Source organism: Cupressus sempervirens, chromosome 9 (assembly GCF_028749045.1).
Source record: "Cupressus sempervirens isolate cs-2001-9-10 chromosome 9, ASM2874904v1, whole genome shotgun sequence".
Classification (NCBI taxonomy): domain Eukaryota; kingdom Viridiplantae; phylum Streptophyta; class Pinopsida; order Cupressales; family Cupressaceae; genus Cupressus; species Cupressus sempervirens.
Genome location: NC_143126.1, coordinates 640,638,977 through 640,783,155, shown reverse-complemented (window position 1 = coordinate 640,783,155; position 144,179 = coordinate 640,638,977). Strand labels below are relative to the sequence as shown.

The 144,179-nt window shown below is 34.0% G+C and overlaps 1 pseudogene; it reads left to right on the top strand.

The window, feature by feature from the left end:
- Window positions 1-36,514: 36,514 nt before the first annotated feature.
- Window positions 36,515-104,893, top strand: LOC149540363 (floricaula/leafy-like protein; annotated as a pseudogene).
- The last annotated feature ends 39,286 nt before the right edge of the window (window positions 104,894-144,179 follow it).

Sequence of the window (144,179 nt, the reverse complement as noted above, 5' to 3'; positions counted from 1 at the left end):
GATGCAACCTCAGATCAATGGTCATCATTGTCTTTCCATAAAGAGTTGCTCAAACGATACGTATAGCGAGATAGCAATCAAGGGCCCACCACTATCTTCTAAGCAATACAAGCAATATATCATCTCCAAGATTGAGAATGAATCAATGGTTATCACTACTTTGCTAAGGCAAGGTGCTCATTATTTATGTATGGCAAAGTAGCGAGCTATTGACACATGTTCTTAGTCACCAATGGGTCCAGGCAGAAATACCATCAAGGAAAGCACTCTATATGTGGTCATTTTTTATTGGATTGACTGGCCAACTTGTCAAGTGGAATGCCAAGTTGTCATCCTCTATACCCCATGATCATATGATTTTGAAGATCGATAGTGCAAGTTTTAAATACTGAAGGGGGTGGCACTCTGCATATTAATGAGATATGAAAAGTTTCACATGTGAAAGAAAAAATAGGGTGTAACTTATAAGATTTTCTCAGTTGCACCTTATGCAAATACATATTTTTGAAGTCTTTTCTGAATAGTATCTTTTATTAAGAAGATTGTGTAGAGTTTTGCACAAGTGCCAAATAGCATAAAAGAACTATAGATAAGAGATTTCCAAGTGCATATTTTACTATAGTCTCTGAAGTGTTGCAGTCTTGCATGGTGTAGCAGAAATGGCTCCAAAGAATTCACTAACTCTTAGATTGAGGATAGCAGAGGGATTACTTGACAAGAGTAATTGGATCCCTAGTGTTTATTCCTCTCAAATTGGTTTAAGTTTGTTTGAAAGGTGGTTTACAGAGAGGAAGTTGTTTATCTCATATGTCAATATGTGGAATTTTGATCAAGGAAGACTAGTAATCCCAAACATTTCTATGGGTTTTGATCAAGCTACTAAGGTAATGAGGGGAGAAAAGAATGAACTTAATAAAATAAAAACCCTGTTAGTAGGAACACCTTTCTCTAAGGAAATTTTCAAGATGGCACAATTCAATGCCATGGTAGCAGAAGTATGTAGGACCTTGTGTAGAGTTTTTAGAGAAGGTGAAGAAGATTTTATACCCATGGGTTTCATGCGAATAGTCCCTCTAAATTTTTGTTAATACATGTCTTTTTATGTCAGTAGGTGAAAAATTTTGGTTGCAAGCTTGTTTTGGATGTAGACGTTGTTGGCTAAGTAGAAATTGCTCATTTTGTTATATTTGATAGCCATATTGTTTCCATGCTTGAGTGTTGTTTCTTAAGGGTTAATCCCATTATCTTAAGGAGTTGCATTAATTAGCAAAGAGTGGGAAGTAAGGGTGTTTCTCCTAGTATTGTGATGATGATAAAACCCACAAGTTCAAGTTAGTTTGCAATCATCAAATTATATTTAAATGTCATGGGCAAGCTTAGCAGTTACATATATGACAGAATCGCAGTTGGAGCTAAATTAGCAAAAGGATGTGATAGACAGAAGCCTGCAAGAGAATATATGATTCACATAACTTCCTATTAATATTTTTCTTTTTGGATAGATGTATGCATCTTCCTCTTGTAAAGGACACCTATCATTTTCTCTTAGCCTAAAGTTTGTTGCATCTCACACTATATAAGTGAGATTCTAGGGCTAGAGAAAGGGTCCAAATTCTATTTTTCTAACTGATGCTTAGTCTATTTTTGGTCCATTGTTTTGAGAGAATTTCTGGTGTATTTTCTCTGTCAGATCTTGAGAATACATGAATATAGAGTGATATGTGTTTCTTCTGAAGGTCATTCTGAGTCTATTGTAAATTGTATACAAGTTTCAAGGAAAATGAGTACAAATTATGAACTGTCCCCATATCAGTTCTTTCTAAAATTTGTCTCCATTTAATTACTTGGTTATCTTGATGTTGTATAAGTAAAGGCTTGTGCAATTGAATGCAATCCAGTCAAGTTGTATATTTGTTTATCACTGCTATTAATTCAATGGATTAAGTAAGAGCTTTGATGAATGTGATAAGATTGTTATAGTAGTGGAAAGGATTTTGAATGATGAATTCTGATAAGAATTGCTGATAAAAATATTTGTAAGGCAACAAATTAGATCTAGAAATTTGTAGTAGACTCTGAACCCAATGGATTAGGCACTAATCAAATTTGATCTAGTTGAAAGAGAAATGTGTCACAAATGGTTGTCAAAAATGTTGAATTAAATCAATCTTCGTTTTACTTCCTGAAGGTTTTCAAAGGTTGCCAGTACTTGTTTTCATGGAATGTTTTAGCTTCAGTTAGCCACTATTGTTGAGAACACCTGTAGATCTATAGAAGAATTTTGGCCATATTTTCTATATGGGATGTGTTTATCAAATTATCAAGAATTGTACATGTATTTGAGGATTTGAGATGAGAATCATAATGAAACTAAAATAATCCTCATACAGTGTTTCCCAATTTTGAAACATCCCTAGGTATACCCACCCTGGTTTTGCAAAGCCTAAAGAGTAGAAAACCACCTTTGGTTTTGTTGAAGTTGGGCCCAAATGGTTTTGCACATACAATTGCTAATAAGAATTGGCTAGTCTTTGGATTGTGTGAGTATTGTCATCTTGGTATTAAGCATTTTGTTGCTTAGTAGTTTTCAAACACCAAAAAAATGGCAACTCTGTTGGGGAGTCAATGAAGGAATTCAATGATAAGGGTCTAGAAATCTCTGGTATATATTGTGCACATTCAAGTTTTTTATGCAAGGTTTTAAGTTCCCCAGTTAAGTTTTATCCATTTGCTGCAGTAACTTTGAGGTTGAATGTAAATTATATTGCTAAAAGATGTTCATCTTTAGTTGATTCAGCTAGTTGTTATTTCCAAAGTACTATTGTAATTTCAGAGTTAGAATTGTTTAACAATGGTTTCTCTCTTGTAAGTGTTTAAAATTTTTGCAAAATTCTACAAAGTAAAATTCTAGTTCAGATCTGTCATGTATGATTTATGTTTTAAATCTTTCTCATGATAGTGAGTGGCGACTCTCTCTAAAAGTATCTCTGAACCAGTGTAGATCGGTTACCTATAAATGTTTTCTAGAGTTTTCAATCAAAATAGGCAGATCTAAAAGTTATGTGAATTTCCAAGCAAAAAGATAGATCTATATAATTTTCTGACCAATAAAGTTTAAAGTGTTGTCTGATTTGTTGCCATAACAAATTTGAATGATAAATGCAAATCACTGCTATGATTTCATTTAGTTCTCCTTAAGGAGATGGTGACTCTACAAAGTTTAATCAGTGGTGTAAAATAATTTCAGTCTTGCACCTATGCCAACTAGTAGATCAATGTTTTCAGCAGAAACACATGAGGTATTTTACAATTTCATGTGATTTTGTTTTCATGAAAGTAAGCTTTACATATATGTTCTCCGTCAAGTGAGTTTTAGCACTGAGAAGAGTAGAATAGTTTGCAAATTTTCATACACTTCATTGATTAAGTTTCAACTTGTTATTTTAAAGTTGTGAAGTGTATTTGAAGTATTCATTTGGTAGAGGGTTGTGTAGATCTCCTGCAAATTGTAAATCAAACTTATTACTGAATGAGTTTTGTATCTTTCAAGAATGTCAAGATTCATTTCACCTAAGATGCAGCTAGTTAATGAAATTCCTAGATCCATCTCTACCAAGCGGTAAATGCCATTATGTTTTAATGGTATTCATGGTTTGTCGAATATCATTCCTAGTGATGTTAGAAAAAGTTTGCCTAAGTTTAATGGGAACCATCTTGTTCTAGCCAATCATCATATTGAGTTGTTTGCTGATTTGATAGGTGACTATGAGATTGCTCATGAAGATGTTCACATGAAGTTTTTTTTTCAAACCTTAGAAGGTGATGCTAGAGACTAGTTTTCTTTTCTACCAGCATGTTCTATTTCATCTTGGGGTGAATTGCATTCTGCCTTCATGGAGCAATTTGGAGAAAGGATAAGCATATCTGATTCATATGATAAGTTCTTAAAGATTCATATTTAGAGTGATGAACTTGTCTCTCAATTTAACATCAGATTTGCAAGAGTTTTGAATGAAATCCTTGAGAATTATAGACTTGATGATCAAATGTGTTTAGCAATGTATTTTGATGCATTTGACAAGAAAATGAACTATCTACTAAGGGATAAAGAACCATAGAGATTATATCAGACTTTTGTGACTGCTAGGGATATTGAAAATAATTTGAAGTACTTATTGACTAAAGGTCATTTTTCTATGTACGATTGCCAATATAATGTATTTGAAAGAAAGGATGAATGTTAGTGAATTCTTTAGTTTCAAATAAGCATATCAATGCCCCTGTGGTAGGTTTTAATCAAGTGGAAATTTTAGATCAGAATATGTGTATAAGTAAAGTTAGCTTGGTTACAAATGACAAAACACATGTTCATGATGCTACAACATTAGGATGTATCTTAGACTTTGATAGGGTTCAGCAATGTGTTGATCTTGTAGATCAAGAATTAGTTACATTAGCAAGTTCTTATGATGTTGATTGTATACATGATTCTGTTGCTAATGAAGTTGCTGCACCTAGATCTGAGTTTTATGCAAGTAAGGAAGCTAAGAGTTGTCTCCATGATCATGAGTTTGATATTGCTGATCCAAAATACAATGGAAAGGTGATACAAAATGAAGAATATGAATCACACTTATCACAGTCACAGTCAGAAGAATAGAGTTCACATGTTTCTAATGTCTCAGCAGTAGATGGTAATATAGATTCACTTGATCAGTTAAATAGGCAAGAAATGATTTATCTTCTTCAAAGAGTGCATCATGTTGAGAACGTTATTAAATCTAAATTTGAAAGACAAACATATCAATGTGAGTATGATGAAGCTAAAAGTCATGTCTAAACTAATGATAATAAAGTTGTTGATCTAGTGTATTGTGAAGAGGCATCATGTGAAGACAATAACAAGAGATGTTACTCAAGTCAAAAAGAGGAAAGTGCTAATGTGTTTTCATCTTCATGTGAATCAAATGCAAATTGGGAAGAAGAAAGAAACGATAGAAGTGAGTACTCTTTTATCAGTAAAGGTATGAACTCCTCTTTTGAATCTAAAAAAGAAAGTGCATCTTAATTTTTGTGTTATACAAATTAGTTATCAAATGAAAAATATGAAAGTGATTTATCCACAAAGTATGAAGATAAAGAGATGGTGAAGTCAGTTGATGCTAATGAGTTTGAATATGAAGATTTTAGGGAAGAATTGTTAGTGTTTTTATATTAGACAGTAAAGATCCAACATATAGTGAGATGTTTAGGAATGAATCAGGGTCTATTCATAATAATTATCCTAAACAAGCGGATAAAGAGGATGAAATTATGGACACTATATTTTTGGTAGAAGAAATAGAAAGGGAATCTTCATATAGTTCTGACTTTTCTTCATACACTGAAATTTTCCATCAGAATAAAATGGGTAGTGAATTTAAAGTATATGATAATGTTTTATATAATGATGCTTGTGAGGATGAGAAAATCATGTTTTTCCTAATGTTTAAAAGGGATTAATGCATGGATTTATTAACCCATTGTTTGAAGAAGACATGGAAAGTCCAGATTCAATTGAGAATGAGTTTAATGATCATACATTATCTTACTATTGTGAGAGATTAGATTGTTCTTCTTCTAGATATGATAGTGAAAGTATTGATGAGATTTCATCTTATCAAATTGATAACAAGGTGTTTGATGAAGGTGTTTTTGAAAATCAGCATGCACCTTGTAGTGAATTTTATGATAAATATTCTAATGAGATGACTAACCCACTTGCTGATCTCAGAGAATCATTTGAAGATCTCAGATTATTTTTGGTTTCTGACATTGATGACATTTGTCAGTACCAGTAAGATTGTTCTTCAGAGTACCATCCGGATATGCACAAGGATACACAATTTGAAGGTATGAGTGATCCTCTTCCTCAAGTTGAATATGAAACTTTCATATTCGATATTGATAACATGCATAAGTCATTCAATGAAGAGGATTTTTAGTATGATATGTTTGAGAATGCTTATGAGAACTTTTATAATGAGCAAGTGGTTGAAAGTGAATTTAGTTTTTATATGCATTATGAAGGTAAAGTTATAGTTTTAGTTTTATCAAGAGAGTTGATTCATGATGCTAAGCTAATTGGTGAAATCAATAAAAGAAATATTTTTAGTTTACCTCATGCATGTTTAGATGAGAATCAGATTTATGATAGAGGTAAAAGTTTTTGTTGAATTTCGATGGCCCAGGGCCATTGTTTATACATAATATTAGTGGTAGCTTCTTGCTTTTGGAAAAGCTATCCGAAAGGAAAATTTTGGGAGTTTGTATGTGGTTTGCATCTCCCAAAAATTCTAAGCCCTCACTTGAATCTAGAGAATTCAATGTCCCCAAACAGAGTCACTGTTGGTCTAAATTTTTGCATGATTGAAGTCCTTTGTCCAGGAATAGAAATTTCAAATTGTGTCCATAAGTGATGAATAGGGTTTCTAGATAAGTCATCTATTTGCTACCCTTTGAATTTTTTTGTGAAAACCCTAAGTTTCACTCCATTCTTAAGTGATCAGGCACAAAATATTTGAATTTTCAAATAGGGAAAATATTCTATTTTCTTTTATCCTTCGTGCCCCCAAGTTACTTTTCCTCTCAAATTCCCTAGTTGTTCGATCTAAATAGATCATCCATTGTCATTTCCATTCTCTCTTCTTCTAGTTTACTCAGATACAGGATCCTCTTTTCCAGACTGTCTTTATAAGCATCATCTTCGATTACTGTTTTGAGTTTACTTGTAGCTAATTCCAAAGGTAAAGGCAGATTGGCCTCAGTCCCATAAATCAACTCAAAAGGGGATATGCCAATTGCCCTCTTAGGTGTCACCCTATCTGCCCAAAGTGCCTCATGAATCTTCTTGTGCCAAACTTTTTGATTATCTGAGACTAGCTTCTTGACACTGTTGATTAAGTTCTTATTGCTAGACTCTGCTTGACCATTTCCTTGAGGGAAATAATCAGATGAATGGCTAACTGTAATCCCATACTCAAAACAAAAGTTAGTGATTTCCACTAATGAAAAATAGGATGCATTATCCATCACTAACTTAATGGGAATTCCAAACCTAACTAGAATGTTCTCCTTTATGAATTTGCACACCACTTCTATGGTAGTCTTCTTTATTGCTTTAGCTTCTACCCATTTGGTGTAGTCTGTAGCAGTGATTATATATTGATGACTGGCGCTAGATATAGGGGTGATCAGACCAATGAAATCAAGACCCCATTGTTGAAAAGGGCCTTTAATAATAATGGGTCTCAGTGGCAAGGCGGCTAACTAAGGACGTCCAGAGAACAATTTACACTTTTCAGATCTTGCTACCTAGGCATATGCATCTTCGAACATCCAAAGCCAATAATAGCATTGTCTCAATATCTTGAAGGCTGTGACTGAAGAAGAGAAGTGTCCTCCACAAGCTTCATCATGAAACATCTTCAAAACATTCTCTTGCTGTGACTTGTCTACATATCTCAGGAATGTACCATCAATAGCCCTTTTGAAAAGCTTACCATCCCAAATCACATATTTGGCAGCTCTCAATCTAAGGTCTCTTCTTTGCTTTGCATTTAGGCCTTCTGGACATTCACCATATGTTAGAAAGTAAGAAATATTCTCAAACCAAGAGTCGTACAGACCTACTACGAGCACCAACTGCTTCCCATTCGGTTCTTCAGGTTCTCCAGTGGTCTTGTTCTCTGCAATTACTCTACATGGAGCATTCCTTCTTATCAGCTTAGTAGGTTTAATCTCAATATCATATTCTTGTATCTTTGCCACCCATGCTCCTCTTGCATTACAATCTATATCTTGTTGCGTCAACACGCTCTTCACAACTACATTTGGGACATGGACTATTGAATGTGAATGCAAAATATAGAAACAAAATTTTTTAAGAGCTTTTACCACTGCAAAAGCATGCTTTTCAATCTGTGAATACTTTAGTTCATGACTCTTTAAGGGTATGCTCATGAAAGCAATGGGAGCTTGGATTCCTTCATCGTTCTCCTGCACGAGGATAGCTGACAATGTATGTTCTGACACATAACAATAAATAATGAAGTCCTATTTATAATTAGGATGGCATAACACTGGAGCATTAGCAATTGCAATTTTAATATCTTGAAAAGATCATTTTCTTGCCTCATTCCATTTGAAATTTGAATTCCCTTTCATCATATCCACTATATGTTTAGTGGTCTCTGCAAAATCAAGAACAAACCTCCTGAGGAAATTCACTTGTCCGAAGAAAGACTTAACCCCTATTTTATTTACGGGAAAACTTAATCTCTGGATGGCCTCTATTATGCTAGGATCAATTCTAATGCCTTCCTGGGACACATAATGTTTGAGGAGTTTTCCTTCAGTCACACAAAAAACTAACTTCTTTGGGTTGAGGGAAATACCATGTTCTCTACATCTCTATAACACTTTTCTTAAATCCTCCATATGGTCTTTCCTTTTCTTTGAGAACACAGTAAGGTCATCTAGGTATATGACTATAATCCTATCTTTCATATCAGTAAAGGTCTTACTCATACACGTTTGGAATGTGGCTTTAGCGTTAATCAATTTGAAAGGCATCCTGTGATAAGCGAATGTACCCCAAGGGGTAGCGAACGTTGTCTTGTGTTGATCTTTCCCTTCCACTTCAACTTGGTTATAACCTGAAAAGCCATCGAGCATGGACATCATCTCTAATCCAATAATGGTTTGTAACAAATGGTCCATATTCGGAAGGGAAAAATTATCTTTGAGAGATGCTTGATTCAAGTTTCAAAAATCAACACAAATCCTTATCTCTCCATTCTTCTTCCTAATGGGCACAATATTGGCAATCCAGGTGGAATGATGAATGGGATAAATGATCCTTGCTTTTAACATTTTGTCCACTTCTCGGAAGATGGCATCTGCAACTTTAAGATTATAGTTTCTCTATTTTTGCTGAAAGAGTACTACACCTGGTTTGAGGGGAATTTGATGTTTCACCTCTCCTCCCTTGTAGCTCTTCAAGTCTTCATAACTCCAAGTGAAGACATCTTTATATTCTTTGAATAACTCCTTTGCAACCTCAATTTCTTCAGGAGTACAACATTTGCCAATATTAATTATTTTAGGATTATCAACATCTCCAATGTTAACTCCTTCATATTCGCTTGAGGTAGAGCCTTTCTCTATTCTTTTCTATTTAATATAAGCATCATGTCTGTTGAATAGCTTTTCCAAGGCTACAAAATATGGGGGAATAATGTTTCCTTTCAACTAAATTTCACCATTTTTTCTCTATTCACCATTTCCACTGGACTCGAATTCAGAACTGGACTAGTCATTCTCCAGGAATAGTTGCAAACTCTTATCATCATTGAATACTTGCCTAGATTCTGAACTATCTAGGACAGCAGATCGATATATAACTTTAATCTGGTATTTCTTATCTTTAAAATCTGGATGAGGCAATAACAAGGATGTGGAAACTGCTAGTGAGTCAGCCTTTGTGTTCATCTCTCTTGGCACAACTTTAATAGAGAAAGCGTCTAGAACTTCTATCTCGTCCCACACCCTATTTATGTAATTCTTCAACTTATGATTCTTCACTGAATATTGTCCCTTGACCTGCCTTACTATCAACTCAGCATCACCTTAAGCCTTTAGGATTTTTATTCCCCTTTATTTTGCAGTAGCTATCCCTAATATCAAAGCTTCGTATTCCACTGTATTATTGGTGTTCCCAAATTCTAGTTTGAAGGCTAAGGGCTCAGTTTCTCCTTCTGGGGATATCAATACTACACCAGCTCCAGAACCTAAGTAAGCACAAATCTCATCAAATTCAAGTGTCCAAATGCCAAAAACATCTTTGTTTTCATCGAGGACCTTCTCATCTAGACTTTCATTCATTTTTTTACATGAATCTTCCTCGGTAAACAATATATAATTTCCAAAATCCATTTCCTAATATAGAAGTTGGGCCTTGGGGTCATCCAACTTTAAGACTATAAATTTTTCTTTTTCCTCAGGTTCCAACTTGACCTTCTTATTACCAATGGGTATCACAGCTTGAGACCAGTCTAGCTTGATTTCTCCTCCTAAGTCTTGATAGAAACTTCTACTCAAAAGGAGCCCATAACTTTCTGGAATATCAACTACCAGGATAGTTAATAGTAATTTCTTTTCTGGGTGTGTAGCTAGAGCTACTTGTGCATCTTTGATTTGTCCAAGCAAAGGGACTTGCTTAGAATCCATTGAGTAACATCTTCCGTGCACCTTAGTAAGGTTAAGACCTAAGGCTTTGGCTATAGAATAAGGCATGACATTATTTGAGGCACCTAAATCTATTATGCAATTACTAAGCTTACACCCATTAATATACAAGGAAACATAAAAAGGCTTAGGCTTTTGCCCAGGTGAAGTTGCCAAAATTATTGGGTCTTTCTGATCAAATATACCAGATGTTAAGGTTTCCTCCCCTTCAACCACTACATTAGAATTTGCATCCATTGAATTTCCTTTGCAACGGTCTATTAACTTCTTAAGCTCAATAGGATGTGTCCTTAAATAATCAATGGCAAAAATTTGAATCTTTGATTCTTCACAGAAATGGATAAAATCAAAAGATGATTCAAACTTACCCACATGTGAAGTAGGTACCTCATCACTAGCAGGTGCATTACTTGTTGACGATCCAGAGCCACTTCTTTGAGCATGACTTGAAGATGGACTCTTCTGTTCCTGTCCTCAAGTGAGCACTATGTAGGAAGTCCCATCAATGGTTGCATAACATTCTCCCTTGGTTTCAAAATCTAATTCATATTCCAAGAATAAATTTCTAGAGTCACCATTGTGATAGGAATCAGTTTCTGAAACTTTAGTTGCGTTACTTAGCTCACTGGTAGACAGTAATTGCATCATGCGGGCTATTTTCAGGCAACTTTCATTGTCATGATCTGTGGTTAGATGAAAGACGCACATATTTCCCTTCTTTGGTGCCACTTCGATTTGCAACCTAGGTTGTGGTCCCGTAAGTTGTGGAAACTTACTCTCATTATTTCTCCCGAGTGCATTCTGGTAACCCCACTGGTAAGGATTGTTCAATGTTGGCAATTGTTTCTTTATAGCCACCAACTCATTTGATAATTTTTGTATCATCTCTTCAGATGATGTAGAGTTTCTTGAACTTCCCTTAGCATGAAGTTCACATTTCCACTTTCCCACAGAAATTAATTCATCTTCACATTCAATAGCTTTCTTTTGTGCATTAGCTAAATCAGTGGGTCTTTCTCTTCTTAGATCATAATTAATATCAAGAGGCATTGCACTTATGAAGACAGTTTTTAAATTACCTGTAGTTGGTCTAGTAGCAGTTGGGATCCTGCTAACGATTTTATTAAAGCTTGCAACAAAGTCTCTCATACTCATAGTCGGTTGTTTCTTGATAGATGTAAGCTGTGTCAATAGGGCATGTTCATCTTCCATAGTCTTAAACCTATCTTCAAATTCAGTTCTCAATGTGTCCCAATTAGTAATCAAACCATCAACTAGGTGATAAAACCAATCCATAGCACTATCAGTGAGAGTTTCTACGAATAATCTTATAGCTACATCTTTATGCCCAATACCAAGGATGTGGGTAGCTACAAAGAAAGCTTTAATATGTTCATCAATAGTAACCTTCCCATCTCCTAAAAACTTAGGGAAGTTTTTCCTTGACCCAGATAGGAGTGGATGATAAGAATTCAAGGCTAAGGGTCTGATTGTTGCGGCCCATGGAGTAGCCATAACTACTCTAGAATTATATGGAGGAAAACTTACAGTTGTTGGAGGTGTTACCCCGTGTAATGCTAACACCTGACAGGCAGAGTGCAAGGTACTAGCGTCTTTATCTTTGATAGGTGAAGATGGCTTGCTTCGACCTTGATTTTCACTTTTCCACTTTGGAACTTCTAAGATAGGAAATCCAAGCTCTTCAAGCTTGTCAAATATAGGATCTTTCCTACCTTGTCCCTTGGTACTTCTGAGGAACCTAAAATTTTCTAGGGTCTTTCTGAGCTTCCTACCTCAATTATCTTTTCGCTCTTCTGTTATTTCTTCTCAGGATAGCTCTTTCTAAGGCTTTAGCTCTATTTTCTTCTTCTTCCAAAACTTGGTTGGCATTCTTATAATGCTCTATGTTCCTTCTATGTCTCCAAACAAAGGTATTAAGTGAAGAAATTATATCCTCTTGGTCGTCTTGAAAACCAAGGTTAGGTTGGAGAACTGGGATAATGTTTTCATGAGGGAGTACCATTTTTCCTCATGACATAAGCCTTTGATCAAGTGACTATTCGTCTCCCCACCAGAGTCGCCAAAAATCTGTTGGTAAATAGATTTGTTCTCTTCAATCTTTCATGGAAATGTGACTCTTAATGCCTAGTCAGTGAACAATATCTTTTTACAACAGATGAAAAAGCCATTTTATGGTTACTGGCTTTTCTCTGAATTGGTAGGTACAGCTCCCTATATGAATGGTATGCAAGGAATTATGTTTTATTCCCAAGATTAATGTGGGGTATGCTCTTAACCTGAGAGTAGGAGAGGAAACCAAGTTTCACCCAGACAAGTGAAACTTAGGCAGGGATTTAAATGCAAGGGTGTTATGTTGATGATCTTCATAGTCTTATGAATTTCATAACACGATGATATGAAATGCAGAGTATGAAGGTATGATTATGCAAATGGAGAAACTAATAGATACTATTGTAATTGAAATCTCACAATATTATGGTTTTTGATATGCAACAGAGTAACACGATGCTTAAGAAATGAACTCAGAACAGATTAGAAAGATATGACGAAATGCACATAGAAACGAAAGTTAATAGAAATATTTCCCACAACCAGTTCCAATTCTCTGATTGATTTACCAACCCTATAAAACTGAAATAACGAAATGAAACTATGTTCATTAAACCATTCCAATCTAATATCAAAGGAAATACAACATACACAGATGGGGAAAGCGGGCAATAAAGAAATGGCACAAAACTTTGTTGTCTCTACAACCCGATTCACACCAAAAATTTGCCGACCTCTTATTAATCATTCAATTTCTTACATATAGGATGAGAGAGATGACCATTACAAAAGAATTTTAATCAATTCATCTCCTCTAGATGACATATGGAAACGATGCCAATGTTATCATTTTGACATAGTTACAAAGTTAAATAATGGAAAATGGAAAGAGGGGAATCTTGAATCATTTGGACTTCTTTCCCTTTTCAATTTTTTCCCTATATGCTTTAGCAGCCGCCATGATTGGAATTAATTCATCATGGCTAGGTACGTGTACATTAGTGAATCTTAGGATCCATCTTGCATGTTCTTGAGCTAACTCCTTTACCTCATTTTGTAGATTTGTCGCTTCTTCAGTAGTCACATACACACACCCGCCAAGTGTTTCTAATTCTGAGACTCTGTTTTGGCTGCTCAAAGTCATCCCGGACAGGTTACTCAAATACATAGAAAAGTTGTTTTTCATTACTTCTATGTTAATGAGGGATTTCCCTTGCCCACTGGTTTGTGATTTAGTGTGCATTTTTCCCATGAGCTGAAATGATCTTTCCTGGGCTTTGCTAGCTTTATCCAATGTTCCTCTGAGACCTTTTTCAGCTTCTCGAATCATCTCTAGCTTGAATTGCATGCTTTGGAGCCATTCATTCAAGGGTTCGTTTCCTTTCTTCAGAATCTTTACTTCAACTGCGTCCTTGGCTTTCATTTGAATGACCATTTTTAAAAGGGAGACACACTCAACACCTTTCACCTCTTCTCCAGCTAAGATATTACTATTGGTCATAATGTTATCTTTCTTTGTTTCTAACCGGATGATCGCATTGCCAATTTGGTCAATTAGAGCCATTCCATCTACATTGAGCTTCTCGATCCATTCTTTCCAATTTGGCCTAAATGCCTATCTTTCTGCAACTGAGATATGAAAGCTTGCACCTCCTCTGCTGAAGGATTCTTAGTGGAAGGCACACTAGTAATAGTTGCCAATGGGACAACTAGCTGTCTGATAAATTTCCTTAATTCCTCAATCTCTACTTTCATCTTGATCTTCGACAACTTGAGGTTCTCTAGTTTTTCTTCTATTACATCATTGGTTGATCTCCATAGGCCCACCTTGGTATCATGCTTGGCTTCTCTTAGATCAATAGAATGTAGGGTGAAGTCTCCTAGTGTCATATCTTCAATTCTCCCCGCCTTGTTTGGTTTCGCCACTTCTATAGTCAAATGCCCTATTTCTGTATCTTGTCCTAGTATCGACAGGGTCCTCTGTTTCTTAGCTTTCATTATTGCAGATCCTGTGCGAACTGCCTAAGATACAATATCTTTTGTAGGAGTACTTTCCTCTTTCCTTTCTCTTTTCTTCTCCAGAGTATCTTCAAGCCAAGATTCTATGCTAATTATATTGGAGGCGGTTCCAAGAGACTCTATGCTGAACATCTTCCTCTTTACTTGAGTTGTTACCACTGCAGCTATTGAAAAAGGATTCTTCAGATTTGAGAGAGAAGCCAAGATGAACCAGGAGCCTTTTCTTCTTCTTGAGTCTTCTTTGTAGCTTCTTTGGACTCAGTGGATTCACTACTACTACTCTGATCATCTCCAACTTCCACAATTTGAACAGGGGAATCAGCAGGCTTTAAAAGAGGAGTAGCTACAGATGGAATAGGGCTTTGATGAGAAGGTAAAATAGGAGCTACATGAGGTGATGGAATTAGGGTGGATTGTGGAGATGGAGGTAGAGTGGTAGAGGAGGGTGAAATTGGAGCAGTAGCTCCATCCTTCGGCTCTTCGGCTCCTTTTTCCTCTACTTCAGTTTGAGCTCCGATGACTGGTAGTGATCCACCTTCGCAAGTTGGAGTTATTTGAATATTCTTCTCCGAGGGTTGATCGCCTCCTCCTATAGATTGAGTTGGTCCTTGAATCGTTGTAGTTGTGGCACTTGGAGTAGCACTCTGTGACGAAGTAGGGGTAGCTGCAGCTGGAGAAGCTTGAGTAGCTTTACTTCTGCTCTGACCCTTCTTAGCTGTCCATTCGACCCATTTTCCAGTTCTTTTGATGATTCTTGCCATTATAACATCAAAATCTTCTTCAATGTTGATATATGGCTTAGAATTGATCGGTGTATCTCTCAACTTAGTCAAATATGTATTGCTATACATATTTTGACCGTCATCTTCTATTCCTTCCATGTCCAAATTGGTGACATACATCTTCACTTGGTCCACCGTAAATCTGGAAAATGCATGATCATGACTTTCCAACTCGTTCTTGCAGTCCACCCAGTAATCCTCCATGGTGATTACATGTTTGATCACACTCCTAGTTTGAAGCACATCTCAGGCATACCCCTTTGGATCGAACATAGACCTTACAATGTCATACTCCTCCAATTTATACTTACTCTCAAATACTTTGAGAATATTCTTTGCATCTATTCTGGCCTCACAGTTGTAATCTCTAACCTTAATGGGGAATTCATATCACTTCTTCCACAGACTGGTGCTCAACACGTTCACTTGAACATCTTGTCTCATGATCTCCACGAGCACGATCATATCATTTGGGTATCTAGGAAGCTTCATAGGGAAGCCATCAAAAATTTCAAGATGAAGATAAGAAAAGGATGAGAATTGTATGAAATAGCAACCAAATTGGCTGATGGCCACCATCGCTTCTGGGCTAAATCTCCGTTCTGGGCATCCTTGAAGTTCCCTGCAAATTCTCATAGTGAAAGCATCATTAACTCTGACAAAGTCTGCATAATTATTCTGTAACTGTAAGCATGGGTAAAACTCATAACTTTTAACATCATCAAGAAACTCTTCAACTCTAGGGAGTCCCGGCCATAATTGGAGGGAAGCCAACATGTATATTAGGAAAGAAGACAAGTAAAAAGAATTGTAAAACTTAGCTGCAGCAAGATGCTCACTAACCTCATGTGCCTAGTCTATACACTGCGTATCCAAGCAGATAACTTGCACTAAAAAGAAAAATTGTTCTACAAAATTAAAGGCTTCTACCTCACCTTGGAGTCGATGCAACAGAACTAGGATGTCCACAATCTCTGGCTTGAGGTCAGTACTGAAAAGGGTTTTAGGAACCTTACTCTTTGCTCCCCTTGGTTTTTGGAACCAAGAACTCATGATCTCCCTCCTCAAGACCATCTTCTTCAGAGAGAATTCTTACATGGCCCCTCCCATTGTTAAGTCGGAAAATTCTTCTCTCTTAGGAATTCGCAAATAATTCACGGCTACTTGCCTATCAATTGAAATCAAAATTGATTGATCGGGCAAGAGAATCTGCTTTGTGTCTGGGTTGTAATGGTTGATGCACTCCAAAATCAACTCTGGGGCTTGTACTGCTACAGGGAATCTGGCTACATCCACTAATCCACTTCCTTTAAGTTTCTCTGTCATAGGATGAACGGGCTCTATTCTCAATCTCCTTTGAAAGTCCTGCATGTCGTAGAAACAGAGTGAAGTATCCGCAATGGTCGACCACGCAGACTTAATTATGCCCAATCCATCAAAACTCACAAATCTTACTGCCATTTTTCTTGATGCATGGTAACAAATATCAAAAATTGAAAATGATATAAGAAGCACACCCAATAGTTTGAAAATTATTGCAAACACTATTCAATCAAAATAGTATCACAGTAAAGTGGGAGTTTGAAAGTCTGTTACATTGCTCTTTATAGAAAACCCTAGATTTTCCTGTTAAATTTCATAAATCATGCCACATGAGCGAATTTAAGGTTGAATCCATTGGATCAATGAAGGTAAAAATTCTAATGAATTTATCTTTGTCTTTTCACTATTCCTGTTGGCTTCAATGGTAACTTTCATTAATTACAGTCTTACCTCCCATTTTAACCCTTCTGTAGAAAAATGGAAACAGAGTACTCCCTAGGGAAAAATCTGCACGATCTAATTCTACTTGAGATAACTCGGTGAATTCAACTGATCTACTCTAAATTCATTCCCAAAAACAATCCATGATCAATCCACATACTCACCATCCTTACAGTTACGATTTCTCACCCAATGCGAAAAATCGCCTATGAGGGTAGAAAACCCGCAATGGAGAAGTTGATTTCTGATTTTTTGCCGATGGCTTTCCTTTGCTCACCTTACCTTAGTTTCTTTATTTATATCCTTTTAGAAAATCCCAAAGTGACTTCATCGTGGAAAAGGTGGGACCCATCATGTCGATCTCCCTTCTTGTGGAAGCCTTTGCAGAAAATAACCTTCGGGGTACGAAATCTACCAAGGAGAAGGCGATACTTGATTTTTTGCCAATCCAACTTTCTTTGTCTAGATTGGAATAGATTTCAAGTAGATCATATGATATAGCATAGTCTGAGAGTCTTCATCAGGTAAGGATCTAAACTACCCACATGACTCATGATAATCAAAGAAAACCCACCCGGCTATGCATCGCGAGGGAGAAGGCCAAAGGTAAAAACTCGATGAAGAAACTCATTACCTAAGAGAGTAAAGACTTATTGACTCGACTAAATAAAACAAGCCACAAGGTACTCCACTTTGTAAAATTGGTACAAGGTGAAAAAGTGGAGCAACACTAGCACAAGTTTTAAATACTAAAAGGGGTGGCACTCTGCATATTAATGAGATATGAAAAGTTTCACATGTAAAAGAAAAAATAGGGTGTAACTTATAAGATTTTCTCAGTTGCACCTTGTGCGAATAAATATTTTTGAAGTCTTTTTTGAATAGAATCTTTTACTAAGAGGATTGTGTAGATTTTGGCATGAGTGCCAAATAGCATAAAAGAACTATAGATAAGAGATTTCCAAGTTCGTATTTTACTATAGTCTCTGAAGTGTTGCAGTCTTGCATGGTGTAGAAGAAATGGCTCCAAAGAATTCACTAACTCTTAGATTGCAGATAATAGAGGGATTACTTGACAAGAGTAATTGGATCCCTAGTGTTTATTTCTCTCGAATTGGTTTAAGTTTGTTTGAAAGGTGGTTTACAGAGAGGAAGTTGTTTGTCTCATTTGTCAGTATGTGGAATTTTGATTGAGGAAGACTAGTAATCCTAAGAATTTCTATGGTTTATGATCAAGCTACTAGGGTAATGAGGGGAGCAAAGAATGAACTTAATAAAATAAAAATGTTGTCAGCAGTAACACCTTTCTCTAAGGAAATTTTCAAGATGGCACACTTCAATGCCATGGTAGTAGAAGTATGTAGGACATTGTGCAAAGTTTTTAGAGAAGGTGAAGAAGATTTTATACCCATGGGCTTCATGCAAATATTCCCTCTGAATTTTTGTTAGTACATGTCTTTTTGTGTTAGTAGGTGTCAAATTTTGGTTGAAAGTTGATTTTGGATGCAGACATGGTTGGCTAAGTAGAAATTGCTCATTTTGTTATATTTGACAGCCACATTGTTTCCATGCTCGAGTGTTGTTTCTTAAGGGTTAATCCCATTATCTTAAGGAGTTGTATTAATCAACAAAGAGTGGGAAGTAAGGGTGTTTCTCCTAGTACCATGATGATGATAAAACCCATGCGTTCAAGTCAGTTTGCAATCATTAGATTAGATTTTGTCATGGGCAAGCTTAGCAGTTACATATACAATAGAATCATAGTTGGAGCTAAATTAGCAAAAGGATGTGATAGACAGAAGCCCACAAGAGAATATATGGTTTGCATAACTTCCTATTAATCTTTTTCTTTTTGGATAGATGTATGCATCTTCCTCTTGTAAACGACACCTGTCATTTTCTCTTAGCCTGAAGCTTGTTGCATCTCACACTATATAAGTGATATTCTAGGGCTACAGAAAGGGTCCGAATTCTATTTTTCTAAGTGGTACTTAGTTTTTTTTTGGTCCATTATTTTTGAGAAAATTTGTGGTGTATTTTCTCTGTTAGATCTTGAGAATACATGGATATAGAATGATCTGTGTTTCTTCTGAAGGTCACTCTGAGTCTATTGTAAATTGTATACAATTTCCAAGGAAAATGAATACAAATTATGAACTGTCCCCATATCAGTTCTTTCTAAACTTTGTCTCCTTTTGATTACTTGGTTATCTTGATGTTGTATAAGTAAAATCTTGTGCAATTGAATGCAATCTAGTTTGGTTGTATATTTGTTTATCATTGCTATTAATTCAATGGATTAAGTAAGAGCTTTGATGAATGTGATAAGATTATTGTAGTAGTGGAAAGGATTTTGAATGATGATTTTTGATAAGAATTACTGATAAAATTTGTTGTAAGGAAAAAAATTAGATCTAGAAATTTGTAGTAGACTTTGAAGCCCAATGGATTAGGCACTGATCAAATTTGATCCAACTGAAAGAGAAATGTGTCACAAATGGTTGTCAAAAATTCAGAATTAAATCAATCTTAGTTTTATTTCCTAAAGATTTTCAAAGTTGGCCAGTACTTGTTTGCATGGAATGTTTTCGCTTTAGTTAGCCAGTATTGTTGAGAACACCTGCAGATCTATAGAAGAATTTTGGCCATATTTTCTATATGGGATGTGTTTATCAAATTATAAAGAATTTTACATGTATTTGAGGATTTGAGATGAGAATCAAAATGAAACTAAAATAATCCTCATATAGTGTTTCCCAATTTTGAATCATCCTCAGGTATACGCACCTTGGTTTTGCAAAGCCTAAATAGTAGAAAACCAGCTGTGGTTTTGTTGAGGTTGGGCCCAAATGGTTTTGCACATACAATTGCTAATAAGAATTTTCTAGTCTTTAGATTCTGTGAGTATTGTCATCTTGGTATTAAGCATTTTGTTGCTTAGTAGTTTTAAAAAACCAACATAGTCTTTACATAAATAATACTATGTTGAGATTAATAACAAACACATCCATGAATGCAACATATCAATACTCTCCAATGCTTAGGATACTCCCCCAATTTAGTATCACCAACATTCATGCTAACAATCTCCCCCTTTAACATTGATGGTAGCATAGATGAAGAATATCTAGGTTTCAAGAATATAAAACAATAATCTGTTATTGATGTTTTTCTTCTCAAGTCCTCTTCATCAATTTCAATTCCTATGGAACACTACTCTATTCATCATCTTCTAGATTGACATCATGATTTTTTCCCTAACAACCTTTTCTTCTTTAGGATAGGAAACAATTTTACACTTCACACTAAACATTTTAGAATACATCCTGAAATCAAGCAAAAAATTTGGTACAAGAGTTTGAAAGGTCTAAGGCCTTCTTCAAGACCCTCTACTTTCACCCACTAGAAATTTGTGGATGATACTATCTTGGGGGGTGAAGCCTCTATCTAGGAGGCTAGGACTTTCAAAAGCATTTTGAACTCCTACACCAAGGGCTCAGGATAGGCTATCAATTTGGATAAGAGTTCAGTTTTCTTCCTCAACACCCCTTTGGAGAGGCAAAGGAAAATTGCTTGCATCCATGGATGTGGCATCAGGTCCCTGCTAACGACTTATCTTGGGCTACCTCTTGGAACGAAACCTGTAGATTCCTTTTGGATTAGCATTATAGACAACTTCAACAGGAAACTTGTAGGTTGGAAAGGGGTCACCCTTAGTCAAGCTAGAAAATGCTCTCTAGTTAACTCTATTCTCCAGAACCTCCCTACCTATGCCCTCAGTCTTTTTAGGATTTCAATTAAGTTTGCAGATAGAATGGAGAGGATTTAGAGTGATTTTCTCTAGATAGGGATTGACGACCACAAAAGATACCACCTGGTTGCCTGGGACCTAGTCTGCCAGCCCAAAAGCCAGGGAGGTCTTGGTATTAGAAAAATTTCTCACCTCAATCAATCCCTTTTAGCTAGACATCCTTGGCACATCTTCCAAAGAACAGGTGTTTGGAGGGATATTCTGTGTAAGAAATATCTAGGTAGAATGTCTCTTAACTCCATATTTCAAGGGGTTGAGTTGCTAACGGGATCCCACATTTGGAATGGGATCTTGAAGGCCCTCCCCCTTGCTAAATCTAGGGCTAAATGGAAAGTTGGAATGGAAGATAAAATCATTTTTTGGTAGGATAGCTGGCTATGTCAGGAACCCCTCATTAATCACCCCATATTTGGTAGGTGGGCTAATCAGTGTATTGGTAGATATGGTTTGATGGTACGGAACTATGAAAATGGTAATGAATGGCTCAATCTGGCTAAACTTTTGTAGGACCTCAAGCATTTAATGTCCTCTTTGAATGCCATCTACATCAACTAGAATGGTGACTCTTTAGTTTGGGGAGATTCTTTAGGGGGCCTTTACTCTGTGGCCTCTAGCTATCTATCCCTTGTGAGTAAAGAGGAGAAAACTAAATGGGCCAAAGCCTAGATCCCTAGGCTTACACCTAAGATAAATATTTTCTTCTAGCTCCTCTTACAAGATAAAATCCTCACCCAGAATAATTTAGCCAAGAGAGGCCAAATCTTACCCAATAGATGTTGCCTTTGTAAGAAAGATCTAGAAATGGTTAATCATATGCTCATCCACTACCCCTTCTCCTCTAGGGTGTGTAGCCATCTGACTACTAACCTGGACCTCAACTGGTGCCCTCCAACTTGCATCCAAGATTTCTTTAATCAGTGGAGAAGCCACCACCAAGGATTGAAATCTCAGTTATTGAGCTCCTGGATCCTCCCACACTTTTGTTGGGGAATTTGGAAGGAGCACAACAATAGGATATTCAGAGATAGAGAAGCTCTTGAGGTTATAATAGCTGAGAAAATTGAAAGCCTTATGACAAAGAACTATGCCATAACTAGAGAAGGAGACATAAAGGTTGGAGGGAATAGTAAAGCCAAGAAAGAAGATAGGATCAAAAGAAGACATGAGGCTATTTGGTCTTTTCCCCCTAAGAATTGACATAAAGAAAATTTTGATGGGGTGGCCAAGGGGAATCCAAGTTCAGTTGGATGTGAAGGTATCATAAGAAATAGTTTAGGAGGTGGCATTGTTGCTATCTCTTACACTATTGGCCACCAAACCAATCATCTAGCTAAAGCCAATGCTGCTAGGTTCACTGTTAAGTTGGCCTTGTGCTCAGCGATTGAGCAACTGTGGCTTGAAGGTGACTCCTTAAATATAATAAATTGCATTTTAGGAGTCACTAAACCCTCCTAGACCATTGAAAACATCATTGAGGACCTAAAATCAGACTTATGGAAATTTAAAAACTTCCATGTCAGCCATGTTTATCATGAAGCAAACACAGTCACTGACTGGTTCACCAATGAAGCAATTGCTAGCAACTCGATGATGACGTGGGGAAGAAAAAATGATTTTTTGATGGTGGCGATTGAGCTAATCTGAAAGGAGAAAATCCACATCACCAACATAATGTCTTTTTAATGATGATAGGATTGCAAAATCATACTTCAAAAAAGGAATTATTTGGAGTTATGCGGAACCCCCTCCACTCCATAATCATGTGTATTGAAGAAATGAGCTGAAGGAAGCCATAAATAAATCCATAAACACACAAAATATTATTTTTTCTCTCAGCACCTTTTGCTACTTTTAACTCAATAATACTCTAGTGGTTTAGGGTTAGTTGAAATGAAAATTGCAATGGTGGGAGAAAGGATTAGAAGAGAGCCATGGGGCAAAGAAGAGAGATGGAAAGATAAGAGGAAGGTTTGGAGAAAGCTCTAGAAGGGCAGTATAACTAGATTCATGGAGAAGCTTCATGGATTTGATGCGAGGGTTACTAAAGCTATGGTTGATTCCTAGAAAAATGGCAATCAAAATTGATGGTGTTTCCCACCAAATCATTGAGGGTTTTATTATAGAGGTGACTGGCTTTTCTCAAGATGGCTTGAAATTCTATAGGGAGAAGAAGATGTCCAAAAATGTTGTTAATGACTTTGTCAAGGATGATAAGGAGAAAAGAAAACTGGTCAAGATTCACACCTACTACAACATTGATTCCATCAAAAAGTTTTGGAGGTATGTTCTCAGGATTATCATTGAATATGTCACTCTTGACCCTAGGTTTGATAAAATCAAGACACAAAGTGAAAATTTCTTTTCCTTTTTACATTCTCACCTCCATGGCCAAGAATATAGAGGGGTTCAAGAAATGCCCTGTCAAAAATCCTTCCCTCCATGAGGGTCTGTTGCTTCTAATTTATGAGTTCTTGAAAACCCATACTAGAGGTAAAAACATTGGGGATTTGGGTAATGCCTCAGAGGACATTGCCAGTTTTGATATTGGGGATGAGCTTGTAATGAAATTAGAGAAAATTGACACCCCAAAAGCAAAGCTATCCCTGTTACATGTGATCCTCGCATCCCTAGTAGGAAGAGCCCTAGATGTCTTCCCCCTATCCCCCCCTCTCCTCATTCTAAGGAGGTGAAAGAGGCCAGTGTTGATGATGTGGAGTATGATACAGAGTCTAAGGAGGAGGATTTAGAGACGATGAAGGAAAGTGATATGGAAGAAGATAAGGGGAGAGAAAATGACAAGGAGGTGGTGAACCCTATGGACCCCAAGGTTAACCCCAAGAAAAGGAAAGTGAACCAGGCCCTGCCCCAGGAACATCCCAGCAACCATGTTGATGTGCCCTCCAACCCCACCCCGCCCAATTCACATTAGGAGGTTCACATTTTTCCCTTGGAGGAGATGATTGAAATCATGGTTGAAAAAGGGGGGGAGGTAATTAGAAAGAACAAGAGGAGGGCTTGGAGGAACTTCTATGGGGACAAGGTCAGTTTCGGTATTGTTAGAGAACTTGCTGAAATTCAGGTGTTGGAGGACCTTGATAGAAGTACCCACTATGATGAGCTCATTGACTCGGCTCTTTTTGTTATCTTTGACAATGTGCAAGAAACTAGCTTCAACTTCTCGAATAATGAAAAGAATAGTCTGATTGACAACTTTCATTCCATCAAGTGGCTTTTTCATGAAATTGAGGCTTTGAAGGACAGGAGCAACTAGCCTAACAACCAGGGTACTGATAAGGACTAGGAAGCCAGAGGAAGCAATGACCGGGTGGGTAGCTAGGAGAAAGACAAATGTCAGGTCTCCAGAGACCATCAAGATGATAGACTCACCCAACTTGAGCAGAAGGTCCAAAGGCTGGATTCTATCCACTAGATAATCACCAAATAGATAGTGGACACCCTTCACACCTTGAATGAGAATATTTTCAATCTGGGGGACTATCTGACTACAATTGGCCTTCAAAGGGATGCAGAGTAGAACATGAAACAAGGATTCAACTGGGATGAATCTCAGAAAGAGGCCAGTGACTAGGTGAATTAGGGGAACTAGATGAACACTCCTACCAAGATTCAGGAGGGCATGGCCAGTCAGAAGGATAATGATGCTACAAAAACCTTGTAGGCCATGGACATGGATGGCCGCTAGCCTATTTTCTTGGCTTTTCTTTTTTTTCTCTGGCCTTTGTTCTTTGGCTTTGGGCCTTCTTTTGTCTTCGACCTTTTGTGGCAGTTTTCTATTTGTTTAGTCTATTTCATCTCGGTCTTTTTGCTCTAAAAATTTGGGTTTTAGGATCCCTGTAAAACTTGTTTTACCTAATCAAAAACATTTTAGAATACATCTGGTGTATATTCTTGAACCCTTACATGAATCTTTCTAAATCTCCCTAAATAGATATCTCTCCCTCATTCATAATTAGGAGTTCTTCTCCCTCATTTCTTAGGAGATTTTTTTCATGCATATTCTCTCTACCATTGACATCAATGTCAAATTCCTCAATATGATAAAATACCAATTGTTACTACACTTGCTCCAACTCTTCAACCAACTCAAGTGTCCAAAGACACTACTCAAAACTGTATACCAAATACCAAATACCAAGGGTCCTCAATGACTCTATTCTAATAGATACTCCCTTATATAGGAAGTATCAATATGTAGTCTAGTCTAACAATAGTGATTTATATGACTAAACTAGTGCACTCTCTACATCATCCACTCAAAAGTAGGTAGAGGCATAATTGTAAGCATACCTTTGAAGTACTCAAATATATCTTTACGAAAAGGCTTCGTAAATATATTGTGACATACCTCAGTTGTATGTTGTGACATACAATACTATTTATTGCTCAGCCAAGAAACCAATCTTGCACCAAAAAAGAATGCTCCACCACTAGTGTTCTTTTTATCATCCATATTGCCCCTTTCCAATCCACATTAATATATGCACAAAAAGTGAAATCACTTGATCTATCATACCAAATTCCATAATCAAATGTTCCTTTCAAATATCTAAATATCCTCTTTACTACTACATAATGATACTCTTTAAGATCAACTTGAATTCTAGCTACAATCCCAACTGCAATTTCTATATATGTTCTAGTGTGAGTTAGATATTGCAATCCTCCAATCATGGATCTATACTTCTTCTACTCAATTGTAGGTGTCTCATCCTTGCTATATAACTTGTGACCAATTATCATAGGTGTACCAATAGGCTTACAATTCTCTAATCCAAATCTCTTCAACAAGTATTTCAAGTACTTAGCTAGTGAAATGAAAATACCATCACTATTCTTCACAATCTGTAATCCTAGGAAAAACTTCATTTCTCCTATCATGCTCATTTGAAAATCATTCTTCATCTCTTTAGAAAACTTATCACTCTCTTCATCATTTCCTCCAAATATTATGTCATCAATAAATATAACATTGATAAACAAACCATCATCAGCTTCTCTCAAATAGAAATGATCATCTGTTGTACCTTTAATGAATCCAAGCTTCGTTAAATACATATCTAACCTTGTATACTAGGTTCTAGGTGCTTTCTTTATACCATATAAATATTTCTTCAACCTGTATACCATCTATTTGTCTTCTATAAGAGGGAATCCATCAAGCTTCTAAATGTAGACTTCTTCTTCATGTTCCCCATTTAGAAAAGCTAACTTGACATAAATCTAATATGCTTTGAACTTTTTACTTGATACATAAGCTAAAAACATTCTTACTACTTCTATTCTCACTATAGGTGCATATGTATCCTCATAATATATGCCTTCGTGCTATGAGTAACCCTTGCAAACAAGTTTGGCCTTGTTTCTCACAACTTCTCCTTGCTCATTCATCTTGTTCTTGAATACCCATTTGATTCCTATCACATTCTTGTCTTTAGGTCTAGGAGCTACCTCCCATGTCTCATTCTCTCAATCTAATACAATTCTTCCTTCATTACTTGAATCTGATGATCATCCTTAAATTCTTAATCTATGCTTTTAGGCTCAACTTGAGAAATTAGACATAATTCCTCATTCACTCTATTCCTTGTCATTCCATCTTTGTCATTCTTCCAATCATCTTCCATGGAGGGTGATTCTTTGTTAGATTCCTATTAGGGGTAGGAGTTGATATCTTAATTCTTATCTCATCTCTAGGGTCATACCTATGTTCTCCTCTTTTCTCAATAGATAGCACACCATTTTGCAGATCATTATTAGTCTCAGAGAAAACTTCTGCATTTTGTCTAACAATTCCATAATTATCTTCCACTTCATTTGAACTATAATCTACCAACTTTTCTTTAGTTCCAAACTTTTCATCAATTCTTATGTTTTTGTATTCAACTATTGTCTTAGTTTTATTTTTGAAAAAATTCTCTTATCCAAACCTCTTCAACAAGTCTTTCAAGTACTTAGCTCGTGAAATGAAAATATCATTACTATTCTGCACAATTTGCAATCCTAGCAAAAACTTCATTTCTCCTATCATGATCATTTCAAACCCATTTTTCATCACTTTAGAAAATTTAGCACTTTCTTCATCATTACCTCCAAATATTATGTCATAAACAAATATTACAATGATAAATAAACTATCATCAACTTCTCTTAAATACAAATTACCATTTATTGTACTTTTAATGGATCCAACCTTTGTCAAATACTTATCCAACCTTGAATACTAGGTTCTAGGTTCTTGTTTTAGACCATATAAATCCTTCTTTAGTTTGCATACCATCTCTTTGCCATATGTCAGAGGGAATCCATCAAGCTACTCAATGTAGACTTCTTCTTCAAGTTCTCCATTCAAAAAAGTTGACTTGACATCCATCTAATATACCTTGAACTTCTTACTCACTGCATAAGCCGAAAACATTCTCACTACTTCCATTCAAGATATAGGGGAATATGTCTCCTCATAATCTATTCCTTCTTGCTATGAGCAACCTTTTCAAAAAAGTTTGGTCTTATTTTGTAGAACTTCTCCTTGTTTGTTAATCTTATTCTTGAAGACCCATTAAGTTCCTATCACTTTCTTATCTTCAAGTCTAGGAGCTAACTCCCATTTCTCATTCTTCTCAATCTAATCCAATTCTTCCTTCATTTCTTGAATCCAATGAGCATCCTTTCTTGGTTCATCCATGCTCTTAGGCTTAACTTGAGAAATCAAACATAATTCCTCATTCACTCTATTCCTTTTCATCACACCTTTATCTTTACTTACAATTATCTTCTTTGGAGGATGATTCTTTATTAGATTCCTATTAGAGGTAGGAGTTGAAATCTCAACTCTTATCTCATCTCTAGGTTCATACCTCTATTCTCCTCCATGGTAAATACATAGAATGTCATTCTCCAAATAATTATTGGATTAGATATATGAAATAAACATCTAATTATGGAACTTGGTATGAAAAATAAGTAATTCAAGTTTGTGTGCATATATTGATGCACATTGGGTAGGTAGTATGGATGAAAAAAAGAGAAAATATGGTGGAGCATTCATTCTTAGAGGAAGATTGGTTTCTTGGCTGAGCAAGAAATAAGATTATAATTTGCAAAGTAGAGCTGAAGTGAAAAATGTTGTAGCATCAAATAATTGTAATCAAGTTATGTGGATGAAGCAAATGTTGAAGGATGTTGGTATTGAGTTTACAGAACCAGTTATCATTTACTATGATAACACAAGTATAGTGAGTATGTCTAAGAATCATGTATTGCATTCTAAGATGAATCATATATCTATTAACTATCATGTCTTAAGAGAGAAGGTAGAAGAAAAGAAGATTAGATTGGAGTATGCATGAGTACCAAAGATCATATTGTAGATATATTTATGAAGCCTTTTCCTAAAGATACATTTGACTACTAAAGAGGTATGCTTAGGGTTATGCCCCTGCCTACTTCTAATCAAGTTATGTGGATGAAGAAAATGTTGAAGGATGTTGGTATTGAGTTTACAAAACTAGTTATCATTTACTATGATAACACAAGTATAGTCAGTATGTCTAAGAATCATGTATTGCATTCTAAGATGAATCATATATCTGTTAACTATCATGTCTTAAGAGAGAAGGTAGAAGAAAAGGAGATCAGATTGGAGTATGTGAGTACTAAAGATCATATTGCAAAAATATTTATGAAGCCTTTTCCTAAAGATACATTTGACTACTAGAGAGGTGTGCTTGCGGTTATGCCCCTGCCTACTTCTGAGTAGATGATGTAGAGAGTGCATTAGTCTAGTGGTACATAGCACTACTATTAGAATGGATTGAATGTTAAATGCTTCATGCATGGGGGATTCATATGTACTAAATGTTGCAATAGTCTCCTAACAAGTTCCATCCTCTAATAAGGAATATTTATATTACTACAACATCTTGTGGGTACCATTCCCACTGGGGTTTTCCCTTTGATCAAGGTTTTCCCTTATTGACATGGTGCTAATTATGTATGAGTATCTTGTTGTAGTTTTTGTTTATATTGCTCATATGGTTAAGTTTGTTTAAGGTTGATAATTGTGACGATAGTTGGATAATTGATTCACCCTCACCCCTCTTAGTTATATTAGTGGACTATATATTCTAACAATCAAATGTATCATATTTTACAAATCTAAAACTGAATAATCTTGAAGATCTTCTTAGATCTACACATACCTCATCAATAGACTATGTTTTCCCTTTGGTTGGTGTTGGAAATACAATAGGGAAAGTAAACTTGGAGAGGTAGGGGGGTGAATTATTCCTTCAAAACTTTATCCATTAAATCATTTTTTGTGGTTCCACAATACATGCCCTATTTCAATTAGAAATGGAGACCCCCTACTTAATTTTTTGGCTTTTTTGAGGTCCTAGTCTTGGGTTTGAGTCATTTTGAGGTCTCACCTAAAGTCCTAGTTTAAATCTAGGTCCTATCTAGGAAGTCCAATTATCAAAAGATAGTTTTGACAGAGAATAAACCAAGATTACAAAAATTGTGTAGTAGGTACACCTACAGGATGCACCTAGTGAGCCAAATCTTTATGATGGATTTTGAATCCATATTTGGTGTAGCTATGTAGCTATGCCAAAAGTCTTACAAACTATTTATATTGAGGAGGAGGGGTCCCTCATTCTGACTTCACTTTTCCTTGTATGATTGACTCTGCTTCCTCCACATCATCTTCTAATTGTAGCTCTCCAGTGATATAGGTGTGACATTTTGTGAAGTCTTGCTCCTACATGAAGGGAAATACATAAAGAATTAACCCAAATTAGGTGAGCATCAGTGCACCTATCTAGGTTCGCTCCCAAAAATTGAACATAAATGACCCATGTTTGGTTATGCATTAGTGCAGATCCCTAGGTGTGCTGATGTGCACCCATATCCACAAAATGAACTCTAAAAAATCTCAAATCTAACTTTAAAACCCTTTTTTTGGTGTGTAGTAGCACACCTTTTGAGGTGCACTACTATGCACTTGAAAGGCATGAGTAAATTATATAAAGGATTTTGTGCATCAAGCACACCTATTAGGTGTACTTGGTGTGCCAAATCTGCATTCTTAAGGTTTTAAAATAGTCTTTTTATGTTTTCAAGTTATCAAAGTTTTAGTCTTTTTTGTCTTAGTCAATTTCTTAGGTCTAAATTAATCATTTTTTCAATCTTGGACTAATGGACATCTTTTTGTGGAGATATAATGGCATCCTCTTCATCTTCCTTGGGGGAGAAAATGGCACCAAAACCCATGGTGTTTAAGTTCCAAGGCATTCAAAGGAAATCAAGGTTTCTGGATGATAACTCATAGATTAGGGATATAGATTTTGGACATACAAACTTGGGGGAGTTCTTGAATATTTTTAACAAACCCACTGAGAGGTCACAAATGGTCTCCACACTGAACAAATCAGGACTTGTTAATGTAGCCTCACACTCAATGTCAATAAAATCTTCAAAACTCATTATGACACTTTAAAAACACTTTCTCCCTAAGGAGAGGGTTGTGAAGAGAATAACAGGAGAAATTATTCCTTATCTTTAACCAAAGAATATTTAAAAAATATTTCATCTCCCAAGGGTAGATCAGTTCATCAGGCTCACCTATGAGCAGGTAGAAGGTGGTATCAAGAACACATTGAGGAAGCCTCTAAGATCATTCAGTCCTTGTACCTCATAGAGAAGAATCCTTTGGGAAACAAGATTCAAAAAGTGGATAAGACTAGGGGATACATGACTGAAGACATTTGATACTCGATCATACTCTTTAGTAGAGTTATCAGTCTACTAGCTACTAGACATCTAAAAATCTTTATGGTGCACTTTATTGAAGCAATAAAGAAAACCAAATTGCCACTAGATTGGGCTTCCATTCTTAGTGATAACTTGTGTGAATAATTGGTGGAAACTAAGAACAATAGGAAATTTTATATGACTTCATATTTGGTGTACTTGTTGGATGCAAGAGTGACAGATTATCGAGGACTATACAAGAGGGGTAGCATGCAAGATCCTAATGCATGGCCATAAATTGTGTACCCTCAACTAGTAAAGAAGTGGCTCTTAGAGTAGAGGAAATAATATAGAATGAATGATGCTTTCATATTTTCCATAATTTGATTCATAGAGGTGGATTATGCAAAGTGACTATCAAATAATGTAGTGGCATAAATACTATTGGTAGGGGTGTATTATATCTAGTTCCAAATATTCACATATTTTAGGGTGGCAGGTACAACTATTAACCCTAAGAAAATCCCAAGGTATCCTAGTAACAAACTTGTTCTCCTAGAGATCTCTCAAGAAATCTTGTCTACCTATGATAGAGTTTGAAAGCAACATAAGATATGGTGGACATGACCTATGATTATAGGACCTTTTCAGGTGGATCAGAGAAAATACATTCCATCTTTTGAATGTGAATGGGATCAATATCCCTTGGAAGAGTACAATTCTCCATGGCCATGTTTAATATTGGGGGAGTACAATATTTAGCGAGAAAAGCATTTCAATATGAAGAAGCAATTGAGGATCATTCGATGAATGCAACAAATGAATATGATATCCAAATAAGGGTTTATTTTAGGATAACTTTGTATCTAGTAGAAAAGGCCTTGAAAATAAAGATTCCATTGAAGATATTACAAAAAGATTTAGATGAGTTACTTGATCCTCTTTTCAATAGGGATAAGATTGGTGAAAGGCCCATTATGAATACTGAGGTTGATAGAGAAGAGAATTTTGATATCAACCATAGGGTGAGGGATGTCATTAAAATGACATAGGATTGGATCAAAAAACCATTCAAACTTGATCCAATTTCTGAGATAGTGATCTTTCATGCACAAGCTTGTCTAGCCAAAGGTAGAGGGAAGATGATGGGGACACAACCCAAGCACAGAATGGACACAAAAGGAAAGGGAAAATTTTATTAACTTTAAAAATATTCTAGTACACTTAGTGCAAAGAAAAAAACTCCAAAACATGCCCTATGGGCTTACAATAGCATAAATCTGGAGATAAATTCTTCTCCTAGTACCTTCTCTCAAACTCCACTCCAAACTGCCTTTTACAATGCCAAAAATGTTCTTAAATAGACCCTGGAGGGTTAAGGATTAGGAATACATTCTAGAAAGTGCTAGTTGGCATCCACCGACCAAATAGAAGGCTCTAGAAGTTGCATTAGAAGTCAGCACAAAATTAGAAGAATCTAGAAATGGTAACCGAACTTCTAGAAGGCATAACTTTTGAACCGTAGCTTTGATTGATTAACCGTTTACATTTCCAAAAAGCTCTCAAAGTGCTATATAGCCCTATGGAAAATACTCATCCCCCATTTTTTGACCTTGTTTGAGGTCATTTAATGCCCCTAACCTAACTTTGAAGCATTCTTAGGAGGTCTCCAAAAATTGAAAAACTATGATAACTTTCAAACCATGGGGCCTTTTGACCTGATTCTTTTTTTGGAATGCTCTAAATTACAATTACATTCATCTGGCCAATTTACACCTTCTAGTTCACCAAAATGATGGCTCAATTACATACTCCTATTTTTTTGGCATTTACACATATCCCAAGGTGTTCAAATACTCTAACCTAGAACACTGATAGTGGAACTGTGAGAGTTGGAACCTTTATTTGACCCAAATGGGTATCCAGAAATGAAAACAAATGAAACAAAAACTAAGTCTAAGTACATTTTTTTGGGTAACATAGGATTGCCCTTATACCTCTGGATGCTCCTGCATCAGTAGATGACCATCCCTACCTTTACAGCCCAGCCATTGGTAAGGCCAGAAATGGTGCACCAACTCGATAGGTTAGGTGGTTATTATAGAGCTCAGAAGGGAAAGACAAAGGTAAAAGAAAGAGGAATTAACCTCAAACAATTGAGCCTAAAGAAGGAGAAATTTTGACACCTCCATAGCAAGGAGAAGAAAATGTATAAGGGTTATAAGATACTAGAACTCCACAAGTCTAGGTTGATCCTCAAGTGCCACCAGTTGCATTGAGCTATACTAAGACATAGGTTGAGATACAAGAGGTCTCCCCACCTTGTCAAGAAGAACATGCATCTCCTTTAGCACCAAAAAGAAGAAAGATTAAGACTAGTGAAAAGGAGAAAAAAGGTGATCAAGAAGGTGATCCATTTCCCATCCATCCCTAAGCTTATTCAAAAACAAGGAGAATAATAGGATGAGGAGGATAAAGTAGATAATTTTCTATTAAGTTAGAGAACCAAGCTAGCTAGAGCCATAGATTAGGAATAGAGAAGAAGTTCTATGGCTACACCTCCATCAATCCTAGATGAACCTCTACAAACTACTACATCAGTGGATGAGATGCAATAATGGATTGATGAGAAATATGTAGAGGGCATTGATATGTTTAAGATGTCAAATTTTGACTTTATGCCCATAAGTACTGAGTTGTTTGGGGATAAGATCTGAGATGCACCAACCAATCAACCTCAATAGGAGGATTGGAATTAGATGTCCCTTGAGTCATAAGGACTCAAAATGGTCCCCACGTCCCAATTATAGGTTACTTTTTGTGTTGACAAGGGATCAGTTACTCCTCCTCTAGGAATAGAAATTGAACAGGCCTATATAGAACCTGAAGGAGAGCCACAACAAGTATCCACCAATGAAGTGTTAGAAGAGGGAAAAGTAGGTGAATAGCCTCAGCAAACTTCCCAAGACATAGAGGTGAGAACTATAGGCTCCTTTCATATAGGAACTACAGAAGAGAAGCCTTCATAAAGGGAAAAGATCCCAGAGAGGAGCAATAAGGGTAAGAGCATAGCAGAGAAAACTCCTTCATCTTTAAAAGGAAATTCATCAGCCCAACATATTCCAAGGTGGCTCCAAAAAGAAGTAATCAGGAAAAAGAAGTAGTAGTTCACTATAGAAGAGGAGGATAGAATGGAACTAATTGAAGTACTAAGGAAACTTGATTCACCTCCTAAGGAAGTGCAACCATTAGCCTTCATTATGAATAATTCAAATCAAGAACTTTTTTCTCATGTGGCTATCCCTCCTCTAGAATTAACATTGAAGAACTGATCCCAAGGGATTATCAGATCTAAAAGGTTATGCTGGGGAAGCCAACCTTGGAAACTGCTAAGCTAATGGTTACTACAAGGATGAATGAAGTATTTTAGAGCCTAGAATAGGATGGGGTAGAGTTAATAACACTTCGGTGCCTAAATGAAATAATAAAAGTAAATTTGAGTGAAGTTGTTGGCCCTTTGGACCTCGTTAACCCTAAAGAGATCACTCTAAATGTAGCAATTGAAAGGAGAGATAGGCGAGTAGTGCAATTGGATCCATTTTTGAATTCCTGTTAGCAATGGTGAGAAAGTTTTGAGGAGAAAGGTGTACTTATCATCCAAGGGAATATTAAGCTACTACATGTTATGCAGGAGAATGTGGATAACATGGTAGCAATTTTGAATCAAGATTTTGGTCTTATGGATGAGGTGCATACTTGGGAAAAGGATCTATAGGTGTTATAGGTGATAAAAGGCTAAAGGTATAGGATACGTATGGATGTATATATAGTGGAGGAGTTAGATTTAATAGATGATTGGATTGAGAAGATAGAAGATATCCATAACGTAATGGAATAATTACATACAAAGATCCACCGACTCAGGGACCAAGTTCCAGAGAAAATTTTGGAAGTTGAGAAACACTATAGTGATACATGTATGGATATTTTTGAAGATTATGCATGTGAGAAATTGATATTTGTAGAGGTGATAGTTTAGAGATTTTGAAGAATTTTTGATGAAGTTTCTTATGATGAAGATATTTGGCAAGAATTTTTGGATGGAAGAAGCTTTGTTATAGCTAGATACAAAACTCGAGAATTTTGCTGAAACCCATATAGAGGTAGATAATTATAGGCAAAGAGTCAAAGATAAATATAATGCCTTAGATTTACCAGATGTGGCATAAATCATTGAGATTGTTGGTGTTTGAAAATGTTACCCGTTTCCAATTACCTTGATGAGAACAAAATGCATCTAGGGGCAGCTAACTCCCATTATCAACACATCCATTTAGACACCAGGCCAACTGTAAGGCTATACTCCTTCTGCACTTCAGGCTTTGTAAAACCTAGGCGGGTGAACCTATAGATTCCTTATATGGTACCAGTTGTCAAAGCATACACTGAATCTATTATGAAGTAGATAAAACCCTTATTTCTCCTAATAACTTATGAAATAGCATATATCTACAGTAGCTAGATGCAAAAAAATGAAATTCATAAGCTGAGTGAGGGCATTCTATGATAGCTCTTCAACATGAAAGGGGAAAAGCATTTGATTTTTGATGTTGATTTCAACAACCCTTAGATATGCAGCAGTGAGAAAATAATGACCCTATAGCTGATCAGTGCCTAGTCCATTGGGAAAATTCATGGATCACAAACATACATATGAATGTGTGTATCTTCAGATATAGATCTATCTATTTAACTTGTAAATAGACATCTATGTTCAGTTTAAAATATCGCTCTTACCTGATATCCTCCTCAATAAATCTGCAACCCTGTTGATTTCTATGAAGCATTTACACAATTCCTTGAACTATCAGTAACAATGAAACAACATACAGTCTTAGGGGACTACAACTACGACCTAAACACTTTGTTCAGAGATTGTAAAACATTGAAATTCAATGAGAATGGAGACAAGATTAAACTAAAACTTAATCATCTGCTGCTCTTTGCATTATTTCCTTGAAACTATACAATCATATGAATGAAATGAAAGACATGAAACAACCTAATAGATCTGAACTATCTATATTTATCTTCCTACTGTTGTTCACATGAGAAGAAATTGCTGAAGGAAAATGGTGTCACAATCATGGGAATACAACCAGAACTAGATCCAAGACCTTGGTATCATAGTAATGTGCAGATTTTCTCCAAAGAATTGGAACTTCCCAAAAAATGGAACCCTCCAAATGACAAAAAGAAAGCAAGATATAGGAGGGAGATGAATTCCCAAATCTGTTATACAACTGATAGTTGTCCACTTGAAATTCACTCCCGAGAAGATCAAAAACATATTTCTTTCCTCTCTCCTTGACTGGAAAATCAAATCCTTTCACCTTGGCCCTTAGAGGCATACAAATCTCAAAATGTAATGATAAAAAAAAAAACTGACTCTGATGCTAAAAAGAATTCACTGAGTAAAAGTAACAAATCAGTTACAAAGGGCCTTTCAGAATGCAATATGGTCCTTTCTAGCTTATTTTTACCACACTCAGGGTTCAAAAGTCCTTTACAACTGCCTCCGAACCAAAATTAAAAAGCAATGATGAGTTTTTCTTATTCTGCTATCAATACCTCAGATTTCATAAAAATGACTTGTAGCATGTACCAGTGGAAATCTATGCAAAAATGAACTTCATATTCAAAAAATTTAGAGTTTTTCGGTTCCAATAGTATATTGGAGTGCTAGTTTTAGATATCAAAAACTCCAAGAATATCATTTCGAAAATGACTCCTCTGGTGTAACTATCAGGTCTACACATCTTTAAAATTTAAATTTTGAGAAATTTAAATTACTCTAAAGTTAAAACTTTAGGTTAAATGCCTTTTTGGTTTTTTAAAACATCTGACGTGCCTCCTTTCTTTGAAAAATGACAAAAAATTACATTTTAAACTCTTTATTTTTTCCTTTGCCTTTAGATCTGTGGTCAACTTAGGGTTGACTGACTGCCACATGGCATCATCTCATTGGCCCTCTATTTTGCCTCGTCAGCATGCCACCTCATCATGGTTGGTGCCACATCAGCACGGTACATGGATGCCATGTCACACTCGCTACTTCGCTATATTAATCAGTGAGCAAGTTCGCCTTAGCGAGGTAATGAGGATCATCAGTTGTGCCACATGGCACAATCTGGTGTGCTCCTAACATTCGCTTGCCACATCATTACCTAGTCACTCTATTTCTGCCACTTGTCACCATCCAATTAGCCATTGTCTCTAGGCGAGACCCACTTTGCATTCTAACTCTTGCCAGATTTTGGAGATTTTTCGGCAACCTCGCTAGAAGGATTTTTTGAAATTTTTCAGCTAGCAAAGTGGTGAGGCACCAAATTCTTTCATTTTCTAGTTGCCTTTCCTGCTGACATCATCCTGCTTGGACTGCATTTTCATTTGAAATTATACTTCGACTACGTCCATCTGTCATGGTCAGAACCCACGTAGGCTTTTCCTTCAAAAAGCTCATGCTTCAATTCATTATACATCTTGTAATGGTTTGTATTTAAACATCATAACTTCCATTTTTTTGAACAATGTGGGACTATAGGGAATTTATTATTCCCTCTATCTATTAGTTGTGGCTCCTTCAACTGCGGCTTTGCATAAAACATTTTAAGTGCTTCTTTGTTGATGCCTGCTCTGTTTGTGATTTGCTGCTACTTTGAGCCAGCGTGGGCAACATCTTCAAGTTTGAACCTGCTTTTGATTTAATCAGCTTCATTGCTCTCTCTTCGTGCTGTAGGTTCTTCACAATGTGGAGGGAGTCCTTTCCATAGGTCGCATCTATATCACACTCTGTAGGAGAATGTGCTTTGTTCCACCTTCCAACTTGCATGAACTACCTCCTTTCTATTCAAACTTGGCATTTTTCATATGACTAGTGCAGACCTCTGCTCATACTCACATAATACGATTGATCTAAGCTAATACACGCTCGAGCTCATCAAGAATTTCTCAATCATTGCTCATGTTGATCACGGATATTTATATTAAACTCTCTTCTTTTATATTGAACATGAAAATGCCATAGCTTCCTTGATGAAAATTGATCAATAAAAATAGCCCTTGTTCTGCTGAAAATGTCTTTTGCTAAAATTGCTCCTTGCTAAGTGGGTGCTCTGTTTTTATTGCGTAAACTTTCTTGTTGAAGATCTCTTCTGAAAACTCTGCCCTTAATTTGCTGCGTGGGCTTCTTCATGATTTAGCTGTGGGCTTCTCATGTTGATGTGGCTTCCTTTTGGCGTGTTTCCTTCATGTTTGAGGTGTGGCTTAGACTGTTGAGTGGCTGCGTTTTGGTTGCACAGGCTGCTTCCTTACTTGCGCTAACTTCCACTGATGATGCCTCTCCTGCTGAATATGCGGTGAGTGGCTCTTTTTAAAAATTTGATTGGTGTGAGACCATTTCATAATGGCACAGATGGCTCCTTATTTGCATAGGCAGAGCTCCTTGTCTTCTTCAGCTGCTCACTTTGACAGCTATGTTTTGAAATGAGCGGCTTCTCTGTCTTTTTTGATGTGGATATTCAACTAATTTCTTCTCCTGCTATGGCATGATCCTCCTCTACTGCGCATATTGCCAGCCATTTAAAAATGCCATTTGCCTAAATAGTGCACCAATATCTTTACCCATGCTATAGAGCACTACCCAATTACCTGAATATGTGGACAGTTCCCTTTCCAATGTAACTACATGGTGAAAAATGAAGAGCCATTTATCCATGCAAGTCTTGAAAACTTAGAATAGTAGATCATATTATTGTCACTTACACATCATGACTTGTGCTTATTGTTAGATTTTTCTTTTCTAAATAAGGATGGGAAAGAAATACTTAAATTGTTATATATCTTTATCTTTTTGTACACTACCCCATCTTCTAGCTTCTAAAACCTTTGGCACAAGATAAACATTGTAAGCTTTTCATCAGAAGACGTGATCCCTCATTGAGCTACAAACCTTAAGCAAAACTCTTCCATCTCAGTAATCACAACTTCATTATGTGGTGCTTCATTCAAATTGTATATCCAAAAGCTCTTGTCAAAGACAACTAAGAAGAGTATTGTGGTGATACTCAATAATCGATCACACTACCTGAAAGAGGGCTTTTAATGTCATCACCAAAATTGCCTCCTGAACAGGATTCCAACATCAATATTATTAAGCTCTTATATGAAATAACCACAATTTGTGTAGTCCCCCTAAAAAAAATTTCACTTCTTAGGAGTTCAATCAATCTGATAAAATTAGCCAGATCCCAAAGTTGGTCTGGCTAAAAAAATTTTGTTTCCAAATGACTAAACCTTGAAACTGATCTATTAACCTTTTAATATTTACTGGAATTGATTTCAAGCATTAATTGGATCATTAAAAACTCTTTTACCCACCTTTTTCAAACTATGAATTTGATGCTAGGGGGTCTTTTGACTGCCTTTAAAAACTGACCCGAACACCTGATCAGGATCTGAAAACTGACATATTGAATCTTTTCTCCACACATTTTTAGCCTGTCAAATCCTATCTCATGAAGAATTTGGAGCCAAACGATATTGACCCTCAAAGTCACCTTCTCAGATTTATCTGCAAACAAACATGTCAGAAAACAACAAACTGGGCTCGAAATTTCTAAGGAAACTTGGCAAAAAAGAATATAACCATTTCCACATAACCCATAATAGATCTGAAATAAACATGGAATTAAAATCCACATGCAAGAGAATAGAAAACATACCCACAAAATGTGACACAAGATATACCCTGGGAAACCCTCATTGAGGGAAAAAACCCAGCCTCCAAAAGCATCCATCATCATGTATTATTCAGCAAAAATACCATTGCCATACAACCATGGAAGCCTTCATGGCCATAGCCACAACCGAGAAAACTATGTGAACAAGCATGAATCCACACATCCCATGCCATGCTTTCAACCTTCACAAATGCTCCCTTGGCTAACCTGTCAAGCCTTGTCCTGCTCGACTCTTGCCTTTTGTCTTCTCCTTTCCACTCTTTTTTTCTCTATTCAACAACTACCCTTGTGGCTACTTATATAGTAGCAAGTCTCACAAAACCACCAAGTGGTATTACATAAACCATGTGCTAAAACCATGTGCTACCTAACCCACTGACCCCACATTTAATATTGGGCATTTAATTCTTTTCCCCAATATTAAATAATTACATGAAATATTATCACAATGTTATAATACAACTCATTAAGAATATTCCATGGGAATCTTTACATGTTGCACGTCCATCTAGGCACAACATTACATAATAAAATAAAATAATAAAATAACAATATTATGTAATTTGTGCAACACCCATTATCTCAACAATCTCCCACTTGTTGTATACATTGCATAGGGTCAATCCATAGCCACATAAATGAACAAGGGAACAATCCCTCCCAGCACATCCACCATCATGGATCAAAATACACCAAGAGCTCTATCCTGGTACCCGCAACAAAATCAAAGTATCCAGCATCTCAAACATGAATGATCTCACCTCCTATTATGCCACTGCCACTGGACATACATAGAAGCCATCCAAAGAGAAAACCACCCAACCTGTCGCATTAGAAGATCATAAAATCATGTACCAACTGAAATTCCAAGCACAAAAAAAACTTGATCCAAAGGTAATCACATGTATCCGTAGTTGTCAAAAAATATCCATAGCTGAAATAACACCCACAGCAAAGTGCCAAACCCATCCAACTATCCATACCTCAAAGGTATAACAAGTGAATCTTATATCACCGACATATCCAATCTATAACCTGCAATCACAAGCCTCAAGAGCAATACCTACCACATATACATCAAGGAGCTCCCACTACAAAAGATAATGTCAAATCTATAACCAATCCACTCAACACATCTCAAAGAAGTGAATCCATGTAGTATCAAGGACATCCACAATACATAAACTAATATCCTGCAAGAAAAAATTCTCATAACAAGTCTCCAATAGTCTCCCAAATTCTCCACAACCAACAAAGGAAAGAGATAAAGAAATAACCATGTCATCTCTCACATGAAAAACATGAGCACAAATCAGTGATCACAATCTCCAACCAATCTCAAATCTAGTGTAAGCAAAACTGAACATCCAAGAAGATAACCAAGACTAGAGAAACCATGCAAATCATAACCTGTATCATGTCCTTCTACACACACCTCTAGATGTAAACTGTGCAAGTATGATCTCCTCCATAAAACCCCAACAAGAAGCCTCAACAACACCCAAACCATACCATATAACTAATCATGGATTTAAGCCTCTCACAAGAAGATCAAACTCAATAAACCCATTCCTAAACCAAGGAATAACCATTCCTAATCCAAGGAAAATGCCCAATATAAAACCATCTCTCAAACTCAACCAACATAACAACATATGCACATAGAGATAACCTATGATAAAACCATCTCTCAAATGAACCCTCCAGAACTAACTCATGTACCATAGCTCAAGATCCATATCCATGAAAGAAAAGCATAAATATAATGCAACTAAGAGAAAAAACAATGGGCTATACCTCTCAAGTAGCAAACCGCCGAGTAGACCAAGAGTGGGGAATGAGAATGCTCATCAAGATACCCAAGTCTCCAACCAAGACTCATCTAAGAAAAATTTCCTCTCAAGTCCATATCAGGTGACTGCCCCTCAAACTTCCTATTGAAACCATCAATTGTCCCAACAAATACTTCTCTAATCTAAGAGAAATCAGCATCACCACCGTCTCTAAGTATCCATGAGCACCTGTAACCAATCAATCCATGCCAACTCCAAATGCAACATAGCAATATCATGAAGTATCCAGCTTATGATCAGTGTACTCAATACCAAAAAACTAAACCAAGATCAATGTCAAAGTTTCAACCATGGCCTTAGGAACATAAACATGACAACATGATCTTACCATCTCAACCAAAGAGATAACATGCTCCACATGAACATACTATAACATGTCACAACTCTAAACGTGTATCAAGAGTATACCATGAAATAAAGAAACCATCCTCACACCAAGGATAACATGCCAAATAAAAGCATAAACCACACCTTTTCCAAGAACCCTGTGAGTCCTCAAGATGCAACCATCTTCACACACCATGAAGAAAACCATCTCCACATACCAGGAAGAACCATATCCATACACCATGAAGATAACCAAGAACTCCATGAGTCCTCAAGATCTAACCATCTTCACGCACCATGAAGATAACAAGTACACCATGCAAATGTCAAAGACGCTTCTGCAGCAACAGGATCTAAGAAAAACCTCTAACATCTGCAAAAACTCAATAAATATATCAATGCCAAAAACTCCCACTCAACTATTGTACCAAGTCACCTAGGGCATCATAAAATCCATCCTCTCCAAACCAAGAAGATATAAAGCAAACTAGGAACTAATCCTGCACTGTCACCCCATCACTGTCACAAGCTCCCACTAAACTATGTATCCAAGCTATCCATGACATCATGATGAAAACCCATCCTCTAACCATGAGAATCAACCAAGGCATCAAACTATCAAAGAACTCAAAGTGCACATCATGAGCTTCTCAAAAGAAACCAAATAACCATGATCCTCAACCAAGAAGATATACCACCATAACTGAATCAGAAATCCAAGCTAATGAACATCAAGGATGTACCTATATAACCAATCATGTCATGCCAAAATCCATGACACCATGATCACATCCATAAACTAAGCATCTGGCTCTCAAAGTGTCCAAACTATCAGCATATGATAGTCAACCACAATCCTCCACCATGACTGTACCTAGTAACAACATCTCATCCCTTCTACATGAAGGTAAAATCATGTGACTTAGGGCATAGACAACCCAAATTCAAGCCACTAATCCAAATATGCATCAATAATGAAAGATCAATGGGCAAAGACAACCCATAACCAAGCTATAAATGCAACCTGTAAGTATAGACTGCTTACAACACTGCACAACTTGTAGACCCAACAAGTCATCATGCATATCCAAACCAAACACTGATAACTATATCATCATGAGACCAATCTGAAATATGAACTGAGTATACAATAACATCAAATCTTAAATCTCCAATGCCATAAACTCACAATGTTACCATAGTCAAAATATACCTATAAACTATTCAGATCAATATATTAACAAATAAATCATGCCAAACCTGCACCAAATCTGAACCAATGTGTAGAGCTCTCCAAGAGCTTTTCGTTGACTACTCGAAGTCCAAAATCTGACTCCGTATGCCCAAGTTATGCCCCAATCCGTGCTCAAAATAAACAACATCTAACTTTAGGGCTCTTAAAACCTGACAAAATTTCAAAATCACAGAACCAAACCTACACCATCTTGTAGTGCTCTAAATTAGCTTTCCAACACCTATAAGAACTCTGAAATCCGATATTCTGAGAGAAAGTTATGGCCATTTTACTAAGACAGTCTTTTTACCATTTTTAGTACGATTTTTCATTTTTATTTTTTTTCAGTGACGAAAATTCCGATGGGATTAAATTTGACAGTGATCATGAGCTGAAACCAAAAAAATCTTTCATTTCCTCTGAACATGGCCAAACTAGGGCATATTATATATCAAAATTTATGGAAACATCGACTCGGATCCAATGGTGAGGTCTATTTTTACCTAGGAGGTCATTTCTACATGCTACCCCCCAAAACCCTCATTTAAATGAAACATCCGAAAAACTCTTTTGTCCAACAATTTCACATGCCCAAATCTTTTAACATCCCATCATAACAGCAAATCCAAAACCCTTAGATCTGCAATAAATCATTCATATATCTTGCCCCTTTTTTTTTTTATCCTCTCATGCATTCCCATGGATTCAATCTAGGGTTACAATAATAAAACCATAGCTCTGATACCACTTGTAAGGAAACTTGGCAACAAAGAATATAACCGTTTCCACATAACCCATAATAGATCTAAAATAAACATGGAATTAAAATCCACATGCAAGAGAATAGAAAACATACCCACAAAATGTGACACAATATATACCCTGGGAAACCCTCATTGAGGGAAAAAATCCAGCCTCCAAAAGCATCCATCATCATGTATTATTCAGCAAAAATACCATTGCCATACAACCATGGAAGCCTTCATGGTCATAGCCACAACCGAGCAAACTATGTGAACAAGCATGAATCCACACATCCCATGCCATGCTTTCAACCTTCACAAATGCTCCCTTGGCTAACCTGTCAAGCCTTGTCCTGCTCGACTCTTGCCTTTTGTCTTCTCCTTTTCACTCTTTTTTTCTCTATTCAACAACTACCCTTCTGGCTGCTTATATAGTAGCAAGTCCCACAAAACCACCAAGTGGTATTACATAACCCACTGACCCCACATTTAATATTGGGCATTTAATTCTTTTCCCCAATATTAAATAATTACATGAAATATTATCACAATGTTACAATACAACTCATCAAGAATATTCCATGGGAATCTTTACATGTTGCATGTCCATCTAGGCACAACATTACATAATAAAATAAAATAATAAAATAACAATATTATGCAATGTGTGCAACACCCATTATCTCAACAGAATTGACCTTGAAAACTAGGCAAATTAGCACATGGGAAAATGAAAACTAGGAAACTCATTCTTTGTCATGAGGACATTATAGATCTATGATTTAGGCTCATGAAAAATAACAGGGTGCAAATGGCGATAAGTTAAAGTGGGCTACTCAGAATTTTGCAAACTGGACATGCTGACAGAAAGCATTTTTTGCGAATGAAATTGATCTAGAAAAGTGTGCAAATGGATTCATCATAACTTGCAAACTAGCACACTTAAAGTACTTTCAGTATAGAAAATAGGGAGCCCAACCATTCGATCACACCTATCACAGATCGGGAGATATGACGTCCCAAACATGGGTTACAATCAATCTGCAATTACTGACACTAGTTAAAACTTATAAATTGCGTTTGGAATCACGCTTGAAAACTGATCAAACAGATTCATCATAAGCTGAAACTTGGAACATAACAAGTCTCTGATGTCTAAAATACAATGCAAAAGGAATTTTCTCATTTGGGTCAACTGGTCAAAAGTTATTGCACGTCAAATAGGGCTTCCCATAATTAGGTGCAAAGTGCAAAAGCATGAAAATAGTAACTGACCAACTTTGAGGGATTCAAAACCTATTCATACGGACTTGAAATGACTCAAAATATGAAATATAGTTTCAAAGGTATGGATATTAGATACTCTCAAAGTGGAAAGTCACAAAACCTTTCTGGGTGCGAGATATTCAGATGCAAACACAGCCTCCTGTCGTTGTTTGACACTTTGGGCAGAATTGTAAATTTGATAAATGCCTGAAATAGGACTTTGCCAAATGACTCAGAAACTCAATTTAACTTCACAAAGCACTTAGGCATGCTGAATGAAAGGTACTAGAAGCATTAAGCACCTTGGGGGTCTCAAATGGATAGCCGGGTACAACCAAGCACATATGCAATTTAAAAGCATTTAAGGGCTTAATTTTTTCAATGGTGCTCAAAATTGGGAAGGCAATTTTGAGCGCCAACAGAGATAATAGAGAAATTCAAGGGAAAACACCTAGACATAGCTTTGGTATGAAGGGAAATAAAACCCAGTAGCCAGAATTTCATTTTTGACACTCAGTGAAATTTTGGATGAGTTAGAGGTGTGTAGGTGCACCTGATGTGCTTCTTTTGAGGTGCACCTTTCCAAAGGTGTGCTAATAGTTAACTACTAGTTCTAAAAATAGAGCTTTGCATGCACTAGAAATGTATTCTAATAGGGTTTAATTCTAACAGATGCCTAGTGAAGGTTGAACTTCTATTTTTGACACTTTTAGACACTCCTACATCAACTCATGGCTCTCTTCTTCTTATTCTCCAATAATTTCTTTGTTTTATGACATGTAAAGGGCTTATGCATCCAATTAATGATATAACAATGGATTGAGTCCAACTAAGCACTAGTAAGATAGTTTGTTTGTATATAATGAGTTTGTTTTATTAAATTAGAAGCATATGGTTGCATGAAGATATCTCTCACTCTCAACACAAATTGAGGAGACGATTTCTTATAAATACGGGATTGTAATATGCAATCAGGGTCACAATTATTTTACAATAATATATTCTTTTGGTACTCACATTTGGGGTGTAGTGATTCTTTCCTAAGTGTGTCATATTTTTGTGAATTTATGTTCATGGAATTGTGATTGAGCCAAAAGTTTATTGTGTTATTTCTGGTTGTGTGATCTTTTAATTCTAGTTTTTGCTATGGTATTACAAATTCTACTAATATATCTAGTTTGATAAGAGATCACCCATTTTGTTCCTACATAGCTTTTCATCTCAAATGAGTGCACTTTCTCTAGCCTTGTGATTTGATGAAAAGTTAAACATCATACAGTTGCTAAATTTCCATCAATGGAATTAAGGATGTTTTGCTCCTATTTTTATTTATTACCCACCGATTTCTTTGAAAGCTTAACTCATAGACGCGTTATTTTTTGTAGCTTATGACCATTAGGATTTTATTTTTTTATGTTATTTTCTTAAACTTCTTGTTATCTTATATTCATTATTTTCTTTACTAACCCCTTCTTAAAATATAAATTCATATTAGTTGTATTGTTAGATTGCATTCATTGAAAAAATAGAAAAATATAAAAACATAGTTATTTTTGCATATTTTATTTTGAAATAGCGAATAGATTCAACATTTTATTTGAAGTTATTAGAACCAACAAATTCTTCCTCATGAAAAAACACATTTGTCTTCAATTGAGAAAATTTCAATAGGTCACAAGATCACCCTAAACCTTGGAGTTGATCCCCAAGATTGACTTTTCAAGAGAGGAGTTCGAAAGGATTCCTACCATTAAGCATTGTGCAATAAACAACTCAACATCATTTACCACAAATGAGTCTCAAAATTTTAATGTAAATTGAAATATCAAACTAAGCATGTTCATCCATATCATGAAAACAATAAACATTTAACACATATGACACAAGATATTTGGTTACCCAAAAACTCTCCAATGAGAAGGTAAAATTGGGTTGGGGATGACATCCACAAATCTTCACTAGTGTAGTTCTAGAGTGTATCCAATGAAGATTACCATGTTTGGTCATAAACTATGATCTACCTTGTGAAAGGTCTACCTTGTTAAAGGCTTACAAAGATTGTTAGATCTTACCCTATTAAATGATTTTAAAACCCTACTAGAAGTGCGCCTAGTTAAAAGACTTCAACTTACAATGAAGTAAGCACTCGGTTAAGAGATTTTTACGAAAGTATGCTAGAACTTAAAACCTTTTAAGACTAATCTATTTAAAGATTTTATTGATTTACCTAATAGAATGTCTCAGCTTTGATCCTATAGTTAGCACCTCTCTTCTAGATATTAGATCACCTCTTTCATAATGTATACTTTATCCTCTCTAATTAGATGTATCACTTCTATCCTCTCTTCTTTCCTCTATTCTCTTGAACTGATTTTGCAATTCATATCTCAATACACAACTCCTTAGTCACCACGAATGCTCTGTCTCCACATGAAAACTTCTCTCTTTGCTTCTTAAACTCTTTATGGTTTTCCTTCTTTAATAAGACCTAGGTGATTTAGGGTTAGGTAATTTGATTCACCAATTTTTTTTCTTAGAACATCTCTCAATCTAATTGGTTGCATCAAATACATAGGGATTCTCAATACAGATTCATTCTTATAATCTAGAATTGAAAAAAAATCATTAAGTCAGCCGAAAAATGGTTTACATAGGAGTTTTTGCCATTACAAACAACTATGTCCAAAATTGTTTACTCGACACTTGAAGCCTCTAATGCTTGACATCAACTATATCTTCAATGTTGTAACATGGCCTCTAAATGACTTGGCATTTTAATTACTTATCATATACTAACTTTCTCGTCAATGGAGTGACTTAGCTCTAACAATCTACTCGGCACATACTAGTGCTCGACACATACTATATATTTTTCTCAACTTGCATTATCTAACAACTTATGCTTAGTATATACTACTTGCTCAAAATTCACTCTATAAATATGACTAAGTGTATAGCTACTCACATATCAAGACCAATCTAAGAATAATAGGTGGTCTTCTAACCAATCTCCTTCACTTTGGTTTAGATGCACTAGTTCTTGGCTTACTTGGTGGACGAGAGAGGGGTATCACCACTAGCTTCTTTTTAATTCCCTTTGCCTTCTTACTTTATGAAGTGACAAAAACTAGGGATTTACCATTTTTTCCTTCTTCTTCCTCTTCCTCATCACTACTGTCTTTTTCTTCATCCTCTCCAAGACCTTGTGTAATTTGCAATTGTTCCTTTCCCTTTCCTAGGATGCCTAGTTTTATTTCCAGATCATCAATCATTCTTTGTCTTTTCTTCTCCTTAGAAGATATTTTAATATTCATATTTATTTTAGCCTTATCTTTCTCATTATTTCCGAAGGATTCAGCCTTAGTGTCTATTTTTTCTTTTAATAGTAGAAGAATGTTTGCACTCACTATGTCATTATCAATTTAATAGTCAAAACCTTGTAACCAAGCCTTCCTCATCTTTACTGCTTATTTAAATGTATTATTTGTATCCATAATAAAATTTATGTCATTGTAATACCTTGTGACCAATTCTATAGGCATTCTAATCATCTTCATTCTTTTCTTGAATTCCTCAAAATAAGTATCCATGACATTCTCAAAATTTGCTCCTAATTGAGTAATGTATTATCTTATTTGTCTTTTCACTAGTTCTTTTTTCCCAAACAATATGACTAGGACCACAAAAATATTTATGTATATAAAAGAAAATACATATAATGAGGGATCCAAACTTACACTTTGTGTTCTTTATTTTTTTGATAGATAAACGATTCTCTACTAATTGTAGTCTTTGAAGATTGACAAGATCATATTCATGATCCTTTATCACTATCTTCCATACTTTATCTTCTTCCATAAATGAAACACTATTCAATCTACTTGACTGGTAAATTTTTTTATCTATAACCATTGCAATAAATTCAATTAGTGGATCATAAATGTTTGTAATGGACAAATCTCATCCATTTCACTCGACACTCGTGTTTCCTTGAATTTCCTATTGACTTAGGTATCACATAGTTATCTTCTTATCTAAGGTTGGATAGCCTATAACTTTGTGAATTATTTTGTTCGTGATCTCCACATGTCAATTCTATAAAATAATTTTGATCCATTCAATATTGAAATTCCTTGAAAATTATATGGCATGAGTTTACACTTTCCTTTCAACAACTTTAAATTCATCCTTCAAGATTCCTTGATTACATAAATTCTCATATGCTTCTCTTATCTCATAATTTCCTACTTATCTGATCTTACACATATAACAAATCCTTACATCATGGATCATAATAACTCTGGGCAGTATTGAGGATAACACACCCATTAAGTCTTCTTTCAATGCAATTTCTAGAATGGCATGAAACTTTGGCAGAGGAGAAGAATCACTCTTCACCAATTGGATTTTACTAACTTCTTTCCTTATTACCTCGATAGATGAAACTACCATTTTCTTTATTAGGGTTTGATTTCTTTCTTTTCTTCTCTAAACTACTTAGCATAATTCAGATCTTCTCTTGTTCAAGCTTCTCATCCAAATCAATCTTGAAATATTTTTCTAGTTACTTGAATCAATAAATCATTTTATGCTCTTGAAATTTGTATGCAATGTGTGAGATAATGTCTTCATAATTTGATTATATATACCTTCTTTTGGTTGATTTAGGGTCTCCATTAATATTGCATACTTAGATAGGTGGAAGCCAGCTTTCTTGATTGACTTTTATGCCTTTGAGCTAGGTCTTTACTATTTAGCTTGGTCTAGATTCCATTTCACTCAGTCTCTATACCAGTTTACTTCTGAAGTGCTCATTACATGTTGTAATGCTCTATAAACATAGAAAATTTTACTAATGTTCAACATCCTTTCATAAAAAAATTCTTACGCATCTTTATATATGAAAATATTAAATTTAGCACATTTCATGTAAGGAACTGATGTATGATATATCAATTAAATATATAGTTCCAAACACATCTTTCTTTCTTAGTTTGAGATAAAATGATCACCTTCTCCATTGGATTGGGTGAACTCAACTCCATTTGCTTCACTATTTCCATGTTCTGCTTTCTTTTTCCATTTTTGATTCATCTCCTTTACTTGTTTAATGCCTACTTTACCTTCACCTTTGTCTTTTTTTCTTCTTTTTTTTTTGTACTTGTGTCTTACAATTCTTGTTTATATGTCCAAACATGTGACATTTGAAACATGCATTATTTGATACATAATTATGCCTCTTATTTTTCCAATAAGGTCTTGTTTAAGATCTACATTTATATGATTTGTGCCCATACTTTTGACTATTGTAGAAATATCCTTCAAATCTAGATGTAGTAGATGCACTCCTCATTCTTGACCTACAATCATGTATTTGATGACCTTGTTTCTTATAGTAAAAATAGTAACCAATAAATTTAGGTTTAGGATTTTGCATACCATGTTTGCATCAACAAATATTTGTATTATGACTAAGTTTTCTACAATGATAGGATGTTTTTCTGTCCTTTGAGTTTGCATTCATTAGTTCTCCATTCCTAGATGGTTTTTCTTGCTTAGTGTATGAATGTCCTAATCCATCACTACTACTAGATTATTTCATAAGTTCTTCAAAGTATTTCATTTCTTCTTTTGGTTTGTTGTATCTCTCCATAGATTCTTCCTTAGTTTTCAATTAATTCTTTAGTATGTCCTTCTTTAAATTGAGATTTTCTATTTCTACATCCTTATAATTCAATTCTTGATTCACAAGCATCAATTGATTCATCATGTTTGGTTGAGTGTTTGTGAACTTTTGCACATCTAATACCCTTTCCTCAAGTCAGGTAGCCATTACTTTTTTGTCTTCCTTGGCCATGTCCCAATCTTTTTCATATTTCTTCTTTCTCTTGGTCACTTCACATAATCTTACTAATTGGATGTCATGTTTTGTTTTTAGTCCTCAAGTATTTCCTAATTTAGGAGTTTGTTCTTTTCAAGTAGATCAGTAGATGCTTTGTCATTTGGATTGATTGATTCAACTGGTCCTTCAATCTCAACTTCCTCATAGGAAAATTATTTATCTTGGATAGCCAATTCATTTCTTCTTTCTAGGTATTTCTTTAGATCTTGTATTGTTTTCTCATGTTTCTATAGTATGAGTTTGATGTCAATCACATGATTGTCAATAACCTTGTCTAGTTTAAAAGCCTCCATCTCCAAGATCTAATCTCTAAGCAATTAAGATTTTCCCAAAGAACTAGATTCTTTGATATCAATTCTTGACTGATGGACATATAAATAGGATAACAAGATATTGAGTGGTGGTGTGGGGGATTAAATCAAAACCTTAAGAACTTGTACTTTTAAATAATTCATTCACGCATTCACTAGTAGTCAAGTGTGCATGTAGATCTTGTAAGAGGAAAAAAATTGTAACATGTAAATCTAATCTATCACATGCATTAAAATAAAAATATAACACAATATATATTACCCAAACACCCTCCAAGATGAAGGTAAAATAGGGATGGGGATGACACCCACAAATATTCACTAGTACAATAATAAAATTAACCTATTAAGGTTACAATGTTTGATCATAATAAATGATCTACCTTATAGAGGTTTTCCCTTTTAAAAGCATTTAGAATACTAGGTCTCACCTTGTTAGAGGATTTAACACTTAAAATAAAGTAAGGGTTTTGTTAGGATATTTACAAAGATATGTGAAAAGCACTCTGTTAATAGATTTACCCTAATTTAAGTTTGTTAGAATTGATTCAGTACCAGACTTTCGATATGCTTTGTAAGCTAATTTTGAGTCTTCTCTTTGTAAACTGATCCTCTCTTTTGATCTAATAAAAAAATTCTCCTTCTTCACTACTCTAAATAAATTTCTTTCTCTATTAAGGGATAACATAACACTTACAGTGACTTGTGATCTAATATTGATCATTCACTTCACCATTTTCTTATCACTCCTTGTCTATCACATTCTTTGCATCACTTTTCATTTGCATACCCTCTCTCTTCATTTGATCTATGCTCCTTCTTGCAATCTAGATTAAAATCTTCTCTATTTAAAGAGTTACATAAAGAGTTTTCTAGATTCTTTCATATTTTTCCTCTTCATCTGAATCATTGATCATAAAACATAGGGCTCTGTGATCCACATCATAAACACATAAAAATCTTTGTAACAGCCTCTACAAATATTAAATGTTCCTTCCATGTTGTCTTGAGAATGATTTACCTTAAAGTCTGTATAATTTCTAACTTTTATGTATATTTTGCATTTCTTGTCTCTTACTATTTTATAATACTCGACATTGTTGATGTTTGGTCTGTATTGTGCTTGACACATACTATGTAACTCAACATGTGTATGCTTTGAACTACTTGGTAGGTGTTGATCTCTTCTTGTATATAAAATACTCAGTGACTATACACTTACTCATCTCCTATAGATCTTGTTACACACATACTTATGTACACTAATAAAGAAAAATAGTTAGAAATACCAACACCTTTGAGATATCTTAATATCCTTTTCATAGTAGTCATATGTATTTCCCTTGGATTAGAAATAAAACTTGCAACAATTCCAATAGCTAGGGTAAGATCTAGTCTACTATGTACAATATACTATATCTTTCTATTCATATATCTATATTGTGCTTGATCAATCTCTTGATTAGTTTCTTCCTTTGAAAATCTCACTTCAGTTACCATAGATTTATTGATTGGTTTAGATTCACACATCCCAAATGTTTTAAATATTTCCTTTACATACTTAGATTGAGTAACATAAATACCTTTTGGCATTTGATAGACTTGTAATACAATGAAATTTATTATATCTCCAAACATTGGCATTTCAATTTGAGTACTCATTTGATCAAAAAATAACTTACTCACTCAACATATCATTTCTTCCATATATTATATCACAAAAAAATATTTGAACAATCAAAACCATTTCTTATGCTTCATTCTTCATCTATGGATTATTGTTTTCAATTGTTTTAGCAAATCCTATCTTAATTAGATAAGAGTATAACCTTTCATACCATGCTCTTAGGGCTTGATTTAATTTATACAGTCCTTTGTTCAACTTGTAGATGATGTCCTTGTTTCTATAAAATCCTTTAGGTTGTTTAATGTAGACTTTCTCTTCAAGTATTCCATTTAGAAATGTCGATTTAACATCTATTTGATATACCTTAAATTTTATGTTGGTAGCATAAGCTAATAGTGTTCTTACACATTACAATCTTGTAATGGGTGAAAAAGTCCCACCATAGTTAATTCCTTCTTGTGTACAATCTTTGCAAACCAATCTAAACTTATTTCTTACCACTTATCCATTCTCATTGAATTTTTTTTCTGAAAATCCACTTTGTTCCAATCACATTATTAGCAACATGTCTTAGTACAAGTGTCCAAATATTGTTCTTCTTAGTTCGATCAATCTCCTCATTCATAGCATTAATCTAATGTTCATCATCTAATGCATCTTTAACTAATCTAAGCTCAAAATCAGCTATTAAACATGTACCTTTTATTATTTTTCATCTTCTTTGTACTCCAACACTTGTATCTCCAATTGCATAACTCCCTTGCATAAACAACACAATAAATTATCCAAAAGCATCATATTAACATGATGGTTTGTAATGTGAGGTATGTTAATGGTTTCTTTTCACATATTTGGCCAATACAAGTCCATTTCTCTAATTCTTAGTGTTATCTTCACTCTTTAGGTGTTCAATTTCTTGTCTTCATTATAATGTCTAGGGCTCATGTATAACTTTTGAGACTTGGTAATCATTGTATAATGCTTAGAAATAACTATCTTATGCTAGTTAGGCATATTCTATAACTTTCATAGAGTATTTGGTGCATCTTCATAAACATAGACAAATTTTTTGTATTCTTTAGGTTATTTCTTTCTTTCTAGATCATTTCTCTCTACAAACTCATCAATTATTATATTTTCACTTTCAAACATATTTTTAGTAGCCTTGTTCAAACATTTTTAAGCCTTTCTCTTAGATTAATATCCAAGGAATATACCTTCATCTCCTTTAACATCATGTTTACCATTCCTAGCTATTTAGTATTATTAGTGGAAAATAAGTTTCTGGTGGAATCGAGTTCATAGTGTTAATCGAGTCCACTATGTGAACTGAGCTATATTATCCCTCAAGTTTCCTAGTGCTATCCAAGATCTAGTGCTAACCAAGAAACAATTTTACCCAAGCTAGCTATATTGCCCAAGTGTCAACAGATCATCAAAAGTGCTATATTGCCCAAGCATCAATATTTGAGCTGACTTAGAGCTATATTTGGTTTTTATAAAGATATCTATTGTGGAAGAAAAATTGATGTGAAGTTATTATTTGAAGGATATACAAGGAAGACAAATTCATTTGTCTAATATGTAGTATTTAAGATATATGAATATATTTGAAGGCTCAAGAAGTGAATATGGAGAAATTTATGTAATCATGCTACATGGTAGTATAAAGAGTAGAGTAGAGGTTCATCCATCATAATTAGGTGATCATATTATTCAAAGGATCTTATTCAAAAAATCAAGTTGCAAAGTAGAGATCATCTTGTTGATTCATCCTAACAAGTGCATTATTCAAATCCTCTAACTAGGTTGACCAAATCATCCTTCACTAAATCTCTTAATAGAGTAGATACTTCATTGTATTTTAAAATACTTTTACAAGGTGGACTTAGCAATCCTTCATACTCCTAATAGAGTAGATCATCAAAAGTGATCAATTGCAAACCCTAAAAAGCCAACTTTATTATTGTAGTAGTGAAGTATTGTGGGTGTCATCCACACCCCAATTTTACCTTCTACTTGGAGGGATTCTAGGTTACCATATCTTGTGTCAAATTGTTCTAGTGATTATTTCTTTATTTCTTTATGTTAATGCATGGAATTTGATTAGATAATCTAAGGAAGTAATCTTAAAGAGAAAATTTTTATTGGTTCTTGATTCACCCCTACCCCCTCTTAGTCGCTTTCTTTTCACTAAATTTCCAGCAATTGGTATCAAAAAAAGGTTCTTCTATTAGGGTCTTAACATCTAGAGAGTAAAGATCTAAGCAAATGTAAGTGTACAAGTTAGAGAGAGCTATTTAAAATTAGAAACTAGATCAACACATGGCTATGGAGAAAGTCAGGAAACTCAATGAATAACTCACTTGCTCTCTGAAAAGAAGAAAAAAATTGACTATACAAATGAATGATAATCCCTACATAGAAAAACTAATAGGAGATCTATACAAAGAGAGAAGTTTAGATTAAGTAGATCCAACCATAGAAGATTTACTAGTCAAAAATGCCACTCTACAATAAGAAGTAAGAAAATTGAAATGAGAATGATAAAGTTACTTAGTCAGGCTTTGAGAAGTCATGGAGAAAAAGAACAAAGAAAAAAGTTTTTAAAAAATGATAGATGAAGATAGAAGACTACTTCCTACAAGACTAGAGGAAAATACAAATAAATTTCAACAATTATCTCAACATCAAGAAAACATGGAAGATCAACTAAATGATACAAATCAAGGAATCACCAATTTGAGAGCAGAAAATGAAAGACTCTACAATGAACTAAGAGCTAAAAAGGAATTAAATGAAAGAAGATTTAGATCACAAAAAAGTTTGAGTCAATTATATGAAAAAAATATTAATAGACCTAAAGGAACTATTGGCTTTAAGTATATCAATCAAGGAGAGTCATCACAACAACAAGCATAAAAGAACAAAAGTCCTACATGCAACAATTTGAAAAAATAGGTCATACATCAAATTTTTGTTGGAGCAATGCTATGCAACCCAAGTTCAAAGGTCAATGCTAAAACTGAAAAAAATATGGGCACAATGAAAATGAATGCAGAACCAAATCAAAGTTTGAAGGGAATTGTTTCACATATCATAAATAGGGTCACAAATTTTTAGAGTGTAGATCAAATCCAAACATCTAGCACAATGGAACTAGACAAAGCTCATTTATTGGTTGGGAATACAATACATGGGGAAGGTGCCATTATTATAGAAAATATGGGAAAATTAGTGTAGACACTTGCATCAGAAAATTAAATACCAATATAAGATATTATGTATGCAAGAAGATAGGTCACTTTGAACGAAACTATATGAATCAAGATACAAAAAATAATGGTGAAGCAAACAAAGCTAAGTCAAATATTGAAGAAATGAGAACTTGAAGGAATTATAAATGGGTAAGAAAATTAGAGGAAAGCCCAAGGCAAGAAGCTATCATCATCCAACTAGGAATTCATGGAGATGAGTGGAACTGAGAAATCAAAAAAATTATATATCAGTCCTAGATGGGAAAAAGGGAGCAATTCAAATGAGCATTGTAAGATGTACAAGGTCAAGTATCAAACATATGTTTTAATTGAGTTACAACTTGGTCGTAACCAAGCTTCTTATTGTCACAGAGCAAGTTAATTTAAAGCCTAGTTATAGCCAAGCTATATAAGGATCAGTTCATGTTGAGATTGAATGAATTGATTGAGCTATTCTACTTACCACTCCATGATGCATTTTAAAAGCCCTAAATTTGAATTTTTTGATAAAAGGTATAATTGATGGTTTTATTTTTACCTTGCATTCAATTTTTAGAGTAATTTTGAGTACTAGAGCGATCTACATGAGAATTAGTGTTAAAGAGATAAGTTGTAGTAAAAGTTTTCATTGTTGTGAATTCATCTCCTAAGTATCATGGCATTCAGCTCCAACTCAAAGGTAAAGAAGGGTTCAAAAAATTTAGTGGGGAATACAATTTGTGAGGCACCCAAGTTCAAGCTTTATCACATAATTGCCATGAAAATGGATCCAATGGGAGTGCATTTAGCTATACCACCAAAGGCACTATTGATTAATGATATCATGTCATTCTACCACTACATTATTCAAGAGTTAGGAACATTTGAGATGAAAAAAGCATATAATACTCTATGTGATAATGGAATATTGAAGCTCGAGCATAGAAACTTGAGGATCAAGGGTTTAACACATTCCCTATACATACTAAGGGATTTTAGGATAAGGTGGATTAGATTTATTCTAAGAAGAGTGCATGACATTGCCTTCTGGATCAAGTAACATGTGAAAATTATGAAGTGGATGGCTCATTGAGTTATGGGTTATCCTATATTGGATAGACCCAAAATGAGAAAAGCCCTACCTTATGGTGAATTGGAGAATAAAACCCTAGCTAAATGGAATGGAAGGGGAATGAAGCTAAAAAAATTTGCTAATATGGAGATCAAATTTGGGATCCATGTCACTTCTCACAAGATCTATAGCTTGACTAGACCAAATAGTGTCCTCTATGAAGCTATTGACTTTTTCTTACAAGGTGGTGAAAAATACTATCTTTTGACCTTGTTGAGTTGCATCTCTATCAACTTAGAAAAAAAATGGAGAGCATTTGAGAATTAAAGAAGAACATATGTAAGTATGGATTCCTACTCATTTACTTATTTTTCTATGTTCACATGTTCTTTACATCCAAAGGTAGTTTTCTGTCGAGTAAGGATAGGCTAGTATTTAATCAAATCAATGATTACACACAAGAGTTTGGAAAAAAAATTGATGAAGTAATGGAAGCATATTTTGAGAATTTTAAGGAGAAAATATAGAACAATTATAGGATACCTTTGTAGTTAGTTGAGCATGATGCTCAAGATATTTTATTCTTGGTTAATTGTGATAACACTTGCATTCAAGTAGTCATTCCTAGGACTGCATGGGTAAAACCCTTGGGATATAAAGTTAACATAGATAACATAGGTGATATCATAGAGGCTATTCTTAATGAGCCTATTGACCCTAAGTTAGCATATTTTGGTACCTATGATGAAGAAAAGACCAAGATATATCTAGATATAGAGATTCCTCAATTCTTAAAAAGAGGGAATAAAAGGATGGAGACCTTGAAGAAGACAAGGTGGCCCCCTCATGCTAACTATGAGTAAAGGTGAAGATGACAAGGAAGAAGAGGAGGGAGAAAAGGAAATAGAAGAGGAAGAGAAGGAAGTGGGATGAAGAAGAGAAAGAATCTCCTAAGAAGGAAAAGTGATTACAAGGGCACCTAAGAAGGCTACACCCAAGAAGGGAGCTATCCCTATAACATGACTGCTAGAGAATCCAAGAGGAATTTGACACTTCAAGATGATGAAGATGAAGAGGAAAACACTCCTATCATCTTGTTAAAGAAAACTCCACTATCCTTTGAGCAATAAGTCAAGAGATTAAGAGAAGGAAGTGGCATGATAGATTTTAAATACATCAATTTTGAAACTAGAGGTAGAGATGAGCAACAATAGATCGAAGATGCTCTAGTAGAGAAAATGGCCAAATGAAAATATGAACCAAATTAGTTAAAATTCCAAGCCCATTATATCCTATTAAAGGGAGTCACTCCAAGATAGAAAAATACTATAAAAATAGATAGGGACATCAGAGAACAAACCTTGAAGAGAATTATGCCTAACCTCACAAATGTAGAGGAAAGGATAAGGAAAATATCGTTGATGAGATAGACCTTGATACTAAGATTGCGGTTCCAAATTGGGATCAATCCAATCTCACTATTGATCAAATGGATATCCTCAGTTATCTATGGCAGAAAAGAGCATAGCAAAGGAAATTGGGAGCAGAAAGAGATAGTAAAATTTCTTAAAGATATCAAGGTCATATTTTTGGATGTATTGCAAATTTAGGTAGATAATTAGGCCTCTATTGTTAAGAAATTAGTAGGTATTTTATATAAATTCAATAAGGATATAGATGACCAAGAAAGAATTCTACAAAGGACAAAATAAAAATTTGAGAGTAATTTTTTGGGGAATGTACCAAAGAAAAAAGATATTGATGAAGTGGAAATGTCCACTCTCATTGGAAACCTTGAAGGTGTTGTAAATAATTTTTTCTCATTGTTCATAAATTTCTTTTATACATCAATCTTCACTAAGGAAATAAAAGACAAATTAACAAAGATTGATGAAGATTTCAAGAGTAGTGTTAGTTAATTACCACTTGAGCTGAGTTCTAGCTCAAATCATTTTGTAAAGGTCATTTTTTTTTATAGATTTACAAGAAGAGTTATTAAGGAAGGAAGCCAAAATAAGGAAAACCATATCAAATATCCAGAGAATGACACTTCCTCACGTGGATGTGATGCATAAGCATTTGGCACATGCAAAGGTATTAGTCCATGACACCAACTTCTTAGTTGCAAATATCATGATGGAGCTGTCAACTAAAATCTAAATTGAACTACACATTTTGAAGGTATTATAGGAAAATTGGGATAAAACTATGTCTTTTAGTTTTGAAAGTGCATAATGATTTCCTGACACATTTTGGTATTACTTTATAAGTATATGACTTTTGGTTTTGTAACAAAAGCAAGGGGGAAACATAGTATGTATATAATCAAGAGGTAAATATGAATATGAGGAAATGTATAGAGGAATATGTATGTGATATTGATTAGATGATCAGTCAAACAAAAATAAATTTGAAAAATAAAAATTCAAACAAATTATAAACAAGTTTCAGTTTTAAGTTCAAACTAAGTTATAGAAACCAAGCACATGCAAAGGGGGAGTGACAGAAATTTTTGATTTTAAATATTTTTTTATTATTGATAGAACTAATCAAGAAAAGGGTTTTTGTCACTAATGCCAAAGGGGGAGATTATTGAGCTTATCATAAGACATATTGTCTACTAGTGAAAAACCACTTAAGCTATCCAAGAAGGTCAGTTAATACTACAATCGAGCTTTCCACTAGGGAGAATATTTCAATGTAGCATGAGAAGATGAAGCTATAATGTGTAAACCAAGCTCACGGTATAAGCTAAGCTATATATTATTATTACTGGAGAACAAGTTTCATGTGAGAACTAAGTTTTGAGTGTTAACTGAGTCCACTATGTGAACCAAGCTCCTATATCACCTGATCTTCCTAGTGTTATCTAAGCATCTAGTGCTAACCAAGTAATAGGGCACCCAAGCCCATTGTATTTCCCGAGTGTTAGTAGATCATCAAAAGAACTATATTTCCTAAGCATCAATGCTTGAGCCAACTTAAAGGTATTTTTTTTATATAAAGATATATATTGTGGAAGTTGACTTGATGAGAAGTTATTATTTAAAGGATATATAATTGTTACCCATATATTTTAGTTCGAGAGTTAGTTAAATTAATTCTAGAGAGAGGTTTATCACCATTGGATTAAAATCCTCTCTCTCCTTGTACTTTTCTCTCTCCACATACTAAAACTTCTAGAAAGAAGTTTGGAGTTAGATACCTCCCTCTACATACTAAAACCTTCTCTCTCCCCATACTAAACATGCTCTCTCTCTCTCTCTCTCTCTCTCTCTCTCTCTCTCTCTCTCTCTCTCTCTCTCTCTCTCTCTCTCTCTCTCTCTCTCTCTCTCTCTCTATGTACCAAAACTTTTTTCCCTAATCCTAACCTCAAGATTGGAAGAACCCAAACTTTTGTGCTTGAACTCCAACCATCAAATACCTACTAGTGAATATTATTCTGAAAGTTATGGTTTAAAGCTAATTTGTGATAGAGGTTTGAAAATATAAAATACGTGCCATCAAAATTTGGGGAAGATATTTCTAAATTTGGTAATGGAAAATTATAGAGAAAATGATGTCAATAAAACCATCTCAATTTGAACTGGGCCTATGTATCATCTTTAAAATATGGATGAAAGAAAGTTTCTTGTTCAATAGAGTTTTTTAAGAAGTCTTACAACCTTTCATGGAGCTTACAAGGTTAGAATATAATGAACAATAGGCTTCCATATTCATACTTGCTAGAGAAAGGGAAAGTATAAAAAAAAATGATCAACACTTTGAGCTCCTCTCCCTTTGAAGACTAACCATCACTCTCTTTCACTCCAATGAGATTTAAATTCTTCTTGATGCTCACCATCTAGTGTGTGATATACCATTTCCTTGGAACCACTAAGTAGTAAAGGGATGCTTACTTTTCTCACTAAATAAGAATGAAGCAATGGAAATATATTATGCACTTCCTCTGATGCCTTTGCATGGATAGGGTCTTCTAGAATTTCATGAAACTGTGAATATATTTTTTGTATCTACTTTGAGCTCAACATTCTAATGTACGAGAATTGCTTTGAAGATAGACAAGGCACATGAACTATTTGATAATAATTCTCTAGCAAATGCAATTGACAGGTGTAACAAGAGAAAATTAGGGTGTGTGAAGGATGATATGGTTGCCTTCTATTCCAAATAGAACCCATGTAAATGTTTAAGATAATATGCATCACCTAATGTAGCCATAGGAAAATGCATGCAAACTATTTGGTTAAATGCTCTCCTCACAAAGCCATGACTTTGAGGGCCAAGATAAGACACGCCAGCTATTTGGTAGTTGTTTTTGAGCCAAGCCATTAAATGCAAGTAGCAAATTGAAGAGCCAAATATGATAACAATTCTATGAAAACAAGACAAGGCACATGGATTCTTTGAATGAGTACCTTCATTCTTACAATATGTGAGAATCCAAAAGTATATAAATTGCTTCCCTAAACTATTTGATTGAATGTCTTGTTGGGAGAGATGCCTTGTATTCTAAACAATTACAAGCTTCACAATGGAATCTATGTGGGAGAATCTTGGAGGAATGCAGAATTGGAGGGCATGCACAAAACCAAATGTTGAGGACATGATATGTATCTTAAATGAATCATAATGAAGAAATGAAGGAACAAGCCAACTATTTGATATAATATGTGTGAAAACATTAGAACCATTAATAAATATGACGGAGGCATAAGAAAATGATAATGCACATTGTGTATTCAAGAAAGGTTAATACACAAATCACCACCCTTGTTCCATATTGTGGCATACTTTCCTTTCAAAATTTGTGGGAAGCTTATTAGTTCATTGATAATAAGATCTTGATAGATAATTCTTATCTCTAGATAGTTGCACACAGATAGAGAATGAAGTAACATGCACGGCACAAGGAGACATGTAGATGATGCAGGAGCATCTAGAGGTATAAGGGCAATCCTATGTCACCCAAGAAAAGTACTTAGACTTAGTTTCTGTTTCATGTGTTTTCATTTTTGGACACCCATTTGGGTCAAATAAAGGTTCCAACTCTCACAGTTCCACTATCCGCGTGCTAGAAAATCCCAAAAAAAATAGGAGCATGTAGTTGGGCCATCATTTTGGTAAACTAGGAGGTGTAAATTGGCTAGATGAATGTAATTGTAATTTAGAGCATTCCAGAAAAAGAATTAGGTGAAAAGGCCCCACGGTTTGAAAGTTATTGTAGTTTTTTGGGTTGTGGAGACCTCCTAAGAATGCTTCAAAGTCAGGTTAGGGGCATTAAATGAGCTCAAAAAGGGCCAAAAAATGGGAAACGAGCAAAGCTGGTCCATAGGGCTATAGAGCACTTCAAGAGCTTTCCAAAAATGTAAACGGTTCATCAATTAAAACTATGGTTCAAAAGTTATGCCTCCTAGAAGTTCGGTTACCGTTTTTGGATTATTCTAGATTTGCCTCAACTTCTAACGCAGCTTATGGAACCTTCTATTTGGTCTATGGATGCCTACTAGCACTTTCTAGAATGTACTCCTAGTTATTAACCCTCTGGGGTCTATTTAAAGAGATTTCTGGCATTGTAAAAGGCAGTTCAGAGTGGAGTTTGACAGGAGGTACTGAAAGGAGAAATTATCTCCAGATTTATGCTATTGTAAGCCCTTAGGGCATGTTTTGAAGTTTATTTTCTCTGTACTATTTGTACTAGCTTATTTTCTCAGTTAATATAATTTCTCCCTTTGTTTTGTGTTCATTCTATTCTTGGGTTGTGTCCCCTTCAAGTGGTATCAGAGCTGGTTTTCCTGAGTGTGTTGACAGAGCGTCGACTGTGAGGCAGTTTGCACCAGGACTATGTGGTTGTTGGTTCGAGTTAGAAGATGCCTCCATGAAGAGAGCATGGTGGAAGGGCCAGAGCTATTAATCCTTAGGAGGTTAGAGCCCTCCAAAGGTAGGTTCAGGCATTGCAAGAGGAGCTCCGTAGAGGAGCAAATGTTGTTGCAGGTGACGATAGTGAGGATGACAATGAAGAAGAAGAAATGGGACCAGAAGGGGAATTTGATGGGGAAGTTTTGAATCATGCAGAGGAAAGGCTTTTTAGGGCCATTATTAAGTTTGGGAAAAGACTTACAATTGAAGTGGGTGTATTTTCAGGAAATCTGAAACCAAATGAGTTCATCAATTGGATCAATGAACTGGAAGAATACTTTGAGTATGAGGATATCAAGGACCCAGATAGGGATCGCATGGTGGACAAATTGAAGAAGCAGTTCATTCCTATGGACTACGAGCTTGATTTGTTTAAGAAGATGCATGGGTTAAAGCAAGCAGGAAGATCATTCCAAGAATATACAGAGGAATTTTACTGACTCTTGATTAGAGTGGGGCATGTAGAAGCAAATAAGGAGAAGGTTGCTTGTTATATCAGTGGGTTGTGACCTAGCATCCAGGAGGAATTAAGTCTAGTAAGAATGACCAGCATTGAAGAGGCATACCAGTTTTCCCTATGAGTTGAAGAGAAGCTGAATAAAAGGTTTGAAGGAAGACAAAGAGGGTGCGGTCAAGGAGGAAGGGAAAGCAGAAGATCATCTGGAGGCCACCATGAAACCCAAAAGAAAAATGAAGATGTGGGTAGTAGCAGGAACCAGAGGAATGAGGGTTTCAACCGCTCCCATGATCAAGAATTTGGAAATCAGAGAGGAAGAGGTAGAGGACGTGGACAAGGAAGAGGAGGCTTTCGTGGTACCTATTTCCATTGCAATGAAGAAGATCATCATGCCTTTGAATGCCCTCAATGACAAGGAAGGATGAATAGGAGAGCTAAGGGCCAAGCTAGGGTTGCTCATGTGGATGAGGATGCACAATCATCATATTTAGAGGATGTAGAAAGAGGAGAGACCTTGGTAAATGAAAGAGTCCTACTCATTGGTGAGAATGAACCAAGACAACGGAGGAGTTTGTTCTGTACAAGATGCAAGTGTGAGGATAAATATTGTGACGTTATCATTGATGGTGGTAGCAATGATAACTTGGTATCAGAAGAGATGGTCTCTAAGTTGAAGCTGAAGAGGGAGAAACATCCCCAACCCTATCAGATTGCTTGGGTAAAATATGATCATAAGGTCCTGGTAAGTGAACAATGTTTAGTGAAATTCAAAATTGGGAGTTACCATGATGAAGTCCTCTGTGATGTTATTCCGATGGATGTTTTCCATCTATTGTTGGGTAGACCATGGAAGTTTGATAGACATGCAGTACATGATGGACATGCAAACACATACTCTCTAACAAAGGATGGAGTTTTCCACAAATTGAAGCCCATGAAAAAGGAAGGTGAAAAGGTATGTAGCAGTGCTAGGATTTGTCTTGTTGATGGAAGGAAGTTTTTAGATGGCATGAAACATCAGCATATGTGCTATGCTTTGATTCCTAGGAAAGATAAAGAAGATAGTAGTGAAATACCACTTGAAGTTTAAAATTTACTAGGGGAATTTGGAGATATTATCTCTGATAATGTTCCAGATGGATTGCCACCAGTAAGGAAAATCAGTCATCAGATAGATTTAAACCCAGGAGCTAGTTTTCCTAACAAGGCTTCTCACAAGATGACTCCTACTGAAATAGAGGAGCTAAACAGACAGGTTCAGGAGCTGTTGAGGAAGGGCTTGATTCGGGAGAGCCTAAGTCCATGTGTAGTACCTACAGTACTCGCACCAAAGAAGGATGGAGAGTGGGGTATGTGTACAAATTCTCTAGCTATAAATAGGATAACCATCAAGTACCAGTTTCCTTTGCCAAGGATGGATGATCTTATGGATTGCTTGAGTGGAGCTCAGTTCTTCACAAAGATAGATCTCAAGAGTGGCTATCATCAGATATGGATTTGAGAAGGAGATGAGTGGAAAACAACCTTCAAGACCAAGGAGGGTCTTTATGAGTGGTTAGTCATGCCCTTTGGATTGATGAACGCCCCAAGCACCTTCATGCGGCTCATGAATGAGCTACTTAAGAAGTTCTTGGGAAAATTTGTTATTGTTTATTTGGATGATATTTTAATTTTCAGCAAGACTTTGGAAGAAAATTTATTGCATATTCATAGTGTCCTTGAAAGGCTAAGGGAAGAGAAACTGTTAATTAATCTGAAGAAGTGTATCTTTGCAAAAAGGGAGTTAGTCTATTTGGGGTTTGTTATATCACCTGAAGGTCTTAAAATGGATCCAGAGAAGGTAAAAGCCATCTTGGAATGGCCTAGTCCAAGGTCTACTACTAAGGTAAGATCATTTCATGGTCTGGTTAGTTTTTACAGGAAGTTTATTAAGAATTTTAGTGGCATATGTGCACCCCTAACTGATACAATAAGAGGGGATAGAAAAGAGTTCAAATGGACTGTAGCAGTTGGGAGAAGTTTTGAATTGCTAAAGAAGAAGGTAACAAAACAACCTATGTTGGCACTTCCAGATTTTATAAAAGTTCCAGGTGGATTGTGATGCTAGTGACAGTGCTATTGGGGTTGTATTAAGCCAAGAAGGTAAGCCTATTGTAAATTTTAGTGAAAAATTGAATGATGCAAAGAAGAAGTATTTTTTTTATGATCAAGAGTTCTATGCAATAGTTCAGGCCTTAAAGAAATGGAGGCATTATTTATTGCCAAAAGAATTTGTTTTGTATATTGATCATCAGTCATTACAATACCTAAATAGCCAAGGTAAATTGAATCAGAGGCATATGAAGTGGGTAGAGTTCTTACAAAGCTATACATTTGTGTTGAAGCATAGAAGTGAATAATCTAATAGGGTTGCAGATGCACTAAGTAGGAGACAGTTGTTGCTTACAGTAATGCAAGTTGAAGTAGTTGGGTTTGATGAACTCAAGGATTTGTACCCTAAGGATCCTGATTTTTCTGAAGCATGGAAAGCTTGTAAATAGCCTGTTGCTGTAGATAGAACCAAGTGGTTAGACTATTTGATTTAGGATGGCATGTTGTTCAAGGGTAGTTAATTGTGCATTCCAAGGAGTTCCATGAGGGAAAATCTAATTAAGGAGAAACACAGTGGAGGGATGGTAGGACATTTTGGTCGAGATAAGACCATTGCTATTCAGAGAGAACATTATTTTTGGCCTCAAATGTCACAGGATGTGAAAAGGTTTGTACAGAGTTGTCAAGTTTGTCAAGTTGCTAAGGAATTTAGCCACAATACTGGACTATATCAGCCATTGCCTATTCCATCAAGGCCATGGGAGGAAATAAGTATGGATTTTGTTCTTGGATTTCCAAGGACACAAAGGGGTAATGACTCAGTATTTGTGGTGGTTGATAGGTTCTCCAAAATGGCACATTTCATTCCATGCCACAAAACTCATGACGCTGTCCATATTGTAGACTTGTTCTTCAGAGAGGTGGTGAGACTACATGGTCTCCCAAGGAGTATAGTTTCTGATAGAGATACTAAATTTGTGGGGTATTTTTGGAGGACATTGTGGAAGAATTTGAGAACATACCTAAAATTCAGTTTCACGCATCACCCACAGACTAACGGCGAAACAGAAGTGGTAAATAGAAGTCTGGGCAATTTGCTGAGGTGTTTAGTTGGGGATAAGCCCAAGGGATGGGATTTTATTCTACCACAGGTAGAGTTTGCTTATAATAACTCTGTAAATAGGAGTACTCAAAAATCACCATTCCAAATTGTATATGGGAGTAGCCCAAGGATTGCACCAGAGCTGAGGAAGATAGAACAAGGGGAGAGGACAAGTGCTGAAGCTGAGGAATTTGCTAAACATATCAAGCGTCTACATGAGGAGGTCCAAGCACACATTACCAATATGAATCAAGAGTATAAATCTAGGGCTGATCAAAGGAGAAGACATAAGGAATTCCAAGTAGGAGATTTAGTCATGGTGCACTTACGAAAAGAAAGATTTCCAGCCGGTACTTACAACAAGCTGAAAATGAAGAAATTTGGCCCCTGCAAAATTTTGAAGAAACATGACTCAGGAAATGCATATGAGGTGGAGCTGCCAGATGGTATTCACATTTCTCCCATTTTCAACATTGCAGATTTAATAGAGTATCATGATGATGGTGCAGATGACGAGCCAATGTTAGAGCCATGTCCAATTCCTACTTCTAAGAAGGAGGAGATAGAAGACATTCTAAATCATTGTGTGGGTAGGAGTACCAAAAATAGGCAGTATGAAGAGTATTTGGTGAAGTGGAAAGGATGGCCAATCAAGGACTCAACTTGGATTTCAGCAGCTAAGGTTTCCCATTTGGGATTTCCTCTACCATTCATAAAGTGATAGGGTCACTTTTCAATCTATCCTGGGTGTCTGATGCAAGAACATCCAGAGGTATAAGGGTAATCCTATGTCACCCAAAAAAATGTACTTAGACTTAGTTTCTGTTTCATGTGTTTTCATTTTTGGACACCCATTCGGGTCAAATAAAGGTTCCAACTCTCACAGTTCCACTATCAGTGTGCTAGAAAATCCTAAAAAAATAGGAGCATGTAGTTGGGCCATCATTTTGGTAAACTAGGAGGTGTAAATTGGCTAGATGAATGTAATTTTAATTTAGAGCATTCTAGAAAAAGAATCAGGTCAAAAGGCCCCACGGTTTGAAAGTTATTGCATTTTTTCGAGTTGTGGAGACCTCCTAAGAATGCTTCAAAGTCAAGTTAGGGGCATTAAATGACCTTGAAAAGGGCCAAAAATGGGGGATGAGTGATGCTGTTCCATAGGGCTATAGATAACTTCAAGAGCTTTCCAAAAATGTAAACGGTTTGTCAATCAGAGCTACGGTTCAAAAGTTATGCCTCCCGAAAGTTCGATTACCATTTCTAGATTCTTCTAGATTTTCTTCAACTTCTAATGCAACTTCTAGAACCTTCTATTTGGTTGGTGGATGCCTACTAGCACTTTCTAGAATTTACTCCTAGTCCTTAACCCTCTGGGGTCTATTTAATTAGATTTCTAGCATTGTAAAAGGCAGTTCGGAGTGGAGTTTGAGAGGAGGTACTGAAAGGAGAAACTATCTCTAGATTTATGCTATTGTAAGCCCTTAGGGCATGTTTTGAAGTTTATTTTCTCTTTATTGTTTGTACTAGCTTATTTTCTCAGTTAATATAATTTTTCCTTTTCTGTTGTGTCCATTTTGTTCTTGGGTTGTGTCCCCATTAGTAGAAGAATTAAATGTCCACAAAGGTACACAATTTAAAAGAAATCATGGGTGAGAAATTATGAGTCAAAACTCACTTGTGATTCCTAATGTAGTTTGCAAGAATTTAGCATAGTAGATATCACTTCATAATCATTTGGATCACTGGAATAAGATGGAGACAACAATTATGGTTATTTCAATTTGTCTTTATGTTTGCTAAATGTGAGAAGTAATGGAATGAGAAATGGTGTGTCTAGATTGGTGCCAGAAGAGGTATTATGACTATTTACAAAAGTGTCCCTTGACACACACTTGACACATGAGTGAGGTTTTTGTTAGTCAAAGCTAGCATACTAATTATTCAATCAAATTACTTATCTTCTATAATATAATTACATCAGGAAAAGGATGTTGGTGATACTTTTTATCTTTGTCATTCTCTACTAGTTCAAAGATAGCATATTAGAGATACCATTGAAGATGTTAGTTTTGAAGCCATATTAATTTAAATTGATGGTGGTGGTCTATAACCATGTCATGTATCTATCAATAGAGTATAAGAGGAATGATAGATCATGTGATTGAATAGCCCATTGGGGTATAGCAATTTTGATGTGAGGTCTTTCACAAACATAAAATTGGCATGTGCCCATTATTCATCTAATGATTATAGGGTACAAATATAAGTTTTGCAAGATATGTATCAAATGGAGAAATGGAGGTCACAACCTTCTCAAAAAAATTATGAGAAGAAAAGTTAGGATTACTTGATATTGTAAAGTGACACGTGTCACTTATTGTAAACAAAGTTAGGGTGATGTGCTTTCCTTTGTAAAAGGTTATAATTGGTTGTGAAATGCATTCCCAATGTCAAAATCCTAACTTTTTAGGTAGTTACAAACCCAAAAGTTTGGTTATTCTAGAATAGCTATAAATTTATGAATGTCAAGGTAGTAGAGGACTTTTTTGACTTGGAGATAGGGAATGCTTATATTTTGATAACAAGGCAATTTTTCAAAAGTGCATACAATTGTTATTATTGTAATCAATCATTTCTTATGTTCTTGGTGCTAAGAAATAAAAGAAAGTACATTTTGCATTTTATTTTCTATTGAATATACATTGTTAAAGTGTTCATTCATTAGTCTAAATATTTTATGGTATATTGTAAATATTCAAGAATCAGTGAATTAGCATTATGTTGATGATAGCTCTCAAGCATAGTTCTTGTTTGTTTTCATTAGCATTCTACATCAGTTTTATGGGAACACTGAAGTTGTGTGGTGCATTTGTCATCAATAGTTTCCTTTCTATATTTTAAGTTGTAATCATCTTTATTTGAAAAATAAAAAAATTGCCTTATGAGGGAGCTACTCCTCTAAATGCAGAGGATGATTGTAATCTGGTAATGATCAGTTTCAATCTCTCCAACTATTGGCACAATTGTCACTATTCACAAGGTGAATAGGGTCTTAGAAGTAACTATCACAGTGGCAAATCTATTTACCAACAATAAGGAAGATGAAAATTATCTATCTAAGATGTAGTATGGAAGATATATGAATATATTTAAAGGCACAAGTAGTGAATATGGAGCAGTTTATCTAATCAGGCTACAAGGGAGTATAAAGAGAAAAGAAGAGACTCATCCATCACAATTAGGTGATCATATTATTCAAATGATTGTATTCAAAAAATCAAGTCACAAATCAAAGATCATCTTGTTCATTCATCCTAATAGGTGCATCAGTTAAACCCTCTAACTAGGTGAACCTAACAATCCTTTTCTAAATATCTTAATAGAGAAGACACTTCAATGTATTGTAAAATACTTTCACAAGGTGGACCTCGTATTCCTTAATACTCCTAATAGAGTAGATCACTAGAAGTAATCAATTATAAGCCCTAATAGGCCAACTTTATTAGTGTAGTAGTGAAGCATTGTGGGTTTCATCCCCACCCCAATTTTAGCTTCTACTTGGATGGTTTATGGGTTACCATATCTTTTGTCAAAGTGTTATGGTGTTTATTTCTTTATTATTTTATGTTAATGCATGCAAGTAAATTAGATAATATAAGGATGTATAGCTAAAGTAATCTTAAAGAGAAATATTTTATTGGTTACTGACTGAGCATGAAAATTGTCATCCTTGAATAATCATCCATAGACAATATAAAGTATCAATCACTATAGTAACTATCAATGTCAATTGGACCACATAAATCAATATTCACTAATTCCATAATATCTTCGAAAGTTTTTATCTTGATAGAAAAAATAGGCTTTTCATATTACTGAGATGACAGTCTTTAGATGTATCATTTAAAGGTTTTTACAGTTTTGGTAAGCCTCTTACTCTTTTCCTTTTACTAATTTTTACCATATTTTCAAGGTAAACATGACACAACATTTTACTCCATAACCACACATCCTCAATTCTAGAAAATAAACATTTCTCAACTGTAGGATCAAGGTAGAACAAGTTACCTTTCTTTTCATTCCTATTCCAATTATATTACCATCATCATCAAAGATCTTGACCTTCATTTTCTCAAATTCTAACTTGTGACCTAATTTATTCATCTGAGAAACAATCAATAGATCAAATTTAGGTGCTTGAACTCAATATGCATTATCATATATGATTGTATCATTCAATATTAGTGATCCTTTACATATCATCGAGTATAGAACATCACAAAAAAAATCAACAGTTCTATTGTCATCAATTTCTTCAAATTTTTCAAACTTACTTAGATCACTAGTCATATGATGTGAACAACCACTATCAATAATCAATGAGCCATTCTTTGTAACATGTGAAATTAGGGTAATTTCATTCTCACACCTTTCACCCTTTGGCTCTTCCTTGATTGCAATATAGACCATTTTAACTACTTCCTTTCCATCATCTAACTTGTCTTGGTATGCTCCTCTTTAGCAATGTAGCATGACTTCTTACCTTTGTATTTGTAATCATTCTTGTCATCTCTATCAAACTTTTCTCAGTTAGGACTTTTAGCAACGAAGTGACCAACCTCATTACATTTGAAATAGATGAAGGGAAATATACCTTTATATTTACCTTTACCTCTTGATAACCTCCTTGCAAGCAATGCTTCAATCTCATCTAGATCATCTTCAATAGATTAACTTTCTTCTTTTCTTTACTTCTCTTTCTTTGGATTGCTAATGGTTAGTGAAGACTTGAAAGCATTTCCAATTGTAAGCATACTCTTGTCATAATTTATGAATTCAAATGTAGTCAACTGACCAACTAGACCATTAAGTGTTAGATCATTTATAGGAATAGTTCTTACTTTTTGAATAGAAAAAATGATAGCACAAATAGGAAAAATAGTTCTAAAGACTTTAATTATAATTTTAGAATCCAAGATGGAACCTCCAATAGCTCTGATTGCAATCACACCATCTTTGATTTGGTTCACATATTGTGCAACATTTTCACATTCTTTTATTCTCATGTCATTACACTTACCTTTCAATCTTTTAGCTTTGGCTCCTCTTACATTGTGATCTCCTCTATAGACAAGCTTTAGTTTATCCCACATATGCTTTGCATTGCCAGAGTTCTTAACATCATCAAATTCAATATCATTGATAGTAGATTTAATATCTATCATAATACTATTATGATTCATTTTTTCATTTATTTGATCCATAGTCAAGGGACCTTCAAGTGTGACATATGCATTCTCCAACCAGTTTCTGATGTTATCTCTAATACTTGAAAGATGTAGCTTCATTCTAACTAATCATGAGGTAAATTTCTCCTTGTTTATCTTTGGTGGATATCTCTTATACATATTGATATTTATCTTAAGTACCTTAAGACTATTTTTTCAAGCACTCTACTCTGATACAAAATTTTTTGGTAACTAAGAGAGGGGAGAGGGGTGTGAATAAATTATGTCCATTTATCTCATAGTCCCTTCAAACTTTCCAACACCATCAAAGTAACATAAACATCAAGATCAAATAACATCAATATATCCAATCACTTAGTAGACACATCCAACTTAATAATTAACTCATACATCCACTTCTTTCCAAACTATTATCAAACTACTCCTTACATTGTTGGAAACTTATAATTGGAACAATCATTGTTTTTTCGTTAGTGTAAAATCTATTGATAAGACATATTATTGTCTAATTTAAATGTCATATTTTTTTTAATTAGTGAAAAGGATTTGATAAATTGCTCATAAAAATAGAACCTAGAGGAAAGGCTGAGTGATAAAAAGGGAGTTACAATGGACATCTAATTAGATATACTTTGATAAAGAAAAGTGATTATTTATGTCAAGGAACCTAAGGGAAGCTGGGCAATAGAGTAAAAGACTAAGGAAGGATGACTAATTCTAGTGTCAACTGAGCTATAGTTAGTGCCAAGAAAATCTAGTGTTGACCAAACATTAGTATCAATCAAGCAAGTTTGTGGATGTTGAGCCAGAAGATTTACAATGACCCACTAATTTAGTGATGATCAAGTGAAAAAATTTGAAGATTTTAGAGTAATAGTTTTGAGAATGAATTCAAAGAAATCATGTGATCAAGATGACACATAGATTTCTTGATAATTTTCATTTATGGAAACATGTATTCAACATTTCATTTATGCATTTAGAGTTATAAAATTGTCTAAATGTTGATAGTTTGTAGTAGTATAGAGACACATGTGATGTGCACAGATGACTCATTTAGAGTTGGCTTATGCACAGTCGAGAAAAGCTCTATGAAAATGTTATGATGACATATGAAGGTGCAAATATGTGTACAGATAGTACGATACAAGTTACATATGAAATATTAGTGCAGGTGCCTAACAAAGTAGAACATAGCATATCAGTAATATGATTAGTATGGCTTAAGGATTTATTTTGGTGACAAAATAATTAATAATTCATTATGAGATGACTTTGTGGATACAAATCCATAAGTTATTTTATATTATGTCAATTTTGTGAAGACATGAAGGCTGACTGAGCAACATTTTACTAATTTGTGAGGTATAAGTAAAAATCTTACCTTGCGTAGATAAGTGAGTGAATGTGTTGTGATGTGCGATCAAGTTAAGTGATGCAAAATATTGTGAAGGAATCTTATATGTTATGCAGGCTTTATGTGATGTGAGATCTGATGTATGATTAGAGAAAGTGTGAGTTAGAGCTGTAAGAAAGTATTGTATGTATATCTACTCTTAAGAAGAACTAAATGGTATAATTCAATATTATGGAAATGGACTCTTCTTGCATACATTGTATTTGATCTACCAACTCCTAATAGTGTTGAAGAAACTCCTAATAGGTTTTAGTCTTCTAATAAGGCCTAGTCCTCTAACATGGACTCGAGATACTATATCTATTTCATAGACTAACAGGGTCAAATTCATTAAGAAGACTCTTTTGTTTAGTGGATCATCTAGTGGGTATCATACCCACCATGGTTTTCCCTTAGCCAGGGTTTCCCAAGTTAACATATAATGGTGTTATGATTTCTCTATGTGCATGGTTATATTTACTATTTAGCATTGTTGGTTTATTTTCATATGCCTATTATAAACTAAGTAATAATATTCAGTTGTGGGAAAAAGTTTGTAGAATATTGATTCATCCCCCCTCTCAAAATTATATATTTCTAACAATTGGTATTCTAGAAAGTTACTCTAAAGAGGCTTGAAATCTTGAGTAAGATCTCTATGATTATGGAATAGTTGAAGAGAAATCTTCAAGAAGCTCTTGAGTAGATTGACCTTCTTATAGAAGAAAGAGATAACCTAAAAGATAGGTATGAAGATGCAAAAGCTTACATTGGAAAATTGAAAGATGAGATTGATGATCTAAAATCTGAAAGAGAATCAATTATATAGACTAGTGACAATGATGAAGTAGGAAATCTCAAGAAATAAAATGGGATCCTAAAACATGAATTCAAAACTGTTGAACTTAAGTTGAGTCTTAAGACAAATGATAGTAAGAATGAACTTGATCTAAAATATAATAATGTAAACCATAGATCCCAATTGAGACAAGTGATATTTGAAATAGATTCTATTAAGATAGAACATGCTAAGTTGGAAAAGTACAACATTATTGTCAAAGGAGAGTTGACACAAGCCAAACAACAATTAGAGAAGCTTTACACAAGTTTTGAGAATTTTTTTGAGAAGATATTCTTTCATAGATGCTCTTATGACAATATAAATCTTGGATACCTTATTGGAGAAAAGTCATCAAAGAAAGTTGAAATTAGGAAAGAACCAGATCCTATTATAGAAACCCCTAAGGAAACTAATCAGAATAAGATCCAATCATATAAAGAAGTTGAGATAGTTGATTTGTTTGAGAAATCTAATGAACATAAGATAACATAGCAAGTTGATCAACCTAAGAAAGATGATTCACCCAAGGAAGTTAGGCATGAATTTAGAGGTATATGTTTTATATGTAATGAATCTTGAAAAATGAAGAGAGATTGCACAAGAAATTCTTTTAAAACTATTGATAATTTCTATTGTTATAATTGTTATGGTTATGGACATAAAGCAGTAGAATGTTAGAAACCTAAGTTTGATTATAATAATTGGATTAGTAGAATGTTTAGTAATACTAACCATGCAGGTAATGAAAGAGGATAATCCCATAGAAGATCCAATGATGGAGAGTGACCTAATGGTGAAAGGAAGTAGATTATATGTTACAAATGCGACAATCCAAGACATATTGCGAGGAATTGTAGAGAACCTAAAAGATAGAATGGAACTAATTAGAGGAGAAATGCTCCTATATGTCAGTCATGCAATAACTTTGGACACATAACAAGATACTATAGAATGGATAGAAGGAACTTCAATAGGAATCCTCAAAATAGAAGGAACAACAATAGAAATGGTAGAAGGAATGAAGATGGAAGAGATAATATTTAGAAGGAAGTAATAAAGAAACATGTTGATGAATTCAAGGAAGCATGTGTGAAAGCTTTTAATCTAAAGAGTTCTTATAAATTTTTGGAAGAATGGTACTTTGATGCACTTGAAGTGAAATTGAAGTCAAAGATTGTTTGTCAAGCATTTAATGTGCAGTCTGACTCAAAATGATTTAAGGGTCAAGAACAAGATTACATCTAACATTTGATCATGTGAACTGTCTTGAGTGAATTAAAGAGTAATTTCACAGTGAATTAAAGTGCAAAAAGAAGTTCTTACATCATGAAGTTGCAGAAGCCCTAAACATGATTTAAAGTTATTTTATGAAGCTCAAACAAAGTTTTCAGTACATACATATAGAAATTCAATGGCTAGTCAGTTAGTCTATGATGTTAGTGAGAGGCCATAGTATGTGTTCAAGAAACATCCATTTTTTTCTCTTATGAATGAATTGTTAGGCACATTTTCACAAATACCATAGAATGTGCTTCATGGGGAGGATATTATAAGTTATATCCATTGCAAGATTGAGAGTATGGGTGATGAAGATATTCACAAGTACTTAGGAGTCATGTGTAATAATGACCTCACTTTAAAATCTGAATATGTGCATCTAAATGAGTTGAATCTAGTGAAGTATATGTTTTATATGGAGTTGCATAATCATGATTGGACTTGAATCATTTTGAGTAGGACACATGCTGAGATATTTTGGTTAGGTGATGCACAGGTAGCAATTGGCAATGACCTAATTCACAAGGTCACAAGATTGAGTAATTAGGGATGTAATCTTGTAAATCAAAATAATGTAAGGAAGATGGTTCAAAAAATCCTAAATACAATATTTGACAGAAGAAATATGAAGGTTGATTCAATTCAAGACAAAAAAGTAAAATTATTAAGTAAGATATTAGGGTACAAGTTTAACCATTGCTCAAGGATTAACTCAATACCAACTACATTTTTACATGCAACATATGTTATGGTAGTTTAGGGAAGGAAAGAATCTATGTGAAATTATCAAATTGCAGTTATTGGAGAACATTACAAAATTGAAAAAGAATATGAATGCACTATTCAAGTTTGAGTCCTTATTGACTCATTTACTTTTCTATGCAACAAGGAGGTTCCTAGGAATGAAAAGTTGGGATAGCAATGAGTGCACAATTCAATTAGTAACTCAATGCTACATATCAAATTTGGAGAATGTCAGAGATAATGAAATTGATAGAATGAGACCATGGGACATGAGATGAGCACAAAACTTATTGAAGGGTATGCACAAATACTCCAATCTAAGAAGGACACTGAGTGCCTTAGATGGGGAACCTATGAAGAGAATATGAGAAAAAATCACTTTGAACTTCACATTAAAGAAATAATGAAGAATGTAGAAAAGAAGATTGTTTCCATCCTTAAGGAATCTGGAATGACTCAAGAGGAATTCATTGAAGTTAAAGGCATAGCATTGGAAATGAAGGAAAGTGGGAAATCTAAAGTGACTGTGATAAATCCTATTTCTATTACATCACCTTCTAAATGTGTAACCATTGATAAATAGAGTGTACAAATACCATATACAACACTTGTGCAAGTTCAACTAGTAAGGACAAGAAGTGAGCAACCAAGGGCGAAGATAGAGATGGAAACACTTTTTGCATAGAGGAAGTCAGAGGGACTAGTGAAGGTTAAATAAGAACCAACACCATCCATGAAGAAAAGGGTCAACTAGACTAGTAGTGGACCAGGAAAGAGAAGGAAGACACTGCAAGTCATTGATTTTGAGGATTAAGCTAAAGATAGACTAGTGGAGCAAGCCATGCAAGAAGGTGGAACTCTAGTGGGAAAGAAAGAATAGAAGTCTATAGTAGAAAACCTTAACATGCTAACAATTAATGATGATAATTTTGTACAATTGAATAAGTATAATAGTTTTTACAATAATATGGATAGAAGGTAGTTAGAGAATTCCAAAGTTAGGAATATGATTTTGAGGTATAAAAGGTTTGGTAACATTGAGAATAAGATACTAGAGAACTTATATAATAGGTTACTTAGTAGAAAGAAAAGAGTGATAGAAGAAGATACTTAATAAGTAGGAGATAATTTCCATAGCAGATAAAATTGTGATATTGCTATCAGGTTTTAATTGTATGATTTTTGAGTCAAACTCATTGACCCATGTTTCATGAGTAGTGATTCAACATGAATCCATCTCTCATGAGAATAAATGGAACACTTAGCACTCATTGGATCTAGGTGATGCTCATAGGGGTGAAGCATCGAGACTTCCCAGGAGGTCACCCATCCCAGTACTACTCCAGTCTGAGAGCACTTAACTATTGAGGAAACTCTGTAGTTAAGCGTGCTCAGGTTGGAGTAGTATTGGGATGGGTGACCTCCCGAGAAGTCCCAGTGCTTCAACCTTGTGAGCATCACCTAGATCCAATGAGTGCTAAGTGTTCCATTTATTCTCATGAGAAATGGATTCATGTTGAATCACTACACATGAAACATGGGTCAATAAGTTTGACTCAAAAATCACATAGTTAAATCCTGATAGTAATATCATAGAAGATAATTAGTTAAGAGAGATAATGATAAATAAGTTATTTTAAGAAAATTCTAAGGAGGACTTAGAAAGAATTTTGAAGGGTATTGAGCCCTTGCTAAGGAACAAAAGAAGAGCAATTCTTCTGATGGGAGGCAACTATGAAGATGTGAGGAAATAAATAGACGAGGCCATTGTGAAATACATGACCTTAGTGCCTACATTAGTAGAGGTAAATGCATAGTCCAAACCTAAGAGTCTAGTGTATATACAAGCTAGCAAACCCTCTAGTGATGAGGAAGAAGTAGAAGCAACTTGGTAGACACTCTCACCACCACACAATTTTATGGGTACTAAATGCATGCAAGTGGATAATACACATATAACTATGGATGCAAAGGAGACTCCTAAAAAATTTGGCCAATCCATTGTTGGAAATATCACAACATACATCTACTCAGATGATGATGAAGAAGAGGAAACTAAGAAAGAGGTTGAGGAAAAGAGAAAAGGAGAAGTAAAGAGGAGAGAAGAAGAAAAGAGAAAGTAGGAAAAGAAAGAAGAAGAAAAGTCAAAGAATGAAGTTGAGAGATCGAAAGAAGAAAGGGAGAAGGTTGAGGGAAAAAGAAGATTATAGAGCTGAAAGTAGTTACACTCATTCCAATAGTAACTCTAGATAATAGTAGTAGTTCCATTTGAAGATGATGGTGATTATAATGGACTACTGAGATCATTGAGAAAATTGTTTGAGAAGAACAAATTTATGAAGTCTTTGGAGAAGACCCTAACTAAAGTCTTGGACAAAATATCAAAGAAAGTTAATACAATTGTAGCTAATCCAGACTTTTAGTTAAAACCCAAGGAAATTTTGAAGACCATTTATGAGGAATTTACAACTTTAGTTGTGGTAGCTTCAACACAAGCATAGGCAAAACCTGATGCAACACTATTTCATACAATCTGCAGAAATGTCAGAGATGACTTGAAGGAACTTGATGTAAGCATTAAGGAGTTAAGAAAATAAATTTATGAGGGAAAAAAATTTTATGGATAGTGTGCACTATCATACAAGTACCTAATAGACTTTGAGAGTTAGATAAAGGGTAAATTGAATGATCTTGAAACACTCACTACAAAACTATAGCTCCCAGTAACCAACATCAAGGATTGTGGAACTAAAGTGGAGAAGATCCATAGTGTGATCAAAGGCTTGGAGTTAGACAAGGAAAAGGAAGAAAATAAATTCTCTAGTCTTAGAGAAATATTGTCACCAAATGTCAGCATTTTGTAGAGGCATTTAGAGGAATGTCTTACAACAAATACTTCCTATGACAAGTTTTCCTATACTAACTTGAGCACAGTTGAAGTGGCATCTAATGTACTATGCACATCAATTAGTATTTTTGATACATTGAAGGAGAACTAGAAGAAGGAAGTGGATAGGGTAAAAATTTTATATGCAGATTATTTTTCTAGGATAACAAGTTGATTAGTAGTAGGCTACAAAGTTTTGTATACAACTTTTTACCACTTTTCTATTGATGTCAAAGGGGGAGTAATTATGTAAGGAAAATTGTATTATTGTATGTACTAAGGAGGAGAAGTAATATATTGTATATGTATGTAAGGGGAAGTACACTTGTGTATTAATCTAAGGAGCGATAAGGAATGTAATCATCCATCACAACATGAAAAAAATTGTTATGTTTTGAAGGCAATTTTTGTGTAGTTACTTTTATTTGTTTTTGTTATGTATGACATCATTTTGGGACTTAGCCAATTATACCAAATGTTTCCATCAATTCCAAAAGGGGGAGATTGTTGGAAATATGATCAGATGGATGTCTTGATAGTTGTCATTTAGGGAAACATGTATTCAACATTTCATTTATGCATTTAAAGTTAGAAATTGTCTAAGTGTCAAATAGCTTGCAATAGTATATAGATAGATGTGATGTGCATAGATGACTCATTTAAAGTTGACTTATGCATAGTTGATAAAATATCTATGACAATTTCATAATGACATATGCTAGTGCATAATATTTATATGGATAGTATGACATGACTTATAGTTAAAATACTAGTATGAGTACCTAACAAAATAGAATAGAACATATTAGTATTATGAGTTGTATGGATTAATGAATTATTTTGGTGACAAAATAATTACTAAGTCATGATGAGACTTTATGTATACTAATCCACAAGTTATTTTATATTATGTCAAGTGTGTGAAGACATGAAGACCAACTAAGCAAAGTTTTACTAATTTGTAAGGTATAAGTAAAGATCTTATCTTGCATAGATAAGTGTGTGAATGTGATGTGATGTGTAAGAAATATAAGTGGTGCAAACTATTGTGAAGGAAGCTTATATGTTATTTGAACCTTATGTGACTCGAGATATGATTTATGATCAGAGAAAGTGTGAGTCATAAAAATAAGAAAGTATTGTATCTATATCTACTCTTGTGAAGAACTAAATTGTATAATTGCGTGTTACAACATTGGGATCTTCTTGTATACATTTTATTTGGTCTACCAACTCCTAATAGGGTTGAGGATTATAACAAGGTGTAGTCCTCTAACAAGGAGTTGAGACACTATATGTATTTCATAGACTCCTAATAGGGTCAATATCCTTAATAGGATTCTTTTTTCTAGTGGATCATCTAGTGGGTATCATTCCCAGTAGGGCTTTCCCTTGGCCAGGGTTTGTCTAGTTCATAAATAATGGTGTTATGAGTTTTCTATGTGAATGGTTATATTTACTATTTAGCATTGTTAATTTAATTGCATACATATGTTATAAAATAAGTAAAAATATTCATTTGTGGGAAAAAGTTTGTAGAATACTGGAAAAGTTTGGGAAAAAGGTGATATTCTAAATGGAATTATCAAAGTCCTCTTACAAGTTCACTTCTAATAGGGTGATTAAATCGTTTAACAAGGTGACATTTAATAGGTTTTTTTGTAAACCTTTAATAGGGTTGGATCCTAACAAGGCCCACTTCAAAAGGGTGAAAAAGAGCAACATTTTGTTGGTGGTTTTTCCAAATTAGGTTTTCATGTAAAATCCTTGTGTCAAATTTTTGATGAATTCTTTATGTTTTTTACATTTGATAACATTTTCATTAAGAAAATAAAGTTATGTTTGAGAAAATAATTTTATGTTGACAATAGAGACTGAGAAACAATAGGATAACCATAATAGTGAAGTATTTGTGTTTTAATGTTCAAATGGTACATAAGGACCTTGAGTAATTGATTTACCCACACTCTCAATTATTCCAAAAATTTATAGCAATTGGTATCATAACCTAGTGGTTATATAGAAATTTTTGAAGGTAGTGAAAGCCAAAAATCATGACTCAGTACCAAAGTTGAACAAGGAGAACTTTCCTACATGGAAGTCCTTGATGAGGTTGCATATATCTAGTATTTCTATTCAGATGCTATCAATTTTGTTGACATTGAATATGTACGTATCAAACTACTCCTCTAACTCTTAAACAAATGAAGAGGAAGAAAGAACACAATCAAGTAATGTTGAAGATTGCCTCAACCCTAAGCTATGCCAAGTTTGATGGCCTAAAGAAGTGTGACAGTGTAGAGAAGATGTGGGACAAAATGAAAACCACATATGGAGGAGATGACAATGTTTTGAGAGGTAAATTTGATTGTATGAGAATAATAGAAGGTGAGAACATAGTACAATACTACACAAGAGTCAAAGAAGTTGTTAATGTTATTTGAGGTGAAACTGGAGAAACCAAAGATAAAACAATGATAAGAAAGGTATTGAGAACTCTACTCCTTATATATGCCATTACAATTTCTACAATTCAAGAACTTAGATGCACACTAGGTAACAATTTGACCTTAGAAGGTCTTATAGGTAGAATCACTACTTTTGAGATGTCAAAATTTTATAATTACAAACCTATTGTAATTTAATCTTCTTTCAAGTCACAATTAGTTCTTAGCAAAAATAACAGTAAACATTTGAATAGTGTCAGTGATAGTTTTGATGATGAGATTGATGAACTTTACACCCTCATTGCAAAATAATTTGGAAGAGCAAGAGGTAAATAAAAAGGTAAATTACCTATTATTTATTTTTCATGCAACAAGATTGGTCATCTATTGCTGCTAGATGTCCTAAAAGAGAGGATAAGGATGAAAGGAAGGAAAGAAAAGTACAAAGGAAGAAGAGATGACAAAGATGACAAGAAAAACAAGGATGATAAACATAAGAAATATTTTTATATTGTTGAAGAAGAAAATGATAATGAATGTGAGAGTAATGATGATGAAGTTGTCTATGTTTCCATGAAATAAGACTCTGATTAAGATGATAAAATTTCTCTAATCTAATATGTGAACAAAAGTGAGAGATGGATAATTGACAATGGATGCTTCAATCATATGACTAGTGATAAAGATAAATTTGAAGATATTGGTCCATACAAAGGTGGATTTGTTAAATTTGGTAATGATATCCCATGTGTTGTGAGAGATAAAGGTACTATTAAACTAACTAACAAGATAATATGTGACAATGTTTACTAGGTTGAAAGACTTGACTATAATTTGTGATGGGGACATGACCCAAGAATAGAATGGAACCAACAGAAAGGGAAAATTATATTAACTGAGAAAATAAACTAGTACAAATAGTGCAGAGAAAATAAACTTCAAACATGCCCTAAGGCTTACAATAGCATAAATCTGGAGATAATTTCTCCTTTTAGGACCTCCTCTCAAACTCCATTCTGAACTGCCTTTTACAATGCCAAAAATCTCCTTAAATAGACCCCGAAGGGTTAAGGACTAGGAGTACATTCTAGAAAGTGCTAGTAGGCATCCACCAACCAAATAGAAGGTTCCAGAAGTGGCGTTAGAAATCGATGCAAATCTAGAAGAATCCAAAAACGGTAATCGAACTTCTGGGAGGCATAACTTTTGAACCGTAGCTCCGATTGACAAATTGTTTACATTTTCGAAAAGCTCTCGAAGTGCTCTATAGCCCTATGGACAAGCTTTGCTCATCCCCCATTTTTCAGCCCTTTTCAAGGTCATTTAATGCCCCTCACCTGACTTTGAAGCATTCTTAGGGGGTCTACAAAACTCAAAAAATTGCAATAACTTTCAAATCGTGGGGCCTTTTGACCTGATTCTTTTTTTTGAATGCTCTAAATCACAATTATATTCATCTAGCCAATTCACACCTTCTAGGTTACCAAAATGATGGCCAAATTGCATGCTCCTATTTTTTCAAGATTTTCTAACACACTGATAGTGGAACTGTGAGAGTTGGAACCTTTATTTGACCCAAATGGGTATCCAAAAATGTAAAGACATGTAATAGAAACTAAGTCTAAGTACATTTTTTTGGGTGACAAAGGATTGCCATTATACCTCTGGATGCTCCTGCATCAGACACCTAGGGTAGATTGAAAAGTGACCCTGTCACTTTCTGGATGGTAGAGGAAATCCCAAATGGGAAATCTCAGCTGCTAAAATCCAAGTTGAGTCCTCGATCGGCCATCCTTTCCATTTGACCAAATACTCTTCATACTGCCTATTTATGGTACTCCTACCCACACGATGATCTAGAATGTCTTCTATCTCCTCCTTCTTAGAAGTAGGAATTAGACATGGCTCTAACACCAGCTCATCATCTGCACCATCATCATGATACACTATTAAATCTGTAATGTTAAAAATGGGAGAAATGTGAATGCCATCTAGTAGCTCCACTTCATATGCATTTCTTGAGTCATGTTTCTTCAAAATTTTGTAGGGGCCAAATTTCTTCATTTTCAGCTTGTTGTAAGTACTGGCTGGAAATCTTTCTTTTCGTAAGTGCACCATGACTAAATCTCCTACTTGGAATTCCTTATGTCTTCTCCTTGGATCAGCCCTAGCTTTATACTCTTGATTCATCTTGGTTATGTGTGCCTAAACCTCCTCATGTAGATGCTTGATATGTTTAGCAAATTCCTGAACTTCAGCACTTGTCCTCTCCCCTTGTTCTATCTTACTCAATTTTGGTGCAATCCTTGGGCTATTCCCATATACAATTTGAAATGGTAATTTTCCAGTACTCCTATTTACAAAGTTATTATAAGCAAAATCTGCCTTTGGTAGAATCAAATCCCATCCCTTGGGCTTATCTCCAACTAAACATCTCAGCAAATTGCCCAGACTTCTGTTTACCACTTCTGTTTGACCGTCAGTTTGTGGGTGATGCGTGGAACTGAATTTCAAGTCTATTCTCAACTTTTTCCACAATGTTCTCCAGAAATACCCCACAAATTTAGTGTCTCTATCAGAAACTATACTCCTTGGAAGACCATGTAGTCTTACCACCTCTTTGAAAAACAAGTCTGCAATATGGACAACATCATGAGTTTTGTGGCATGGAATGAAATGTGCCATTTTGGAGAACCTATCAACCACCACGAATACTGAGTCATTACTCCTTTGTGTCCTTTGTAATCCAAGAACAAAATCCATACTTATGTCCTCCCATGGCCTTGATGGAACAGGCAATGACTGATATAGACCAGTATTGTGACTAAACCCCTTAGCAACCTGATAGACCTGGCAACTCTGTACAAACTTCTTCACATCCTGTGAAATTTGAGGCCAAAAATAATGTTCTCTAAGAATGGCAATGGTCTTATCTCGACCAAAATGTCTTGCCATCCCTCCATTGTGTTTCTCCTTAATTAGATTTTCCCTCATGGAACTCCTTGGAATGTACAATTGACTACCTTTGAACAACATGCCATCCTGAATCAAATAGTCTAACCACTTGGTTCTATCTACAGCAACAGGTTCTTTACAATCTTTCCATGCTTCAGCAAAATCAGGATCCTTGGGGTACAAATTCTTGAGTTCATCAAACCCAACTATTTCAACCTGCATTACTATAAGTAGTGATTGTCTCCTACTTAGTGCATCTGCAACCCTATTAGACTTTCCACTTCTATGCTTCAACACAAATGTATAACTCTGCAAGAATTCTACCCACTTCATATGCCTCTGATTCAATTTACCTTGGCTATTTAGGTACTGTAATGCCTAATGATCAGTATACAAAACAAATTCCTTTGGCAATAAATAATGCCTCCATTTCTCTAAGGCCTAAACTATTGCATAGAACTCTTGATCATAAACAAAATACTTCTTCTTTGTATCATTCAATTTTTCACTAAAATATGCAATAGGCTTACCTTCTTTGCTTAATATAGCCCCAATAGTGCTGCCACTGGCATCACAATCTACCTAGAAAACCTTTCTAAAATCTGGAAGTGCCAACATAGGTTGTTCTGTTACCTTCTTCTTTAGCAATTCAAAACTTCTCACATCTGCTATAGTCCATTTAAACTCTTTTCTATCCCCTCTTATTGTATTAGCTAGGGGTGCACATATGCCTCTGAAATTCTTAATAAACTTCCTGTAAAAACTAACCAGACCATGAAATGATCTTACCTCAGTAGCAGACCTTGGAGTAGGCCATTCCAAGATGGCTTTTACCTTCTTTGGATCCATTTTGAGACCTTCAGGTGATATAACAAACCGTAAATAGACTATCTCCCTTTTTGCAAAGACACACTTCTTTAGATTAATTAATAGTTTCTCTTCCCTTAGCCTTTCAAGGACACTAAAAATATGCAGTAAATGTTCTTCCAAAGTCTTGCTGAAAATTAAAATATCATCCAAATAGACAATAACAAATTTTCCCAAGAACTTCTTAAGTACCTCATTCATGAGCCGCATGAAGGTGCTTGGGGTGTTTGTCAATCCAAAGGGCATGACTAACCACTCATAAAGACCCTCCTTGGTCTTGAAGGCTATTTTCCACTCATCTCCTTCTCGAATCTGTATCTGATGATAACCACTCTTCAGATCTATCTTTGTGAAGTACTGAGCTTCACTCAAGTAGTCCATAATATCATCCATCCTTGGCAAAGGAAGCCGGTACTTGATGGTGATCCTATTTATAGCTCGAGAATCTGTACACATCCTCCATTCTCCATCCTTCTTTGGTGTGAGTACTACAGGTACTGCACATGGACTCAAACTCTCTCGAATCAAGCCCTTCCTCAACAGCTCCTGAACCTGTCTATTTAGCTCCTCTGTCTCTGTAGGAGTCATCCTATGAGCAGCCTTGTTCGGCAAACTAGCTCCAGGAATCAGATCTATCTGATGACTGATTTGCCTTACTAGTGGCAATCCATCTGGAACATTATTAGAGATAATATTTCCAAACTGCCCTAGTAAATCTAAAACTTCAAGTGGTATTTCACTACTACCTTCTTTATCTTTCCTAGGAATCAAAGCATAGCACATATGCTAATGTTTCATGCCATCTAAAAACTTCCTTTCATCAACAAGACAAATCCTAGCACTACTACATACCTTTTCACCTTCCTTTTTCATGGGCTTCAATTTGTGGCAAACTCCATCCTTTGTCAAAGAGTATGTGTTTCCATGTCCATCATGCACTGCATGTCTATCAAATTGCCCTGGTCTACCCAACAATAGATGGCAAGCATCGATCAAAATAACATCACAGAGAACTTCATCATGGTAACTCCCAATTTTGAATTTCACTAAACATTGTTCACTTACCAGGACCTTATGATCATCTTTTACCCAAGAAATTTGATAGGGCTGGGGATGTTTCTCCCTCTTGATCTTTAGCTTAGAGACCATCTCTTCTAATACCAAGTTATCAGTGCTACCACCATCAATGATCACATCACAACATTTATCCTCACACTTGCGTCTGGTACGAAACAAATTCCTCCGTTGTCCTAGTTCATTCTCACCATTTAGTAGGACTCTTTCATTTACCAAGGTCTCTCCTCTTTCTGCATCCTCTGAATGTGATGATTGTGCATCCTCATCCACATGAGCAACCCTAGCTTGGCCCTTAGCTCTCCTATCTGTCCTTCCTTGTTGTTGAGGGCATTCAAAGGCACGATGACCTTCTTCATTGCAATTGAAAAAGGTACCACAGAAGCCTCCTCTTCCTTGTCCACATCCTCTACCTCTTCCTCTTTGATTTCCAAAGTCTTGATCATGGGAGCGGTTGAAACCCTCATTCCTCTGGTTCCTACTAGTACCCACATCTTCATTTTTCTTTTGGGTTTCATTGTGGCCTCCAGATGATCTATCGCTTCCCCTTCCTCCTTGACCGTGCCCTCTTTGTCTTCCTTCAAACCTTTTATTCAACTTCTTTTCAACTCATAGGGCAAACTGGTATGCCTCTTCAATGCTGGTCATTCTTACCAGACTTAATTCCTCCTGGATGCTAGGTCACAACCCATTGATATAACGAGAAACCTTCTCCTTATTTGTTTCTACATGCCCTGCTCTAATCAAGAGTCAGTAAAACTCCTTTGTATATTCTTGGACTAATCTTCCTTTTAGGACCTCCTCTCAAACTCCACTCCGAACTGCCTTTTACAATGCCAAAAATCTCCTTAAATAGACCTCAGAGGGTTAAGGACTAGGAGTACATTCTATAAAGTGCTAGTAGGCATCCATCAACCAAATAGAAGGTTCCAGAAGCGACATTAGAAATCGGTGCAAATCTAGAAGAATCCAGAAATGGTAACCGAACTTCCAAGAGGCATAACTTTTGAACCGTAGTTCCGATTGACAAACTGTTTGCATTTTCGAAAAGCACTCGAATCGCTCTATAGCCTTATGGACTAGCTTATCTCATCTCCCATTTTTTGGCCCTTTTCGAGGTCATTTAATGCCCCTAACTGACTTTGAAGCATTCTTAGGGGGTCTCCAAAACCCAAAAAACTGCAATAACTTTCAAACCATGGGGCCTTTTGACTTGATTCTTTTTTTGGAATGCTCTAAATCACAATTATATTCATCTGGCCAATTTACACCTTCTAGGTCACCAAAATGATGGCCAAATTGCATGCTCCTATTTTTTCGAGATTTTCAAACACACTGATAGTGGAACTGTGAGAGTTGGAACCTTTATTTGACCCAAATGGGTATCCAAAAATGTGAACACATGAAATAGAAACTAAGTCTAAGTACATTTTTTTGGGTGACAGAGGATTGCCCTTATACCTCTGGATGCTCCTGCATCAATTTTTTGGGTGTTTTACAATTGAATAGATTAGGTTACAAAGTTTTATTTCACAATAGAAAGGCCAAGATACATGATCATTATGGTAAACTTATTGGAATAGGAGAAGAGAGAAGAGGTAAATTTTTATACCTAGATTTATCTAATGAGACATGTTTGTTTGCACAAAAAGAAGATGTTTGGTTATGGAACAAGAGATTATGTCATGTAAATTTTGACAATTCGGTAAATGTTAGTAAGATGAAGAAAGTAAGAGGGTTGCCTAAAATAAAGAAGCCTAACAATACTACGTGTAAACAATGTCAATAAAAAAAAATGGCCATAGTTTTAAGAGCAAAATGTATACTGCAAGTGATATTTTGGAATTGGTTCATACTAACTTATGTGTACCCATTGATGATCAAAGCTACTATGGAGATAAGTATTTCATTCTATTTTTTGATGACTACTCTAGAATGATGAATGTGATGTTTATTAAAGTTAAATGTTATGATTTTAGGTTATGTAGCTGGTATTTAGCTAGAGTTGAGAAAGAAACAAGAAATATTCTAAAGTGTTTAAGATTTGACAGAGGGGGTGAATTCATTTCGAATGAGTTGAATACATTCTTCAATAACAGAGGAATCATAAGACGGATGTTAGCAGCAAGGACCCCTCAGAATGAAATAGTTGAAAGGAAAAGTAGATCAATAATGGACTATGCAAGATCACTAATGATGGAGAAGATCATATCAAAATAATATTGGAGAGAATTTTTCAGTACTGCTATTTATACCCTGAATAGAGTACAAGTCAAGAAAGCTACAAATGATACACCTTTTGAACTATGGTATGGTTATGCTCCTAATGTGAAATATTTCAAAATCTTTGGAAGTAGATGCTATAAATTTGAAGATAATAGGAATGGAAACTTGATGAAAAGAGTGATAATGGCATGTTCATAGGTTATTCCACTAAAACAAAAGCTAATAAGTGTTTGAACTCTAACACTAACAAAGTTGTGAAAAGTGCAAATATGAAAGTTTGTAAATTTGCATAAAGAAGTGGAAATACATGTAATGAAGAGCCTAAAGACTATAATGCATTCATCAATTTTGATGATGATGCTCCTAACACTCAAAGTGAACAAGAAAATCAAGTTGTAGTATTCCAATACAGAGGAAATGATGGAGTCCAAATTAAAATTGTGTCAGCACAAAGGACCCCTCCTTAGAATGAAATAGTTCAAAGGAGAAATATATCAATAATAGAGTATGCAAGAACACTAATGATAGAGAAGATAATATCAAAGAAATATTGGAGAGAAGCTTTTAGTACTACTATTTATACTCTGAATAGAGTACAAGTCAAGAAAGGTACAAATTCTACACCTTTTGAACTACTGCATGGTAATGCTCCTAATGTAAAATATTTGAAAATATTTAGAAGTAGATGCTATATACTAAAATATAATAGGAATGTAAAACTTGATGAAAAGAGTGATGAAAGCATATTTCTAGGTTATTCCACCAAAAGAAAACCGTATAAGTGTTTGAACTCTAACACTAACAAAGTTCTGGAAAGTGTTGTAAGAATATATAGTCCACTGATATAACTAAGAGGGGCGGGAGGGGTGAATTAGTTATCCAAATATTATCACAATTACCAACCTTAAAAAACTTAACCATGTGAGTAATATAACCTAAAACTACAACAAGATACTCATGCACAATAACACTAGATATGTTAACTAGGGGAACCCTTGATCAAAGGGGAAACCCTAGTGGGGATGGTACCCACAAGATGATGTAATAATATAAATGTTCCTTGTTAGAGGATGGACTCTATTAGGAGTCTATGAATAAATTTAGTACATGTGAGTCCCTATTAGGATACTCTAACCTTGTTAGTAGTTGTGCCAACCCTATTATGAGTTGTGGAAGAGAACTAGACACATTGCCCAAACAAATTCAAGAGCAAGACCAATGAACTCACTATCCAAATGATCTCTATATTATTCCTTGCAGAATAATAAAATTGTATTGTACTGATCCTTCCTCTTTCTCTATCATGTTTACCAAACCTTTGATCCTTTTGATCTTATAACCAAATCACAAATCTTGCATCTACTAATCCCTTGGATTACTTACACACATTTAGTAAGTACTCTACTTCTTTTTTCACTTCACACTTCATTCAATGATCACAACACCTCATTAGAAATAGGGAAAACATCTTTCCTTCATACCATATCTCCATAATAATGCTTTGAGTTAGTCTTGGGGCTTTTCGAATTAATTATAATAAGATAATTAATTAATTACAATTACAATAGCACTATTAGCACATATTCTATACAAAAATTGGCATGTGTGATATTAGAGATTGTGCACTCACTGATGTCATTAGCTAACTATCCTTTGTCACTACCTAACTATGCATCTTCTCACTACATCTCAGATGTAATCCAAGAAAAAAAATCAAGAATTGCTTTCCTAATACTCTATCTCTAAACTTCTCTCTATAAATCAAGTACAACTTTCGTACATCTTCAACTCAAACTCTATGCACTGAACCACATCATCAATACATAGTGCCAAACATATTTGTAACTATGCATCACCAAAAAATCAAACCATTATCTATACCATCAAGATCTATTTTTTTTACTGAGTAAGTCTTTATAGAAATCATGCTATTTTGTCATTAGTGAAAAATGTAGTCATGAATGCAACACGTCAATACTCTCCAATGCCTAGTATACTTGTCCAATGTAGTATCATTAGAATTTATGCTAACAATCTCCCTCTTTGGTAGTGAGGGAAACATAGATGAAAAATATCTAAGTTCCAAGATTACCAAGTAATACTCTACTATTGTGTTTGTTCACATCTTCTCAAATCCTCTCCATCAAGCAAGTCTGAAATACTCTTGATTTTGAGACTAGTATTAGCTATCCACATGCTAAAAGGAATCTCCAAAAAAAAAATACATAATAGGTGCATACTCCTCTTCTTAGACATCAATTTTTTACTTCAAACTAAACAATTCATAATACATTAGATGCAAATTATTTCTTCATTTCATAAATCTTTCTAAATCTCTCTAAAGAGATATGTCACCTCCATGCCTTAGGATTTCTTCTCCCCCATAACCTAGGAGATGTTTTTCAAGTATATTCTCCCCCATTGACATCAATTTTAAAGACCTCAATTTCAATGTTACTACATACTAATTGATAAATCCTAATTGCTAATATACTACTCTAAGTCTTCAACCAGCTTCAGTGTCTAAAGACACTATTTAATACTAAATACCAAGAGTCATTGGTGACTTAGATCATCAGAGATACTCCCCCACATGGGAAGCATCAACATTCAGTTCAGGGTAACAATAGTGTTATGTACCATTGGACTAGTGTACTCTCTACATCATCTACTTAGACGTAGGTAGGGGCATAACCCCAAGCATACCTCTCAAGCACTCAAAAGTATCTTTAGATAAAGGATAATAAAGATATCTACAATCTAATCTTTAGTACTCACATACTCCAATATGATCTCCTTTTTTCTTGCTTTATCTCTCAGCACATGATACTTAATAGATATATGCTTAGTCTTAGAATGCAATACAAGATTCTTAGACATACTCACTGTACTTATGTTATCATACTAAATGATAATAGGTTCTTCAAACTCAATTCTAATATCTTTCAACATCTACTTCATTCACATAACTTGATTATAGTTATTTGCTATTGCAACATACTCTACCTCAATAGTACTTTGTGATATACAATCTTTCTTCTTGCTTAACTAAGAAACCAATCTTCTTCCAAGAAAGAATTCTCCACCACTGGTGCTCTTTCTATCATCCATACTTGCTACCCAATCTGAATTAGTATATGCACATAGAGTGAAATCACTCGATATGTCATACCAAAATCCATATTCAGATGTCCCTTTCAAATATCTAAATATTTTCTTCACTTCTCCAAAATGATATTCATTAGGATCAGCTTGAAATATAGCTACAATCCCAACAACGTTTACTATTTCCATTTTGGTGTGAGTCAAAAATTGTAAACCTCCAATCAATGATTTGTACTTCTTGTTCTCTAATGTAGGTGTCTCATCTTTGTTGGATAAATTTTGACCAATTATCATAGGTGTACCAATAGTTTTACAACTTTACAAACCAAACCTTTTCAACAAACCTTTCAAGTACTTAGCTTGTGAAATAAAAATACCACCATTGTTCTATACAATCTATAATCATAGGAAAAACTTTGTTTCTCCTATCATGCTCATTTTAAATTAATTCTTCATCTCTTTAGGAAACTTATCACTTGCTTCATCATTACCTCCAAAATGATGAAATCAACAAGTATTACAATAATCAACAAACCATCTTCAACTTCTTTCAAATACAAGTTATTGCCTACCATACCTTTAGCGAATCCAAGCTTTTTCAAATAACTGTCAAACCTTGTATACCATGTTCTAGGTGCTTTCTTCAAACCATATAGAGATTTCTTTAGTGTGCATACCATATTTTTGTCTTTTGATAAAGGAAAACCTTCAGGCTGCTCAATATATACTTCTTCTTCAAGATCTCCATTTAGAAAGGCTTGTTTAACATCGTCTAATAAAAATTAAACCATTTTTCCTCTGCATAAGCTAGGAACATCCTTACTACTTCCATTTTGGCTACAAGTGCATATATTTCCTCATAGTCTATGCCTTCTTGCTATAAATATCCCTTGCGTACAAGTCTAGCCTTGTTTCTTACAAATTCACCTTGTTCATTCATCTTCTTTGATATACTTATGCTTGTAGTTATCAATTAATTTCTTTCTTCTCCTCTAGGTTTAGATCTCTTCTCTTCAATCTAAATTCTATTCAACAAATCATTGTTAGTCTCAATGATAACTTCCACACTTTCATGGTTAGCCTTTTGATGAACAATAGTTACCAAGGCTATCTCTTCTATTATTTCATCTTTCTTAACCAATTTAATCTCATCATCATAGTCATTCAAGAATATTTCCATACTTTCTCTAAATTCTTCATCTTCATTGGAAAGAAAACTCTATGTATATTTTCTTACTTTCTCAGGACATCTAGATGAAAAATGACCGGACTGTCTACATGTCCAACAAACAAAAATTTCCATACCTTTTGGCTCTCTTTTCATAAGAAAATCAATACCTTCTTTGATCTTCTTGTATTCTTCAAATCTAGATTAGTCTCTACTTGTTCTCCTATTCTTTTATATGCAAAAAAAGGATTATGGATTTGGAAACTCAATGCTCTATTCTTTATACAATTCTAATACCTCACCAAGAAGCTACATCTTCCAAGTGTCAAAATTTACTCTATCTGACTTAAGACTATCTTTTTCTAAAATAACTTTCCCTTGATCTCCCATAGTTGTTAAAATTTCCCTTGAAGGACCTAGTGCTCTAATACCAATTGAAAGAATATATAGTCCACTGATATAACTAAGAGGGGTGGGGGGTTGAATCAATTTTCCAACTATTATCACAACTATAAACCTTAAAAAAACTTAACCATGTGAGTAATATAAAATAAAACCACAACAAGATACTAATACACAATAACACCAAATATGTTAACTAGGGAAACCCTTGATCCAAGGGAAAAACTTTGTGGGGATGGTACCCATAAGATGATGTACTAATATAAATGTTCCTTATTAGAGGATGGGCCCTGTTAGGAGTCTATGCATACATTCAGTACATATGAGTCCTTGTTAGGAGATTCCAACCCTATTAGGAGTTTTGGAAGATAGCTAGACCCATTGCCGAAATAGCTTCTAGGGAAAGACTAATGAACCCACTGTCTAAATGATCTTTGTATTATTCCTTGTAGAATAATATAATTTTACTATATTGATCCTTCCTCTATCTATGTCTTATCAATCAAACTTATGCTCCTTCTAATCTTATAACTAGATCACAAATCTAACATCCAAGAATCCTTTGGATCGTTTACACACATTCAGTAAGAATTGTTCTTATTTTCACACTTTTCACTTCATATAATGATCACAACACCTCATTACAAATAAGGAAATTGTCTTTCATTTATACCATATCTACATAATAATTCCTTGAGTTAGCCATGAGGTTTTTGAAATTAATTATAATAAGAGAGTTAATTAATTACAATTGCAATAGCACTGTCAGCTCATAGTCTATACAAAACTTACCACATGTGATAATAGGATTTGTGCACCATTGACATCATCAACTAATTGTCCTCTATCATTTCCTGATTGCACATCTTCTCACTACATCTTAGATGTAATCTAGTAAACAAACATTAGGAACTACTTTCCCAATACTCTATCTCTACACTGCTCTCTATAAATTAGGTACAAATTACATACATATTTGACTCAAACTCTACACACTTAACCACATCATCAAGACATAATGTCAAACATGTCTATAACTACACATCACCAGATAGTCAAACTATTGTTCATGCCATCAACATCTATGTTTTTTACTCAACCAGTCTTTATAGAAACCATGCTATATTGACATCAATGAAAAATACAGTCATGAATGCAACATGTCAATACTCTCAAATACTCAATTTACTCCCCCAATGTAGTATCATGAGCATTTATGCTAACAAGTGCAATTGTGAATTTTTTATGAGTTTGTAGAAAGAAGTGAAAATATATGTAATGCAGAGCCTAAAGACTATAGTACATTTATCTATGTGGATGATGATGCTCCTAAAATTCATAGTGAACAAGGAAATCAAGCTATAGCATCCCAAAATAGAGGAAATGATGGAGTGTAAATTAAAATTGCCTAGTAGTAGAGAGTGGGTGTCTAGTAAAAAAATTAGAGATGTTGAGTCTCAGAAAGGCAATGTCAACCATCATATAGAAAGAAACTAAAAGCCATATATGGTGGAGATGATAATTTCTTGAGATCCAAATCAAAAATCCTAAGACGTAAATTTGATGAAATGAGAATGACGAAAGGTGAGAACATAGTGCAATACTGCACAAGAGTCAAAGGAGTTGTTAATGCTATTCAAGGTGCAAATGGAGAAATCAAAGATGAAGTAGTGATAAGAAAGTTATTGAGAACTCTACTCCCTATATATTCCATTAAAGTTTCTACAATCACTAATACATTATAGGTCAAATTTCAACCTCAATTTATGACAAACCCTTTTTTTGATTTTTATGCATGAGTTGGTCAAAATTTTGACCAACTCAGGTTCAAATAACAAAATACAAATGCTTGTTTGTAACTTGTTACTTTAATTTTCATTTTATTTCCAAACCCTATTAGAGCATTTGGTGTGTGGCATTCACTAGAGGAAATTCCCTTTCTATCACCCAACAAGCTGGGCCTTCCTTCCTCTCTCGTCGATGGTCATGGATGCTAATCAGTGGCTTATGACATTTATGTTTTGAGGTATGAGTTTCATTCAAACCCTTCATGTTTCTATTTCCATTTTTGGTTGGCTTTAGCCTTGATTAAAGCTAAATTTATGTTTCCAAGCTTGTTTGTTCTTATAAAATCAACCAATTTGAATTTTTGTGAACTAATAGCACACTTAATGCACTTATAGTTCATTCATTGATTAGAAACAAAATATTTCCACATTTAGTATAAATGATATGGGTTTCAGTGGTAAAAAATAAAATACAAAATTCCCAAGAATTTTCCAGCATGGGATAGGAGGGTTATAATTATGAAGATGAGATATTGCCTGAATTTAAGTGAATATTCAAAATATATGGTGCAAGTCTATGATGAACGGCCAAGTTTAACATCATGAGAGATGACATTCACTTCAGCAATTTCTATGTATTTTTTTGTATTTGTACGCATTTCTTACATTGATTTTCACAAATGTAAATGGAAGAAAGTTGAGATATAGAAAAGACATATGCTTTTTGTTTCCTAGCACCAAACACGTCCAATATTTTCTTTTTTATTACCACTTTAATGGTTTTTAATTTTCTAAATTGAGTTTTGTACAATCTGTTGTTTAGTGGTAGAAGGGGTATTGGGGTTGAGTCTCATGTTGTATAAGATGCCTAGATGGAAGCCCTTTTTGTTGTAAAATTATGAGCTAACTCATAATGCAAATTAAAGTTAAATGCAAAATCTCTCTCTCTCTCTCTCTCTCTCTCTCTCTCTCTCTCTCTCTCTCTCTCTCTCTCTCCCTCCCTCCCTCCCACCTCTCTCTCTCTCTCTCTCTCTCTCTCTCTCTCTCTCTCTCTCTCTCTCTCTCTCTCTCTCTCTCTCTCTCTCTCTCTCTCTCTCTCTCTCTCTCATATAGATGATTCTCATTTTTCACCATTCTAGAGGTATAAACTTCTTATTGGATATTTTGTATTCTCTTAATTTTTGATGATGTAATCTTTAATACTGAATAAAAGATGGAAAATTGATGTTCCTCTCCACACCAGAAATGGCTAATGGTTTAGTCTTGCACTTGGTCTCATTGATCCCTTCATTGTAGTATAGATCACAAATTTACATCAATTGGTGGTTGTAATGTTCCCTTTGCATGCTTGATCAATTGGCGGATATGCTTAGCTTTTCTTAATTCTTATAAATTAATTGGGATGTGGTAAGTCAACAATAAATTAATTACATAATTCATCAAAAGTCACTCATTCTATGGACAACTAATATTTAATTAATCATTTCATTGATATTTACAACTTATTTTTTAAAATGACTTTCTCAAAATAACTTTATTTTAATGACTTGATTAAAAGTTATTTTGAGAAGGAAGTAAAATATGATATCTCAAATATTGAAGGGGTATGAAAAAGAGAGCTTACCAAACAAAAATCATTTCGGGCATTTTATTTTCAAAAGCCCAGCTTTGAGATTAAGCAATTGCCCATTTTTCTGGTCCTTGGACAAGAACCCTATAGAAAAGATTGGTTTTTTAGGACAAAAATTACCCCAGTCAATATTTGAATAGATTCATCCATGATTCACTTTCTAATTAATTTTTTATTGCAATATTTCAATAGCAAATTATTTTAGAAATGTAAAAATAAAGATTTATATTGCCTCACATGATTGAAAATGGTGGACCAGAGTATTTTTCTTGGCATAGATAGCATGACTAAATAGTGACCATTCCATCTATATTATATGAAGCTTCCTTACAAATGGGAAAGAGGACCATATGAAACAATGAGGTGAATCGCTTTGTATCTCAGGAGTTTGGAGAACTATAATCCCAGCCACACCTGATTAGGCATTAATTCATATCTTTGAATGTGGAACACAACTCATTTTGGGGAGAGAGAGAGAGCCATACAACTTTACATAGGCAATCAGTGATGTCCCTTCAGGACTATGTAAATGTTAATACTTAAAAGTAAGTTCTTCCAAAAAAAATTTATTGATTCAGTTTTTCAAGAAATTCTATCAACTATCTTCCTTAACATAAAAGCCTCCAAATAACTAAAGCCTAACCAAATAACTATAAAGTGATCAATTCCTTCACCCAATGTTCCTATTCTTAAAAGAAATCTTTGGACCAACTGAAACCTTAAAAGAAGGGCATTCTGAGCCTAAGGGGACAACTTCGGGAGTCTTGCGTAATTGCAAGAAAATCATAGTCCACATTCTCTACATTCCCAAGGTATGCCTACCTTGACAAGAAATTGATTATATTTTTCCCATCCTTTATATGTTTCACACCACGACTGCAAATTTGACTGAGAATTAGATACCATATTAGCTAAAGCTTTGCACATGTGAATATAATAGAACTTGATTGGAGAACTCTATAATTTAGCATGGAAAAATTAAAAATCTTATGTGGGTCTCTTAATGTTCACCAATTATTTTAATAGAGAGTTAGAGGAAGAGATTGCCCAAGTGGTACATAAGGCTAATTTTATCTACACAGATCTTAGTACATACTACATGGAGTCTCTAAATGATTAGAGCTATGAAGAAACTTGTGACATTAGACTTTTAAAGATATATATTAAAAATTATTATGATTTTTTTAAAGTTTTGATTGTGTTTGTATTTTAAGCATAAATGTTTTGGATCATACTTTGTGATTCATCATTAGGATGAAAAAGAGTAAGAGATCTAGAAAAGAGTGACAATATATTCTCACTCCCTTTCATCCTAATGATAGATCATAGAGTATGATCTAAAACATTGATATTAAAAATATAAATACAATTGAAACCAAAAGCTTTTCATAAAAACATTAGACACTTGTCTATCCTTTATATAGAGTGGATAAAATCTCATGAACTTCAAAGATAATTAGTCTCCATGATCAACTGAACTATGTGCAATAATTTCTTCAAAAATGTTGCCAATAATTTATTATGATCTATGATTGAATAAATAAATAAAATGAAAAATCCTTAAAATATATAACTATTAGATTTCTTCCTCCTTAAGAATAAACTACAAGAACACCAAGGATAGTGGTGATAATTGAATACCTCATTTCCTCATATTTAAAATAATGTAAGTAGAGAGAAAACAATCACTTCACTACCTCTTTTTTCTATGGTTGGAAGAAAGGAATTGATAAGAAAACTAGTAACATTGAGCTATTCTTCAAATGGGTCAATTAAAATTTAACATTGAGCTATTGGCCAACTCCATTATAAAGAGTAGGGGTATGGTTTCAACCTACAAGATGGAAACCTAAAGCAATATGGCCATTAGAAGTTTACCCATTTATGTTGTGTATTAGAAAATGGCTATCCATGCCATTGAGTTTTTGTTCACATTCTTAGATTTTTTTGAATTAATAAAAGTTATCTATTGTTCTTAGACTTTAGAATTTTTCAATCCACTGTGCTTTTGCAAACTATTTGGTATCCTACAAGAATTTATGATGTTACAATTAAATCCAAATTAACTCACCTTTCAAACCATTGAAGAGGAGATTTTTGTTGGACAATGAAAAGAGTTTAAGAGATTTCAAGAAAATGCAGGTTTTTCATCAATGTTTCTTCTTGAATGTGTTACAATTAGAAAGTTCAATAGTTTCATATATCCATTGATGTTCCATCAATATAGGGTATTGTGAGGTTTTATTTGTCCCAACTAAACCTACATTTAAAATTATTGAAGAGATTTTCTTTAGACGTTGAAAAGAGTTCAAGAGATTTCAAGAAAATGTAGTTTTTGTCAATGAAAGCATTTTCTTATTGTCTCAAGGAAATAAATTTAGACTATTTCACGAACTATTTTGTAGCTTCTTGGGTTTTCCTTTTCACTCCTATCATTTGCTAACAAGATTAGGACTCTTTCATAATTCTATTTGTCTAATCATACAAGTTATTTGATATAAGATTGTCAAATATTTTATCATATGAAAAAAATGTAATTTTTATAAATAAAGGTTTTCATCTAACCAGATTCTATTAGTTCTATTTCTCTATTATCTCTAGTACTAAAAATAATAAATCACTGCATTATAATAAATCAGCTATGTGACATTCTTAATTGTTCCATCTTTATTTCAGCATGGTAGCCACATGTTTCTCTATTCAAAAGCCCCTATTTGTATGAGATTCTTCATAATCTCTTATTTTGCATGGCTACTTTTTTGAGATTGATATGGACCTAGCCCATTTTTTACTAAAACTCATAGAATTTGGTATGAGCCAGAGCACCATTGGACAAGTCTAAGAGGAGAAATGAAGTATTTAATAAAAATATTAAATAAATATCTTATACAAATATTAATATATTTTCCATGTGTAGAGTCCCTGTTAATATAGTCTTTTCTAATAGTCGTTTTCCAATTACATCATTGCAGGTCACATTAGAGGTCTTGCAACTTCTTTTTGCTAATCATTTCTATTGAGATCTTTCTACTATGCTCTATGATTTTTTGTGGTTCCTTGATGACAAGTAAAGTATTTAGACAAAATATATTGGTATATTTGTTTTATTTTTTAGCCCATCCTACTCAGTGTTGAAATAGGACATTTAATGTTGAAAGTGAAATTGGTGCAACATTATTTGTTTTCATCAACATTATAACACTTACTTTTATTTTTGGATGCTTATAGTTGGTATCCCATTTGATCTTTATCATTTTTGGATGCTTCTAGTTGGTATCCCATTTGATCTTTATCCATTGTAAAAGTATTTTCTAACAATATTGTATTCTTCAACTGATGATGAAGTGTGGATACCTCCTTTAGTCATCACTCTGATATTGTTATGTGCATTTTCAACAATAAGGAGCATGCAAACATCCTCGACTATGCCAAGTACAACTGGTAAAACCTTGTTTTTCTATTTTTGTAATGTGCTAATCAATTTTTTTTTTTTTGGGGGGGGAAGTGGTGGATTTTATACTCATGTACCTATTTTGTGCACTAATAGATAGACCTTCAATTGATAGAGCAATAGAGACCATTACTACTAAAGTTGATCCATTACTTGGAGCAACCCATGTGACTAGTACTAGTTCATTTGTGAGGACATTATTTTTGAACATGAAAATTATGTTTCCATTAAAATTATGAAAGCTTCTAGGTGCTTTAAAATTGTTATTATTTATAGTGTAATTGTGGTTTACTTATGCATAACTCATTTTGGACTAATAATCCCATGGTGTTTTTGTAGGAAATAATGTTTTCTTTGATCATCCTTTTGATATGACATTGAGGCTATTTGGACCAAACATATGTAAAACATACATAGTTTCGTATCATTGCTACAAAAAATTTCTTTTATTCCATTTATTGTACTATGTTTAAGTTATTGATCTAACAATTTTTTTTTAAAAAAAGGTGGAATGACCAAGGTCTTGAATTAAAAAATCAGCTCATTACTCCTTTTGAGGACCTATTTGGAAAAAACATCTTTGACACTACCCTACTTCTCAAAAGAGCATCAAAACATATAAAGACTATGAAGGACCAATATAGAAGGGGTCTAAAAGAGAACCCAAAGTACAACCATCCTCTTATAATTCCACTGATGGAGTGGAATAAAATAATAGAAGATGCAAAATAAAAAAGGCTACATGATAAAGGAAATGAACCGGAAGAGGGAAAAAGAAGGTATGTCATGATATTATTAAGTAGAATGTAATCATGCACTAATTAGTGATCTTTTTAAATAAATAATCTAACATGTTTTAAACTATTCATAGATTGCAAAATACATCATTGACTACAAAAGTGAGAGTAGAAAAGTTTGCAAACACAAAGTTGGCTCTAGTGGCTATATGAATCTTTAGTCTCAACTTGTAAGTAAAAACAATGGAATTTCATTTAAATTTTGTAATATAATGTTCCAAACAATTTTTTTAATCAAATAATACATGCAAAACTGATGATATTAAGCAAAAATTACAAGGGACATAATTTAATGTAGAGCCCATAGATGAAGATAAAGAATTTTCCTTGAAGGAAGGCTATAATGTCATGGTTGCATGCCTAAGACAAGAATCTGAAAGCCATAGCCAAGAATCTGGTGCACCAAATGAGACACATGTAAATTGGTTAAATGAAAAGTAAATTAAAATTGAATAGTTGAGAAATTTCTTTTTTGACCTATTAGCTTCAAACATAAATTGTCTGCATAACAATGTGCATAACATTTCACTGCAGCCTTAATATCCTATCACAGAACTTGTGGGTGATGAAGGCCATGATGTGCATCATAGTGGTGGAGGTATTAATTTTCTATTAGAAATTAATTACTCAATTATGAATAAAATTTAACATCTTCAATTACAATTTGACATGTAACCTTTTTTTGAATATTTTAGAGTATGTTGAACATTATGGTGAAGGAGTGGAGCATGTTCCAAGTGTTCAACATGTTGACATAGCGGTAGATCAAAATGTTAATGTACATGATGTGGCATTTTTAGGTAAGAAAAATTCATGTTATGTTGTATTGGTTGATTAAATAATTGTAACAATTAAAAAAAGAAAAATAGTATGCCAATTTAATCAATTTACTTGTTCTTGCAACAGAGCCCCCTTTAGTGCGGCAACCTCCTGCTCCTCAAAAAATGAGAAGGCATCATAATTTGACATTACATGTGCTACAAGAGGAGGAGAATGAGGAAGATATTGATGCTCCTATCAGCCTTTTTCTTACGAGAGCTAAGAAAAACAAAAAGAAGAAATGATTTTTAAAAAATGCTCTTTGGTAAACCTTGTTGGATAATGAAAGAACATTGTTTTAAGTAATTATCTATGAATTTTGTGTATTAATATTGATTTTTATTTCATATAAATGAATGTTATGTGATTGTATTGATTGAATGTTATAGTTCATAAATGGATGAATGAATGAATGAAGTATGTAATTAGATGATAATGGAGAATTTAGATTGATGTTAGGGGGAGGGGGGGTGAGGCCAGATGAGCTTCCACCTTCATATGGTTGGCCTTGTTAAGTAGAGAATATTAAAGTATTCTCAAAACCAAGTGAAGCTCAACCTAACATACCAAAGATATCTTCCTAAATAGCTAATAGTTTTTTTTCTTTGAGATAGAGTTCTGTTTCAATTCCATTATCAATCACTACCCTTTTAGGCTTCTCAATTTTCTACTATTTTCTTTCTTTTGCTTCAAAACTATTACCAAAGTAGCAATTTATTCTTGATCATCTTTAGTTTAGTTACCAAGCAATATAATTTTAATCTTGATACCTTTGCTTACTTCAACTACTATTCTATTGTATTCATTAGCTTTTTGTCCCTCACCCACATTTTTTCAAACTTGATAGGACATTATTTTTAGGAATGAATCCTCAATGATATTCAACTAAACTACAAAGTGGTTTGAATAAGAATGAGAGAGGATATGGGTTGAGACAATATATTGAAATCAATTGTTATTGATATTCTTTGGTGATTCTCCACCATTTTTTCTAGGATTCATTATAGTATTGAATTCACCACATTTAATACAAATCTAAATTAATTATAGCATTGAATTCATTATAGAATTAAATTTAAAACTAGCAATATTTTTGTTAAAAAATAAAATCATGTCCAATACATGCTTACACCAGCTTTCCTACAAAGAACTAGGTGAGCATTTTCTACTGGTGGATTGAGGTTGTCTATGCAATGTATTGGATTCTATACCATCTTCATACATACAAGGAAACTCTAGTAAGATTTTTATTTCTGTTGAGAAATCCCTTATTTTTCTAAGCACAAATTTTTAATATTCTGATTATGCAGTAATCAAAACTTGTAGTATGATTAAAATGTAGGATGAAATGATACGAAGTGATGACAAAAATATTCCTTCTAAGTTTAATAAATTTTTAATTACTTTTTCAATTCGTTAAATTGAAACAGAAAGAAAGCTCCATTTTTCTTTATGTTTTTAATCCAACCCATAAGAAATACACTAACTAACATATACGTGGAACAATAAATAAATGGTATCAAATACTTCTATTCTTGTCTCTGCAACAAAAGATAATTTCACACCAAAATTTGTTGACCCCTCTATTATTAAAAGAAATTACATTTATAGTTTTTTTTCATCTCTCATTTTTGGTAGAGATTGATTAACATTAGGTTATCATTGAGTCCTTAGGGAAAGTTGATCGATTGAGATGCATAACATTGAGCAAGATGGTTGAGATGGGTTTCACTACCAACATGTTGGTCAATCTAACTAAGCAAGAGCTAGATGATGTTGTTAAGATCATGGCTGAAATATATAACCTTGATCTTCTTGTTGGAGAGAAATATGGCATTAAATCTAAAATTAGGATAGAAAGGAGAAGGCTTGATGAAGCAGAAAGGAAGAATCATATGGAACTCTTTACTGTCATGGATAGAAACAATGCAAAAGTGATGAGAATGCCTTAGATACACTATCTCAGGAAGGTAATTTGTGCCTATCCATTGCTACATATTTATGAATGGAAGAGTTGTCATTATACTTGGTTTTTGTGTGCACACATAGATGCTTTCTTACTCTATTTTGTGCTTGTTTGCCTTTAGGGGACATATATGTTCTTGAGAAATCAATTAATTATACAATTGTACATGATAGTTGTAGTTTGTTCTTTTGAGAACACTATTTCATACTCCAATCTCCACATTCTCCTCATGTTTACCTCTAGATATTATCCTCACAAAGTCACATAATTTAGATCATAGTAGTAGGTAGTCTCCAAAGCTATTAAAATAGTAAATACTTGTAGTATTGTATATACCCTTGTGTAGAAATAGTTTCTTGTAATCACTCTTCCATTAAAATAAGAATTGAGAACTATTTCATTGTTCATATTATTTCAAGTATCATTGTTGCATCATTTGTAAAGATGTAATTGTTTTTTATGCTTCAGCTCTTTAATGGGTTTTAAAACTTGTCTTCTCTAATAGTGTCAAATATGGTCATTTTCTCTTCCATGATCATTTTTGTGATAGTTTTTAGAATTGACGCTTCAGATCATACTTGAGGATGTCTTATACATCATGAGAAAAGGTATTCTGATTATGAATCATGTACTATGATCAAAATTGATACTAAAACTATCTCATAGTCTATTCAAGAAGAGAAATAATTATCTAGTGTAGATTGTGGAAATTTGATACATATGTGACATAAACAATGATTAGTGGCAAAGGAGGCGAGATTCAATAGCTTCTAAGGTTCTTCATTTCTATATGAAATGTATTCTTTGATTTATTGGTTCTTTCTAACATTTGGTGAAGATAAGGACCATTTATGGATTATAAGGGTCTATTAGATCATATGATGATAACTTAGTTGGGTTGTTGATACAGGTATATCAATAGAAGAACCTAATGGAGATAACACTATGATTCTTTCACAAAATAACTATCTGTTGAACCTAAATATGGGGAATGACCATGTGTTGCTACTCCAAAATAGCTTTCATTTGAGTACTATAGTGAGTGGGCTAGTGACACCACCTAATAATAACAACTATTGTATTGATTAGCATCTCAAGGCTTGCAAAAAGTAGATGAGAATGCACTCAAAAGGAGATGATGGTGAAGATAGGCAAAGAGAAAACCCTTTTATTGTAACTTAACTAGGAGAACTTGCAAGAGTAAAAAAGAATGGCCTTGACTATTTATTTGATCTATACAATTAGTCTGACAAGTTTCTACTAGATGTTAAGCACATCGCTAAGGAAAGAGGGGAGAAATGTCCGAAAAGGTTATTTGTTTATAATGCTCTACAATCACCTCAAAAATATAGTGAATAGAATTAAAAACAAAATCTTGGTTATTTTATTTAAATAATATTAGATAACTTATCAAGAGAGAATGATACTATTTGTGAGATAGATCAAAGTGTATTTACTTGGTTGAAATAGTGTTTTGATCAATAGTGTAGTAACTCTTCTTACATGTTCAGGAAAATGTTTGAATATGTGTTGAAAAACATGGTTGACCTTGTTTATCATGATTTTCTTTCTTTTATAATTCTCATATTCATATTTAATATGGTTGTGTTGGCATCCCTATTATCTATGACTTGATACTACTCTATTATATTGACATTGATGTGTAGAATATTGAACAGATCTATAGATCTCTAGAAACCATAGGTGGAACTTGATGGAAAACCATGTGCTACTATTGGGAAAAGTGGTCTCATTACTGAAAACAAATTGATACAAGTATGACAAATATGTTTCAATCACTTTTTTGTCACTGATGTCAAACCTATTACTTGCTGGTATGATAATTGCTTATATGATTTGAGTACTATCATTTATTTGATTGATGAAGAGGATTTGATCAAATGAGGGAACTATATGTTAGAAATCTGATTGAAAAGATCATTGTTGAAGAATGAAGAAGATTGTTTGGAAAGAGGGAGACTGTTGATAAAGAATTTTTTCAATCATTTTTTTCTCGCTGATGTCAAACCTACTATATGCTAGAACGAAAATTTCTTATAAGATCCAAGCACTATCACTTAGTTGATTTGATGAAGAGGATTAAATCAATAAGATGTAACAAAAGTACATAAGGGAAATTTTGAGTTATGGTTTTGTAATGAAGTACAAGGATTAATTAAGACAATGGTAAAATGATGTATTGATAATATACTTGAAGATACAGAGGTTGGCCACACTTAGAAACACTGAAAGAATAAGTTGCAACAAGGTTGTCTGTAAAACTTAACTAAGTTAATTAGTGAGTGCTGAGCAAGCTAGTTCATGTCGAGTAGATTTTTAGTTAGTGTTGAGCAAATGAAAAATCTAGTGTGTGCCGAGTGATATAGAAGGAGCTAAGAAAGGTAATAGGTGTTGAGCATCAAAAAAACTTAGTGGATGTTGAGTGAATCCACAATAGGTGTTGAGCATCAATAAAATGTAGTTAGTGCAAAGTAACATAGTATGTGCCACACCAAATTTTCAATAGTGCTAAACTGCTACATTATTTGAAAAGTCAAAGATTCACTAGATCTAAGCCAACAAGTTTGTTAGCTTGAATTTTATGAACTAGATGGAGGATAAGGATGCTGAGCTAGTAGCACAAAATTTTAGGTATATTTTTTTTGAGTGAATTCAAGAGGATTCTTCATGATGTTTCTAGAATGAATAAGATATGGGTTAGATTCATTGAATCCTACCTAATCCATTCAAACTAAAATTAAAGAAGGGATGAATTGAGTAGGAAAATCATTTTCCAAACTTCTATTTAAAGAGTCATAGGCCAAGAAGTTAGAGTTGTTGGGGTGCCAAAAGGATAAGTTGCTGAAGGATGTCAAGGATAAGGTATTAAGAAGGAAGAATAGAGCACAAAGACTCTACTTTGATAAGTGGTTATATAGGAGATTGCACTAGTACATTGAGCATGAAGACTCAAGGAGATGAAGCTATCAAAGCTACAGACATTGAAAGCTAGGCATATTGTGAAGAGATGAATAGAGATCTAAAATCTAAAAGATAAGTTGTGAGTTGTATTAGGTCAAAAGCCCTTGTTGTTACTCTCTAACAATTGTGCAAGCTAGGGTAAAATCCTATGGACTTAGGTTGGTTTAATAGCCATTTGTAAATCCTTTAACAAGGTGGCATTCCAAGTGAATGCTTTAAAGTCCTTTAAATAGGCCCACTTCTAATAGGGTGGTTAAATCCTTTAACCAAGTCCCATTTAATAGTGTGTTGTAGCCTTTAATAAGGTAGGCCTTTCATAAGGCATCACTTCAGAAGAGTGAGATATGAGTAGTATGTTACTGGTAGTTTTTCCCAAATTAGGTTTCCACATAAGTCACTATGTTATGTGTTGATCTTTTATGTGTTATGCTTGCATGTTGATTTACAGTAACTTGCTAAGTAGGAAGGTTTAAGCTTGGATGCATGAATAGTTTAATATGCTCACTTTACTAGATGAAAAAGTTCTAAATGGATATTTATGACCTTGAATAACTAATTCACCCCCCCTCTTAGTTATTCAAAGGCATTTCTAACAATTGGTATCAAAGCCATCTACTGATTTAGTTCAAAGGTACTAGAAGTAGGAAGATCAAGATGTCCAAGAGAGAAGTTACTAAGCTTAACAGAGATAACTTCACTACATGGAAAAGGTTGATGAAGTTGCATCTTGGATCAATAAGTGATCATGCACACACCTCAATTGAAGTAGAACATTTTGATCCAACTATACCTACTAAAGAAGATATTAAGAAAAAGAAGGATCACAATTAGGCAAAGTTGGAGATTGCCTATACCCTCAACTATGTTGAATTTGATGATATCAAGAGATGTGACCTTGCATTCAAGATGTGGAAAGCCTTGATTGATATCTATTGAGGAGATTAGAATGTTCAAAGAGAAAAATGAGAAATCCTCAAAGAAAATTTTGATGACATTAAAATGGAGGAAGGTGAGAGTACTACTAAATATGCCTCTAGAATGAAAGAAGTAGTAAGTGCAATAAGAAGTTTGGGTGGTCATTTGGAAGATGATACTATTAATAGCAAACACTTAAGAACCTTGCTCCCCATTTATGCTATTATAGTTTCAGCTATCCAAGAGCTAAGGTGTGTCCCAGGAAATTAGTTAACTTTTGAAGGAATAGTAGGAAGACGCACTACATTTGAATTGTCCAACTTTGACAACTACAGACCTAAGAATCTTGAATCTTCCTTCAAAGCCAAGATATCATTAAAATATACTGAAGAGGTGAAATCAAGGAAGAAGAAGAAAAAGGCAAAATTTGCATCTAGTGATAGTAGCATAGATGAAGAAGATGTGGAACAATTACAAGCACTACTAGCTAGAAGATTTCACAAAGGCAAAGGTAAATTCAAAGGAAAGCTTCCTATCATTTGTTTTAATTTCAATGAAGTAGGACATATTACTACAAGATGCACATAGAAGAAGAACTATCGAGAAGGCAAAAAGAACAAGAACAAAAGAGAAGATGATGGTAGAGATTACAGAGATAAAGGCAACAAGTGCTACATTGTTAAAGAAGAAGATTCTGATAAAAATGATGATGAGGTAGTCTATGTAGTCATGAAGGATGAGTCACATGAAGATGAGGTAATAGCACTTGTAACCTGTGTGAACAAAAATGATAAATGGATCTGTTGGTCTAATTTTTTACTTATTAATTTTTCTTAGAATCATCATGAAAAGATTAGATGTGAGTTCTTTTCTTAGGTCCTAGGGTTTTAGGTTTTGGTCTCTTATTTTTGAGATCTTTTCAAAATCTATACAAAGCCCTAGGTCTTGCCCTTTTTATTTTATCCTAGCGCAAAAGTTTTAAAAAATGGTGAAGTGAATATTCTTTTCCCACCTACTTTGAGGTCATTGTTGAGTCCTTTTGAAAAATGTTTTATCCTATTGTTGGATATTATTTGAATCTATGATTGTCCCATACTCGCTATAGCAAGATGCTCAAAGATTATGCATAGCGAGGCAGTGACCATCAGAGAACTATGTTGTGATACTAAAAAATGAAGTCCAATGTCGAGAAATGTATGTTAACATGAAGGCATTATGATCACGTGCTATGTCCCAATCTTGTCAATATTAAGAAGAATGCACATGGAAAAACTCACAAATGGTGTCACCAAAGTTCAAGTTTCTCTGACAATTCACTAAGTTGCTATCGAAAAATCTATGCGACTTGACAGTGGCGACATAGCGAGTGCCTGGATTTTGTAAAAGGTAGTAACCTGTTTAAGGTTGATGTGACTGAAAAAATTCTCATGCAATCTTATAAATATGCATGACTACCTTCTCTTACACTAATATTAATTGGTGAAGTTTCAATCAACATATCTTTGTTACCCGTCACCAGAATTGTGAATCTGTTGGAGGTCACTATATCGCTAGCCGAGAAAACACCAATTTTTTGATAGCAACATAGCGAGGGCTTAGTCATTGCAAATGATGGCAATCTTTTAAAATAAGAAATGATTTTGAGGATCCTAAGGAAAATATTGTGCGAGCTTTGCTTTTATTTCTATGCAAGTTGTGTCACTTATAGTTTTATTTCTTGACGTCAATTTTTGATGGTTATCAAAAAGTCGCTATATTGCTAGCCAGAGATGTAGCGATTGGTCAGAAGGTTGTGATGTAACAAAAAATTCTGAAAGGTGGGCCTTGAATGAGTGACTTGACAAAGCTGAGTTGTGCAAATCAAATGACACAATGGCATCCTAATGAGCATCTAGAAACCAAAAATTTTGAATTCATCAGAACTCGCTATATTACTAGCTGGATAGTTAGTAATTTTGAAGGTAGTGATGTAGCAAACCACTTGAAGATAACGAACATGACAAGGCCAAGGATGTGTGATGTCATTATAAATTAAATAAGTTCTAGCATGTTAAGCCAAATCAGTGCTAGTGGTAACCTAGACCCACTCCCCATGTATAAAACATGCAAAGAATTCTGATCATCAGATCAAGCATGGATCAACGATAATCACTATTTCACTATGAAAAGATGTGCGAAGATTATATATAGTGAGTTAAAGAATGAGGGACCAACCTTTTGTCTCTTAAGAGTTGTTTCAAATGTTTTCCACATGATCAAAGAAAAACCAATGGTTGTCGCATACTTGTTATAGCAAGATGCTCAAAAGTTACTCATAGTGAGGTAGTGACTTAATGACACGTGTCCCCAGTCATCAATGGGGCCAGATTGAAATGCCAACATTGAAGGAAAGGTATAGATAGAGGCCATTTATTGGTCTAATTGCCAGCATGCTAAGAAGAAAAGTGAGTCAGCCTAGTTTTCATTCCTGGATCGTAGGATTTTTCAAGGATCAATGACACAAATTTAAAAGGAAGTGTGATGCCACATTTTTTTTTCTATTCTATGCATTTATGATGAATGAGAGTTTCATGCGTGGGAGAAATAGAGTATAATATAGGAGATTTCATTAGTTCTAATCCCACACAAACAAAGATTTCACATTTTCTGAGCACAAGAACCTATTGATTGTATTGTGTTAAGCCTAGTAAAGACATGGAGCGATTACTCATTTGTTCAAGAACAATTGTAGAGGTTCAAAGAAGAACAAGTTTGGCAAATCAAGTAAGTACTCATATTACAACCTCTATAGCATTCTAGTTCCTTTCATTATGATCAAGATGCCTCCTAAGAAAGCATTTTCTGGGCAAGTTAATTATATGGATAGGAATGTTCATGAGGATTTGTTAGAATTACTCCAAGAATCCACCACTGAACCTCCACAAGTTAAAAAAGTGGTTTTTAGAAAGGAATTTGTTTGCCCCACATGCTAATGTTTGGAATTTTGATTTGGGAAAGCTAGTAGTTCCAAGTGTTTTCATAGATTATGATTTGCTTGAAGCCATTGCCAAGAATTATGACCAAGCTATTAGGGTGGTGAGAAGAAATGATGGTGTGCCTTTGCTTTTAATTAGTCCTAAAGAAATTAGAGAGGTTTTTCACCTAGAACCATTGTCAAATTACCATGTTCCAATCAATTTTCCACAATTAGAGAATGAATACAAAGCAAAGAAGGATGTAATTAGGGGAGGTGTACTGAGAGCACACATTGGTACAATAGGAACTCTTTCAGTAATTATTGTAGCCTCTAGAGAACCTTTTAAGAAGAGTCTTTTCACTTCCTAGGTTGTAGAGATATATAGGACCCTATGTCATGTTTTTGGTGAATATGAGCAAGATTTCATGCCCATTGGCCTTATGTATACAATGGTTCAAATTGCTTCTTTCATTGTAGATGTTATCTTTGATTTTCCTTCCTTTTTGGCTGAAGAAATTCATACTGGTTTAGTTGGAATTGTGAAGAGCAAAGTGGAGAAAACTTTTGGCCACTATTCTCTATTGATGTACATGTTCTTGTTCAAAGGCATGACTTATTTTTGTAAAGAGATGGATTTGAACAAAGAAGAGAATGGGGAAGCACTGCCAGTCTAGTTGTGGAGCGCAAATATCACTTGGGATGCAAATAATGCTAGTTTTGTCAGATTTGATAGGTATTTTGCTTCTAAATTGAGATGCCTCATATTGAGTGACAATCCCATAATACCTAAGGTTTTAATGAACCTCCTCAGGCCTATGGACAAACCCCATAGCTTGAAAGTTTCACACAATTGGGGAGATATCATTCTTTACCCTATTTCTACAATTTTCAAAATCTATGGTTTTGAAGGGAGTCCTCATGTCTTGCCCTACCAAGTACCTTTCAAGGTAGGAATCGCTGAAGTTTTGTGGCAATTAGGAGTAGAAGAAATTTTTTTGTTGAAAAGGAAACTAGGGTAAATTTTCCCTACCTATAAAATGACCCATCAGTTCGTGATTACTAAAGGGGGTTGGCTCTTTTTGCATAAAATTTTGGATCATTATATGATGGTTGTCTCTCATCCACGTTTTTGTGATTCTGAGGGATTTTTAAATCAGACCTTGAGGCATAGAATTAAGCTAGGATAGGTCAAACATGATTCATATTATCTAGAGGACATTATAAGGAATGAATTCTCATTGTAGGAGTAGGAAACAAAAAAACAAAAAAGGAGAGTTTATTCTCGAGTCCTAGAATTCATTCATTGTTTTGATCAGAAATATAGTCCTTTAGATAATGCTAATATAGAGGCTAAAAAAATAAATAAGCTCATGAGTAACTTCCCTAAAATAATGGAAGCTATGAATGAGAAGAAACAATTTTTTATTTATTCTTATCCTAATAAGGCTAGAGAAGTCATGAGGAGGTTGGCTTTCACTCCTAATATAGAAGTTGGTCAAATAATAGGACAAAAGAAGCTTGGTTAAACTATAATTCAAAATAAAAGGGCTCATGTAGATAAGGGAAAGAAAATAATAGGATCCACCAGTACATCCCAAGAGAAGAGACTTGATGAACCTAGTCCCAAGAGGCAGAAGGTAATGAAAGAAGAGAGGCATCAAATTGAGGAATATTCACCCACTCAATCCCCTTTGAGGATTGGAGAACAATAGCTCATAGTTGAGAAAATTGAGTAGATGGGATCACAGGGAGGTATCTTTATTACTCAAGTAGAATTGGATGAAGGTAACCCTCTAGAACCTCCTCTACTAAGTTTGGACCTAACAATAGCTGACTATAGAGGCAGGGAATTGGACCCTTTGTTAGAATAGGCAAGTCATCAATTTTTGGCTGATGACAACTTTGTGAAATCTAGGGCTTTTCAACAATTTGCATGGAGGGCAAACATGAATATTTTTGACGAAAAATGTAAAAGGTTGAAAACAAAGCATCCAGAAATGGATGAAGCCTCCATCTAGAACCAAAGAAAAGAAGAAATGATAAAATAATTTTAGAATATAAGCCCTAAGGATGGAAGGGAAATGGTGAAGGCATCTAACATTTTATTATTACCAAATTGGGATATTGTTGATGCCTTAGTTTTCAGTTCTATTTCAAATAAGCTGACTTTGCAAGATCAAAATAAAAGGGACTTCCAAGGCACTAAATTCATCAAAGATGAAGCTACATTGGTCAGTTGGTCATTGAGAAGAAGATCTAGAGCCACATCATCACAATAATATGAGTCTGGATTGATGGGAAGCATAATGGTGTGAAGAGTTGTTGATACCTCACATGTGCAAGAAGCACATTGGAATGTGGATTCATTCCAATTTCTTTTGGCTATTGCTAAGAAGGAGGAATAGGCTATGTTTGAATTATAAAGTAAATATGAAATAATTCTTGAGGCCTATAACAAGGAGGTAAAAAGGAGAATTGAGCTTGAGGACAAGCTAAAACGAAAACCCACAAGGCCGAGAATTGCATAACCCCCAAGGCTACCTATTGAACCCTTGAAATAAACTCCAATTATTGAAATACTAGACACCCCAAAAAGGCCTCAGTTCTACATTATAGAAGAGTTTGAAGAGGAGAAGAACAAATTATATGCACTACATGTAGAACTAAATGATCAGTATGAAGAAAAATTGAGGTAAGGTGTCATGTATTTGGTAGATAGAATTGAATGGCAATCATTTTTTGATTTGTTAGCAAGGATTTCAGCTATCAAGGATGAGTTGAAATGAAATGAAGTTGTATTCAAACTCATTGTACATAAATGGATAGAGAGAAGTGAAGATATCACTGCTACGTGTATATTTGTTATATAGCTAACATATCATCAGATAGAAAAAAATCTTTGATTTACTAAATAAGTTGCAAGGTTTTGATGACAAATAGGATTCTTTTCAAAAAATATTAGTTATTTGTTTTTACAAGTATATTGCATAGAAGTTTGATTTATTCCCTTGTGCATTAAAGACTGTTGATAAAGTGAAGGAAAAAGAGGAGTGGAAAAGAGAATTAGATGAAATTCTTTTTGAAAGAATGAATAGAATTACTAATGAAATTGGTCATTTGTTATGGGAAAAGACAAATGAGGAGCTGGTATAAGTATACTTATTTTATAATGATGTTAGGAAAAACCTTGTTGATTTAGAGGTAGTTGAAAATTCTTTAATAACTGTACAAAGAGAGGTTCTGAATTTTGATTGGCTGGGGGACATTACCTATAATGAGTGGAAGGAAAAGTTTATGTCTATAGAAGAGATAGAAGAGGATGATGAAATAGAAGATGATGAGGAGGAAGAAGGTGCCAAAGTAAAAGTTACCCTTACAATAAATGATGAAGACAAGGAAAATCCTTAGATTGAAGTAAGTATGCAGGTAATCAGAGATGAATCATCACTTTCAAGCTTGATGGCCACTTATTCTGAGGAATTAGAATAATCAAAGATTTAGATGGTAATGCTTGTTTGTTTAGGTGGAATAACAGAAAGGGGTCCACAGAAGAATATTCGATGTATTAGCCTTTCTATTATTTGTCTTTTGTCTTTTTGTTACAGATGTATGTAAATATCTTTTTTAGGGACACCTGTCAATAACATTTTCCCTTTGCTTGTTGCAACTCATGCCTTTATAAATGAGTTTTCAAGGCAATGTGATGGCTTGAAAACTTGTAGAATTTTTGTTTTCTTTCAAGAAAAGTACATTCAGTCGGTCCAATAGTATGTATTTGTTTTGAGTTTGCTTCCAATTGTAATCTCTGATAACATATTGAAATAATAGAAAATGAAATCTATTCTGGGCTTTCAATTGATTTCTATTGGTCATTGTATTAGTCAGCTGCAAGGATAATACAAAGGGGTAGTTACACTATATTTGTGTCACCAATTTCTGTCTCCATTTTATGAGTTTGTTTACTTTGAAGTCTCTATTGGCGTTTGAAAACACTGGAGGGTTTTCAATTATCCCAATGAGAATATGACATATCTAGGGGCAAGTAACTCCCATTTTCAACATGTCATTTTAGACATTGAGCCAACTATAAGGCATGACCCTTCTTCTTTAGACTCTACAAAACCTAGTCGGGTGAACCTATAGATCTTTATATGGTACCAGTTATCAAAGCATACACTGAATCTAATGTAAAGTAGATAAAAACCCCTAAATATTCTATACTTAACCAGGTATCACAAGCATGAAATAGCTAAGAACATAACTCATGAAACTAGCAAGCTAAGTGAGGGTTAACATTGAATAGCTTTCAACATAAAAGGGAAAATTGATTTAATATGTTGATAACAGCAAGAACCAAGTATGAGCAATGAAACTTAATGATCCTATCTCTAACCAGTGCCTTATCTATTAGGCAATTAAATGAATTACAACCGTACATCTTATTGAAATCTATTACATAATTCCTACATCAAGATCCCTAAACTATCTTTTAATTTGTGAATAGACATCTGTATCATATTTGAATCTCATTTTCAGACAATCCTTTCATGAAATCTAAAAAAACTCTATGATAAACACCAAGCAATTACATGGCTCTTTGTTCCATTAGCAAGATACTTTAATCACATACATTCCTAAATGAAATGCAACCTAATCTGTGCTCTTTGTTCACAAAGTAGAAAAGATTACAAATCCACAAACAAGAGACAAGATTCAAACTAAAATTGAAACCATTGCTACTCTTTATTTGCTTTCCTTGAAACCAAATACATGAAATGTACAGAAATTAACTTATAGATCACCTCATAGAATAGAACTATCTACATAAAACATAAATGTTGCTCAATACAATAAAGAAATTCTAGGTGTGTGGCTTTTACAGCCTGAGCAGAGCTCCAAGAACTGCAAAATAAAAAACTAACCAACCCCTTACAATGGAAGAAAAATAGAAAGATATAAACAAAGGTGAATTCTTGGATCTGATATGCAACTAACATCTGTCCACTTGAAATTCCCTCTCTTAGCAACTAAACAACCTCTTTCTTCTCTCTTCCATCTTGATTTGATCTAGTTTTTTTATCATTACTGTTATTGATCTAAGAAATATCTCCATTGAAATGATGAAACCTTGATGAGTCATCAAAATATTAGATTACTTAATGAAATGCTAGGTAAAATTTGAGCTTTTACTAAATGAATCTGAAAAAATTTGACCCTAACTACATTTCCACTGCCTTTTGACCATACCCAGGTCATCATCATGCTAGGAATCAATTCTGAACTTCCATACCTGAATATAGTTGCAAAAAGGGAACCTGATAGAAAACCTTGTGTGGAATGAATCAATGGCATTCTATACAAAAACCAACCCCAGAATTAGAAAATTTAGTTTCTCACGATTTTGGTGGTATATGATAAGGCATACTTTTCTTTAAAAATCCCCTAATATGGCCTTCGAAAGTTCAGCATTCCATTCATAGATTTTCAATTAAAATTGTAAAATTTTATTCCTTGTATAAAGTTTGGACTATATAAAAATTCCAAACTTTATTTAAAAGGTCTATACGTGATTCCAGAAGGAAAATAAAATAAAATAATTTTTTTATTTTGAACCTCTTAAAATTCCCTCACAATTCCATTCGGGTCAAACTTGGTTTGACCATGCTTGACATGTGTCATCTTTTGATTGGCTTAGACCTAAGCAACACCATGTGTCATCTTCTCGCTACTTCACCATGTTATCTTCCCTACAACTTTCTTGTGGTGATGTAGCAACATCCATTGGATCTACCATGTGGCACAATCTAGTGCATCATTGCAAACTAATCACCACATCATCATCTTGCTCACTGTCACATCATCATCGCTATCTCACCATACTAACTATCACACATCTTTCCTTTCACGAGATAGCGACGATCATTGGATCATCCATGTGGCACCATCTATAGAGTCTAGATCCACATCAGCATCTTCACTTTTGTGTGCATGTTTGTAGGTTCATTAAAATTTATGATGTTATCACTGACAATTTGTTGGTATCATCAACAAGTTCCATCACATGGGTCGGGCTTCCAAAAGCCCTTCACTCGAGACACCAAACAATATGTCTATGGGAGTACTTAAAACATCAAAATTCCTATTTCCCTTGAATGTTGGATAAAAGGTTCAATGCTTTTCTCTATTCATGCATGGCTTCCTGCGTAATGTCGCTTCCTTCTTTCATTTAACATAGCATAGACTCTTGTTCTTTTTCTTCAATATGGGAGCTTTCCTCTTACAGAGTGTTGATCTTGCTTTGCGTGGAGTTTGTTCATTTGAATCCACTTTTCTTTGTTAGCGTGGACCTGTTTGGTGCTTCCTTCTTCATGTCACTGGCTCTATCCATTTCTTGCCATTTTTCAATACTATTGCCTACTAAAAATGTCTTCCCTTTCTTAGCGATGGATAGTCTTCCTCCTGGTGGCTTTTTTTTGTTGGAAGCTCCTTTTTGGCTAAAGTAGCTTTGTCTTTTTACTTACAGATTGGGCCTTTCCTTTAAAGGCATGGGGCTTTTGTACTCTTGCACTTGGCTTCTTCTATGCATTAACTTCCTGCAAATGCCTCTGCCCCAAAACATGGGTGATCCTTTCTTCAACGGCTTGGTGTTAATGTGTGAGAGTTTTTTTATGATTGGCAGCTTCCTTTGATGTGGCCGACTCCCTATCTTAACATGGAGTATGGATTCTTTGAATGCATTTTTTACTTACCTATGGTCTCTCCTAATTTTAGTGCTAGGCATCATCTTTTTATTTGGTATGTAGCTTTTCTTTTTAAACTACGAGTTTACTATATGTTCCTTCATTGCTTTAGTAGCTTCCATTTTCTTATTGAGGCATCTTTACTCTCCTTGCTGCAGCATGGAAGTTTTTTGTTTCACTTTAGCTACCTCTATTTTTTTGGCATGTTCTTTTGTTCTAGCATATGTTATGGAGAAAGTCTCTTTCACTTTATTTTTAATTTTCCCTTTAATTGGCAGCTTTTTTTATTTCCTTCCATCAACTTCTTCCACTCACGCTGCCGTGGATACTCTTCTTGGTGGACTATAAGCCTTAAACACCAAAACATATGGAAATCATATTAATGAATATTTCATCTACTTATATATCTGCTTGAAGATATAAACATTTTCCTATTCAAAATTACAATCAATTTACACAAATTTCCACCCTCCACTCAGGCCAGGCCGATTCTTCCAGATACAATGAACCCAATAAAGTAAAAATTTATGTCTTCATTTCTATTGCAACCATTAGTATCCATTGATACGAGAACTTGATTTGGATTCCATGACCATCCATTTGGACCTTTGATTTTAATTTCAAAAGATCCTTTGTCACATATAGGAATGAAAAATATCCATTTGGTGCACATTTTCCAATCATCCTCTACATCCAAGCTATCATTTATGAGGTCATACCTTGGAGAACTTTGATGAATAGGAAAATCCACTAGTATAGCCCAAGAGGAGAGACCTGATGAACCTAGTCCCAAGAGGTAGAAGGTAATGAAATAAGAGAGGCCTCAAATTGAGGAATATTCACCCACTCAATCCCCTTTGAGGATTGGAGAAGAATAGCTCACAGGTGAGAAAATTGAGCAGATGGGATCACAGGGAGGTATCTTGATTACTCAAGCAGAATTGGATGAAGGTAACCCTCCAGAACCTCCTCTACCAAGTTTGGACCTAACAATAGCTGATTATAGAGGTAGGTAATTGGATCCTATGTTAGAACATGCAAGTCATCAATTTTTGGCTGATGACAACTTTGTGAAATCTAGGGCTTTTCAGTAGTTTGCATGGAGGGAAAACATGAATATTTTTGAGAAAAAATGTAAAAGGTTGAAAATAGAGCATCCAGAAATGGATGAAGCTTCCATCCAAAACCAAAAAAAAGAAGAAATGATAAAAGAATTTCAGAATATAAGCCCTGAAGATGGAAGACAAATGGTGAAGGTATCTAACATTTTATTATTGCCAAATTGGGATATTGCTAATGTCTTAGTTTTCAATTCTCTTTCAAAAAAGCTGACTTTGCAAGATAAAAATAAAAGGGACTTCCAAGGCACTACATTCATTGAAGATCAAGCTGCATTGGTTAGTTAGTCATTAAGAAGATCATCTAGAGCCACATCATCACAACCAGATGAGTCTAGATTGATGGGAAGCATAATTGGGAGAAGAGTTGTTGATACCTCACATGTGGAGTTAGCTCATTGGAATGTAGATTCATCCCAATTTCTTTTGGCCACTGCTAAGAAGTAGGAATAGGCTATGTTTTAATTAAAGAGTAAATATTAAACAATTCTTGAGGCCTATAATAAGGAGGTAAAAAGGAGAATTGAGCTTAAGGACAAGCTAAAAAGGAAACCCATAATGCTGAGAATTGCATACCCCCCAAGGTCACTTGTTGAACACTTCAAATCAACTCCAATTATTGAAATACCAAACACCACAAAAAATCCTTAGTTCTACACTGTAGAGGAGTTTGAAGAGGAGAAGAACAAATTATATGCACTGCATGTAGAACTAAATGATTAGTATGAAGAAAAATTGAGGCAGGGTGTCATGTATTTGGTAGAGACAATTGAATGGAAATCATTTTTTCATTTTTTAGCAAGGATTTCAGCTATCAGGGATGAATTGAAATGAAATGAAGTTGTATTCAAACCCATTGTATAGAAATGGACAAAGAGAAGTGAAGACATCACTGTTATGTGTATATCTATTATTTAGCTAACATATCATTAGATAGAAAAAATCTTTGATTTACTAAATAAGTTGCAAAGTTTTGATGACAAACAAGATTCTTTTCAAAAAGATTAGTTTTTTTTTTTCCAAGTATATTGTAGAGACGTTTGATTTATTTCCTTGTGCATTAAATATTGTTGATAAAGTGAAGGAAAAAGAGGAGTGGAAAAGAGAATTAGATGAAATTCTTTTTAAAAGGATGAATAAAATTAGTAATGAAACTGGTCATTTATTATGGGCAAGGAAAAATGAGGAAATGGTAAAAGTATAGTTATTTTATAATGATGTCAGGAAAAGCCTTGTTGATTTAGAGGCAGTTGGAAATTCTTTAATAACTGTACAAAGAGAGGTTCTAAATTTTGATTGGCCGGGGGACACTACCTACAATGAGTGGAAGGAAAAGTTTATGTCTATAGAAGAGACAGAAGAGGATGATGAAATAGAAGATGATGAGAAGGAAGAAGATGCCAAAGTAAAAGCTACCCTAACAATAAATGATGAAGACAAGGAAAATCCTCGAATTGAAGTAAGTATGCCTGTAATCAGAGATGACTCATTGCTTTCAAGTTTGATGTCCACTTATTTTGAGGAATCAGAATAATCAAAGATTTAGATGGTAATACTTTTTTCTATTCTGGTGGAATAATAGAAAGGGGCCCACAAAGGAATGTTCGATGTATTAGCCTTTCTATTATTTTCCTTTTTTCTTTTTGTTATAGGTGTATGTAAATATCTTTTTGAGGGAAACCTTTCAATCACATTTGACCTTTTCTTGTTGCAACTCATGCCTTTATAAATGAGTTTTCAAGGCAATGTGATGGTCTGAAAACTTGTAAAATTTTTGTTTTCTTTCTAGAAAAGTACATTCAGTTAGTCCAATAGTATGTATTTGTTTTGAGTTTGCTTCCAATTGTACTCTTTGATAACATATTGAAATGATAGAAAAAGAAATCTATTCTGGGCTTTCAATTGATTTCTATTGGTCATTGTAATAGTTAGCTGAAAGGATAATACAAAGGGGTATTTACACTATATATTGTGTCACCAATTTCTGTCTCCATTTTATGAGTTTGTTTACTTTGAAGTCTCTTAAATAAATTTTAATTGGATGAATGCAATTTAGATGGGTTGTATGTTGGTTTTATTGTTGCTTTTGATTCAAGGAATTATGGAAATGGTTCAGTAAACTAGTAGGGTTTGTAAGCTTATAAAAAGGATACTTCATAAGAATGGGAATGGGTGATTACAATTGATTAATTCATTTACAAGTTATTTGAATTAGATCTCCTGCCAATAGTTAAGAATCTACCCAATGGATAAAGCACTGGTCACATCAGTCAGAAGTGAGCAAGGGTGAATTCTATTGCTACATATCAAATCAATTTTAAAATCAAAATCATTTCATTCCAATTTATTTACAAGTTATAAAATGCTGGTCACTACTCATTTATATCTAATTCTCGAGTCTTAGGTAGCTACTATTTCCAGGAATATTTGTAAATTATAGGAGAATTATAACCAGATCTTCTTATAGGGGATGCATATAGATCTAAGAAGCTTTTAGAGAAAATTGATAAACAATGTATGTGCCTAAGGGTAAAAGATGAGAATCAAAATGATACTAAAATAGTTTTGTACCATAGTTTGCATTAGAATCATCCCTAGGTATACTCATCGTGGTTTAGCAGAGCTTAAAGAGTAGAAAACCGTTCTTAGTTTTGTTGAAGTTGGGTCAAAGTGGTCTATTCATGTAATTGCTACTAGGCATTCTCTAATCCTTAGATTGTGTGAGTAATTTCACTGTGATATTGAGCATTTTGTTGCTCAATTGTTTCAAACACCAATAGGATCATAGACATTGGATGCTCACATCACATTACAGGAGATAAAAGTAAGTTTATTACCTTTACTCAGTATGATGGAAATAGTGTTAGATTTTGAAATGATGTTCCATGTCAAATCAAAGGAAAAGGTTCTATTAAACTTATAGAAAAAATTTAATGTGATAATGCATACTATGTTAAAGGATTAAACTAAAATCTACTGAGTGTATCATAGCTAGGTAATGTAGGTTGTAAAGTAGAATTCTGAAACAAAACTACCAAAATCTATGATACTGATGGAAATCTGATAAGAAAAGATGAACAACTAGGAGTAATTTGTTTTCCCTACATATGGAAGATGCAACCTATCTTATTGTTAGACTTGATGATGTTTGGTTATGGCATAAAAGGTTATGTCATGTTAACTTTGATAATCTAATAAGAATCAACAAAAAGAAGAAAGTTAGAGGTTTTCCCAAGCTAAAGAAGCCTAAATATATCATGTGCAAACAATGTCAACTAAGAAAGATGAATAAGTGAAGTTTCATAAGCAAAGTCTCCACTTCCAAAGAAGTATTAGAACTAGTCCATATAGATTTATGTGGCTCAATAGAAGTACAAAGCTATCAAGGAGATAGATACATAATGTTATTTGTGGATGACTACTCTAGGATGATGACTGCCATGTTCTTAAAGAAAAAATTTGTTTCATTTCAAATGTTTAATTAGTATTTGGACAAGGTTGAGATGGAAATAGGAAAGAGTCTAAAGTGCCTAAGATTAGATAGAGGAGGAGAGTTTACATCAAAGGATTTTGAGACATTTTAAAATGATAAAGGAATTAAAAGACAAACATCACCACCAAGAACTCCCCCATAGAATGGCATTGTAGAGAGAAGGAATAGATCAGTGATAGACTATGCCAAAACATTCATGATGGAGAAAAATGTTGCTCTGAAGTATTGGAGAGAAGCTGTAAGAATTGTTGTGTACACTTTGAATCGAGCACAAGTCAAGAAAGGTACAAATGCAACACCTTTTGAATTATGGTATGGTCACTCACCTAATGTAAAACATTTCAAAGTGTTTGATTGTAAATGTTATATTCTTAAAGATAATAGAAATGGAAAGTTTGATGCAAAGAGTGATGAAGGCATATTTCTTGGATGCTCCACTTTAAGTAAAGCATATAAGTGTTTGAATACTAACACTAACAAAATTGTGGAGAGTGCAAATGTAAATTTTGATGAGCATGCAAAAGTCCAAGTTGATGAATCTAAGAAACTAGAAGATTATAGATCTTTTGTATACTTTTATGAAGGAATGCCTACTAAAGATGAAGCTGGCAATCAAGTTTGGAATCAACAAAAAATCTCAGTATCAACCGAGTCACATCCAATGAATGTTGAGCTACATTCAGAAGTCAAGTTGTAAAATGGACATAATGCACATTCTAATTCTAAAATTAGTACACATGGAAGAGATTATGAAATACGTGAAAGTGATGGGCAAAGTGACTCTAAAGCTGAAGGACCAAACATGGAAAGAAGGATAGAACCAAGACTATCCAAGTATGTGAGAAGACATCACCCAGTAGAAAAAATCATTGGTGGCCAGGAAGCTAGACCAATGACAAGGAACAAACTAAGGAATGAATCATGTCTATTGAGCAAGATTGAACCCAAAATAGTGAAAGATACATTGCAAGATGATAATTGGCATAAAGCTATGGAAGAAGAGATAGATCAGATAGAGAAGAATAAAACCTAGACCTTAGTCTCAAGACCAGTTGATAAGAATGTGATTGGTACCAAATGGGTATTTAGGAACAAGCTTGATGAGAATGGTGAGATGACAAGAAATAAGGCTAGACTAGTTTGTAAAGGCTATGCACAAGAAGAAGGACTAGACTATGGCAAAACATTTTCCCTTGTTGCAAGAATGGAAGAAGTAAAAACACTACTTCCATATTCTACTTACAAAGGTTCCAAAGTCTACCAAATGGATGTAAAGTTTTCTTTTTTGAGTGATATACTAGAAGAGGAAGTCTACACAGAACAAACAGAGGGATTTTTTGATGACAACAACAAAGATATTGTTTGTAAACTGCATAAAGCACTCTATGGTTTGAAGCGAGAACCTAGAGAATGGTATGAGAGACTACATAAATATCTTGTGAATATAGGATTTGAGAGAATAGATGACAACAACAACCTGTACATCAAAGAAGAAAAAGGTAAAGACATTTTAATATCCAAAATCTTTGTTGATGATATAATATTTGTAGGAAACGATGTCCTATACAAAGATTTGGTTGACCAGATGAAACATGACTTTGAGATGTCAATGTTTGGAGAAATCAAATTCTTTGTTGGATTGCAAGGAAATCAACTAAAAAATGGAATATTTGTGACCCAATCAAAATATATTAAGAAGATACTAAAGACAATTAGATTAGAAGACTGAAAACTAGTCAGTACACCAATGGTAATAGGACATAAGTTATTTAAGAATGATGAGTCTACTAAAGTAAATCAGACAATATACAGATCAATGATTGGAAAGTTATAGTATATTGTGCATAGTAGACTGGATTGACATTGCATTAGTTGTTGGAATAGTGGCAATATTTTCTGCTAACCCAAGAGAAAATCATCTGATGGCAATAAAAAGAATATTGAGGTACCTAAAAGGAATAGATGACTTTGGATTATACTACAAGAGGAGTGAAAAGTTTGAGTTGAAAGTCTACACTGATGCAGACTATGGAGATAATATTGATGATAGAAAGAGCACCAGTGGAGGAGCACTTTTCTTAGGCAAAAGATTGGTTAATTGGACTAGCAAAATGAAAATTTGTACCTCATAGTCCACAAAAATAGTTGAATATGTTGCTATTGCTACCAACTGCACCAATATATGGATCAAACATCTACTACAAGGTATGAAGGAAAAGGTAACTAAACTTGTGACACTCTATTATGATAACACAAGTTCCATCAACATATCAAAGAATCTTGTGATGCATGCCAAAAAAAAGCATATTGCAATTAAGTATCACTATGTAAGAGAATTGGTGAAAGATAAGCAAATAAGGATGGAATATGTAAACTCAAAAGAATAGATTGCTGACATCTTCACAAAAGCACTACCTAAAGATGCATTTGAATACCTTAGAGGTACACTAGGGGCGATACCCCTATCTAAGGCTACTTAAGTAATAGAGAAACTGCCCTACATCAAATAGATTTATTGTTAAAATATTACAAATTGATGTAGAGGATACTTACTTTAGGATTTTTCCTAAAGTAATCAAAGTACCAAAATTCAAAAAAAGTCACAAGAAAGGTGACATATGGAGAAATTGGAGTACCTATAAATGTTACACTTGCATGTTAAGATGCTGAGATAATATGTCTTTGGAATTTTTGTCAAAGAGGAAGAAATAGAAAAAAATGATCAATGCATATAAAGGGAGAAATGATCAAATCTACAAAATCAAATGGACAAAGACAGAAATAGAAAAAACCAATATAGAGGAAGAGATACTATACAAAGGGAGAAATGAAGAAGCAAAAATGTAAGAGGGAGAAATAGTATAGCATAACTAATCAAAGTAGCAAGCTACAGAAAAGAGGGATTTAGACAAGATCAAACATGCAGAAGATTATTTGTAGAAAGGTAAGAGAAAGGAAAAAGCAGCTAAGAGGGAGAAGCAAAAGCAAAGTAATCAGGATATCAGATCAGAGAGGGAGATGTGAAAGTTTATGAAAATAGAAATGGTAACAAAGTTTCTTTTTGGCATTTGATTTACTATTTTAACCTTGTTAGCATTTTGATAACTTGGTTGATCAGTTTGGTTTTCCATCAATGCCAAAGAGGGAGATTGTTGGAAATCTGATTGAAAAGATCATTATTGAAGAATGAAGAAGATTGTTTGCAAAGAGGGAGATTGTTGATAAAGGATGTTTTCAATCATTATTTTTTCACTGATGTCAAAATTGTTATTTGCTGGAATGACAATTTCTTATAAGATCCAAGTACTATCACCTACTTGATTGATGAAAAGGATTTAATCAACAAAATGTAACAAAAGTACCTAAGGGAAAGGTTGAGTTATAATTTTGTAATGAAGTACAAGGATCAGTTAAGACAATGGTAAAATGATGTATTGATAATATACTTGAAGATACAAAGGTTGGCCACACTTAGAAACACTGAAAGAATAAGTTGCAACAAGGTTGTCCACAAAGCTTAACTAAGTTCATTAGTGAGTGCAGCAAGCCAGTTCATGCCAAGTCGATTTTCAGTTAGTGCCAAGAAAATGTAAAATCTAGTGTGTGCCGAGTGATACAGAATGAGTTGAGCAAAGTAACAAGTGCTGAGCATTAGAAAAACCTAGTGGACACTAAGTGAATCCATAGTAGGTGTCAAACATTGGTAAAACATAGTTAGTGCCAAGTAACATAGTATGTATCAAGCACCAGATTTTTAATAGTGCCATGTTGCTACATTATTTGAAAAGTCAAAGATTCACTAGATCTAAGCTAACAAGTTTGTTACCTTGAATTTTGTGAACCAGATGGAGGATAAGGATGATGAGTTGGTGGCACAAAATTTTAGGAAATTTTTTTTTGAGTGAATTCAAAAGGATTCTTCATGATGTTTCTAGAATGAACAAGATATGGGTTAGATTCATTAAATCCTACCTAATCCATTTGAACTAAAATTAAAGAAGGGAAGAATTGAGTAGGAAAAACATTTTCCAAACTTCTATTTAAGGAGTCATAGGCAAAGAAGTTAGTGTTTCTAGGATGCCAAAATGCGAAATTTCTAAAGGATGTCAATGAGAAGGTATTAAGAAGGAAGAATAGAGCACAGACACTCAACTTCAATAAGTGGTCATATAGGAGATTGCATTGGTACATCAAGCATGAAGACTCAAGGAGATGAAGCTTGAAAAGAGAACAAGTTGTTAGTGCTACAGAGATTGAAAGCCAAGAAAATTGTGAAGAGCTTAACAAAGATCTAAAATTTACAAGATAAGTTGTGAGTTGTATTAGGTCAAAAGACCTCATTGTTATTGTCTAACAACTGTACAAGATAGCATAAAATCCTATGGACTTAGGTTGGTTTAACAACCATTTGTAAATCTTTTAATAGGGTGGCATTCTGAGTGAATGTTTTAAAGTCCTATAACTAGGCCCACTTCTAATAAGGTGGTTAAATCTTTTAACCAGGTCAAATTTAATAGTGTGTTGTAGCCTTTAATAGAGCAAGCCTTTCATAGGGCATCACTTCATAAGAGTGAGAAATGAATAGCATGTTACTAGTGGTTTTTCCCAAATTGGGTTTCCACATAAATCACTGTGTTATGTGTTATGCTTGCATGTTGATTTATAGTAACTTGCTAAGTAGGAAGGTTTAAGCTTGGATGCATGAACAATTTAATAAGCTTACTTTATTGGATGAAGAAGTTATAATTGGACATTTATGACCTTGAATAACTGATTCACCCCCATCCCCCCAGTTATTCTAAAGCATTTTGACTTACGATATGTAAAGGTGTACAAGAAACAATTAAGATGACAATATTATAGTTGATTAATAATATGTTTAAGGTTTCAAAGGTTGGATACACTAATTAAGTTTAGAAGAAAAAGTTAAACAATTTTTTTCTAAAAAGCTTAACAATTTTCATAGTAGGTGCCGAGCAAAGTTAGTGCAAGCCGAGTAGAAAATTAGTTGGAGCTAAGAAAAGTCAATTTCAATGTAAGATAAGTAAAGTTTAGTTGATGCTTAGCACCATTAAACTTTAGTTCATGTTGAGTTATTTAACAGTGGATGCTGAGCAACATAGTATATGCCAAGCATAAGAAGCTAGTTAATGTTGAGTGTCAAAATTATGAGAAAGATCAAGAATTTGATGAATCTGAGCTGACAAGTTTGATTTCTTGAATTGTGTGAATCATGTGAAAGATAAGATTGATGAGCTGGTGGCACATAGTTCATGGTAAACTATTTTGAGGTGAATTCAAGAGGATTGAAGGAGAAGTTTCTAGAAGGGAATAAAACTAAATAAGGGCTAGATTCATTGAATCCTACCTAATGTGAGCTAACCCTAAAATGGTTGATGGAGGATGAACTGAAAAATATCTTATCTCTCTATTTATAGAGATGGCTAGTTAGAAGAAAGGGTTGTCATGTGTGACAACCTAAGAAAGACAAGGAGTCTAGGGCATTGCTTCATTCATTGACCTAAGAGAAGAGACTACATTGGTAAACAAAGAAAGAAGGCTTAAGGGTATGGATTCTTGAAGGGAAAACAAGCTATCAGAGTTGAAGTTTGTTAAACCCAAGCAGAATGGAGGACTAAAATAGAGATCTGTAATTTGAAAGTGTGTTGTAAGTTATTATTAGATCAAGCCTTACTATTACTCTCTAATTATTGTATTAGTCTAGGGTAAATCCTTTGGATGAAGGTTGACCTAATAGTCATTTGTAAATCCTTTAACTCGGTGACATTCCAATTGAATGATCTAAAGTCCTCTAACAAGGCTCACACCTAATAAGGTGATTGAAATCCTTTAATCTGGTCACATTTAACAGTGTGTATTGTAACCTTTAATAGGATTGGCCTTTCATAGGGCATCACTTTAGAAGACTGAGAATGAGTAGCATGTTACTAGTGGTTTTTTCCAAGTTGGGTTTCCACATTAAATCATTATGTCAAATGTGTTATTGAATCTGTTATGTTTCATGTTTACTTTTTTGAAAATTGATTTGACAATAACCTACAAGTTTAAGCGATTGCATAATCTAATGGATGCATCCATGATGAAAATGTTTTATGGATATGGGGAACCATACAAGGTATTCAATCCTACAATGAATTTAAACCACATGCTTCTTTTATAAGTATGCCACATTTTTAATTTGTGATTTATTTTGGCTAATTATTTTTGATAGTTTGTTTGAAAACTAGCTTACTTCCATACACTTACCATTTCAAATATTACATGGACCTATTTTGGACAACATTTAAACATGATAGAAAAATCTTGTTAGATATGTCATAAGAAATCAAAATATTTTCTACCAATACATGCATATATCCAAGAGTCGAGAGACCTTCTCAAATATTATATGGAAGACCTATTAAAATTTTCTTGCAAAACCTAAGAATTATGCTCACTTACCTTAAAAATGTGAAGAGAAATTGTTAAATGCTTCTTAACATATCATGAAATTTAAACAATTGTAAAGGAAGGCTATTACTAAAATGATTCCCTCTAGATCATTACAATATGTCCTCACAAATTACTTAACCTAAACAACTACATTAATGAAGCTCATATATAGATGTTAAAAATGATGGTTGTGACAATAAATGAATCAAATACAATAGAATTCATCAAAATAGATGAGTTTTCATAGAGATCATTTGACTATTTGTTCTCTAACTCTCAAACAGTTCTTTTGTTTTAGGTAAATGCTTAAATTTTGTTAAACTTAACTAGCTTTTGGCACTCTTCTTGTTCATTGGATTGAATTCTTCTTTTTGAAGCTTACCTTAAACTAATTTCATATCATCAAATGAATACCTTTTTGATCTTCTACCACCATTGTTATGCATCACTTGAAAAAACTATCAACATCTATAGGAATGCAATCACATTTTTGATACATAGTTAGATAACTACTATTATTGAACATAACAGTAGACATTGTGTGTTGACTACATTAAGACAAACAAAAAAATTAGAAACAACGACCAAAATGTCAACAGGGTAGAAATAAGCCTAGATGGCCTTGCACTATCAATTTAATGGAAATATATTCCTGTTTGATTATGGGTTGAATTGATGGTTTGGCATTTCATCCAATTATAGTGCATTCAAATTCACATACCCACAGTTGAGGAAGGAGATCTAGATAGTAAACAGTAAAAAATGAGCTCTACTTCAATGAAACTTTGCTCCCCCCCCCCCACGCAATCTCTCTCTCTCTCTCTCTCTCTCTCTCTCTCTCTCTCTCTCTCTCTCTCTCTCTCTCTCTCTTCATTGTTCAGTTGTTTTCTTTTTCTACTTTTCTTTGGGCACCATTTGGTCTCCATGTTATGGCCCCTTGTCTTGTTTTTGGCAGTCCCTTGGATCCTCTTTTTTGGTCTTTTTTTGGACATTAATAAATCTATCTTATCTTATCAAACACAACCTTTGAATGAGTTATTAGGATAGGGAACAAACATTATGCTACACATATTATTTGTTATGTGGCATAGTAGTGTACTTTCTTTTGAACTTGATTAAGCTTTTAACTATATAATAAAATGGACTTTACTTTTATGGTTATAAGGAAGTAACAAATTAATTCCTTTCACAAAGTTTAATAATTATTATTTTGAGATGTAACAATGAATATGTAACATGACATTCAAGTTGACTTTTTCATATTGAAATGGTATGTTAAGTTTTTCTTATATCTCTATTGATGCTATGAAGTATTTTGAATTTAAGTTGAAGTTTTTTTAATGAATATTATAATTAAGAAGTATATAAATCCTTTTTGGATAGTTTCCTTGTAATATTATACAATAGTTGTTCTTCTTGACGTTAAAATTTTTGTACTTATAGCCTTCTTTTTCCATGTAATTTGTCCAAGATGATTATTTATGAATCAATGGAACTCTAGCTATTTTTGTTCATTTCTTCTAGTTTTTATGATGGTAACTACACATCATAAACTATTCATAGGTTTATAGATTCTTTTTATAAAAATCATATTTCTGAATACTTTATGGAGTGGGGTATTTCTTTAGAAACACTTAGGAGGAATGGTGTTATGCAAATTTCATGTGCTAATAAGGTTGACTGAACTTAGGCTTAATCAAAAATATTATTTGAATTTGTATAGTTTAATTTCTAGTTTAGCATATAGGAAACTTACATTTTTTTTCTACAGCTTGTAATTGCATTTACATATAGAAATAATAGAATGATTGTCAATTGTAAGTACCAAGATTTATAGAAGAATTTTCGGCAGCTTAGTTTTGAGCTTTTAATGCACTTTTAATTATGAACAAAGTACAAGATTATGAATGTTAGTACTAAGAAGCCTCTAGATTGCAATTCAACTTTTGATATTTATTAATTCTTCTCTATAGAAAACTTATTATTGAGCCACTGAATCGCCACAATAAAGTTCTTAAGTAGGAACTTTCATTTTCTATTATATGTATAGGAAAAGTGTGGTGAAAAGATTCCTTATGGGCTAGATGATATAAAGGGAGCTCAAGACATCATAATTGTACTAATCTAGTTTTATTTTGATTCTTTGACATTCATGTTGATGATCTTTTTCGCAAATAAGCTTGATGTTGTGTAGGTTGAAGGGGAAATAGATAAACTTTCCACAAAAGTAGATGAGTATAAAAATTGCATTAGTGTACCTAATGGTGCTCCATCCAAGGTTTCATTAAATGATTTACTAGCTCTATGAAAGGTTTTTCTTACCATGTAATCCCCTTCAATAATTAATATTGATAACATATATTTATATTCATCTACCAATAGGTTACTATAGGAAATGTTTTCAGAATTAGTTCTAGCTAAGATTGTTAACATAATAACTTTTTCTTGAATAAATTTAATTACAACTAGGTGTTATATACAATTTATTTGGTATTAAATTTCAAGTTTTTAACTAATTAGTGTTTAGATTTCTTTATATTCATCCCTCAACATGGGTTTTAATGTTGTCCTACCATATCATAGCCATTATCTTATCAAAACATTTGGAAGAAATTTTCAAGGAAACAAATGAGGATGAGAAAATTGGGATATGTGGGACCATGATTGGCCTATAGCCTATAAAAAAACATGATTTTATTTCTTTTTATTAGGCTTTGAATATCTTTTGACACTATTTTTGTGTTAATAGGATTGAGTTCTTCCTTTTGAAGTTACCCTTAGACTAGTTTCATGTAACCATATCCTTTTGATCTTCTACTACCATTGTTATGCATCACCTCAAAAATTTGTTAACAACCATAGCATTATCTCTTTAATCTTCACTTATCGACTATGACTGTTGCACACATAGATACTAATTAAGTTTATCATGCTTTATGAATTTTGTTGTTGGTATGCTCTAGGTGCTTTAAGGCTTCTTTTGATTAGGTTTAGTAGTAATAAATCAAGATAAAAATTCTCATGACATTAAATATTTTATTCAATAAGTCATTTGACTATTTGTGCTCTTAGTCTCAAATAGTTCTTTTGTTTTAGGTAGATGCTTAAATTTTGTTAGAATTAACTAGATTTTGGCAGTCTTCTTGTTCATTGGATTGAATTCTTCTTTTTGAAGATGCCCCTAAGCTAATTTCATATCATCATACCTTGATCTTCTCTCTATCGCACCCTCAAAATGATATAATTTAGATGTGAACTCCTCCATGTCTTTTCTTTGATCACCTTACATAAGTTTCTATTCTCCAATGTCACAAGTTTAATAGCTTGCTACAAATTTTCTCTTGAGTGCAAATAAATATCAAACGGTTGCAACACATGTTTCATTGATTTTTTTGGGGTACTCTTTCAAAAGAATACTTTTCTTCTCTAATCTATGTACTTCATGAGAGTGATTCACTTCTTTACACACATTCCAACCCTCATTCCCTTCCTCGATATAGAACTTTATTCTTTCCATGTGCAACTGAGATTCACACTCACCATCTAATGTCCAACCACCTATGGTTTCTCAAAGTTATCATCTAAGCATTGGTTTTGAACATGAGCTTGCACAGATTTTTTTAGCGATGAAGGTCCAAATTTTTCATGTTGTGAGAATGATGGAGACAAGGTAATTAGTATTCCATAGGTGTTTGGAGTTTGACTTGTTGATTGAGAGCATACACTTTCATTCTTTTACTGCTCAAATGCTTCACTTCTCACCCCCTCCAATCTCTATGTTGCCTAAGTTTTCTTACCTGAAACTTGAAAAAATATTGGTAAGACAAGACCTACCTAGGAAAACCACAAAATTTCCAAGAAAAAAGGTTTCCCATGGTTGTTCATTTGAAATGGGGCAATGGAGTGAAAATATCACAACATGTACTTTGACTTTATGTGAGTATTTACATATTTACCCTATAAAAACATTTTTTAGGTCTTCACGTTTTGCATGTTTAAGCATAGAGGGTGATAAATCTTTATAATAATTCTAGAAAACTAATAGAGGTGAAGACAACCTATTTTGAAAATCTGAGAATCAAGTTTGAAAAGTCTAATTTGGGAATCTAACTTTGATATCATTAAAGTTGTGGAAGATTACACTATTTTAGTTATAAATTGTGCATTGGTTTACAATATTCTTAATGTGTTTTTGATAAGAAGCATTTTCCAATGTAAATTGAAATGACTAAATAATTTAGATTCTAGTTTTGATTTGTGGCTTTTCTTGTGTAAGTGAGCTCTATTATTTGTTACTCTTTTCTAATTTGGCTTACTATTTGGTGCTGCAAATGATATTTAAGGGCACCAAAATTTCACATTGGTCATTGGTAAACTTTACTCGAGGTGTCCCTACTAGATCAGTTAAGTAATTTTGCCAAAAAATATTTGACCTATTTAACCATTACTATAAACGATGGATCTTATTGGTTAGTGTATCGAGATTATGTATAATGACATTATACCAACTTTGAATATTGAAAATATAAATATAAACCATTTTAAAGAAGGAAGAGTTTGAGAGTAGGTAGATTCCATTAAATTAAAGCTAGAATCATATTAAAATTAAGATAAATGGAGATAAGGCCCGACACATAAACAATGTAAAATGAAAACTGGTACAAAAGTTATTATTCAATTTGAGATCTTACTTACTAAGCCTTTGTAATTAGAATTTAATGTTTATATTGTAATGATATTTTTTAAGGGTTGATTGAATTTTATTACCAGTAGGAGGAACCAATTTAGGGGAAAAGCCATAAAGAGAGAGCTTCCAAGAAACTGCTATGGAAGTTCCTTTATAAAAGTGTCCTTGTCAATGCAAACATCTTGTAGACCCTTGGATGAAACGATAATATTCATTGCCAAAAAACAAAAATCTTATCATAAAAGATTGAAATGTCATGTTTCATGAAAGTAGGAAATGATTAAGTACAATTTGTATATGTGATGCCCCATGAAAAAAAATTGATATTGACTGCTTTAATGATCATCATCTAAATTGATGAAAATATCTCTATCTATATGTATATGACTAGAGCACTAGTACTAGGAGCAGAGTAGAAGAGTGGTTGGACTAGTAGAAGTTATAGAGCCTTAGGTCATGAGTATGGGAATGTGTCAGTGTGGTAGAGCTAGTAGTTATATCATTTATAGAGCATATTTAGTTTCCTCATTATGTCTTAAATGATATTGACTCAGCTTATGAGTACAATTTTTATGATTGAGACTCTTTACTTTAAACTAATCGACCTTTTGTTTAGATCTATATAAAATTTTACTTCCTTTTTTACATACTAGTTTTGTGCACATAACTAGCTAGTAGTAGCCTAATAGAGGTCTTATGATGTTTTTGTTGATCTAATGGGTCAGTGCAAGAAGTTGGGTCTCACTTTTGGCCAAAAAGTGGAAGTGTTTTTCCTATTTTTGAAATATTTTGTCAATTGATGCCAAAATTTGAGCCATTTAGAGATTAAATATAAAAAGACTTCAGAAATAAAAATTATAGTGCCTAGAATCTTCTTTTTGAATATGCAATTTATTTGTATACCCATATGATGGATTATTTTTTTGATATGTATCTTCAAAAACCACTTTTTAAAAATGCTTGATTCAGGACCATACCACACTTGTGTACAGACACCATAATTTGACACAAATGAATGAATTTTTGTGAATCCTTTTAAATGGAGTTACCTGAGACACTAAGGATTGATGAGAATATTTTTCTTGAATTTTTTAATGAATATATATATATATATATTTTTTTAATTGGCTATAAAGGAAAAATTTTAAACCTCTCATGTACAGACACCATAATTTGATCAAAATTTCACTGTTTTCATTTTTTTTTTAACTTCAAAAGAATTGAATGTAGATTGATGACATATAAATTAATTTAATAAAAATTATAAAATAAAAGAGTTATTAAATTTTTAGTGAACGTTGCTATTTTACATTTAGGTACCACATTTGATTAAAAAATAATACAAAAATAGTAAATTAAATCATAACACTATAAAATTTATATTTATGAAATCAGGACAATGAGAGCTCTAATGGGTTTTTGTTTTGTAAAAAAATTGATCGGGAAGACCCTCTAAAAATTATGGCAAGGCATGAATTTGTCAGTTCAATGCCTTACCCAAATCTTGAGAGGCGAAGACATAGGCTTGGTCTCACCAAGCCTGTCCCAAACCAAAATCCGAGGCAAGAAAAATAAATCCCACCTCATGTTGTAAGAAACAGGCACCCGTTATTTGAATTTCAAAAAATGAGTACCCATTTTGAAAAGCTAAAAACGGCATGCAAAATGCCGAAAACTTAAAAAATTTAATTTTTAAGAAATGGATACCCATTTTTTATTTTAAAAAAATGGGTACCCATTTCTTAAAAATTCAAATTTTTAATTTTTTGAGAAATGGGTTCCCGTTTTTTATTTTCAAAAAATGGGTACCCAATTTTTAAAAATAACAGGTGCCTATTTTTTAAATTTAGGGTCGAGCACCCGAGCTGAAAATGGGTGCCCATTTTTAAAAATTGGGTACCCATTTCTAAGAGGTCTCATTCTACGGATTTGACTTCTGCAGAATTGAAACCTAACTTTGTGCATTCACCCTAATAGTTATATATAGTCAATGATATAGGTATGATTTGTGGCCATATTTGTTATCTTCAATGACTCATGACAATTTCTATCTAGAAGGAGTTTGTAAATTAAATATCTCATGTGGGTGTATTTACCACTACTTAAACCAACATTTCACCCCTTCATAATGATTTTTCACATCTAGGGAGTCATTTGGTGCAGTGATAACTCTAACAAATGGGCTAGCCTAAAAGTTCACCCCATAGTCTATATTGAAATGGATTTAACCCAACTGCTTCTTGACTCCATCAATATTTTAAGCCCTAGTTTTGGGTCCATTCAATGGATAATAAATGTCAATAATTCCAATGCTTGTTTATATTTTTAGAAGGAAGATTTTCTTATTAGAGATTTCCCTCATTGCAGGCTAAACTTTCAAAAAGACATCTTCAAAAAATGATATAAAATATTGGTGAATCTTTCATTATTTTGAAAAAAACAAAATTACTTCTATTGGCAAATCTCTCAATTTTTTATTCTAAATATGATTAATATTGATTATTTTTGAATCATAATATTTTTGTATAAAATAATGATGAATCTCAATAATAATAGGAAGTTCATTAATCACCATAGAATATTAAAAATTAGAATTGAACATTTTTTACCTTATGGAATATTATGAGGACATTACATATATTTTAAATCAATAATAAAAACTAAATATTGGTGATATAACCCTAAAGTAACTAAAAATTATGATAATTATTGCTTAGTTTAATTTAATTTCTCCAATAATATATTATATTTAGGTGACTCAAATACAATCATGTAAAAAATATTGTGGCAAATATTTGCGTTTAAATTTTTCAATAAAATAAATTATTGAGTAATTTTAAATATTCTAAAACTAAATTTTATAAAACTATGGAAATTTACATTGAATCAAATCTTAAAATATTAGCCAAATTACTAGCCAAAAAATTCTAAAATTAGCCAATTTGTGAATATTAGCCACTAAAAAATACCTTGCCTCATTGCAACCTCCTAACCTCACACATCTTTGATTAAGAACTCCACCTCCAACCCCATATGCAAATATTGATCAAGGTACAACCACATTTGGACTTGTATGTGCAGACAATATGAGAACCGCATCCATTTGTATCTACTTGTAGTACCCTTAATATAGGTCTTTGAAATCTCATCTCAAGGTGGTGGTAGACCCACCAAAGAGCTGAAGATAAATACTCAAACTAATCACTGACCAGGCTGGTGATTACTTTGGACACTTATCTCACACTAAATTTTTTATTTAAAGAAATAAGATTGGTCAAAATTTTGACCAATCTTAGTTGTTATTTCCACCAAATATTGGTCAAAATTTTGACCAATGCTTTGGTCATGAGTATGGCATCATAGTCATTGATAGACTAGAATTGGTTGAGCTTTTGACCATACTTTGGTGGCTATTTTGACTAATATTGGTTAAAATTTTGACCAATGCTTTGGTCATGAGTATGGCATCCTAGTTATTGATAGACCAAAATTGGTCAAACTTTTGACCACACTTTGGTGACTATTTTGAGTAATATTGATTGAGATTTTGACCAATAGTTGGACCATTGTTTGGTGGCCATTTCAACCAAGATTGGTAAAAAATTTGACCAATAGTTTGACAATTGTTTTGTGGAACTTTCAATGAAGATTGGTCAAAATTTTGACCAAAGGCCATGAATAATGCTCCTACCAAATGTAGCCTATTTCAACCAATACTTGGTTGAAATTTTGCACAATTAAAGGGTTTGTAAAAATTTCAATGAAAAAAATTGCCATGCACAACTTGGTCACAAATTTGACCAACATGGGTCAAAATTTTGACCAATTTTCATTGAAAAATGGGTCAAAATTTACTAGGAAATTCAAGAACTAAGATGCACACTAGGTAACAATTTAACCTTAGATGTTGTGATTGGTAAACTTATTACTTTTGAGATGTCTAACTTTAATAATTACACATTTGTTGTAATTGAATCTACTTTCAAGTCACAAGTAGTTTTATGGAGGAGATGACAATGTCCTGAGAGCCAATTTAGAAAGTCTGAGAGGCAAATTTGATGACATGAAAATGATGGAAGGTGAGAACATAGTGCAATAATATACAAGAGTCAAAGAAGTTATTAATTTTATTTGATGTGAAAATGAAGAAATCAAAGATGAAATAGTGATAAGCAAGGTACTAAGAACTCTACTCCCTACATATGCCATTAGAGTTTCTATAATTCAACAATTAAGATGCATACTAGGTAACAATTTTACCTTAGAAGGTGTAATTGGTAGACTTACTTCTTTTGAGATGTCTAACTTTGACAATTACACACCTATTGTGATTGAGTATTGAGAATTCTAATCCCTATATATGTTATTAGAGTTTCTACAATTGAAGAACTGAGATGCACACTAGGAAACAATTTAACCTTAGAAGGTATAATTGGTGGACTTGCTACTTTTGAGATGTCTAACTTTTTAATTACACTCCTTCGAAGAGGAAAACTACGTATGCTAGAAAAATATGTGAGAAGACATCATAAACCATAACAAATCATTGCTAATTTTGAATCAAGTATTATAACAAGGAGAAGCTTGAAAGATGACACACACCTACTTTGTGAATTTGAGCCTAAATCAACAAAATATTCCTTAGAAAATGATGATTCCAAGAAGTTAATGAAGAAATTGATTAGAAAAAAACTCAATGAGAATGAGAAGAAAACTACCTATGCTAGCAAAACATGTGAGAAGACATCCTAAACTTGAAAAAATCATTGGTAATGTTGAATCAAGTGTTATTCAAAGGAGAAGACTCAAAGATGACACATGCCTACTTTGTGAATTTGAGCCCAAATCCATAAAAGATGCCTTAGAAAATGAATATTGGATCTAGGCAATGAATGAGGAAATTGATCAGATTGCGAAGAACAATACTTGGACAATGGTGCCAAGACCAAATAAAAAAAAATTATTGGGAAAAAATGGGTTTTTAGAAACAAACTCAATGAGAATGGAGAAGTAACAAGGAACAAAGCAAGACTAGTATGCAAGGGTTATGCACAAGAAGGAGTTAATTATGGAGAAACTTTTGCTCCTATGACAAGACTAGAAGGAGTTAGATCTCTTATATCATACTTAGCTTACAATAATTTCAATGTATATCAAATGGATGTCAAATATACATTTTTAAATGGTACACTTGAGGAAGAAGTGTACATTAAACAACCTAAAATATTTGAAGATCTAGACAAGAAGAACATGGTATGTAAATTGAACAATGTCCTTTATAGATTGAAACAAACCCCAAGAGCATGGTATGAAATATTACATAATTATTTGGTAAATATTGGTTTTGTAAGAAAAAATGATAATAGTAATCTATATTTGAAGAATGGTAAAAATAATGAAGTATTGTTGTTCAAAATATTTGTTCATGATATTATATTTGGAGGAAGAGAAGCATTATGCAAATAATATGCTAATGAAATGGATAAGGAATTTGAAATGTCTATGTTTGGTGAAATAAAATTCTTTGTTGGATTACAAGTATGTCAAATGAAGCTTGAATTTTATCACTCAATCCAAATATATCAAGGAGATACTAATTTTTTTTGATATGGAAGACTCAAGGCCAATGAATACAATGAATCAAGTTGAACCATATCATAAACCCTAAGATCTATGACAATCATGGAAGACGATAAAGGAATAATTTCTTATTTAAAGATGTATAGAGCCAAACAAATCAAGTAGTGTGTGTGCATACATGTGTGAGTAATGTGTGTGAGGAAGACATACAAATAGAATTTGAATAGAGGTGCACAAGAGTGAACACAAGAGTGTGCTAATGAATGAGAAGCTCAAGAAGAAATCTTGCATAAAAGTTATTGATATTGTTAAGTGAATAAATTAAGAGTTGGTGAAGTGAGAAGGTTGATTGCTTGAAGAGTTTCCAAGCAAATTAGGGATAGATATGATAATGAAGGACTTATGAGCACATCAACATAAGAACTGAACAAAGATCTGGACCTATACGAGTGAGTTGTAATCAAATAGATCAAACATACTATTTTATTTCTTATCATTATAAATAGTTTACATTAAAATTCTTTGACTAAATAGTTTGTGTAGATTCATTAACTAGATGACATTCTAAATGGAATGATCAAAGTCCTCTTCTAAGGCCACTCCTAACAGGGTGATTAAATCCTTTAACAAGGTCATGTTTAATAGTGTGTTTTGTAAACCTTTAACATTTTTTGTGGTGGTCTAATTTTTCATAGTGGAGAGAATTTCCAAAATAAGTGTGAAAAATCATATAATCCTTGTGTCCTACAGATTAGGGTTTCTCTTCTTATCATTTTTCAAATCTTATGTTACCTTAGTTATGTCCTGATGTTTGTGTTGCTTGAATTTTATTAAATTCTCAAGGTTTGTCATCAACTTAGTCTTCAAAATGTCCTAAATATGTTAAAACTCTAGGTTTATCTGGAATTTTTGAAAGGGTTTGTAAAGATCTTAAGTTATTTTCTTTTACAATTCTATGGTGTTTGAGCTTAGGAGCATTGTTCTTTCTTTCTTTTATCTCTATGGTTACACTTTACTATTTTGGCATAAGGGCATAGAATAATTTTTAGTTTATGGGTATAAGGTCGTATATCTTGTAACAATGAAGTGGTGGACTTTGGAACTTTCTAGTCATAGGATTGATCCTTGAGCGAAGGTGCATAAAAGGTTTTTCATACGTTGTGTGGTCTATCTTATGGTTTCATGATGAAAAGTCATACCATATAAACAAAAGCCTTTCATTAGGGTCCCTCCCTATAGAAGATTTAATTGCTAATATAGTAGCAATAGGGGAGTCTAAGGAGTTGTTGGGGAAGTATGGTGAGATCAGAAAGGTAGAGGATGCCTTGAAGAGGACCATTCCAAACTTCAAGGGTTTTTACATAGAGATCCCATATCCTAGAAATTTTAGGAAAATGGTTGAAAATTTTGATGATATTATGGCCCAAATGCCAAATGAGCCAGTGGGAGAAGAGGCAATAGTAAACAGAGAGTCCCCTAAGCTTGATATCCAATTGGAAATTGATGTTGAGGAGGGGGAACAACCATCATCTTCTACATGGGTAGCAAAAGGGAATAAGAGACAAAAGACTATGTATATCCCATAGAGGGTGGTGAGTAGAGCCCTGCAAGTCATACCAGGCAATGATTAGTAATTTTTTGATATTAGGCAAAATTATTTGCATGAGAGGGAAATAGAGGTAGGTAGAGCCTCAACATATTTACTAATTGCAACCTCTATATTGGATGATAGACTCATCCAATCTGAGAAATTCATGGAAGATGATGATTTGATTAAATCATTAGAGTTCAAATTTTTTTAATACAAAATTAAGCAAAATGAGCCCACATTGAGCCTTATGCTAGGAGAAGATCCTAAGAAAAATAAAGAGCTAGCAAAAAAATGACTAGCATATGATCCAGATAGTGAGACAATGACCCCTGCAAAAGCCAAGGAGTTGCTACATAGAAGTGGCATGATTCTAGTGCCAGGTTGGGATATCGAAAGGGCCTTTTTAGTTGACCAAATCAAAAGGTAATAGAAGGAAATTAGTTATGAGGATAGTAGTAGCTAAGGTTTGAAGAGAGGGTAAGGTTTTAGTATACATACTAAGACTCTAACTATCTGGAGTGTTGCCCCTGACACTAATAAGCCTAGAATGATGAATATAGAGGAGACTACTAAGGGTAATATGATTGTTTTGACATTGGAAAATACCACAGGTAAGGAGATCTCTAGCATGGTTAAATAATTTGCATTCATGAATGGGTAAAATATGGATTAGATTAAGGATAGGCTTTCTACTTCCTATAATGAGTGCTTGGATGTCAGGAAGTTGCATAAAGAAGAGCTTAAAACAAGCTATGCACTAAAAAAGAGGATAGAAGAGTTAGAGGGTAAGATTCAAAGCCTAGAAGAGGAAATTGCATCCCTGAAGGACCAACTCAAAGCTACAATAGAGGCAAAACATGCAGATGGGAGTGTGGAAGAAATTAGACACATTGCTGAAGTGGAAGTCCAAACAAAGGATATAGCCATAGGGGTAATAGTGCAAGCACTAGTAGTCAACATGGAAGTTGAGGTTCCTAAATCTAATGATGCATAGGAAAGGAGTGTAATGATGAATATTTTGAGTGACAAGATAGGCATCCTAAAGAGAATCTCTCAAGATGCATATAATGCATTCACCAAATTGAAAACTATTGAGCAAATGTGTAAAGAAGGAGTACTTTGGTTAGACCCCATTTTCTAGTAGTGGGGACAATACATGCAATTTTTTGATATATTGATACCTCTACTGTCCAAAAAGCTAGACCTTCCTAATAAGGTCATTTCAATTAAAGAGGGTATGGATAGAGTAAAGGATTTTCTACAATTCTTTACAGGGAAATTGATAATCATCCAGAATAAGATGAAAGTGTTGATCAATGGATTTTATTCCCTAATCCTTTCTATTCTTAATTTTGATGATCAGATAGAAGATTGGAATGAATGGTCTAGTTCTTTTGACTATATTGTAAATTTACCAAAAGTGGCATCAATTTTTGAAGGTGACATTAATGAATTTTCTTTTAATGAACTCATTGATACTCTATTTAAGGTTGAAACTAAAATGAATAGATTCATAACAAAGGGGAAGGTATTCAAAGATGCTAGGTGGAAAATGCTTGTTGGCGAATTAATAAAAATCAAAGCATGTGAGTGACCAAGGAAAAGAGAGGTCATTGCATGGGAGGAAATTGTGGAAATAAAGGCTTTACCAATAGGGGTTAGTTGAAGAAGAGGACAAAATTGAAAATTTGATGCTCTAGCTATCATGTGCAACTATTTCTGTTGTTTCTTTTTCTCAAGGATACAAAGATATTTTAATAATTTTTTTGTATTCTCTATTATTAAGGACACCTATTAGTCACATTTTTCCCTTTGCTTCTTGCAACTCACGCTTATATAAATGAGTTCTCAGGGCATTGTAATGGGTCCAAAAAGTTGTATAATTATCCTTTATTTGTGAAAAGTATAGTCAATTCAACTATGTGTAGTTGTTTTGATTTTACTTTCAAGTTGTGTAATGTTTGATGATATATAGAAATGATAGAATCAACAAGATATTCTAAGTTTTTTATTGAGTTTCTATGGGTCATTGTATCAATCTTTTAATTGGATATTACAAAGGGGTACTTGCATTATATCTATGTCACCAATTTTTGTCTTCATTTTATGAGTTTCTTTACTTTGAGATCATTTGAATAAAGTTTAATTGATTGAATGCAATCTGATAGGTTGTCTACTAGTTTTATTGTTACTTTTAATTAAAGGAGTTAAGGAAGTGCTTTAGTAGATCAGTAGAATTCATGAGTTTATGAAAGGGATGTTTCATAAGAATGGAAATGGGTGATTACAATTGATAGATTCATTTACAAGTTATTTGAATAAGAGAACCTGCCAATAGTTAACTTTCTATCCAATGGATAAGGCACTGGTCACATAAATCAGAAGTAAGTTAGTGTAAATTCTACCACTACATATCCAATCAATTATAAAATCAAAATCAATTTTATTCTATTTTGTGCAAGGTTGTAAATTCTGGTCAACACTCATTTATATCTAATTTTTGAGTCTTAGATAGCTACTATTTCTAGAAATATTTGTAAACCCAAGGAGAATTATGACCAAATCTTCTTATGAGGGATGAATTATCTAAAAATGTCAAGAAAGGAATAAGCTACATATATATGCATGGTATAGAAGATGAGAATCAAAATGAAACTAATATAATTCTCATATAGGAGCATTCATTTGAATCATCCCCTAGGTATACACACCTTGGTTTTGCAGAGCCTAAAGAGTAGAAGACCAATCTTGGTTTTGTTGAAGTTGGACCCAAATGGTATACACACATAATTGTTAATGGGAGTTAGCTAATCCCTAGATTGGTGAGTATTGTTACTTTCATATTGAGCCTTTGTTGTTCAATAGCTTTTAAACACCAACAAAATGGTGACTCTACTAGGGAAATAAACACTTAGTATTGTCATAAACTAGTATATCATCTAAGATCTATGTATCCCTTGGGTAGAGTCTAAGGTAGGTGTTTCACATGAATTTTTCCATGGTTTGGGGGTTATTTGCATTGTGCTTGAGATTTTCTAGTGATAGGATTGTGATTTATTTAGGAATTATTCCCATTCTAAAAGCATGAGGTTTTTACCAATGTCAAAATCTAGGAATTGATTGATTAAAATTATGGAAAATAAGAAGAATACATAGGTAAATGTAAAGAAAATCCCAGCAATTAAGTTATAGACTAACCTCCCTCCTAAAGGAGAGAAGAATTGGGTTATAAAAGGGGCTCAGATGTAGGTAGGAAACTATTCCCAAGAGAAAATAGCAAGGAAAGACAATGTTTATCTTTCCATTGCTGAGAGAGAACCTTTCTGCAAAGGTCCTAGATCTCATCTAGGCTTATTTGATGATGGTTTTTATAACATTCCTAAAATGATATGTCAGGAGAAATTTGTACAACCACATGCACTTAATCTGAATGATAGGAATAGTAATAATCTTTTTCAGCATAGTAGGAACCCTTTCATGTAAGATTATTCTCCTGAAAGAGTAAGACCTAAACATTTAGAGCTAAGAGTTTCAATGATGAGAAGAATTCTAGTTCTAAGTTTACCATTCCTAATCCTAATAAGAATGAAGTCTTGAGAATGCATTTTGTTGAGTAGGAGGCTATTGATAGGAAATATCAAAAGGAGAGGGAAGAGATGATCATGAAAGCTTATGAAGAAAAATAGGAACTACTTAGGCAAATTGCTACACTAAAGAACAAAAATGAGATAGTAGCTAGTGCTTGGTAGCCTAAGATTGTGGGTCAAGTTGAGTAGCTTAAGATACAAGAGAAAAAGTTGCTAGAAAGCTAAGATGTAAATCGAGAGGGTCCCATGATAGAACAGATCAAGAATTACAAGACTTTAGATGTTAAAAATGATATGGAACATGATATTGATGTCTGGGATAAAGGAAAAGAAAAGGAAGTTGGTATTAGGATTAATAAACCCTCAAAAGTCATTCAGATCCATGATTCACTATCACTTTCTAATATTGAGTTGGAAAAGAAAAGGAAAGAGAAGGATGCCTTGGTTAGGAAATTAGAAATTATAGAAAATGAAGCAGCTATAGCTAAAATGAACAATAAGATTAAATTCCTAGAAGGTGTCAGGAAGTAGTTTGCAATTATT